We start from the raw sequence: 108,756 nt of genomic DNA, 5'->3' as shown, positions 1-108,756 counted from the left end.
TTAATATCCTGTTTAAAAAAGAAATGAGGATGCGTTCTCTGTTTGGGCACTAAGCCGGGAGTGACTGATTGCCTTGTCTGCTTGGGACAGAAACTGGCAATGAGACAACCTTGCAGCCATCTCCATCCTTCCTCAGTTGGTTTCCTCCACCTGTGTATTGGACACTGCATAAATATAATTAAAATGATTGGGTATTGCTTTGGATACTGCATAAAATATTACAGCTAAACCTCTTGGGGCTACAGCTTCCCTGTAGGTAGGCCTACAGGGATCTGAGCTGGAAATCCTGTGCCCTAGTGTGGAGAATGCCAGAGTTTGTCTTGTGCATGGCAGGGGAAAGTGGTGGGAAGGGCAGGCCTGCATGTGCTGCCCCGGTGAGGAAGGGTTAGGTAGATGGTGGCTCCGAGGAGAACCGCCAAACTGTGGTGAGAATGTGTGTGACTACAGGCCTGGGAGGGATTTTTCCTTTCAGTTCACAAATTACTTGAAGCTTCTATATAGCTACCTTCCTCCTCCTTCCTCTGGGCAAATAAAAGTAAGTGGTGACTCCTGTTGCCTTCCTGGGGTGAAGCCAAGCACGGCTCTTCACTACGTGAGCTCAGCCCTTTGCTGTGCTGGTGTGGTGCAAGGTGAGAAGGAACCGAGGCACAGATGAAGGGATTGATAGGGGAACTTGTGGTAAAGTTGGGCTTCCTGCCCTCAACCCAGCTTTCTTCCATTGGTTTTGGTTCCTTGCCAGTCTGAGACGAATTTCAAGGAAGGCCTCTCTGTTCCTCCCACTAAAGGATCTGCTGGTGGAGCCAAGTCTCAGGATCAACTTTTTTTTGTGGTAAAAATCTTAACTTTCAAAAAAAAAAAAAAAGTCAGGTGAATGTTACCCCTAAAGAAACTTTTCAATTTTGTCAGGTAAATATTTTTTTTTAAAATATCAGTCATATCAAATGCTTGTTTCAAGTTGACATTTTTCTCGGTATGAAAAACTACTGTGTCAGTTTATTGAAAATGTTAACTTTTTGTTGTGACACTTCAGAATCGGCATCTTTCTGGACATGTTTGGCAAAAGATTTTATATCTGAGATGTGCGTCACTGCAGTTTGCAGTGAAAGCAGGTGTCAATCTCTATGTAGCAAAGAAAAATTAAAAAAAAAACTTTTTTTTTTTTTTTTAAAAGCCTTGCTTGGATCCAAGGAAAAGTGAACTCTGAATGTGCCCCAACTGTATTTTTTTTTTTTTTTCAAAGATCTTGGATAGAAGAGAAACTGTAATGAATTTAATTTTTTTCCTTAAACCATGATAGGGGAGAGGAAAAGAAGAGAAAGATTATATATATATATATATATATATATATATATATATATATATATATATATATAAAAAAAAACTCATTACCTTCTTCTGTTTCTTTTTTTTTTTTCTTTTCTGGTTTCATCTACCTTCATAAAAGAGCAAGAAACTGGGAAACACTGTTCCCAGAGCAGATCCTGTGCTGAATCTGTCTTGCTGTTTCCTGACAAGCAAGTGTGTTTTCTGCAAGAGCTCTGTGCAGAAATTCCTCCGTTGGGGAGCACTTTGGGACCATGCTGGGAGCGCTGCACAGGCCTGATGCTTATTGGGGACTGCCTCAGGGTGTCTCTGCAGTCTGCTTGTGTTAGGCTTGTGCCATGTGTTAGGCTTAGTTGGAAAGAGGGCGAGGAGAAAAGGGTAAGGTTAGGACAGGAGACAAAGGGAAACACAGGGCAAGTCTCGTTTTTCCTGTCCTTTCTGCAGCTTCAGTTTTATGGGAGTGAAAAGATTTTCTTCTTTGCAGTGTGGTTACCAGTAAGCGGCCACTTCAGGTGTCATCCTCTTCTGAAAGGGACTGTACAAGCTTTAGCACCTGCTGCCTCCCCCCATTGACAGCCAGCCCCCAGAACAGTCTTTCTGCTGCGTGGTGGTGTGAAAAGAAGACTTAAAAAGTGGAATTGGGAGATACTCCTTTATTATTACTACAAATAGAAAAAGTGCCCCTAGCCCTCTTTCCAGGGAGAAGCAGCAGTCTTTCCAGGGGGGTCTACCAAGTAGGTCTTGCATTTATCATAAAAATGTGTTATCTTGCATCTTTTCAAGGAAAGAAGCCTTAATTAAATGTAAAGCAAAAGTTGATGGAAACTGAGTTGGCAGCCTAAAACTCCCAGCCTTTGTAGCAGGACATTTTGAGTTTGTATCTTTGAGTGCTGGATGGTAGTGATGCTCGTGGTTCATGTTCTGGGTGCTTGTTCTTATTCCCTGCCCTGTGCATCTGGCAGCTCTGGGGCTGCCAGCACCTCTCTAATTCAGTAGTCACTCCTGAGATATGAAGAGCATCCCTGCGTACTTGTGAGGCCGTGTTCCTCAAGCCCGATGCGCCCAGCATGTGTCAGGCACGTTATCTATGCCAGGTCTGCTGGCCAGGCTCTGTGGGTGGTTGCCTGGGATGTGCCCCCTGGGTTTTCATGCAGGAAATCCTGGACAGAATTATGGGTGTTGTTGCCTTCTGAATGCAAACTACAGTACTTATGCTAGCTCTTCAGGCACTGCTGTTGGTCCTGATACATGTGATGTGAATTTCTAATGCAGGAGAAAAGCGATGAAAAATCCCAGGTTGTTTTAAATGTGCTAGGTCTTTTGTACTAAGGACAAATTCATGTTTTCCTCTTGACTGGTTATCTTTACCCACTTGTCATTGCATCTTGCAAGTCCAAGATTGACTACAGCGATGGGAGGATGTTGCGAGTTCTGAACAACAGGAAAAACTTTAAATCTCAGCCTCCATTCAAGTGCAATGAATTGCAAATGCTTCCACTTATCTAGTGACATAGATTCCTTGTTCTGGTAACTGGCACTCGCTGTTCACTTTCAGCCTTTAAAGGAGCCCCAAACAGCAAATCAGGCTCTTGTGTTTAAAATCTGAAACTCTGCACATGCTCAGCCTCTGACTTAAACTGGGGCTGTTCTAACTCGGCTTCATGCATCTCACCCAAATGATCAATTAAGAAGCCGGTAACCCAGGCATTTCTTTGAAATGTGCACTTCAGGACACAGGGGAAACAATAAAAGGATTGTATCAAAAAAGCCTTTCAACATGGAGTGTCCAATTTTCTCCATTTGAAAACCCAGGTGCAGTAATTGGCTCTTGTCAATTTCTTTCCTGAGCTCTGTGGAGCTTCAAGGAATTGATCTTTTAAGTAAAAAAAAAAAAAAAAAGGGGGGGGGGGGGGGGCAGGGGGCATTTGACTGACAGTTTAAATTTTCAAACGGGCCTCCCAAACTTGTGCAAGAGCTGGTGGTCTTCGTAGCTTCTGTAGCAGGCGGGGGGCAGGCCCCGGGTGAGGTCGATGCAGTCAGGTCCCACGGGCAGCAGCAGGCGGTGGGGTGCTGCGGGGGGCTGTGCTGCCCAGGGGGGCAGGAGGTGCGCTGCGGGGTGTGCGCTCTGCAGGGGCAGCTTTGGCAGGTTTTCTGAGCTCCTGGCAAAGGCAAGAGGGAGAGAGGGCTGTGAGTGGGGTCGCAGCACCCAAGGGAGCCTGCAGCCCACCAAGGCTGCGCCGCCTTGGGTTAGCTGAGACGGACTTAGGGAAGGAGGGCATTTCAGGATGCTAAGGGGTCCAGGCCAGGGGTAAGAGTGTCGGAGGGGTAGGGGAGTGAATGCCCAGGCGCTGCAGGCTTTCACCTCCGCCTGCTCCTGCCCCCAGCCCCTCCGGCACGGTGCGAGGGGCTGCGGGCAGTGCCCGTGGGGCTGCTCCCTACCTTTGGCAGGCCAGGTTACTGCAGCCCGCGTGTGCCCCCGGGCGCAGGGCGCTGCAGAGGGCTGGCAGGCGGTAGTGGCGGCGGTGCTGCTGCTGCCTCAGCCTCCCCAGGGCTCTCCTCCCGCTCTCCGCCGCCGAGGGGCCGCGCTCCCATCGTCCGCCCTTCCTGCGGGGCTGCTGCCTGCAGGGGGACAGCCGCAGCACAGCCGCCTTCCCGCACCCCGGTCCCCCATCCCGCAAGCCCGCCTTGCCCCCTGCTGTCCTCCGCCCCCTCCACCGAGGTTGTGTCAGCCCGGCCGCACCGTGCGGCTCCGTCCCTCCCTCCCGGCCCGGCCCCGCACTCACCCCGGGCCGCGGCTCCTCCGCGCCCGCTCCCGCCAGCAGCAGACGGCGAAGGCGGCGGCCAGCGCCGCGATGACGGCTCCGCTCACCAGCGAGGCGGCGACGGCCAGGCGGGAGCCCGCCTGCGGGACGGCTGCGGGCAGGCAGAGCGGGACGGGTTGACCAGGCGGCCGGGGGCGTGCGGCCCCCGGGGGGGTTCTCCCCGTGCGGCGCCCCGGCCGTCGAGCCGCGGCCGCCTTGCCCCAAAGGGTGAGGGAACCGCCGAGACCACCCCCCCCCCCCCCCCCGGGCAATTAATTGCTGTATAGGGGTTGTGGGAGCGTCACAAAATGGCGCCGGTCAATAAACAAAAGGTTTATGCAAAAAATAAAGGTTTCTAAACTAGTATTTTCTGGTTCGAATTAAATAAAGTAATCGTCTGTGACAGCAAACAGCGCTTCTGGTATGTCCTGCATAAAGCACGAAGGTAGCATGAACTAAACTCCAATTAAACATATGGTAACTGTCGGTTTTTACCTCGAACGCGTATTTTGCTTGGCCATTCTTTTGGGGAAAAAAAAAAATGAAAAAAAGGTTAAGGAAACACAGCTATCTGAAAGGAAAATGGGCTCTTGAGGTGGCTTTTCTATAAAGAATCCCTTGGCAACTCCAGTGGGTGCAGTGCGCTGACTGCCGAGTTCCCTGGGACAGGTGGACACGGTGGGATCGCTGCCCGCACTGAGGCGGATGGCTGGAAGGATCGGGTGAATTGCATTGTGATCAAACCCTAATGGGAAGCTAAATGACGTCTGCGTTGTAAACATCTGAAGTTAGGGATGTGGCTCCCTCCCCAAGGTCAAAATAATAGGAAAGCATTTGCTTGCATCAGCAAAAATAGTACGTTTTCAAAGTAATAAAATACACAGATTCAAAAAAGCCTTCAACCTTACCACACTTACGAAACAACCAAACTATGGCTTCAGAAAGCACAGAGATTTGTTTTTTGTTTCAAAGAGAAATGCGGCGTGTATGACTTTTTTTTTTTTTTTTCCTTGAAACTGTTTTAAAACCTCTTTATTTGTGTTAACCTGAAATGTGATTTAAAACTGCGGGTTGGCTTTTTTTTGGCTCACTGGAGATGTTTCTGCATGAGGCAGTGTACAAGCTGCAACGCCTATTTAGAGCTGGGAAGATAAGGTTTGATAATGAGTGTTTTACTGCAGGACTGCGTGTAAACTATGGCAACAAAGTTCATTACTTTTATTTTGCTATGATTGCCTTTATGAACAGAAGACACTCACTGGCTATCAACAAATTTTACAGCTCTGAATTGATGGGGAATTGCTTTATTTGTGTTTGTGTTTAAAGCACAAGCTACTTGTGTTGTTTTCGGGGCTGAGCTGAAGCCTCTTCCAGTGCAGGACCTGCTGAGATGTTTTGCGGTTGAAGCACATTTCTAATTTGACTTTTATGAGATGTCACTTTTTCAAAATGGATTTGCTTGTCTTGAGCAAGTGAAGGAGAAGCAGCAACAGCTCTTAGACCTTTTCCATTTAAAACTTTTTTAGCCAGCTGTTGCACCACAGGTTTGCTTGTAGATGGTTTTTGAAAGGGCCCCTAAGGTCTTTAATTCTCGTTGGCCAGCATGAGCAATATAGTTTATGCATAGCTATATAGTATTTACAACTTCTGTGTTTTTGCTTGTTGCTGCAAAAATAAATAACTTTCTTGAGGACAATTTTCCTGAAATCATTTTATGTAGGCACACGATTCCCAGTGCATGAGGGAGAGCTTTTAAAGCAATATAGACTTTGTTCTTTCAGCATTAAGCCATTAGTTCTTGATGAGCTCATAACAGAAAAAAATATAGGGCCATTTGCTTTGCATGTACTTTTATAAAGATCATGTGTTGGGTTATTACAAAGTTCAGCTTTCTTCCTGCTGAAATGTTTTGGCTGTGAATTGGAGACCTTGTGCCTGGCCGAATGGAAGCCGGTACCAGGTTTTGACCAGCCTTGGTGACTTCTGTAGCAGTTAGTGTGAGCAAGATAACGCCTGGTTAATGGTCTGGACACAGGAGTTGAACGCGCACTAAGTAAGTTTTTGGATGACATTAACTTAGTAGGATCTGTTGACCGAGGGGAGGCTTCATGGCAGCCTGCAGCTCCCTCATGAGGGGAGTGGAGGGGCAGGCGCTGGGGGCTTGGGGACAGCTAGGTCACAGCATTGCACCAGCTTACACAGCTCATTAAATGCTCCTGCAAGCACCCCACTGAAAGCATTGTGTTTCACTGGTGCTGATGGCCACCAGCTGGGTGGACCTGGACCTCTGCTGTCCCCTCTCAGGGTGACTGGAGCCCAGTTTTATGGGGCCCACTGGCTGAGATTGGAGAGGACCACTGGTTAGCAAAAGGATGGAGGTCTCATGCACCTAGCTGAAACCCTACAGGAGAGCAGAAGGGCTTGCACTGCTGGGGCTGGGTTTGCCGGCGGGCTCCTTACCCTCACAGCGGGGCTCAGGGTGGCTCCAGGATGGGGCACTCTCCAGGTGGAGGCAGGACAGCCTCTCGCTGCCCACCAGCTGATAGCCCTCCTCGCACCAGTACACGACGACTGAGCCCAAGGAGACGCCCGAGCCTCTGTCCACGTAGTAGTGTCCGTGGCGTGGCGTGGGCAGAGCTGTGCACTGCGCTGGGGGAGAAGGGTGGAAATTAAAGGTGGGTGGTGGCAAAGCCCCTCGCTGCGTGATGCCTTTGAAATGGCTGCCCATCCCCTGTGTCACTCCTGGAGGTCCCCCAAGGCTCTAGGATTTTTTTGCATAACCCTAAAGCAGGGAAATAGAAGTCTAATGGCTATTTGGGAAGTAAGTCTCCCAGTTGCAAACTCTGTACTGTGAGGTGTTCCTGACCAGCAGAATTGGGACCAGAAGGTTACAGCATGCGGGCAGGGTGCAAAGAGTGACCCTTCAAAGAGTTATCTTTAAGGGACCCTTAAAAGGGTCACCCTTCCTTCAAAGGAAGGGAATTGGCTTTTTTAATACCCCAAACAGCCAAGGAAGTTAGACTCTGGGAGAATACTATTGGGTCGAACTCAAAGCAGTAAAAAATACTAGTTTATGCTGTGGAAGGATACCTTTTCCATTCCAGCTTTTAATTTTTATTTTATTTATTTATTTATTTATTTATTTATTTATTTATACCCACAACTGTTCAAAACTACCCAGTTATTCTGTTTAGGTCATGCTTTTTGCAGTGCACCCCTTGTGTCTGACTGCACCCCTTTGGACTGACTCCCAGAAGCATGCCAGTCTGGATGTATGCTTGCAAAAAACACAGATATCCCAACACAAGGCAAAGGAAATGTAGATGGGTAGATTCTTGTGTAACAGATATTATCAGCATCAACATCCTTGATTAAAGGAAGACATTGGTCAGAAAGCTTAGCCAAGCTTAAAGCATACAGGTAAAAACTTGCTATGTTTAGTTTTTGAGGTAAATTCAAAGTGCAGCAGTAAAGTTAATGCAAGAGAGCCTTGTTTTGCCTCTGGTTTTGCTGAGATGATGTCTGAGGGGCTGACAAGAAAGCATCAAGTTGAGTAAGATCAGACTTTCTCTAGGTCCATCAATGTTATTAAGAGGTAATAGAAGCCTCTATATGCATAAATTTAGCAGTGGTAGGGACATTGCCAGGATGCCTGGACTGGACCTGTTCTATGGTTAAATTGTCTGTCACTGGCTAGGACCTTTCCCAACAATCCCTAGTGACAGTGTGAGGATGAGGTGGTTTGGGTACTGTTCCTAACATGCACTTTGGAAACAACATGTAGTGGACAGAGGTTTGGGAAGGTGAACAATACAGCACCAGGCAGGTGCGTGCCCTGTGGCAGCCCTAATGCCATGCACCCCTCACTGAGGAGCTGCACCTGCTCTGCTCTAGGAAGCTGATTAAAAACCATAATGACCTGCAGCATTTGGAGATTACATGTATTTGTTGCTTTTAACAAATCTCCATCCTCATTTTTTCCTGAGGGCCACAGCTCAGTCCATAGGGACAGGGATGTGTTTAGTGAGCTTGTCCCCTGGCCAGAGAGCTGGCCTGTTGTGATATGTGTAGAGATTAACATGGAAGACAGCTTTTCTCTGTCAGGAAGGCAGTTAAGTGTTGTTTCCTTCCTGTGCCTGCAACCCTGCCTCTGACGTGACATATCCCTTCCAGAGCCCACAACTGCTGTGGCCCCTAGGACCATATGAAACCCTGCAGCCCCTACACGTGCCCTATCTGCCCTCTGCAGAAGCACCCATGTGCCATTGTAGAGGTGTCCCGGTGCCTCTCGCGCTGTACCGTGCGGAACCCAGCAGCCCGAGAGGAAGGCAAACGCTTGCTTGAGTACCTGAGATGTTGCTGTGCACGTAGGTCCCGTTGTCAGAGTCTCTGGGCAGCCCCTTCCTGATGGGTCCTGCACTGGGCAAAGTGGTCCTGGGCCCAGCAGCACTGCTCCGGGCAACACTCAGGCAGCTCCAAGGCAATAGGCAAAAAGCAATGCATTTTCCAAACCTTTGTCCTGTCATGGTTTGGGGAAACACAGCATACTTGAGCAGCCCGCTGTCCTGCACGCCTATGTTTTCCCTTTGCTTCTGAGCAGGAATCAGCTGGGCTCTTAAGGCGTTAAGCCCTGAGCAGCAAAGCTAGCAGACATTCTCCTCCCTGCAGGCACAAACCCCCCATCCCTGCTCCTAGAACTGCCATCCAAACTCCAGCTGCACGCTGCTTCTCTCTGTCCCCCTCCCACCCAGGCTGGGCACCTGAAGCCTCCCTGCACCCCATGACCCACTCCCCCAGCCCCACGTTGTGGGCTGGGCAGAGCTGCTCTGAGCTCTGCCCAAAAACAGACAGCTGGAAGGGAGCAAGAGACAGCAAGTGCCTGGGGTCCATCTTTTATTGCTCCCTCCTGCAGGGACTTGCTGTCATCATCTCCCCAACCATCTTGGCTTCCCCAGGTGCTGGAGCAATGCATAGGGAGCCCTCCTCCTCCTCTTCATCTGCCCACTGACAGCAGCCAGTGCTGGGTATCAAACTGCCCTGCTGTTTTTTTTGCAAAGAGCTGCTGAGACCCCTGGGCAGCAGCCCCTCCCATGCACATTTTTTCCCTCCTGCCACAGCCCAGGGTTGATTTTCTGTAAACACCAGTGGAGCTGGATGTGTGCTGCCACAGTCAAAGTGGTTTTGTAGCAGCAATTCTGCCCGCCGCTGTGGGAACCACAGAGAAATCTGTTTTCCCTTTTCCTTGGGCTTTCCCCTGCACAGCATTTCTCTTGGCCTACTTTGTGATGTTTTATAACTGGAGAGGCTGCAGTAGTGACCAGCTCCTGCCTTCTGGTTTGTAAGTCACCATTGCCTGCCTCCACCTGCCTGACCCCCTGCACAGGGCTGAGGTGCCCCACACTGCCCCAGCACTCCAGACCAAGAGGTTTAGGAGCAGGCAATGCGTCCATGCCCAGGCCTTGCCCAGCGGCCACAATACCAGGTGTGTAACCAGCAGGACTTCGTGCTGGTTGCTGGCACATCCCCTGCTGTGGCTGCCTTATCTCCTTCCTGCAGCTCTCCCCTGCCCTGTGGGTCTCTGTGCCCCTGTCCTGCATCCCTGCCTCTTCTGGAGCAATCTGGGACTTACCAAAGCTACAAGGGTTAAAGCCCAGCCAATTAGTCATTAGCAGCTCCTGTCTGTAAAACCTTACAGTCTTTGTGTGAACTGGGTGATTTACTGCAATGTATGAAGGGAAATAAATCTGTCAGGTGGAATCAAACACCCATCCCATCCCAGGGGTGCAGCAAAGAGGGGATCAGCGTTTCTGGGCACTGGCAGGGACCCCAGTCAGCAGTGAGCTGCAGCTGCTCCATCTCTCTCTTCCCCCATTTGTCGTGTCCCCTTTGTCTGCTTTCCCCCTGCCCACACCACTGGGGCACCCCCAAGGGCACCCCCAAGGGTGCCTCTCTCAGCCCAGCTGGCTGCCCGGTGCACCTTGCCGGATGTGCCCTCCCCGCTGCCATGGGGGTACCCTGCAGAGCGAGGCCTCCCTCCCCACCCCATGAAATGCCCTGGGCCCCGCTCACACCCTGTGCTGTGGCCCCCTGACATGACACCAGGCAGTGCAGTCATGCTCCAGCCCTCCTTGCATTGCCTGGGGATCTCTTGTCAATGCCTTGGGTCTTTTTACCAGTGCACACCCTAATCCCACTCTGTCTGCCTGTCAGAAACCTCTTTACATCTTTGCCTCTGCTGGCACCTCACTGGCTTCTTTCCAGGGGATTTATTTGCTGTCTCAGGAAAACTTCTTTCAGCCTCCCATGACTCATAATGATCTTGCTTGAAAACAACGGTATTTTCTTCTCTTTCTTGGCTAATCCATCTAAACTGTGAGCTTTCTTGGCTCCCTTAGGAGAGCGGGACCGGGGGGCCTATCACCCCCCGCTAGCAGAGACCCTGCCTGGCTGGGTGAATATCGCTGCTCGCTTGCTTTTTGTCTGCCTGGGCCTTCTCCGGCCGCAGCAGTGGGGCTCAAGGGGCAGCCCCATTACCGCTGGCATGGGGATGGGTCCAGGGCATGGTCCTCTGTCCCCCTCCCTGCTACTGGAGGTGTCCCTGCACTAAATAGCTGGGGACCCAGCTTCTGCCACAAGCATGGCCCCTGTCACAGCACCAGTGTCCCCGTGTCACATGCGCTGAGGAACGAATGGGCTCATTGTGGCCCTGGGGACACAATAACCACGCTTGAGCTTGTGCTCAAATTGCTGCATAGATGACAGGGATTATTCCTTTGCTAATGCTCTAAAGAGCTACTCCAGAGCCCGAAGGAGATGAAGGGGCTTATTATTGTGGAATTAATAGCCTGCCAGGGAGGGATTTCAGCGCTGTTCCCCGCACCCAGCTTTTGGGTGCCAGCAGCCTGTGCTGAACCAGGAGCTGGGCACCAGGCCGTGGAGGCCTCAGAGCCTGGCTGGGGCTCGGGCATGGAGGAGCACATCCATGCCCTGGCTTGGAGAGCCCTTTCCTGGTGGGAAGAAAGGACGGTGGAGCTGCAGCCCTGGGGACTTGGCCAAGGCTCCCACCTTCCCTGTGGAGCAGAGCAGGGCTGGGCAGGTGATCTCCTTCAGGGCTGCTCCACCACAGCAGCCTGTGAGGCAAAACGCAGCTGCCAAAGCTGGCTCAAAGGACCCCGCACCTGCACTCAAGTTCTCTGCTGGTCTGTGGGGATTCCCACTTAGGGATAAAGCTTTGCTTAGCCAAGGCGGTGTTTTCCCCTGCTTTCTCCTGTGCCCGTTTGAACCTTTCAAATCCCTGCTCTGTAAAAATGCCCCTCGCATCCTCCCACCCGCATGGCTGTCCTGGAAGATTTTCCCCTCCAGTTGTTGCTCTACAGCTTCAAACCCAGCACCCATCAGCTGTAGGGGTTCTCCCATCTCCCATCCCACATCCTCACCAGGCCAGGCTGCTGCCAGCCCAAGGGGGGGGCAGACCTTGTCCCATCCCCATGCCCTGCCTCCCCTCACTCCGGTGCTCCTGGCCAGAGAAAGCAATTCCTCCCTTCCCCTGGCACAGGCAGCCAAGCAGAGGTGTGCTGCCGTCAGCACAGCACTGTGAAACTGAGGAGGTGTCTCCTTTAATCTCCTGTCAGTGTCTTGGCCCACACCCTCATACCAATCTCCTGATTTTGGTAGAGCCTCCATCAGCTCTGCGGTTTGTTGTTGTGCTGCTTTGACACCAAAGACCACCAACCTAGAGAAGGGCAAACACTTTTCTTCTGCCTTGAGAGACAAGGATGTCTGGAGGTGGGTCATGGAGGAGTACAGATAGATGAACTCTGAGGATAACCAGAAAAGATTATGTGGATTTGGTCACAGCGTGCCCCAGGGTATGGCTAGGCATGGAGTGCAGGTGGGGCAGGGGAGGTGAGCAGGAGCCCCCTTTGCCATGGGGAAACACTCATCCTCTGTGACTGACACAGTGCCCTGGCAGCAATGGGGTCCAAGACCCACTCCGAGAGTAGGGCTACAGGTCCAGCTGGAATAACAGCAGCAGGAGGAAAGAGGAAGAGAGGGGTCAAGGCAGACGTGCTGTGGGAGCTGGGTGACTGTAGGGCTCTTGCTAGAAAAGAGCTGAGTGAGCTTAGGCATTGCACAAAGCGCAGGCAGTGTTGCTGCTTGACTAAAGCCTGTGCAATTTCACCGTGACGCTTGCTTTTGCTTGCACAGGAAAGTGGTGACAGGAATGTAGATGTGTGCCTCAGTGCCCCACTTGTCTTCTTGTCCTTTGGACAAGGAAAGGCAACCAAGAGAAATGGGAGGGGAAAGGTGAGCACAAAGGTAATCCTCTGGCTGGGACTCTGCATGTGGTTCCTTGCAGTGCCATACAAATCCAGTTTCAAAAGTAGAATGAAATGATCCCCGACTCTTTAAGGAGATTTACTTTGGTCATGGTTATCCCCCTGTTGTGTTTTAACGTAACATCCTTGCAGGTAAACTTTGTTGTATAACCCAGGTACACTGCAGTGTGTTGCATTGGTTGCAATTAAGTGATAAGATCCTATTTCTCATAGGAAATACTGTCTGCAGTCCAAGACTAAAGCACTGTGTTCATCCTGTCCCATTAGTGAGCAGTGCAGAATTTTACCCCAGAAGCTGAACTTCCACAGCCAAACACAAAAGTAGTAATTTCAAGTCAATGAACACGAGTGAGCCTATTTTCTTGCAGAAGGTTTCACGGACAGAAGGACATAGAGGTACTTTGTGACTGAATTATTCACTGTAATTCATTTGCATAGCTCTCTTGCTGGTTCCTCCTTTGTGCAAACCAACCAGGGCTTCTTTGTGGAAGAATGAACCATTCTCCAGGGAGATGTTTCCAAAATTTCCTCTTCTATACCATATTGCTTTTATTTCATAGCTCCAAGTTCCCTCTAAACCCACAATTTCCCAGCTGGAACAATGTGAGAAGTTTGTGGCAACACTGTGGATGAACCTGCCCTCCAGGCAAGGGGCTTGATGTGAATCACCATATCTGTGCTTCCCCACAGGGAGGGACTCATCTCACTGAGCTTCAGACACCTTCACCTGTGCTAGTCTCTCTTGGTTGTTGCATAGTTCGGGAAAGAAATGGCACTTTCTTTACCTAGCCTATTTGGGACTCCTATTTTAAGATCCAGTGGAAGTTTTAGAAGGGCCTATTGAATTCAGAGGAAGCTCATGTATAAATGTCTGCATTGCAGATGGGTAAAGTTGGTAGCAGGTCCCTTAGCCATCACAGCAGTCTGTACCCTCTGGCAGCAGAGGGAGCTGCCAGCACGTTCAGATTTGTCACTCCACAGATTTTGGGGACAATCACACATGGCAGGCACTTGCCACATCTGTATCAACCTGTATGGCTTGGAAGGAACCATGCTGGTGCCACTCTATCTGCAATTTGATGGAGACACCTGTCTCTTAAAGAGTGCAGGGAGCTCCTCAGATGGCTTGTCTCAGGATGGCTTTATAAGTTGATCCCTTACAAAATGCTTCCTGGAAAAGATTTGGAGTGTCAGGGAGAAATGTAGCACAAGAGAGAAAATGACCCTGTCAGAAGAGTCTGGACACAGGTGGTCCAGGCTCTCATTGTGGGTACAAAGACTTAGGGTCAAGACTGAAGGTCTCAGCTGGGTCTCCCACGTCCCCAGGCTTTTCCTTGATTAGCAGCTTTTAACGGTTGATTAGCTTCTCCTGTCCCCAGGGGCATAAGCCCAGACAGCCTTCACTGTTGTGAGCAGCTGGCCAGGTAGCTTGATGGATAACACGATACGCCAGACAGAGAAGCCTGAAGGGAATCCATACCAGTTTTTGGTTTCTTTTTATCATGCATCCTAAGTAAGCTGAACAGGTGGATGCCTGCCCATCTATTCCTAATAACAACCCCCACAATTGATTAGGCTCTATGAATTTATGCTGTTATTAGGTCAGCATGCCTCTTTGCTAACTGAATAATTCCTTGTTCCAGAAAACGCACAATTTATTTAATTTATTACTACTCGTGTTGTATATATACAAATCTATACGAGTACATCTACAGATGATCTACACAGGCATTTGCATGCTCGCAGAGACTTCCTACACCCATTGTTTATTTCCAGGACATTCTGGGCTGAGGCTTTTCACGTGGTCTCCGTACATTTCTACTTCAGTGTGTACATTGTCCTATTTCATAACCTTCTTCTAGATTACTGATGACAGCATTAACCCTTCTTTGGCCAGAGGCCGATACGGCTAAACTGTTCAATCCTACTCTGATGTCCAGGCTTTCGGCTACTTAGGATTTATTTCCTGCATTTTTTCATGGAAACCTGCACTCTCTTGGTGTTCTTAAAGTGCATTTTTGACACTGCAGAGTTTACCAGAATAGCAAAATTATTATTATTTTTTTTAATTTTAGAATAGGAATTGTTGTTACTGATGCTTTTTTAATTATTATTTTCCCCCTAACATGCTAGCCTAGATGACACAAGCAGCTAGCCCAGATGACAAGCATTGTAATGCACCTTCCACTTTGGGTTGTTATGTGGGTTTGCATGCCAAAGAGATGAAGAAACCCTGATTACTGAATGCCATTTTAAAAGAAGGACTGGGGAGTCACTGAACAGGTGTTGGACTGAAATTACGAGATGGGAGATTTTTTTTGATGCAAGGTCTTTTAAAAGTTTACTGGGAAGACAGGGTAACCCCAGAGGAATATTGTGCCATGGCTTGACAAAAAAAAAAAAAAAAAAGCAAACAAACAAAAAAAAAAAACACAAAGAGAGAGATTATGAGGCACAAAGACTGGCTGATTCAGGAGAAGGGTGAATGGAGGATATCAGAACACACGGATTTAGATGGCTGCTCCAACAACTGCACTGCATCCATCCATCAAGAAACGCAAGCAGGAATGTACTTTTAAAAAACGAATGAAAAAACAAAATCTAATGCTCCTTTTCTTAGAGCTCTGCAACAGTGCGTTCTCACTGGTACTGTGTAATGGACACTATCAGTATATATAGTGCCACGTGAAACTGCAGATATGCAATGAACTGCAATCATGCAGTGCGCTGGATAACAAGAGATGAGCAAGTCTGTAAAACAGTGGCTTTGTGCTGCTCCCTCTGATGGGAATCGATAGAGTTGAGGGCAAAAGTGTCTAGGCTAGTTTCACCAGGGAGAGTTCTCATTTGCAGCTTGCAGAAAAAATGTGGTCTCGTGCCAAGATCAGTGGGGCTGAAAATGCCTCCCCCTCTCCTTCCCCCCCCCCCGTGGTAAAATTTTGTGGAGATCCCTATATATCAGGGGTTCAGAGAGGAGATCTGGCAAAGCCATGAATGTCTGATGATTTTGATGCCTTAAGTTTTAGCTGTCCAGCAGCTCATAGCTTCAATGATGATGTTTAGGGCAAGGCTGTCTTCCTCTATAATGCAGTCCTGGTCTGAGGAGAAGGCCTGAGAATATCAGTGCTCTACATAAGAAACAGAGAACAGAGCTTATTTCTGCCTGGAAACCTGGAGATGTTTCCAATGGGTGATCACTGTGTGCATGCAATAGCAAGCTCCTCTTCACAGGAGCTCTCTGTAGTTGGGCTGGGAAGTTCACTGCCTTGGGGAGCCATTAAATTAAATAGGTACTTCATCTGAGGAGGGCTGGGGAGGGGTAGCTAGGATAGCTTGATAAGAGCATTAACACTGTTTGCTGCTTATTAAAATAAGGGCAACTGTGCTTCAAGTCATCTGATTATCGCCATTCAGCCAGGATCCTTAGTTGAATGGAGATAATCAGACGACCTGAAGTAGTCCTTTTCAAATCTTATTTTTTTTTTAACCTTTCTGGTGTTGTCTTCTGATGACTTTCTTGTTGGTTTCTGTCTTAAATAATTTCCCCGTAAAAGCCTAATTCTTTTCACGCTGTAATAGGATTATCATACAAGATGACTACATTTGTGCCTTAGCCAAAATACACAGCGATTTACATGCAGAATAAGTGAAACCATCTAGAAATTGAATTTTCTAAAGACCAGCATAAAGCTCTTCAAACAGACCCAACCCACCTGCGAAACGCAAGTTGCTGTTGAATCAGTAATGAAGCAACAAGTTTCAAGGCTGTGCCAGGGAAGGAGGGAAATGTCTCACCTCTCTGATACCCCCTTGCATCTTTACCTGGAGAGGAAGTTTTTCTGTCATCAGTTACTGATTCACTCAGCCCAGGGAAGGGCTGCTTTCCAGTTTGGTTTGAATGCCGGTCCCCTAATCAGCTGGAGAAAAGGAGTCACTTATATAAGCCCAGGGAAAGAAAACACCTCTGCGATACTGCTCACATGAAGACCTAGGGCTGAGCACTGGTTTACTCCTGACGTCCAGCTTCTGCATCTGCTCACCCAGTTTCTTTAGGGCTGTATTGACCGGGACGAGTGGCAATTTGGGAGGTTTCCTTCTTTTTACTCCTCTTTCTTTTTCAAGGCAGTCGGTGAAGAAAAGTGGAAGGCATGACCCCCTCCTCAGACAGAGAGCTCAACGGGCTAGATAACCCCAGCTTTGTGGTGAGTCTGCTCTTCTCTGACGGGTAATTCTTGCATAAATTGGTGTGCTCCCTGCAAATGGAGGAGAAAGGGAAAGTCAGGGGGGTTGGACTGGATGCTGGCATGCTTGTGTGTGGTGAAGGTCTGTCTCAGCTCTTTTATCGGCAGGAATTTGCGGAATGATAGCCTAACTAAAGCCTGCTGCTGCTGCAGACTCAGTGCAGTTTCTGCTCTCTGGTGCCCTTCTCACTTCTTTTCTCTCCATTATTTCTAAAAGGATGGAGTAGGTGAATGGCAGTGCAAGTATATCTATAATGAAAAGGAAGAGAGCTGGTGGTTCCTGGTGCCGGTGTCCCCGGGTAGAGGCATTTATATATTAACTAGTAGAATTACAAAACAAATTTAGCCTGCTGAAGAATGTGTTTCTTTGTCTTCTGGATCTATTTCTAGTGAGGTAAACTGTTGTAGACGTGGGTGAAAAAGGGTTTGGGGAGTCAGCAAGGGAAAACACCCTGTAGATTTATAGTGGGATAGTATAAGCTGTAAATGATGTGTGAATTCAGAGGTATGCAGTGCACAGGAAATACTGGGGGGCTATAACAGAACCACAGGGCAAGGACTTGGGGCACAGCAGCCCCATTCCTATCTCATGGCAGAGGTTGCCTCCATTAGAAACAAGGAAAGCTGCTTATATCCTGACAGCAAGGGTCTAAGAGTGGGGTCCTGCAACTGTCCCACACCTTGGTACAGACCACCCAGCTGGGGGACTTTGGAGGAGTCATTTAATCTCCTGGTGTCCGAGTCTCCCATTTCTCAAATAACTTTTGGAGAGCTTGCTGTGAGCAGTGGAGGTGGAGTGCTGTGTGTGTAGCTGCAGGCAGAGCCTCAGGGCAATGCAGAGGCTTGCTTTCACTATCGTTAATGATCTCCATTTCTACCTATTCTCCCATAAAGCAGATCAGGCTGTGACTGCCTGAAGTTTGAACTACCACTGTCTTCTGCCTGTGGTTCTAGCAGTTTGGTTTCTGACCACCTTCCTGATGCAGCACGCAAAGGGCATCTTCAGCCCCTGGCCCCAGGGGAGCAGCCAGGCTGAGAACCGCCAGGAGCAGCTACAGCAGCTCCTGCAAGGGCCTGTCCCTGCCCCAGACTGCTCCTGCCTCTTCCTCCTCCCAGTGCCTCAGCATCACGGGATGGCTGAGGCTGGCAGGGCCCTCTGCAGACCACCTGCTCCAACCCCTGCTCAAGCAGGGTGACCCAGAGCAGGCTGTCCAGGACCACGTCCAGGTGGTTTTTGAAGATCTCCACAGAGGGAAAGAATAAAAACTTTCTGGGCAGCCTGTGCCAGCGCTCCATCACCCACACAGTGAAGAAGTGCTTCCTGATGTTCAGGTGGAACCTTCTGTGCTCCAGTTTGTGCCCATCACCTTTTGTTTACTCAGACATTGTCTCCTGTCCTGCCTTGTCCTGTTATCTCTGCTTCATCTGTCTCCCGTTGAGCCCTGCTTGCTCCCCTCCAGCTCCCAGGGAAGGCCAGGCACTCGTGATGATCATGCGAGGCTGTTACTGGCACAGGCTCTGCCCGGCTGCCCTGTGCCTCCTGGCTAACATGGGAAAAGTTGCAGTGAAAGGAAAGGAGCTTACTGCTGTCCGCCTAGCTTAGGATTCGTCTACCCGTGGTGTTATTCGGGAGTAGCTGTCCCCAAATAACTCCCTGCATGAGCAGTCTTAAATACCTTGCTGTACTTTGTGTTAAACCACAGCTCAGAACAGGCCCTCCTGTTCTGAAATGAAAATGCCTCCATAGGGAGTTATTGAGGAACGCCTTTTGCTCTTGAAGTTCATGCCTGAGCTCAGTTTGAATTAACCCTGCCCTCACCTATCTGTTTTGAAGGATGTGTGATGACCCCAGCCTGCCTTGGCTGGATAAATACACCGTGTTTTAGAACGTATCAGATAGCACATTTCTAACAGCATGATCTTAAATGGGGCAGCCACAGGTCTTGCAAACTTGGAGATTTCAAACGATTGATGCTGTCCTGCAGGGTTAATTGGCCACATCTGCTAATGTACAACTGAATGTAAGATTAATTTTAAGTTCCCGTTCCCTGACCATAGTGTTAGCTCCAGCAGTAGGTAAGCCACGAGCATACACCCTGCTTTGCTGGGCCTTTCAGAGTCCTTATATTCTGGCAGGACTTGAAGGACAAAAGAAAAGAAGAGGAAGAAGAAGTTCGGTGCTAACAGAGTGGTTGAGTTTCTCCTGACAGCAGGTTTGTTTGCCTTGTGAGTGTGTGCACATGGCTTTGTGTGCATGCACAGGTGGGATGTGTGTGTAGTTGTGCATGGGGTGTCTGTGTGTGTGCACGTGTATGCACAGAGGTGAGGGTGAGGTGGAAGGAGAAGCAGAAAATTGGGGGCATTTACTCAGCTTAAAAACCGAGGCAACTGAAGCAAAGCAATATTTTGCTTTCCTTGGCAAAGCACATCTCTGCACAAACAAACCCTGTGAGGCGTACAGCTCCCTGGGGAGCCCTGGGGCTTCTGGCTGCCTGCGGGGGGATCCAAGCCTTCCTGGGGAGCTGTTCTAGACCCATCACCTCCCCGAGGCCCCGTGTCCCCAGGTCATTTCCCCATCCCCGGTGCTGCCCCTTACTCAGCAGCACAGGGTGCCATCCCCGTGGCAGACAGCCAAGCTGGGTAGCACCTGGTAGCCCCTGCTGGGGATGAGGTCTCCACCCAGCTTCTGCCAGCTGGCTCCTTTGAAACAGACACTGGGACACCATGGTCTTCGGTTTCGCCTGGTTCCTCCGTTTTAGAGAGGTGTCCTGGGTTATATCCAGCACAGGTGTGCTTATGGAGGCAGAACACTTGTAAGGGCATGTGTGAGATCAGGAAAATAAGATTTAAGAGAAGGAAATGAATACAAAAAAGGCTTCCACTCTGTAATGGGTCAAATTGCTTCAAGGTATTTTATCAAAAGAGATGTTTGAGTGGGCCGGAGAAAATGGGACAGTGCAAGATTCATGTGTTAATCCACTGCACACTCCTTCTTGCTTCTGGTCACAGTTTCTCCATTCTTAGCAAGGCATTAATGATACTAACATGCTTTGTCCCAATGTCTTTTTGAGGCTGACATGCCCCCAGATGTTTCTCCTGGACTAGACGTGTATATAAGCATATAAACAACTTCCCTATGTGTTTTTACCTCTGTTTTAATTTCCCCTCAGTTGCTCTTCTTTCTTCTAGCCTTGTTGAAAGCTACATACATGGGTTTGCCACACGACATGGAGCGTGGCTGCAGGAGAGGCAGCTGTGGCTAACGAAGGGTCTCTCTGTTTACCAGGGCGAAGATGGGAGCCACCACTGCTCCTTGCCGGATCCTGCTGCCTGTGGCCCAGGGGAAATCGAAGTCAAGGGCCGTGACGAGAAGCTAGCCTACACCATCACAGATGTGCCCCCCTGGTACCTGTGCATCCTGTTGGGCATTCAGGTGTGACAGGGATGCAGGCAGAAGGTGGGGGGATGGAAGGTTAACAGTTGTTCAGACGGTTTATGGGGGCAAAACCCAAATTTGGGAGTGCTTTACGTTCTCCAGGTGTGACTGGAGCTGTTCTGGGCTGGATCTTGGTGGACTTCTGGTCCTTCCCATGGCTGCCTGAGCACTGATTGCTATCCTTTTGCCGGCAGCTGCACCCTGCCCCGTGAAGTGCAGATGGAAGGCAGAGTGACAGGACCAGAGCCAAATAGCTAATAAGAACAGGTCAGATACCTCTGCTGAAGCCGGTCTAAAGACGTGGCTAAAGACGTGTGAGCTTCTGCCTTACCACTGCAGTAAAAGCTAACCAGAGGAAGCAGGAGAAGGGTCTACACTGCTTTGGCCACTCCATGCCCAGGTGTGTTAAATGCCTCAGTGCCACACAAAGCCACCGGGTGCGGAGCCTCAGAAAAAAGAGATCTCAGAGTGATTAAGGAAATGACAGACTGTGCTTGGAGCTTGGAGGACATCTTGTACTTTGTTTCCTTCAAAGGTCATCTCAGAGTTAGAATGTATAAAAACAAGATTTTATGAACACACCTGAGTCATAATTTTAATAAAGCATGCCTCTAATGAGCACGGTGAGTTTCTGAGTGCCACCAATTCTACCACTGTCATCCTGTACTATGAGTAAGAACTAGGAATTGCTACTAGCTGAAGTAACCTGACCTTGTCCATTGTTCACCACAAATAAGGTTAATATTTAAAGTGAAAATAAATCTGAACAATTATTTGTACATTTAGTTATTAAGCAAAGGTCATCATTGAAAATATCTCTTTGACTCTTCTGAAAAACAGTGCCTGATTTTTCTATTCTTTGGTGTCCATTTTTTAAGACTATTTGTAATTGCACTGTGTGAGAAAAGCAGTTGATAGCAAAGAATGGACAACTCTGATTTGCTAACTTTTTATGTTATCAGTTGTGGTGCAAATGAAATGAATAGAGACATTTGCACTCACCTCACCGGATCCCTTCCTTGGGAAGTCCTCTACTTCCTGGAACAGCATCCCCAGCAGCTTTGTTTGCAGGGCTGGGGATAAACTGTTTGCATCTGGCAGCAATCTGGGGGATTCAGAGGACTACAAAATGTCCTTGGGCATGGAAAGTGGGAGAAGTCTGTGGGAGTGGATTGCGGTTCTTGTAGGTACTTTGGAACCGCCCTTAACAGAACATTAAAGTTGTCAAAAAAGAGAATGGGTGGTGCTAGTGTCACCCAAACACAAAAGTGCTAGGTACTTTCAGACTTCCCTCAGCAACACAGTAATTATATATTGCCAGTTCTGTGTCCTTCTTCACCCAGTCTTTCTCTGTGGCTCCTAGCATTTCCTGACAGCCATGGGAGGTCTCGTAGCCATCCCGCTGATCCTCTCCAGAGAGCTTTGCCTCCAGCATGACCTGCTCACCCAGAGCCACCTGATCAGCACCATCTTCTTTGTCTCAGGCATTTGCACCCTGCTGCAAGTCCTCTTTGGAGTCAGGTAGGCCAAAGGCAAGAAATAGGATATGCAAGAAAATTTATAGATGCGATTACTACGTGCTCAGCAACCAGCTTGCTGTAGAGTTTATCTATTAACAAGGGTCATTTGCTACCCTTGGGCAGTCAGGACACATGCCAAAGTGTACTGCAATTGCTGTACCTGACAGTTTTGTGTGGCTACCTCACTGTTTGACATCTGCATCTCCTGGAAATTGATGCACCTCTCATTGGGCTCATAAGGTATTGGCCATGATAAATAATAAAATATTAAAAGATTCAGTAAGCTGTATCTGCCTCTTCCTTATCAGGGATCCTCCAGCTGCAGCAGGTCCCTTTTGATCTCATTCTGGGACACAGAGTCCTTGAGGAACTCTAGGGCAGGGGATGATTGGGAGAAATGGGAGCCCATCTGCCACCTTTAGGGACACAGAGAGGAGCAAAAGCCACACATTCTTTGGCTTTCAAATCTGAATGACCTGGTTAAAAGTCTTCTACCAGCAAATCACAAAATGTTTTTTTACACTTCCTGTATCTTTCCCCAGGGCAACTTTTCCATCTCTGTCTGTCATAAGAAATGGCTGTAGATGACACCATCCCCAGAAGTGGCCCCACCAAAAAGAGTCTATCTGGTTCTTCTGAGTTTGATTAAATTCAGGTTAGGGTACGTGGTCAAAGTGGGAGCCATTCTGGTGATTCAGACCGGAGTCCTCCCAGGCCATCCCCAAGATGACCATTGCCAGCCCCGATTGTAAGGCATGAGCACATTCCCTGTCAGAAGGGTGGACTCAGCTGGAGGAGGGATGGTAATCAAACCAAGCCTGGGGAAAGACTTGGAAGCACTTTTTTTTCCCCCCTCCTTTTACTGCTTTCTCAAAGCCTTTAGTAGCTGATAACCACGAGTCACCAACAGGACAGGAAAAACAGTAAATACAAGGTTAAGGGGATGCTTCTTCCTGGAAAACATCAGTGTTACTGTCCGAGGCCCTGGGGAACCCTCAGCTAAGTGCTCTGCATAGCTCATGGTGACCATATTTAAGAAAGACTGATTTAGAGAAGAAGTGAGAAGAGGTACAGAGACGACCCATTAACATGTTATGGGGAAGGGAGACAGCTCATCTCGTAAAGGCAACATGAGTGAGATTGGTTGGTTTAGCTTTGCCAAATGGTGGCTCAGAGGGTCTGGCTGCAGCCTACAACTAGTCTGGGAGGGAAGAGGGGGCATCAGGCAAGAAGAAACAATTACAGCTAAAAGCTACTGCTGGCACATGAATAAAGAGATAGGAACTGGCCATGGAAAAGGGGACATTCCTTCCAAGAGTGAGTGCAATTTGGCAGCAGCCCTGCTGAAGCAATAGCCAGGGGAAAACCCCAACCCACTGTAACCTGCAGCTGTGTGAAAAAACATGAAAAAGCAGTGATGGGTCACTAGAGAAACTACCCTAGCAGCTCCTGAGGAGACACAGGTCACTTGTCGTTATGGTGAGCCCCCTTAGTAGATGCTTGGGCATCCTACAGTGATGATCAGAGCATAACGTCTTCACTAAAGCTGCAGCTTTCCATCTTGTAAACCCTGCTGCAAAAAACTCCATCTGCCCCATATGCATCACCTCAGTACCCCATCTTGCCTTTAGTCATAGGATCATAGAATCACAGAATGGTTTGGGTTGGAAGGGACCTTAAAGCCCATCTAGTTCCAAATCCCTGCCATGGGCAGGGGTGCCGCCCACTAGATCAGGTTGACCAGAGCCTTGTCTAGCCTGACCTCAAACACCTGCAGGGATGAGGCATCCACAGCTTCTCTGTGCAGCTTGTGCCACAGTTCCAATTAGCCCACCCACACCAGCACCAGCTGTGTAACAGCTTCAGGGGCAATGCACCAGGAACTCAGGAGCTAAAGGGCTATTGTTAATTCAACAGTGGTGGTGCTGGGCCTTCCGTGACTTTTGCTTATTTGTTTGTTTTTGCCTTGCCCAGCAAAATTCTTTGAAGGCTACAACATATTTGGATGGATGCCATAAATAAGTAATCCATGGATGACTGATGTGCAAATATAACTTACTGGTTAAGTTCTACCAGTGCTCCGGTTATACATGGCATGACTATTTGCAGTGGTATAAACATCTGTTTTAGGTGACAGAGGAGTTGTGCTCTTACAGCTTTGCCACCTTTCATTTTCCTGTGCTTTCTGGTGAATGGTGGAAATGCTTCTGGTCCAGGGAAATTTGTGCCCTGCAAAAGCATTCATGTGGATTGCTGCCCTGCTGCTTTTCTGAGCAGGTGCCACAAGAGTTTCTGGGGCAAGGAGAGGTTGCTCTGGGAGCTGCTCCTAGGGATGCTTCCTGAGCAAATGAAGCCAAAGTGCCTTGGGGGTTCCTCTTGGCTTGTTCCAAGCTCACTGCCATGTCCATTCTGTTCTAGTGTAAGTGGAAATGGGGCAGATGGGTTAGCTTTAAAAACAGTCTAGTAAAAGCTAAGTCACAATTTCCAGTGACCCCAGCCTGAGGATGGTTATGGAGTGGCAGCAGCCAGCGTATATTTGTGGTTGTGGTTTTAAGCTAGTTGTGAAGAAAAATGAGGCATCTTAAGTGAACAGAGAAAACAACTGGATATTGGTGGGATTTGGGCCTAGGTCAATGCCAAACTTTTCTTCAGAGTCTCACCATCTTTCTTCCTTGTTCTTCTCTCCTCCTCCAACTTGTTCTTTTGGCTGTTGTTTTAGCACATGCACGTAGTCACACCTTAGGAGGACAATTTTTCCGTAAAGAAGAGTTTGACTCCAGAGCCAATGTGCCTTTCCATCGTGGCTGTTGCTCTTAAGTACAATGGACAGCAATTCCCAAGCATTGTCAGTGATAGAGACTTGCCAGAACAATTCAAAAGACATGGCCAGTGGCCATGAGCAGACTGATTTTCTTTTTTTTTCAAATTATTTTGCTTTTCTGTCTCTCACCCTTACGGAACTGAGATTCCAGCATTCTCACTTGTCAACTTTTCCCTCTGTTCTCCTTCCAGGTTGCCTATTATTCAAGGAGGGACTTTTGCATTCCTGACCCCCACCCTGGCCATGCTGTCTCTCCCCAAATGGAAGTGCCCTGCTTGGACGCAGAACGCCACGCTCGTGAATGCCTCTTCACCAGAGTTCATTGAAGTCTGGCAGACACGGATGCGAGAGGTATATTGCATTTTCAGTGGCACCTCTTCTTTATTAAGGCTGTTTGCTTTCAGAAAAGCACCTCAGCATGGTAGGGACATCAGTGCTGGGAATGCTCCATCAACAGTGGACCTCACTCTGTTACAGCTTTCCTGGTGTTTTCATAAAATGGAATCACAGAATGATTTGGGTTGGAAGTAACTTTAAGGATCACCTGATTCCAACCCCCTGCCATGGGCAGGGACACCTCCCACCAGACCAGGCTGCCCAAAGCCCCCTCCAGCCTGGCCTTGAGCACCTCCAGGGATGGGGCATCCACAGCTTCTCTGGGCAGTCTGTGCCAGGGCCTCACCACCCTCTGAGTGAAGAATTTCTTCCTAATATCTACTTTAAATCTTCCTGAGGAAGATGTTTCTAATGAAGGGACCTTGTCTGTTCACATGAAACCTAGTAAAAGAGATGGAAGGGCAGAACTTACTGTAAATATTACAGTAAAATGTGTTCTTGGGTAGTCAAAAGAGAGGAGGAAGGGTCAGAGATCTCATTGTCTTATCTTATATCTATTGCCATTTCAGGGTAAGTGACTAAATTTGCCTCTGTCAATCTACACCAGGGTGCTTTGCAAAGTATTTGGGAATTGTAAGCTCACAAAGTATTTGCTGTGCAGAGCAGCATACCATCCCTACTGATATGTATAAAACCTGTTCTGTCATAAGGACGCTGCTATCTTTCCTTTCAGGCTGGGTGCTTCATCCCCAGCCCTCTGTGTTTCTTTTCCCTTTGGAGTTGGGATGAAAGAAGGTGCTCAGCACAGCAGGGGATTCAGCCTGGGTTTATCATCAAATCTGCAAAGGCAGAGAGCAGCCTCACCCTAGAGTCCCCTAGCTGGAGGCTAGGGAACAGCAAATGGCTTTTCAGGACAGATCACTGGCTACTTAAACAGTGATTGTCAAACACAGAAAAGTTCAAGGTGATAATTGTGTCCCTGGAGGGAAACTGATAGAAAAAAGAGAGGCTGTCATGACCCTCCTGTCCTACAAGAGTGCTGAAACTTCCCAAGCCCTTCCCAGCTGGGAGGTGAGAGGAGGCTGTGTCTCTACTCCCACTTTCAGAGCAAGAGCTTTTTTCCTGCATTTTGGGGGAGCAGAAAGAGGGTGCAGGGAAGCTGCTGCATGCTTGGATGGTGCAAAGGACAGGCAGGAGGAGTCTCTGGAATAAATTAGCCCTGGTGAGGACTAAATCCCTCAGCCAAGGTGGGAATTGATGTACTGGTACTTTGGTGGTCCTTCACCGCATGTCCTACTCAGCTGAGCCATGCTGTAACCAGCAGGATGGCCTCTGAACTGGTCCATCTGTGGAGTCCGAGCCTGGCTCTCACACTGGTTTGGCACTGACCTAAAAAAAGGCTTAACAGCTGGAGCTCCATTCACCCTCTGCTCTCTTTCTTCATTTTTCCAGGTACAAGGAGCTATCATGGTAGCTTCCTGCTTTCAAATCTTAGTTGGATTTTCTGGCCTGATTGGATTTTTGATCAGATTCATCGGGCCCCTGACAATTGCCCCCACCATCTCCTTGGTTGCACTACCTCTCTTTGACTCAGCTGGAGAGGATGCTGGGCAGCACTGGGGCATAGCCTTCATGTAAGTCTCACTTCCCCTTGTGAAAACTGGGTGTACACAAACCACCTACCTCAAATTTTAAACCAGGGGTTACAGCTGGTAGTAGGTTTCTCCTGAGTTCAAGGTTTATTTGTTGAGCATTAACATCCAGCAGGCTTGTGCAAGACACCAGCATGGTGTAGTTACCTCCCAAAGAACTTAGAGACCTCAGCAACACCAGCAACAAAGCAAAACCAAAAATTGATTTAAAAGCATCTGATATAATGAAAACCCGAAGTTCATAGGTCAATAGAGAAACAAGTCTTTCCTGTGAGTCATTGCTGAGGGCCTCTCTGTTGTATTTGTCTATCTATGCACACTATCTTACACACCCATTACTTAAATTAAAAAGATATTTCTAAAACAACAAAGTTGAGCACCCAGGGTTAGGTATTCCTCGAGTTAGAATAGCTGCTGCTTCTTGGCTTGTTTTCACAAGAGGAAGAATTGTTTTCTCCACAGAGGGCCTTTGGGAAATGTCCGCGTTGTGTGTATGTGGCTTTGCACCGTTAAGAGCTTTCTTTCAAGGCTATCTGTGTGTGTGCCTTTGTGCATGAGTGTACAAGTATGCTTGGTGGCAGAAGTTTGTTGGTACTTCAGAAACAATTTCAAAAAAAAGGTCCACTGCACGGTTCGCCTGCAGGTTTAGCACTTTCAGATCTATAATACAGAGTTAAGCTCAGGCTAACATATAGCAGCAGCAGATTCTTACCCACTGTAAGGACTCCCAATGGTTTGCTAGTGCCTTCAGAGCTGCCTTTGGTGACTCAGGGGTCAGGTCTGAATGCAGCCCTGGGAAGGCAACGTATTGTTGTAGGGTCATGATCCAGCCCCAGACTGGGCTTCTGCTCCCAGCTCCACTTCTGGCACTACTGGTTCTGTTCTGCCTGCCCACACCTACACTCTCAGGCCCCAAATGCTACCTCTCTTCTCCACCTCCAGTTCCTCACCTCACTGATCTCTTCCACCAGCACACCATAAGACCCCAAACCCTTCCTGTCTCCCTGCTCTCCAGCTTCCTCTTCAGCATTGTTCTGTTCCCTGATCCCAGTCCTTTCATGACTCAGACTCCTTTGCCCCAACCCGATCATTGTGCTCTGAGCCATGTGGGTTGTGTCCTCTTTTGCTGCCTCCTCCATTCTCCATTGGTGCTGTTAGGGAAAGGGAGAAGGAGATGGTGGAGATGGCAGAAGACATGAGCCCTGTGCTCTCAGCCCTGCTGTCCAGCCCCCACCACATCCCGGAGCCCCCATAATGGGCAATGCCCACTGTTGCCTTGAGAAACTGGGTTAGCGTGTGCTCACTTGCTCACATGGTGATGGTACATACACAGTTCATCACTTGGCAAGGCCCAGACATATTCCTGAAAAAAAGCTCCCGATCTTTACAGCCTGCAAATGCTAAAGTCACAGATGTTTATGCCGAGTACCTGGGACGAATGATCGTTGTTACAGATCATACTTGAGCAGAGGTTTGTGAGAAAGAGCAATATGTATCTCCCCAGAGGACAAATCTTACTAAACCTCAAATCTCTGCTGTGGGTCACAGGCAGACCTTACCACTGCTCAAGGCAAAATGACCTTCTCAACACAGGCTATACTATGCCTATTTCCTGATCATCACTCTTCTAAATAGGTTTAGGATATATTTCTTCAGAAATATTTGGCCTGAGGCAGATGTTTTCCATGGAAATTTTCATCCCGAATGGGTAAAGTTAGGCAGAATTATAAGCAGCTGAAAATAGCATCCGTTAATGGAATGTGTCAGGCAACCTGAATAATAAGCAGTGACACCTACCAAAGATAGACGAGTGCTCTGCAGTGATTCATCAGGGTGCTGAGCCCCTTTGTGCAAATGCACAAAACATGCACTGATGCAGCCGGTCTGGGCTCTGCAGCTTTAGAAACCAGGAAAGGGAAACTGGTTCCCCCTCCGACGTTCTGTGTCCAGTCACTCAGTGAGTGCTTTGAATTATGACTGGTAACCTTTGGCTGTATGCTGTGGTGCATCTTTGTGCAGCTCTGCACTGCTGCTGCCAAGAGGTTCAGTCCCACTTGAGGGATGGGAGAGAGGCTGCACCTCGTGGCCACCAGAACAAGCCCTTGGTAGAGCATGTCCAAAAGCTCATTCTGCCCCAACCTTGCTGGAGCCACCCTCCGGTGCTGAGAGCCTGTTTATGAGGTCCTCTGGAGTCCTGGGTCTTTGGGTAGCCAGTCCTTCAGTTAATGTGGGGACAGGTGGGCAGCTGGGCACCCATTTTGTCTCATGGTCTGGTTTTCCCTCCTCCCAGGACTATATTTTTCATAGTTCTGTTCTCTCAGTACCTGAAGGACATCCCCGTACCACTGCCGTCGTACCAGAGAGGCAAGAAGTGCCACTTCTCCCCTGTCTACCTCTTCCAGATCTTCCCGGTATGTTCGGGTTCCTGGTCACCAGTCTGGCGTGGCGGAGGGACCAGCCTCACCCAGCCCAGACTGCTGGGGCTGTTCCCACTCGCTTCAAGGGGACTGAACACTTCCTGCCACAGGCTATGCTGCGAGGGGGCAGCGGGGAGAAGGTTCCCACCGCCCTGCTCATGGGGTGGAAGGGAGGGCTGGGACCCTTGCTGTGCTGTCCCTCTCCCTCCATCCCACGTGCACGCACACACATGCATGGGGAAGGGGTTGGACTCATCCCAGACCCTGCCCGACCTCACCAGCGATGCAGGTGTGCCCTAACCAGCCTGCTGACTGTGACGGGCAGGTGCTGTTGGGGCTGTCCCTGAGCTGGCTGCTCTGCTATGTGCTGACGGTGACCGACGTCCTCCCTGGGGACCCCACCGCCTATGGCTACCTGGCACGGACAGACACACGTGGGGACGTTTTGTCTCGGGCTCCCTGGTTCCGGATCCCTTACCCAGGTACCACAGCGTGACCCCGCAACCCTCTCCCCCATCTCTCGCTGCTGCTCCCTGCCTGGTTCATGGCCACCACGGGGAGATGAAGTGCCAAAAATGAGGCAAATACCCACAAATACCCTTATCATTTTTTCCCCTCAGTAGATTTCAGAGCAAACTGAGCCTGAACCGAGCTCTGTATTTGCAGGCCAGTGGGGAGTGCCAACTGTCAGCTTGGCTGGGATATTCGGCATCCTCGCGGGGGTGATCTCCTCCATGCTGGAGTCCATGGGGGATTACTACGCCTGCGCCCGCCTGTCTGGCGCCCCGCCACCGCCGAAGCACGCCATCAACCGCGGGATCGGGGTGGAGGGCATCGGCTGCCTCCTGGCCGGGGCCTGGGGAACGGGGAACGGCACCACGTCCTACAGCGAGAACGTGGGGGCCCTGGGCATCACCAAGGTGAGCCTTGTACGGTGCGGTGACTGTGGTGCTCTCGGCCTCCTGCAGCTCCTCCCCGGTGTGTTTATGGGTGTGTTGTGTGTAGGGGGATAGACTGGAGCTGGGAAGCGACCTTAGCCCATCTCTGCAGGGACTGCCTCCCGAAAATGTGCCTGCTGCCTACCTCAGGGTGCTGCCAATCACATAGCACAGGTTGTCGTTCCCTCTTTCATTGCTCATAGTCTGTGTGGGAGAAGTACAAGCTGCCATTACTTGTGGCTCCTGGCTTAGGCTCCTGTAAGACTAAAGGGCAGTATGTTACTGACCTACTCTGAAATGTCCTAAGGACTGGATTTATCAAAGACTATCTGTCTACCTACCTGTCTGTCTGTCTGTCTGTCTATCCATCTTCCTTTAGATATCTTTAAAGAGGAAAGGATAAAATGTGGTGCCAACTCCTTTATGTTTTTACTTCCACATAAAGTTTTGTGAATTCCTTGAGTATCTCTTATAAGAGATACTTATATCCTTATATTGCTCTTATAAGGAAAACAAATTTCCAGAGATAGATAAGCTTTAACAATCAGATCATAGATTTTCACTAAGATTTACAGCTAGAGGATGGGTACATCCAGCAACCACTTGAAAACATTTTAAAATAATTGTCAAACAAGCTATGTCATGTCAGCAGAGCCGTGAGTCTGTAAATGAATGCAGAAGTTGACTTATGGCTCCCACTCTATGTTATTAGTTATTTCACTGGATTTTATAAACTTCAGTCACAATAACCATTTTTACAGTGTTTGACCTTGTCACCATGGGGTTGGTGCATACTGACCATACACCTGAGCCTGGTCTTTCATGACACGTGGGGTTTGCTGATGTGATGATAATGCAGAAGTGATCAAACCCATAATTATTGGATTATAGGACAAGCCTTCTCCCCGTGTACCCCAAGCCCTTCAGACAGACATGCCATCCATGCTGATTCAGCAGAGAGAGTTCCCTTAGATCCCACCTCTGCTCACCTTGTGACTTAAGAAACCATCTCAGTCTTAAATCCGACTCTGACTGGGATAGGTGGTGATGCTGAGAGCACAAGGCAGATTCCATTTCATTTGGTTTTTACATGGGAAATATATTTTTCCATCACAAAAAGAAACACAAGGGACTCGTTTCCTTTGCTTAAACACAGGTGTCCAGCACCACCTGAGATGTGTTTGGATATTTCAGATATACACAGGGGCTGTCAGGTAAGGCAAAAGAGAAGCTGCCAAAAACTGCCAAGATCCAACAACTTAAATGGCACCAGACACCTGTGTTTAAGCTACTGGATCAAGCCCAACATGCCAGTACTGAGCTCTCACATCCAGAAAATAAGAGGACGATTTTAAGGAGGGGTAAAGATCTCAGAATCACCATATATGTAGCAGAGAACTGCGGTTTCTCCAATCTTAAGAAGGAGAACCAATTTTCTTGTTTTCCTGACATAATTGAAACAAACTCGAATCTAGAGGCTTTAGAAGCAGATGCTCCCAGTTGTGGTATCAGTGGATTAGTTAATTTGCCTTTAAGGCCAACTCCATATATTGGGTAATTTGACATTTCACAATTTTGGCAATTTAAGAATCTGAAGCTTTATTCTAATCCTGGAACAAATAGCTCTTCTGGCTTTTATTAAATTACTGTTTTGATGGTAATGGTGTCCCAAGGTTTTAAGCCAAGGAATATAAAAAGTGCACCTGAAGGCAATGCATGATTTTATTTTGAAACTCCCCACCAAATCTCATTCATTTATCTTTCACAATTAAGTAACACTTAGTATTTCGTAAATATGTGCCTTTAAAGTATTTTTAAAGATATTTAAAAAGAGACACTACTAGTTACTGGGAATGTTTCTGTTGAAAGCATTTGTAAAATGCCCTTGAAAGAAAAGTGACATTCTTCAGATATTTCAATGGAAGGATTAAAATAATTAATTGAATTATAAATTGTTTGCAGAGGATTACAGAATTTCTCAGCCTAAGACTTGAAAACTGTAAATCTTAACGTGATTCTTTAAGCTGTCCAAGTTTTTGTGTGGCTAGGCCTATCTTGAATTGAAAGTCTAATAAATATTGCTGCTTTTCTGTTTAATTTCTGCAATCTGTAAATGTCTCTTTCATCCCTTTGTTTGGCAGATGCTCTCTTTCTTCCCTATTCACATACTCTAACAGCTCTGAATGAAAGGCATGGCTCTGTGCTTCATCCTCTCTTAGCTGTAGTGCCAGACTAAGAATTGACCCCCTGGCTCTTCCCAGGGAAAAAATGAGAGCGAGCTGCTTTTATTGAAGCTAGATGGGTAGGGGGCAGACCAAGAGACTTCCCCACTTCTGTAGATGACCATGGAAAGGATCTATTAGATCCAAGAGCTCAGGATGGAAGCAACCAGCGTGGCCAGCTCTTCTCTCCCACATTTTGTCCCCTGGGAATGGTGCAGGACATCTAGTTGAAAGCCATTTTTGGATAGAAATCTAACCCCTGGTGGAAGCGTTGTCCAGTGAATTAATTGGGTGATTGCAGCGCCAGCCTGGGGGTATGCCAGGACATTTCTGGGCCGAAGCGAGAGCAAAGCGGTGTGAGGGAATTACTGTGCTCTGAAATTATTAATAAGCTTTTTGTTTCACAGCAAAATGTTTAAGTCCTGGCAGCAGTAAGGAAGATAACATAAAGTACACAGGTGGGGATCCCTGATTGTTCTCGGAGTGCCCATTATGGTAAACATTTCCTAGTCTGCAGCTACAGGGACTTTCCACACGGTGAGAACTTCCCAGCTCACCGGTGGCTGTGTCCAAACCTTGGCACAGAAGGCAACACCAAGTACTTCGGTCAGAGGCGCAAGCCCTGCCTGGCAGCTCTGCACTGACTGGCACTGCCACCCCCTGCCTTGCTGTGCCAGCCCACGACTGCCTCCTCTTCCTCTTGCCCCAGGTTGGGAGCCGCATGGTGATCGTTGCCGGTGCCTGCACCATGCTCCTCAGCGGCGTCTTTGGGAAAGTCGGGGCGATGTTTGCCAGCATACCCACCCCTGTCATCGGAGGCATGTTCCTCGTGATGTTTGGCATTATCACGGCAGTGGGGATTTCCAATCTGCAGGTATCAGCTGTGTGCATGCTGTTTCATCCCTAGGGTAGATGACTTTGGCTCCAGGCCAGATTCTTACCAGCCTAAGTCAGACGTAGCTGTGCTGCGGCAAATGCAAACATTTGTACTGGCAGTTCCTCGGGTGAACATGAGGGCACACGCACACAGAGGCTAAATCACAGACAGGTTCCTGGTTGGGAAAGGGCTTGCCATCAACTGGGGCAGCAGGATGACTAATGCCCCAGTAGTGCCAGGGCTGCTCGTTCCAGTAACATGGTTTATCTCAAGGCAGCTCTTACCAGCAAGGGAGGCATTTCTGCCACTGCTCCTATAGATGATTTTTCTCCATGTCCTATAGTAATGTGTATTTAGGGGACAGCCCTTCGACTAGGGGGCACAAGCCGGGCAGAAGGCTTCAGTAGAAGGGTTCAATTTCCAACTCTTCCAGCAGTTTGCTCAGTGCTGATGGCTGAATCACAGCTTTTCCCAGCATCTCAGCTGGAGATCATGGAGTGCTTTGCCATCTGACTGCATCTGCCCTATAAAAATGCTAGTGTATGCCATACACAGTTTTGAAAGCGTTTGCTAATTTTGGTTCAGCTCTAAGCAGAGCTTCCTGTTCTAACACCTGTCATTGGGTTTGTGTGTACATCTGAGCATGGCTCACTAACACAACAGCAATCCCCGGGTTTTGGTAATTCCAAATGGCAAATAGTAATGTATACAATTTCTCTGTGCAGTACACGGATATGAACTCCTCCAGAAACATCTTTATATTTGGATTCTCTGTATTTGCTGGCCTCACAGTTCCCAACTGGGCAAACAAAAATAGCGCACGGCTAGAAACAGGTAAGAAGTGATAGTACATTGTTATTTTAGAAACATTTTCTGTAGCACAGAACTGAAGCAAAGACTGATCCAGAGAATTTTTTTAAATGCATTTTTTTTCCATACAAATCTCTGAAAGCTGTGCTTTGACTGTTGACTGTTGCTTTCTCGGAGTGCTGTTCTTGTCCTCTGGTCTGAAACACAGCTCTGCTGTGGAAATACCAGTGACTGCACCTTGACAGATTCTTGTTGGGCTAAGCACTGCTGATCCAAGTTCACTGTGCTGAGATTTCTGGTCCTCCAACAGTTGCTCCTTCCCTGTGTCTCATGTGATTCATATCTTTGTCACAAAGGCTATAGTGTCATCTCTTAAGAGCCCACCCATCCTAGATGGGCTGTTGAAAAGGCTGGGACCACAGATCTCATGCTCTCTGGACTGTAAGATACTCCATATCACTGGGCTGTTTTTCTTGTGTGCATTAGCCCTCACAGAGAGACATCACACCTAATTAATTGTGGTGAAATCCCATGCTAATTTTCCCAATATTTCTTTGGGAACTGCAGCTCATATTTTTGTAGGGAACTGCTTGGCATTATGTCATGGAGATTCAGAACCTTTTTGGAGTAGAAGAAGGATTTTGGGGGGTTAGTGCTGTGATCTGCACTGTAAATAGGCTCTTAACTTATTTCTGAGTCATCTGCTGCTCACTTGCAGCTGGGTCAGTGAATAATTATGCAGAATAAAATGATAGGTTTGAAACTGGCAGTGAGGTCTACTTCCCTCCCAATGCCAAATCTCAGGCTCTCCTTTGGGATTTGCAAGTCTTGCCTAAACAACCATGCAGCTTGCAGCCTCTTGGCACCGGCTGTGTTGCTGGTTGAATATGTATCTCTTTGCACCACTATCCAGAGCTTTGTTTTTCTGCTAGGTATCATCCAGCTGGACCAGGTGATCCAGGTGCTGCTTACCACTGGCATGTTTGTGGGTGGACTGCTGGGGTTTATCCTGGATAACACCATTCCAGGTAGGATTTGCTGAAATGAGCTACGCTGCTTGTTCAAGCCTGCCCTAGCATTCGTTTCCTAGCATTTTTTGTCTTCATTACCACTGCTCTATGGGTAAGAGTTGTGATAGCAACCATGAAACACCACGTCACTGAACTCCTCCTGGAGACGGGTGAGGAACAGGAGAGACAGGGAGCCCATCAATGCAATGGTCTCTGGTTGCAAAAAGGCAGCCTATAAGAAAATGACTTGTTTTTCAAGATTGACACAGTTTAAGGAAACGTTTATTTAGGAAAATGTCTTTTATGGAAAATGCTAGCCTACAGTCATGTTGAAAGGAGAGAGAAAGGCAACCGTGGGGAAACTGGAATAAATATTTCTTCCCTAGTTCTAGGCAATGTGCTAAAGTGTGCCTGCTTATGAGAGCTGCTGAAATTGAGGCTGAATTTCTATCACAGCAAGGGAAAGCAGCAGGAAAGGCTGATGACCAAAGTTAGGATACAGGACCTGCAGTTGGCCCTCACAGTCAGCAAAGACCCTATGATTTTCATCAAGCTCAGGGGGGAATAGTGTAAGAATTAGAGAGGAAAATATCAGTTCTGATGCAAAAACAGAATAGGAAGGGCACTCTGTTAACCAGGCTCTTTTACTGACTCGAATTACTGAAAAGCCAATATCCTTTTGGCTCATTAATTTTATTGTACCCTTGATCTTCAGCTCCTCCGGGCACAATTTACAGAATTTACAGGTGTGTTCACTCCCTTTCCCAAGAGGGACTCAGCTGCTGCAACAATTACAGGCAGTTAGTAATTGCTAGCTAAACCTTATTCCCTCACCCCACAGTATCTGAGCAGTTAACACCCCACCTTGTTTTTCTAGCACTTTTTGATGCCCCTTGAACAGTTCTTGCATCCCCCATGGTCTGTGAAAACCTAAAAAAGCAGTGGAGAAGACTGCTTACCTGGAAGCCATTGCAGGAAGATGGGTATTGTCTAGCAGCTCATTAGCTGATTTTTGTGAAGACCTTTGGAGCGAGAAAGGTTTAAGTGCGAGGGATTTGTATGTTCTAGTGGGTCTGCTGGGATTTGAGAGCTGGGTGTGGAGTGCACAAGGTAGTTGCTTGTCCAGAACACCCATTTCAGTGGTAAAAACACAAGCATCTTACTTTTGCTTTCACAGGAACACTGGAGGAGCGGGGACTCCTGGCATGGAAGCATAGCCACAAGGGAGAGGCGGGCAACTCTGAGCTCATTTCCAAGGTCTATGATCTTCCATTTGGCATAGGCACCAAATACTGTGCTGTCTCTTGGTTTCGGTATCTCCCAGCTTGCCCCAAAAGACTACCTGGCAGCAAGAAAATGGATGAACTGAAGGCTGCTGGACAAGAAAGCAGTGATAAAGCAAGCTCAGAAAGAGACTCGGAGATAGGTGCTGATACGAGGATATAAGCACCAGGCCTGAAGGTGAACTTGTCTCTCAAGCAGAGGTCTGAAAAGTGTGTCTGCTGCTCCCATCATCTGAACATCAACTGGCATCTCTTAGTGGCTGAAGCAAGAGAATGACAATGTCTTTCTCTTCCTAGCTCTGCCCCCAATGCCACTGGTGACCTCAAGGGAATCATTTTTCTCTACCCTACTCCTGCCTGCCCACCTCTAGGAAGAACATAACTCTGCTTTGGGAAAGCCCAAAAAATGCCTGGAAAGGCTGCTCACTTTCCTTCCCTGCACTGATCCTCGGGACCCTGAGGAACAGCTGTTAAGCTGGAGCAAAGCTCTTCCTTTCCCCGGCCTGGCTGCTCACTGGAACACAGGAGAAGACATCCCTGATGTGGGCCCTCTGCCACTCTCAGGCATCCTTTGGGCTGAGGCTTATCACCTTCACCTTAAAAATCTTTAATGGCAATGCTCACCTCTCAGACTTAAACCTCTTTCTGGCCAAAGGGGAGAAGTAGGCACCTCTAGGTGATTCACCTCATTCCTGTGATACTTTAAATTCAGTCAAATGAACGCTGCTAGAAGAGAGGCATCTAAGTTTAATGGGATGAATTGTCTTTTGACAGTGCCTCTCCATCCCTAGCCAGCAGAGGGAATCTGCAGACCTTACTTAGGTTGTTGATCTGTTGACAATAACCAGTGTCACCGAAAGGAATCCCACCTGGGTGCTGGGAGCAAGCTCAGGGGACCAGCTTCCTTGGAGCACCAAAGAGATGAAGGAATCTCCACCACAGATGAAGGAGAAAACTCTTCTGCTTGTAATCTGAGGTACTTCTGCTACTGCTATGGTCCACGTGTCCCCACCATACCTGTTTGGTTTGGAGATTGTGTGGTGACAACCATGTCTCTGGAAAAGTCTGCAGATTCTTGCTGCTTCCCACTGTCAGCAGAAACAGCCTTAACCTGTTGATATGTGACTGCACATGCACGTAATATCATTGCTGTAACAAGCTTGTGTTTCCTGCATTGGGATTTATACTTAGATATTTTTGGGGAAAATAAATAAAATATAGAACACACAATTGTATTTCCCAGGGTGATTGCCATAGCAAGTGGCAGGCAGTATACAAAGAACCACAGGGTGACTTGGGTTGGAAGGGGCCTCTAGAGGACATCTGGCCCAACCCTTCCTCTTTGCCCAGGTGGCAGAAGGCTGTGTCCAGTCAGGCTATGGATGGATGAAGAGCCACAGCCTCGCTGGGCAGCTTCTTCCAGTGCTTGACCACCCTCATAGTGAAAAATATTTTCCCTCATGTCTAACTGGAATTTCCATTGCCTCAACTTGTGTCTGCTGCCTCTTGGCACAGATACCCTCTCAGAAAAGTCTGACCCCATCTTCTCTGTACCCTCCACTGTGATATGATATCCCCTTTAGTGATATGTTCTTTTACTGGTAAGGGGCAATGCTTTGCTCAGGGATGTGGTGGAGTCACCATCCCTGGGGGTATTTAAGAGCTGTGTGGATGTGGTGCCTGGGGACATGTTTTAGAGGTGGACTTGGTAGTGCTAGGTGATGGCTGGACTTTATGATCTTAAGGGTCTTTTCCAACCTAAATGATTCTATCATTCTATATCGGTATCTTCACTTTGGGAGTGAAGGAAGTCTGAGTAGACCAATCTATTGCGTACGTTGGGGTCTGAAAGGTGGAAACAATATGGTACAGACAGGTTGATGTTACTGGCAGGTTAGAGTGCCTCCATTCAGGATTGTGGTTGTATGTCTTTGAGAGGAAAAATGATTAGCACATTTAGATACATCAGATCCAGATTTTACAGAGGTGATTAGTCCTACACATCTCAGCTCTGGTATCATCTTCATCCTCCGCAATTCTGCCCACTCCTCTAAACTGGCAGCCTGTACTTCCAGGGGACCTAGCACATAAACCTACAGTCTTACACATCATAACTCTTCAACTTGTGCTGGAGCACACGTGTGGAAGTGAGCTGTTAGGCTTTTGGCTTCTCCTTGTAAGGTATGTTAGAATCTTGCCAAATGCCAGAGGTTTGTATTTGCTTTATACTTACTCGAGACATTTATTTATTTATGTAAGATAGGTTTCCTATAAAAATGACTCAGAATCACAGAATGATTTGTATGGGAGGGACCTTAAAGCCCACCCAGTTCCAACCCCCTGCCATGGGCAGGGACACCTACCGCCAGACCAGGTTGCCCCATCCAGCCTGGCCTTGAGCACCTCCAGGGATGGGGCAGCCACAGCTTCTCTGGGCAGCTTGTGCCAGGACTTCACCACCCTCTGAGTGAAGAACTTCTTCCTAACATCTAATCTAAATTTGCCCACTTTTACTGGCTTTTACCCTCTTTTAATGGCTTTAAACAAGCCATTACCCCTTGTCCCATCACTGCACTCCCTGACAGTCCCTCCCCAGCTTTCCTGTAAGCCCCTTTAGGCCCTGCCAGGCCGCTGTCAGGTCTCTCCGGGGCCTTCTCTTCTCCAGGCTGAACAACCCCAACTCCCTCGGCCTGTCTTTGTAGGAGAGGTGCTCCAGCCCTCTGATCATCTTTGTGGCCCTCCTCTGGACTTTTTCTAACACTTCTGTGTCCTTGTGCTCGCCCCAGCGCTGAACACAGGGCTCCGGGTGGGGTCTCACAAGAGTGGAGTGGAGGGGGAGAACCACCTCCCTCAGCGCCCTGTCCCTGCTGCTTTTGATGCAGCCCAGGATGCAGCTGGCTTTCTGGGCACAGTGCTGGCTCATGTTGAGCTTCTCATCAACCAACACCCTCGAGTCCTCTCCTCTGGGCTGCTCTCAATCCATTCTCTACCCATCCTATATTTGCGCTTGGGATTGCCCCAGCCCAGGTGCAGGACCTTGCACTTGGCCTTGTTGAAACTCACAAGGCTCGCACAGAACCACCTCTCAAGCCTGTCCGGGTACCTCAGGATGGCCTCCCTTCCCCAGAGTCTTCAATTGGCATTTTTTTTTTTTTTTTTTTTTGTAAGGCTCCTTCATTACAGCGCACCCTGAAGCCCAGGAGGTGCAGAGCACTGCAGGGGGAGCGCACTGGTCCAGAGCAACTGTGCCTAGAGCTGCTGAGGCTTGAGGCAGTTTTCAGAAGCTGGTTATGTCCCTATTTCAAGCTCAGGCTAATAATTGCCCTTTAAAATCCCCCACTGGTGTGTTTGTTGTATGTTTTGGTTTTGTTTTTGCCTCAGGGAGACATTTCTAAATTACAAAATGAAGCAGACAGAGGTTAGGCTGCAGGGCCACCACTCCTCCCCAGCTGCATGTGGCCACTTGAGGTTTGGCAGCAGCTTTGGCTCTGCAGTGCAGTGACACAGCTTCTGTTTATTTGCTCCTTAATGAAAATAAATGGAGATCAGAGGATCCTCAAATGTAGAGCTGAACACCTGAAGGCTGTTCTGGATTGTCTGGGGAACAGCGAGCTACCTGCCACCTCTATTACCCTTTGCACCTGATGAGTCCCAAGTGCCGCACGACGAGCTTGGTTCAGGCAGGTGTGGGGTCACCCAGCTTGTCACCCTGCCTGCAGCTTCACAGAGGTGTGCACAGCTAATTGCCAAGCCCAGGCAGACGCTCCTGCTGTTCTGGCTGAAGAGCTGGTGATGAGCACTGGCTTGTACCTAATTGCACTGGCTCTAGAACAGCTAATTAGAGGCTCGTTTCCACACCTAACAACATAGCCAGGCAGTAGGTCTGCTCTGTGTTATAGCCACTGTGTTGTAATGTGTAGGAGCTGCCATGCTACAGCAGAGCTGTACAGAACCTCTGCAGTGGCCTCACTCCCATGGCTGCTTTTATGTCTGCCACTCCTGTGTTCCAGCTGCCCTCCTGCCTCAAACTTCTCCCCTCCTTCCCCAGTAGCCTGCTAGCTTTTTCCAGATTTTTCGTAAAAAGTTTCCTCAAGACCAACCAGTGAGCAGTGAAGGAAGTGGTGCTAGCACACAGGTAGCAATAACATGCTAACATGGTCATGTCACAGGATGTACTGCAGTAAGGTGCTCATCATACTCTCCTTCACATCATAAACACCTCCCACACAGCTTGCTACCATTTGGAATAGTTATTTCCTAGTTTCACACTACCCCAACACACCTGTTGTTTCACATTCATGTTCAGCCCATCTTAACCTAAAATCCTCCAGGTAAAGCACCAGCAGCTCTCCCTTGTGATGATCAAGGGAATGCATCTGCATAGTATATGGTGACTACTTCAAATTGTCTCCCCTGTTACGAAGCAGGCTGAAAGTCAAATGAAAATGAAATATTTCAGCTGTTTAACTACCGTCCTGGACTGGCCTTCAAAAGGGTGGGGATTGAGGGCTAATAAAGGCTGTTAATCCTTTAACATTAGCTACTCACATGGCTCTCCATGTACAAGCCAGTTTTGCCAAGTCTGACCTCAAGTGATGCAGTAATTAAGGTGGACATAGTAAAAGGCTCATTCCTGTAACAAAACCGACCAAATGTCATATGGCAAATGGATCTGGAGATGACAGGAGTCTTTAAAATCTGAAAGAGATGCTTTAAGCTGTAAAAACAGTAGATTCAACCCTGAGAAAAACTAACCTATTTTCCCCCCAATCTAAATAATAAGAAAGCACATGTAGAACATTTAATGTAAACCCTTGTGCATCTGCGTCTTGTCCTCTTTCCTTTAGGAAAGAATGATTTGACCTCAGATTAACCAGCATGCGTCCCAAAACTCAGACTGCACAGGGCAATATATGCTTGATATTTAGGAATGAGAAGGAGAGGAGGAGGATGGAGAGTCAGCACTGCCTAAGGCACCAAGGCAGTGACAACCTGTACACATGAAGCACGCCAGACAGGTGATGGAAAGGTGAGGTCATGCTCTGCAGAATTCAGAGCTTTTAAACCCAAGCAGGATGTGCGAGGTAGGGCCCCCCCTCACAGAATAGCCCAGCAAACGTCCACCTGGGAGTGCTACCACAGCCTCAGCCAGACTGACGGGACGTGCTCCAGAGGAGTTATCACCCCTTGCACTTTGGCACCGATCTTCACATGACTGCGTGAACACAGCTGTGTGCATCCCAGCATACGCAGGAGGCAGTGCTGGGACACAGCCCAGCCCTCTTGGATTCAGCCCCAAATCCTGGCTGCTGCAGACTGATGAATACCTCAGCATACCAGCTTTATCCTGAATTTTAAAACCAACTTTTAGCCTTTCTGTTTGTAATGACTGTTAGCATGTCCTCAGCATAACCACTACACTTTGAGCCTGCAGAGAGCTGCTACTGACAGCTCAGAGACGTGACTGATCTTATTGACTGATCTTATTTATTTTCACAGCATTTTTAATTCCAAGGCACCACGCGAGCAGCAGTACTCATCAAGAACTGAGATGTGTCAGGGGGCTTTACTCTCTCTGCGTTTTAAACACTTCACAGAAAAAAATAAGCCAAAGTTTACTGCTGTGCCTGCATCTCTCTGGGAAATTTGGGAGTGTGTGGCCACTGCTGTTGTCCTCATAAAGAGATGGAAGAGCCCCATTTCACTCTCTGCAAAGAAATTCCTCTTTCATTGCCAGCCCAAGATGAAAAATAGTAGAGGAAAGTAATCATTGCCAGGATGCTGGGAGGCACTTCGTGAGTTTTGCAGGTCACACCCTGAGATACATAGGTTGCCAGTGATGTGTCCTCTCTGCATCTCTTCCACAGCCTATGCTAGGCAAGGTCACTGAACATTACACGCCTGAAGTGTAGTTGTGAGGTGAGGTTAACCATTAAAAAGCCACAGACAAAAATATTCCTTAAGATTTTATAAATGTTTAAAACCTGGAACTTTTAAAAGTATAAATTGCTCAACCGGTATGTCAAGAAGCACTGCTGAGGGAAGGGGAAGTTAACAACAACAAACCACTTCAACATGGTGTCTCTCCATTCTGCTTGGAAAGGCGCTCCACTGAAAGAGGTGCAGCCTCTTCGCATGACTGGTGTATCCAGCAATGCTTGATAAAACTTTAGCAAACAGAGATACTATTTACAAATCTTCATCATCGAAGGTCTCAGTGCACCTCAGCATCACAGTCTCATAATCAAACTGAAGATCTTCTTCCTGAAATGCCCCCCCCAAAGCCAGGTAAGGTTAAAAAGCAGAGGAGCTGATTGTGTTTCCAAGTGATTGGTTGGTCAAGCTGGCAGGTGTCAGCTAATGTGCCTCTCTGAATCAGCAGCTTGTCACTCAAGTGCCTGAGGTGCCTGACAAAGAATGTCTCAGATTCCCAACCAACTTCACTCTAAAAACGACAGGGCTTCACCCTGCCTCTACTTACATCATTTGGACTCGTGTTATTGACTGTGGTAGCAAGCATGTCACATAACACGCTCTGAAGATACGAGAGCTTCCTCGAGCCCTCAACTTTTACTGACTTCAGGCTTTGCTGCTTTTAGCAATCGAAGGAAATAGTCTTCTTGACCAGCTCAGAGAGCATAAGTGGCTCTTGAGAAATCAAAGCCTATGAGATGAAAGCATTTGTGTCTGCAATCAATCCAGTCCACCTTCTGCATTGATGCAAGACTTGTCAGGGAAAGACTGCTTTTAAAAATAGGTGATATTTATAAAACGTATAGCTTAAGGAGCACTAAATCGCTCTTGCTTGCAAAATGACTCATCTAAAATCTGTAATTTTAAAAGAAAGCGTGCATCTGAAGTTACAAAGGTACTCAATACAATTTAGAAAAAAAGCAGACTTTCACTTAGATACTTTAAAAACTTTGAACCTCAATCCAAATAAACTTTTAGCACCTATACTGCTTAGCATCTCTTATTATGTTGTCTCATGACAACAGCTCTGGACAGCTGACAAGAGTGTTTAACTATTCCCACGCTCAGAAATATTTCTGTACCATGTAGCTTCCACGCTCCTGTTGTCATTTTGGGGCCAAAGTCCTTTTAAGAGCACTCCCTTTCTTTGTCCATTGGTTTCCTCCCTCCTCCTGTGTGATTCTTTCTCAAGCATTTTACATCACTGGGGTGCGTGACCTTGGCAGCCCTGAGCACCAGGGCAGCAGCTCAAGAGGAGCTGCACTCAGTGGAGCTGCGACTACAAAACAGCAGGCACACACAACCCAACACTTTGTACCTGGATAGTTAACTGCAAATGGCGTAACGCAGAACTGGTACATACTGACCAGCAATAAAATGTGTCACCTCACCAGCTCTGCAGGAAACCACAGGCTGCCTTTCACATCCAGTCAAGTACACATTGGTTACCTTGCCTTAGTACTTACCTGCTGCCCACCTCTGTATCACCTACCATGTGTGTGCACAGTGCACCAGGACTCCACTTACCTTGGGATAACCTATGCCACCGGCACTGCCCAAACTCCTGGGCTGGTGTACCAACATGGGCACTGTAGTCTGCAGGGACTCAGTCACACCCACAAGGTGAGCAAATGACTTGTCTTGTAACCCAGACAAGTCCAGGAGTCTCCAGAGCCCTGTGTAAACCGATTTCTGGGCTAAGCTGTGTAGCCTACACTGAGCACTCTGCTGCTGCCAGTCAGTGTTTCAAGCTAGCTGAAATGCTTCCTTGGCCCACTCAGCAGTCACTTCCCTAACTGCCTCCAACTATTTGCTCAGAGACAGAGCTGAATTTCTGCTCACAAAACAAACAAAAAAAACCTCTTGTCAGTTGTATTTTTTTCCCCCTTCTTGGCAGGATTCTCTAGATGTGCTGTACTGCAGTTATCTAAACCAAAACAGATCGCAACCTTCATGTTATCAGTACTCTCTAGCCTGGGTGATTTCTGCTCAAACTCCCTTTTTATTGTCTCATCACAAACAACCAAAAGGTCCTGGGGGAAAAAAAAAAAAAAAAAAAGTGCACACAGTCTTTTACTTCCTTTTGGATGTGCAGTTCTCAGTCAACTGCCAATCTGCTGTATTTCACTACCACTCATGCCACAGTCTGGGAGCTGTGAGATGGGCTTGGGCTCACATTTAACAGTACAGCACCAAGCAGGAGGACAAAATCAGCACTAAGGCATGACAATCGTAACTCAAAAATACTGTATCTTGCCTACAGTTGATCTTTCTTTTCTAAGCATCTTCAGTTCATGGTCATTTACATAAACACAGGAAGAGCCTTGTGTTTATGCAGAACACAGTAATTCACAGACCAAAGGGCTGTGTAGATCAGCACCTTGTCTCTGACAATGGCCAGGAGTGGATGTTTAGACAAGAAATGCAAGAATATAGCATACAATATGCTCTGTTCCACAATACATGCTGCTGCATTCTGGCACACTGCTGTGAGGAGGTTCTGAACTGGGAATTGCATCTAGACTTTCAGGTATACTGCCAATAGACTGATTGGACTATGTTGTTATCATTTCAGTGGGTTCTTTCTAGTTTTGGTCTTAGAGCAATAAACAATCATTCTGTGTACCAAATCCATTTAGGATCAAAATTCTCTCATGCTACCCATCAAGTCTTTTTTTTGCTGAAGAGTCCTACTCTGGTAGCTCCTGTTTAATAGCTTTTGCTGCGTCTGCTGCCATGCTCTGTACCCCCTCTAATGCTAATATCTCCATGAGATAGTGGGAACCAAATGGCACACAGAAATCATTATGTGAGAATTTTAGGAAGTGGTGCAATACTAGTTTCTGTTTTGTGGTTGCTTTTTTGGGGGGGGTCTCAATTACCCTTCATCACAAACATTCTGTTTTCTTTAAAGGAACATCTGCTCATGTAACAAAGAGCAGGTGGAAGCTAGATGATAGCAAAAAATAAAATAAGATAGAACAGTGGCCATTGAACAGAGGCACAACTGACTCTGAGCCCAAACAAGCATGTTCCTGCTGAGGGATCTCTCCCTTTTGGTCCTCTACCCACGCACGAGATCTCAGATACCTCCTTGGCAAGAGGACAAGAACAGGAGGAAGAACAGTGCAAACACAAAGACTTCTGGCTCAGTGAACCTGCAACAGCAGGCTGAGGGTAAGGCACAGCACAGCAGCTGCTCTCTTTTAAGAGCTGTTCTCTTTTAAGAGCATAATTACCCTGCTCTTAAGGCCTGCCAGATAGGGGCTGAGGGTAGGGAACCTGGCACCAAGACAAAGCACAAGGCAGTCCCTATTGAGCTCAGAATCAAGAGGCTTTGAGTTATGGAGAGAGCAGGCACTGCTTTACCTGCTTACATGAGATCACTCCAGCTTTTCAACCTGCAACTTCAATTAATAAAACAGTAATAATAAAAAATCCTCACATCATTTGGATTTTTAGTAAGATTCTGAGCATGACACCTCAAACCTTGTGTCTTACAGAGGCAACCCTAGTGACCTTTGGACTGACACATCTGAAGTGATAAACCCCAACCTCTTGTTTTAAAAGGAGCTGAACGATATGATCTGAAGCATGGAAAACACAAATCCCTGTCCGACGGTGACATAAATACATTGCTCCTTCTCTAAGGAACCCTTTGGCAAAGCTTACCTGGCAAAACTGTGCATTAGCAAAGAAAAGGCTTTTTAGGAACTCAGTGATCTGCAGATAGAGTCTGTGGTCATCCTCTGGATTTTCAGAAGTGCAGCTTGCAAATGCTGAACTAGAAATGGAACCCAAAGTTATGTTTAAGGTCTCATTCCCTCTTTTCTCCTCCTACTTACTTTCCCTCCTCCGTATTTTACTTATAAATTAAAGATGACTTAAATTGTTTTCAAGACAAACCTGATAATAAAGACAATGGATATAAAAGATAGGGAGGAGTGGAGGTGTATGTAGCGAGAAGGTATTGTCTAACAAATGAGAGGAAGAACAGAGAACTGCAGTACAAGAAGCCACTGTCACAACAAAGAGATCCACTGATACATTACAGCTGTGGTAACTGTTTTAGGGAAAAGTATACAGCCGTCGTAACAGAGAGCAACAATGGCTTTTGGTAGTCTATTTTGTAGGCTTGTTCAGATGAACAACACTGACTTCTTTTGTAAAGTCAGAGAGAGAACATAATAAAAACGTGGTCATGAAATGACACGTTAGCTGTCACTGGCAAGTTTGGTAATGGGCAGCTTTGGTAACAAGCTCAGATCATCACTCTGCATCTCACCTCCATATTCCCCCTGGGATCTTACAAAGTTCTGCTACCACACCTCTGTCCAGAATTAAAAGGCATAGGGTGATAGGAAAAAGAAGGGAACAGGATAAATGTTGTCTACTGAAATACTAATCTAGTTTGGGGCTAAAACAAGACTGCAAAGATGATGGTAATACACTGCAGTATTAATGAATGCTTTTCTTGTTTCAAAAGCAAACAGCAATTGTGACCTAATCAACATTATTTAGTGGATACATGTTTTGTTAAAGCTGTATGATGTATTCAAGAGTATTCTGATCAACAGTCTGAACAAAGTTATTTCCATTCATGCTGTCCTGAAAGTGCAAAGAGGAACTGGGGAGAAATAGTGAAGATGCATGCTAAAGATGTGTGCATTTTTAAGTATGGAAAAATAAGTAAAAACTGGGTCAAAAAGGGGATTAAAACACTACTTAGAAAGAGAAAAAAAAATGAGACTAAGCAGCAAGAATACATAAGAGAGGAGTCATAATGTGATTTTCCTCTTGAGGAAAGAAACCCTTTTCTTTCTTTGGTCTAATGGGAAAATCAAAGGCAGTTTTGTATCTGACATGTTCTTTCCTAGGTAACTGTGATCTGACCTGCAGAGGAAAGACCTATTATTATTTAATAGGTCTTGTGTTTCTTTGATGTTACTGCTCAGGTCAACCGCACTTTAGCTTGATCATCTCCTTCTGATGAAATTAGAGTACTTGAAAAAGGTTAAGGGAGACATTATTAAAAAAATATATTATTTTTGTCTCATTAAGTGCGAGTGCAGTTCATGATTAGCTGACTTATCCAGCGAATGTCTTATGGTCCTCATAGACCTGGTAAGTGAGAGAGAAAAGGAAAACATTACAAATCTTGTAATTTGAAAGATGTAAAGCTATGCAGAGTGGAGGGAAAAAAAAAAAAAAAAAAAAGGTTTATCCATTTATCCAGAAGGAGGACTCCTGGATTTACCAGGAAGAGTTGCTAAGAGTGCTCTGGTTATCCCAAAGTGACCAGGCAGCCTCAGTAAGCAAAGCTTCCTGGTTTTGCTGTAATGCCTATTAATCATTCGACTCGTACACCTTAATAGACAGCACTATTGTGAGCACAATTGCTGTATGCTACTATTTCAACCATCTACTAAAAGTTAGACATAAAAAAGAGAGTTAGGCTTGTTGACTTATTCCATGAAAACTTGCTGTGGAGTATTGACTGTCAGCTATTAAGTCATTCTGTTTCATAAAAGGGGTGGGTTTGTAATTTACCTCTGGCTAGACATTCCCCGAGTCTCATTTGTGTTGAGGAAACCGGCAGCAACATCAAACGCATCTTCAAACATTACCTGTCAGGGAAAACACTTTGAATGTCAATATATCCAGCCACTAAACAGCTTTACCTAGGGCATAATTTTTAATAATTAAGTCTTTAAAAGCATGATATTCCTTCCTTCCATTTAACAGGTATGTTTACTGCTACAGTAAACCTACAGGGTTTTGCGGAGACAGGAATAAGGAGGAGTAACCATATTTCATGACTAGGAACACAAGGTTAGTCCGTTCCCTTAGGCCTGTGCTTCAACTTCCAAGCATTAGACCTGCATTACATCTCCCAAAACATCAGTAAAAACATGAATTTTAACAGTGCTTTTCAGACTTGACTGTGGGCTGTGGCATTGTTTATGGCTGGGGATCTCAGCTGCATCAGCCGTTCTCCACAAATCCAATTCCAGTATACTGTCTGGCTTACAAAGGAGTTTGGATTCTCCATGTGACAGACCAATAAGCTCATTAGTTCACACTGCCATAACGTAGATCACACACTTTCTGTGCCAGAAAGTACTGCACATGCAACATCCCCATGACATTTGTTAAGTAGGTAAGCAATATGAATTGCCTAAGTGTCCTGTGACTCAAAAAGAGCTTGTCAATGCAATGTACTTATCTGCCAAAGGTGAACCTCTGTCCTTCCCTTGCAACTAATAAAATTACACACATCTTTGAGCAGCTAGTTGCTTAAGTAATCAGAGCTCCAGATCGGTTTAGGAAGAGTTGGCTGCTATTTGATCTCTCTATTTTTTTTTTTCTTAAACACATGCCCTGGCCTACACAGTCGCTGAATTCTTGGCTCTGCAGAAATGCATGGAATGGGCAGTCACTAGTCCTGTATCATTGAAACTGGTCTACAAATACCTTCTCAGGGCTACCAAGTGCTTTGATTACCAGGAGGAAAAAAAAAAAAAAAAAAAAAAAAAGCAGGCAAGAACAGTGCAAGTCTTGGGAAACCAGGCATTTCTTCTGCATTTAACTCATGTCCTCCTTGGAGGACTTGCAGAAGACAGCAACTGTATAATCCTCCTTCCTGCTCCTGACTCTTGGGCAAGTTAGAGCAAATTTTAAACTGTTACCTAGCACAGAAACTCCACAGGTATGTGAAGACCAGTAGGATTACTGCCACAGCACTCCTACAGCTTGCTTTTTATCTTACTAAGAGAGAATTCAATGCAGACATTTACTCAGACTGTTTATTGTCTCCACATATGCATTCAAGTGGTCTTGGGAAAGCTTAATTACAACTACTGTATGGCTCCAATTAAAAGCTGCAGTGCCAATTAGCAACTTGGCTTGGGTTTCAGAAGCAGAGGATGTGTGTTACTGAGCACTTACTTCCTCTGGTGTGGAGACTGAGGAACCACTGGCTTCCTCACTGTTACCTTGACTGTCCCTCATGTCACCATCACTGCATGCAGGTTCTTGGCAAGCAGCCTTCGGATCCAGGAGGAAATCTCTCTGGCTACAGTACTGCAAGACGCTGTCTCTCCTTTCTTCAGAAAGTTCTTGCCAGAGGTGTGAAATAGCCATGGAGATCACAGGCAGAGGTGCCTCCTTAGTGCAAACAACTCCATGCTCTATCAGCAGGTCTACTGTGTGCTTATAAACATACAGGTACCTGTAAGAAAAGGAAAAGGAGCATCTCAACACCAAGCTATCAGGCAGCCATCTGCTGTAAATCAGTGTGGAGGGACAAGACATCCAGTGCCAGCAGAACACCAAAGGCTTGACTCAGTTGCAATCTCGGCTATAGTCAATGCTGAGCTGTTACAATATATGTGGTGGAAATGACTTTCGCCCTTGCACAAGATGCAGTTCCTCGTGTCAAGTTTTAGAAAATCTAAAAGTGAAACAAACCGTTGTGAAACAGCGGACCACAGACGATAACAGAAACCATGCTGACAAACTGAGCCCTTCTGAGCACTCCTGCCTGAGCCAGCTGGTCTCAGAGCAGACGTGGTGATCCCCCTTTAGCTCAGGATGCCAGCTAAGGAATCTTCCCTGGGATTGAGTCACTGCTTTCTACTTGGGAGGTAAGCCAAGGATATAATTAATTACTAATCTGAGGTAATGTTAAACTTTGACTTTGCAGATCAGTAACTACTGTGCAAGGTCTGTTGCTAAACAGTTGAATTGACACCTTAATGGACTTGTCTAATAAAGTTGCCATGCTGAACCGACCTGACTGTTGTAGCTGTTACCCAGAAAGATCCTGTCATGCCATCACAACCATCAGGAGAGCAGGGAGTAGCTGTGATCTGAAACTACTTCACTGACTTCTCCCTCTGAGACTTCATACAATTATTGAACGTTGCCCAACACTGCCAGAAGATTTTAGCAACTCCGTTCTGCCAAGATTTCATCTGCAAAAAGCAGGCTCCAGCCAGAGCCTCAGCAGGATTGCCTCAGAACAGAAGCTCCAGACTGCTACGGGCTGTACTTGTTGCATAGGCAAACCTCATTCTGGCATTTCATAAATTTTGCATACTTGCCTTTGTATCCTGAGGCTCTCGCACTGCAAGTCACTTTTTATACTTTTACTGGCATTGCAGTACTCTTAACTCTTGGCTGAGGTCATACCCTGATGCATTAGGTACGACACATGCAGACAGAAAGAGATTAACTTGGCCTGGAAGGTCTGACTTGAGAGGGCATGGGCTCTCAGTTTCCTCCACCTTACATCTGAGGAATTGCATTCCTGAGACTGACTTCTGTGATGTCTATCATAAAATTGCCAATTGAACATTAATGTTGTAATTTCAATCTGGTGACCAAAACACAGGAAGAGCCTGCTTCTTGTTAGCACCATGTGGCACACTGAACCAGGGGTAATGACACCTACTTTAGAAAGCAGCACTAAAGGGTATTTTATGTTTATTAGATGATTAGAGCTTCTCGGATGAAACTAACAAGTTCAAAGGAGCAAAAAGCAAGAGCTCTATAAACAGCAGTCACTGTTACTAAGTTTTACTGGGCTCAGGATGATTCCCTGGAAGTTGTCCCAGTCAGGCACATTTCCTGACTAACTCAACTACTGCACAAGAAATTAACTCCAAAGAGCTGTCTCTTGGTTGTTGTAAATACTTGTTTTAGTAAACCGATATTGAAAATATAAAGCAATCCCCCACACAAACATGTTTAACCTCCAATTTCCACGCTGTGAAGTCTTTTCCAACATTTTTATGGCAAATACCGTAGGGGGAATAAGCAGTCTCATGTCAGCTGCTGCCCTCACCAAGAATTCTGTGCAGTTTCTCAAACAGCTCCAAACGAAGGCTCTGGAGTTTCTCAAACAAAGCATGAATCACAATCAGACTGCTTGCTAAAGAAATTAACCTTGGACAAACCATGACTCAACAACTTCCTTCCCAGCTGGAAGGACACAACCACACTCTGCACAGGACGGAGCAGTGCCTAGTCCTACTGCTTGCAGCTGCAGGACGTGGCTAAAAGGAAACGCTCTGTAGAAGCTCAATGCCTTTCAGGTGCTGCCCAAATAACTGGACCAGACTATCACCAAGAAGCTGTTTTGTTTGCTGAAGACTCCCTACTATTTTATGCACGTTGTCATTGATCATTTTGTGAGAAGAATTAGCTGTGAACCAAGTGCAGCCTGCAATAAAACTGCAAGGTAAGTGCCAGGAGCCCACAGAGCCCTATAAAGGCTCTGTCTATACTGTCAGTGAAGAAGGGGAAAGACAAGTGTTTATGGCTCCGTTGCGCAGCCTTTGATGAAGTAGGGCTTCCTTCCCCAGAAAAACTTGATTCAGCACATTTCAAGGTCTTGTAAATGATACCTCACTACAGCCACCTCCGGCTCTCGCAGGAGCAAAAGAGGGCACAGTAGCGGTAGGCTGGTGCCATCTGCTGGCAGAGCTGCAGCCTCATTTTGATGAATAATCCAAGACAAATTTATAAAAAAAACCCAGTTCAAAGAAATTAAAAAAAAAAAAAAAAGAAACCACGTAAATCTATAGTGGTGAAGCTCTAGAAGAGCACTGACACACTTTAACATTTTTTTCCACTCTTTCTTGAGAATGGGCGAAAAAAACCTGCTTGGATTTTCCAAGGCTGGGAGAGCAGGGGGCTGACAGGATGCCCGGAGTCCATTCACATGGCAGCCATGGGCAAGGGAACTGGGAGGTGCTCAAGCTTCACTGCCAACAGGGCCAAAATTGCTGGCACAAGGCTTCTGCAAGGCAGATGCAGGCTCCAGCAGGGTTTCACGTACAGCAGTGACTGGATGCAGCGTGTATGCAAATGGAAAAACTGAAGGCAAGTTGGGGTGCACCTACCGTTCAAATTCCACCAGATCTGGGGATGAAGCGCCTGGGTACTGGCTGAATACTGGCTTCCCATCCTCTTCCATTGTTTGTTTTTCACATTCTTGTAACAGATACCAGATGGAGTCACTCTCACTCACAGCTCCTGAGGGTGATGCAGTGCTGAAAAGAACACACAGGGAAAAAAAGCCACAAACAACTTCTTAACTGGATTAATAACAGCTTTGCCATGGTCACTCCAGAGTCCAGGGCCATGCTTCCTAAGCAGGTTTTCCCTCCTCCTTTTGCTTTGCAAGCAAATGAGGTCTGTGGTGGAGACAAGCTGTGCAGGAGGGGAAGGAAATACAAGCACTGATTGGAAATGAGACCAACAAGATGCACAGAGTGCTCATGCACCACATGGGACTACAGGGGTCCATGTGAAATCTCTTCATCTTTTCCTCATGATGAAAGGCCTCTGCTTAGAAATTCAGTAACAATGACAGAAAGGCTCAGAGATGCTGGAATGGAAGCAAATGCAAAGTATTATCCTGTTTCCTTGATTGGTATAAGCCCTTACCTGTGATTGTTGAAGTACCCCTTGACATATTCCTCCTTGACTTCACCCAGGCTGGACGGGTTCCCCTCCTCCAGACTGAAGGACTCTGTTGTCAGCAGAAAAGAAACTGTCATATCAGTGGAGCGTTCGGCTTCCCTCTCATCCTCAATCCCAATCAAGCAGAGTAATTCTGACAACTGGTCCTTCATGAGCCAGAGATCTTCATTAGGCAAAAGTGCTGTGAAATGAGACCCCCCTGCCTCTCCTACAATGTGACTGGCATTACTGGGAGCTTCTGAGCATTGAGGAACTCAGAATCTCATGCTGTCTTCATGACATTGACATGACAACTGATGGTGAAAGCAATTAGCAAATCAAACAGCCAGGCAAGTACCAGTCAATTCAGTTACATGATTGCCATGTAATGAGCAAACTGCACATAAAAACTCCTGACAACCAACTCTGTGATTCAGCAACAGTATGAATTGTACATATATGCGAGTAAATCAAAGGGGAAGTTTAGCCCAGAACCCTCCTCAACCAGCCCCACTGCTTGTGATGCCTTCAAATCTGCTCTGGCAAACTAATCCTCCTGCCTGTGACTTTTACAGGTTACCTGAGGATGCGGGTTCAGAGTTTGCTCTGTGACTTGTAATTGATGCAAACAACTGGAGGTGCAAGTTGCATGAATAGCAACGTACTTTTTCTATCCCACCATGTTTTGGAGACTCCCGCTGTGCTGTGGCTGGGAGCACACACTCTCCTGCAGCCCCTGCAGCCCATGCACACAGCCTGGGGACCCACAAGAGCCCCAGGCTGGCCGGGCAGGAGGTGACGGGGTGATCGGACAGCCCCTGCCCCGAGTGCCTGCTGCTGTGGGACAGCAGGCATCACTTGTTGCCTTCCTCCGCCTGGCCCCGGAATGACTGGGGACCTCTGAGGTGCAGCGCTCAGTAGGCTGGTAGACACTGTGCTGCCCCTCACTTACTGCTACAGTCACATTGAAGTTCAATCCTCAGTGGGAGCAGCCACGCACCCGTCTCTGTTTAACAAAGAAATAAAAGCCACATCCAGGCAAAAGCTTGCAGTACCTTTCATCTTCAGCAAAGAACCCAAGGTTTGCTCCAGCTCCTGGATATATTTCTTAGACGTACACAAAACCTGATACTAAACAAAACAAAAATCAAACAAACAAACAAAAAAAAGAAATCAGAACTGACTGCTCTCTGCTCTGACTAAATTCATGTTTTAACATGCCTTGGTGGTTTTTTTTTCCCCACTTTTTCTTCATTATCTCAACGTCTCTGAGGAAACAACTGTGTTGTTTCATGAGCTTCCTATACCCTAATTTGAAGGGGAAAGAACCACCAACAACGCAAAATTAAATACAGAATATAAATATTCTATATGATAAATACGTTATGTAATACATTAACATAATACTGAGTCATGTAGACATTTGCTACTTCAGTCTGATCTCTCACCAGCAAATGTTCTTGTTTGGACCATTCCCTCCTTGAAGCATGTCCAGAACTCCCATGCCTGCAGCATGGCTTGTTGGATGTCTGCTGACTTAAGGCATGAGACTTTACCATTCACTTCTGATGAGGGTTTCAATAGGAGCCCTTGCCACGTTCTACTCTCAGCTACGCTGCTGTGAACTGGAGTAACTTCAATGCTTCAAATCATTCATTCAGCATTTACAGCAGGCACAGTGAAGAACATACGGCCGATGCCTTTAAACATACCTACTCATCTCAAAAATATTTCAAGATTTACATGCTCAGTGAGACCATCCAGTCACCTTAGACAGAAGGTCTACCTTGCAGAGCTTTCACACCAGTTATTTCAGCCAGGCATTAAGCACTAGACTTAGGAGTAAGCTTCTGTATTTAAGCCCTTGAAGATACTGATCTTCCTTGGATCCCAAAAGTCATGCGATGGGCACGATACTATGAAACAGCAGTTCCAAGAACTGGTATGTGCAAATAGTACGGTCAGATCAGACAAAACAAGTGCCCGTCTAGTCTTGGTTTCTGGTGTTATGGTGACTTCAACTTAACTTGCATCTCCTTCAGAACACGGCAAACCAAACCCTTACCTCAGACTTCACAAAACGTAAGGGGCCCTGTCTGCACAAGCCCCACAGCGCAGCATTTAGTATGTTGAGAATCACAAGGCACTTTACAAGGATGATTCTCATCTTAAACCAGCATTTTACAAACCAGAAAACTGGAAGTAACCCGTCTAATGGCTTGGTGGCAGAGCTGAGAAGAGGAATCCTCGTAGTTCTTCCTCTGCTTTGGGTACACTACTATCCACCTTTTCAGTAGCACTTTTGCTTAATCTCTTCTTTATAAACTTTTTTTTTTTTGATTAAGTAGTTTCTTATTTTTTTTCTTAGTTTTATTTTTTTTCCTGCCTTAACTTTCTCAGTCCCTTAAGGACAAAACGCACTTCAAAGGATGAATGAATTCTCTCCTCCCTGTAACAACTTCTGTCCCTGAACCCGCTACCTCCCGTTCCATACCGAAACGCTGTGAAATCAAGACAGTTTAATCATGGGACCCCCTGATTTGTCTCCGGAACACGGCCACGAGGAAGCTGCAAAAAGAACACAGCGTAAGAAGCGTGCAGACGAGCCGCATGACAAGCCCGTGACCCGGACCACAGAGCCAACAGCTCGCTCGGGATGAGCTGGCAGCTGCAAAGAAGAAAAAGGCTCCGGGAGAGCTGCCTGGAGGGGAACGAAGCGTTTACCGGCATCCCTGCGGGCACCGCCACCACCCCCATGGGCGGCCGCAGGGCCCCGCGCTGCCCTCCTCGCCCCATCCCGCGCTGCCCGGCCGCCCCCAGCAACACGTGGCGCACGTGGCGGGCGGCCAATGGGAGCGCGGCCGCGGCCCCGCGGCGGCCAATGGGAGCGAGGGGAAAAACGCGGGCTGCGGCCGCCGGCTGGGGAAGGGAGGGAGAGCACGGGCGGGTTTGCGCGCACGGCCGCGCGGGGAGGACTACAAGTCCCGGCGTGCCTTGCGCCGGGCGGCGGCGGCGGGGCGCGCCGGGAGTTGTAGTCCTGCGCGGCGCAGGGCTGGGCCGGGCCGGGCCGCGTCGCTCGGGGCCGGGCGGCCGCTCGCCGCCGCTGAGGCGGGCGGAGCCGGCGGCGCCCCCATGGCGGCGGCGGCGGAGCGGACGGACGAGCTGGTGCGGGAGTATCTGCTCTTCCGCGGCTTCACCGCCGCCCTCAAGCAGCTGGACGCCGAGATCAAGGCGGACCGCGAGAAGGGCTTCCGGGTGAGGCAGGGCCGGGGCCGCGGGGCGCCGGGGGGGGGCCTAAAATAGGGCCCGGGGGGAAGGGGGTGGAAAAGGGCGAGCTGCTGGGGTGGCGTCCCGAGGGGCTGGGGGGCCCCAGAGGGGCAGGCGGGGTCCCGAGAGGGGCAGCCCAGCCTCGCACGGATCCGCCTCAGCAGCCGCCCTCAGCCTGGGCTCCAGGGTCCTGTGTTTTGGGGGCAGGTTTTGGCCCCCAGGGCTCCCCCAGCCGCACGGGGCGCCCCCATCGCCGCCGGGCCTCGCCCGCACCGCAGAAGGGCCAGCAGGGAGCCGTGTCCCGCTAATAGCTGGCACTCGCAGTGCTTCAGAGCTGCCCGTGCAGCGGAGCTTTCTTCCTCTTTCTGGGCTCCCTCTCGGCTGGCTCGGTACCGTTTTTCCCTTTAGCCTATAAATAACGCGCTTTTCCGAGCACCGCGCTCGAGTTTTCAACACGTAGCGATGTTATTCCTGGTGCCTCGCTACCCGTCAGCTTTTAGAAGAAGTGGAAACGCTTTGCTTGCTTGCTTTAAAAAAAAGCAGCCACAAACACCCGTGTTTAACAGAATGTAATCTTGTCAAAAACTGCCCGTGGTCTCTCAGCCGATGCATACGGCCTGGCTTGGCGCGTTACTTGTGGCATTCCTCCTGGAGTTAAAGCTCCTCAGCGTTAAGTCACAGGAAGTCTCGCGTGCCAGACAGCCCACACATGACTGCGGTCTCCCCCTGTTTTGCCCCCTCCAGGTGGACAAGATAGTGGACCAGCTGCAGCAGTTCGTTCAGAGCTACGACCTGGCGGCCCTGCGGGATTACTGGAGCTACCTGGACCGGCGCCTTTTCAGCCGTTTGGAAGACGTGTACCGGCCCACGGTGAACAAGCTGAAAACCAGCTTATTCCGATACTACCTCGTCCATACTGTTCAGGTGGTGGTGGTTCAATCTTTTTAGGCTTCTGATTTTAAGGAAAAAAAATATCCTGGTGTCTGAAACCAGAGCAAGGAAATACCCTGAGAGCCTCTGACCCGCCTGGTGGGTCAGGGACAAGCAATTCATGAGAATTCATCAGAGTGTGGTGAAGAGTTTGACGCAGACTCACATGATGGGCTTGCAGGCAGGAGGACAGGGAAGCTGAGATGGGAGGGGAATATGGTTAGCTGGGAGCAAGGTATTTGCTCAGCCACAAAGGCAGGCTCAGGCCCTGGCAGATGGGATGGCTGAACTGGCAGCTCAGTCCTGCTCAGGCTTTGTTAATGACATGGATACCAGCAGAGACCATAAGGCTCTTAAATGTCTCCTCGTGGGGCATTCACTGAGAACACGGGAGGACAAGGTCAGTGCTTGAAGTAGTCCTCTAAAGTTGAGGAAACAGTCAAAAAAACAAAATCTCTACATAGGCAAGTGTAATCAGCTGCACCGTTGTAGAATAAGGAGTGCCTGAGCAGGCAGCAGTAGGGTAGAGAAGGGCCTTCTGCAGCGTTAGGGATCAACAGATGGGCTTGTTGGTATTCCTTCCGCTGTAACCTGCTGGCAGGGCTCAGCCAGTCTTTACAGGGACCGGGGTTCCTAAAGAATCAACAAAGCTGGAAGGTCTAGAAGAAGAAAAAGGGACATTTGGAGTTGGAGTTCTCTTTTAGTTTATAAAGGAGGAGAGAGGGGAGATGTGAGCTTCAAATCTGGACAAGTAATGTGGGAGAGAAAGTGAAAGTGTTTTTGTCTGCTCTGAATAGAACAGAAAATAATGATACCTTAGGAAAGTGAAAGAAAGATAGTACACAGCATTGGCAAGCAGGGTACACAAACACCTGTCAACAATTCATGTTTAATTTCTTACAATTTACGAGCAGTACTTCCACCTCGATTCCGTTCCTGGACTGAAAATCTGAAATGATGGATGTTGGTGGAGGAGTCAAAATGTAACGCATGTTTCTGGAAGCATGGTTTCTCGTGTTTTGTTGTCTTGCCCTGTGCTTACCTTGGAGTGTGATCGTCATGTCTGGATAACGAATCAGATCAATTTTTTTTCAGGCTACATCCATGGTAGAATTGAGTAATTTGAAGTATATTTTGGGCTTGTATGTCACCACTTGTGTCTTATGTGGGTGGACAAACTGCACTGGGTTAGCTGGAAATTACCAAGGAGCTAGCTTGATTTTCCACGGCCTTTAAACAAGACTGTGGTGACTGGAAGGGATGTTGGATGAAGCGCCTTTGGGAGCTTCTGGCATTTGGGCAATTCTTTTGTTCTCACACGAGCCTTAATTCTGAGCGGTAGCTCTTAGGGTGTCCATCAGGCACTGCTGCTTAGGACCCATGCAGAGCTGTGAGTGGAGGTGTGAGCGCTGTTCTCCTGTGTTTCAGAGCGGCCGCAATGACAAGGCGCAGGAGTTCTTCCTCAAGCAGGCCTCCGAGCTCCAGAACCAGGCGGAGTGGAAGGATTGGTTTGTCCTGCCCTTCCTCCCTGCCCCAGACTCCAACCCCACCTTTGCCACGTATTTCTCACGCCAGTGGGCAGATACATTCATCGTGTCCCTGCACAACTTCCTGAGCGTCTTATTTCAGTGCATGCATATCCTTTTCTGCAGCTAAGAGTTAAATCTCCCTGGCCCTGGTGTTATGCTGACTCTCAGCAGCGGTGCCAAGAATACAGGATTGCAGAACCTTCTGCTTCCAGGTGATTGCTTAGAGCCAAGCCTTAATAGGAAGCTGGTGTTTACCAGAGGATGTCGGAATAGTTATTATTCAATTTCAATAGTTATTATTCAATTACCTGATGATACGTTTTATTCCCTGGGCACAAACAATTGTGGTTGCTGCTGATGCTGAGCTCATCCCTATGCCAGTGACAAGGAGAGCAGTCAGAAATCTTACATGAAACGCTTTTCCTGGTTACTTGGCGTACAAAACAGGCATGCAACCTTGGGTCCTCGCCCATAACTAAACCAGCCTCTCCTGTTAGACCCTCCTGGGGGCATCCATTCACAAAGCTGTGCAGTGACAGCCCAATATAGTAGGGAAGCTCAGCATTAGCAGAAAGTCTTTTGTCCCACACTGCCTGTGTTGCCTGGTAGTGCTGGTTTTTAGAATTAAGCCAGCTGTGCACAAGCTGTTGCCTTGAGTTTTTCTTTAACATTTCTCACCAGTGCCAGTCATTTTGAACTTTGAAGCTGAATGTCACAGGAGCAGTCTCATACAAGAAGAAAATGAATCCTTGCGGCATAAGGTGAGAACCGAAGTCACTCCATACTTGCTGACTATGAGGCTGTGAGTTTTGTGAAGCTGGTTCTGTCTGTCCAAGCAAATTGTATCTCCTCAATTTAGTGCAGTTATTCCAAGGGACGTTCTTGCAGAAATCCTTTGTTATTTTGGTTTGTCTTTGAACTGTCTCCAGCAAGCCGAGGGCTGTGATCATATGATGATTAGTAAAACGTCTGTAGGACATTCCTGGGCCTCTGCTGGAGGCATCTGTCCCTCTCCCTGTGCCGTCTGATGGGTGCAGATCCTGTGCAATGCCTTTTCTGCTATGCTGCAAATTCTGCCAGGCTGAAACTAATGGCAGGTTAAGTGCACGTATGACTGACTTCGCAGTGAAACTCACAGAGTGCTCACAGTCACCTCCAGAACTGAGCTGACAGCGCAATAGAAAGTGGCAATAACTTAGGGTGAAGAGGCAGAAACCAGTACATCTGACGTGGCCACTTTACCGCAGCTGAAGTGCACTTAAAGTAATTTAAATCAACTAATGCAACTATTGTTGTGAATATCTGTTTCCCAGTTCTAGACCCTGCTGGAAGAAAGGCTGAACTGCTCCAACAAAGTGTCACCCAGTTCAGTGTCTTGTTTTTGACAGTAACATCCACAGGTCTTTAGAGAAAAGGTGTAAGAAAATACGATGTGTCAGTCCTTTCCAAGTACAATCTCTCATTAGAGAGACTTGGGAGATGTACAATTTAAGAACCTTCTAAACTACAGATCACATCTGGCTGATCTTGTACAAGTGGGAAACCTTATTCATGTAAGCAGGACTTTAGTTTCACTTGAAACAGACCATGAAACATTTCTCCCTAAATGAATGCTTCAGTAATTTAAGTTTTGTGCTTTACCCTCCTGTGTTACAAAACATTGTCCTGTGTTGTGCTACAGCTGTTCAGGTAACTGAGCAACTCTGTGTTCATCTGTCCTAAAATGTTGAAATAAAATAGAAAAACTTACCTCAAAACGGAGGTTTTATGGCTCAAGAAAAGCAAGGTTTGGCACTCTGCACTGTGTGGGGTCAGTAGAGCAGGAAAACTACCAGGGCAGATCTGCAAAGATGGTCAGTGAATAAGGAGGGGAGGACAGGGTGTGTTTTGAACTAGAACTCTTATTTCTTCCAATTTCGTATTCTGCACTTCTGGTCAGATTGAAGCTGGGTTGAAGGGTGGGTTTTTGTTTTGTCTTGCTTTTGATTTGTGTCACAAACTGGACAAGTATTCTCTGTCAGAGATAAAGCTAGACTTTTTTTTTTTTTTTTTTTTTTTTTTTTTTAAGAATTGCTCAAGCTAGAAAGGGAAACAGCTACCTATAGAATACAAGCTTAAATGAAAATGGTGTGAATAAATACTGAATTCAGTGGTGGCTGGGATTATGTAGTGATCTCAATTTCACTGTTGAAACTGAATGCAAATACATGAATTGCATCCTGGGTTTCTAAAGCTCCTTATTTTTGTTATTGCTTTTCTGAAGTACTGTGATAAAAGGACAAATGAGAGTTGTGTCTGAAAAACAAATATACGGAAAGGCCTGAGGAACTCATCACACAGCCAAGAGTCACAGGCATCAACCACATCTGTCACAGAAAGACGCTTCCTGAGGTTCCTGTCTGCGCAGGGGAAAGAGAAAAATGTTTCCTTCTCCGTAATGTGGAGATAAATCTCTCTGTCATGCTCAGGAGGGAGCTGAGCAGGATGTGGAGCTGGATTTTCAGGACGGCCTGATGGTGTTGGCCTCAGCACGCCCTGCCAGCTTGCCAAACCCTTGGCTGTGGGAGGAAGGCGACTTCCCAGGCTTGCTGCCTGCACATCACCACCACCAGGCACGTGCACTGCCCTGGCCTTGAACCGCCTGCATGGAGCAGCAGGCTGAGCAGTTGTGCCCTGGCCAATGCTGCTTTCCCGGCCCCATTAATGCTGCTGCAGCAACAGCCCAAGAGGACTGAAGGGTTTTAAGCCGGCTCCAATTTCATACATGTGAAGTGCTGGTTGTTCCCACTGCTTGGACTGATGTGCTCAGCCAGTCAGGGCAACTTTCTGCCTTCCCCACCCTCATAGGGCTGGTGAAATAAAAGGAACAAACAACTTCAGCAAGTGGGAAGGAGGCGAATCTTGGTGAAACTTCTGCTGACTTGGCTCTCCCTTCTCTTGTAGCTTTTTGCTTTGCAGGCTGAATCCTCCCGCATGAAGAAAGAGGAACTGGAAGTGGAAGAAGCAGTTGTGCATCACAAGCTGCCTGCATATGTGGCCAACATGGATCGACTGGGGGACTCTGAGCTGTGAGTGCCTGCAGGGGAGGAGCTGGGACAGACGCTGCTGCTTTTATTGGGTCACTTCCTCGTTTTGTGCCCTGGGAATCATTGCAGAAGCACATCCTGGCAGAAATCATCTCCCACCTTTAGAGAGAGATTCTCACTGAGCAGGGAGAGTCCAAGCACATGCAGAAGTTGTTCTGCTTTGGTCTCACCGTTAGACCAGGGTATTTTGGGCAGGCAGAACGCTGCTAACAGTGTAATACCCCGCAGTGTTGCTCAGATGAAGCGGATTGTCTCTTAATTCCTGTTTTCTGTAGTGGCTGTGGTGCAGTGTGTGTGTACTGTATTGTTTGTAGATGTTGCTCCTTTGTCACCTAAAGGGGTCGTCGTTATGCAGAGATGGGCTTTCTTTTGCAAAGGCAAGAAGAGAAAGGGAGTTTCTATTCCATGAGGTTCAGTTACGTATGGAACTCCCAATAAATCTACAGTTAAAGTGTGTTTTGTGGCTACATCTGTTGTATTCCTCTCTGCAGAGAAGAGGCAACATACCCAGTGATACAGGTTGATTGTTTAAACCCTGTCTTCCCTTAGTATGCAGTTATGTGAAGCAAGTCTGCACATCTCAGTCCTCCAGAAGCATCAGTCCCCCAGAGGTTCAAACAGTTTTTTGCTGGGTCATCTTTGATCAGGCTGTCTGGCTGCACTTTCATGTTCTGTTCGTTTATTTTTCAGTGATATGACCTGCAGCCAGAGGAGCACTGCACATTCTCTTCAGTCCCGTGGAGGCTTTCTCTCCTCTTTCCTCTCCCAGAGCAAAAAGGGCCCTTCCAGACCAACTCAGCCGAGTGGGGCTTCTCCAACACAGCAGCATGCTGCCAGTCTTGGGAAGAAAGAACCAGCAAATCACCAGGTGATTCTCAACTGAATTGACTGAAAGGTGCTCAGTAGCCAAGGAGTTAGCTTGCAGCACAGCACTGCTCCAAGCTTTTGCTTTCACCTGGAAGAAAAAAAGTCATTTTCTTCCTTGAACTTGTACACTGGGTGTGAGTGCACTGCAAGAACAGCTGATGATGTCTGCTGGCTTGTAGAGCCCTTGTGGATGCCTGGTTTCTTTGCCTCGTCTTTTGCTCTTTCTTCCACAGCCTGATGCAAACATAACTTTGCCAAATCATTCCTGTCTTCCAGAGTGCCAAAGGAAAAGAAGGAGCAGTGACCTGTAAGGATGGGAAGAGCCACTTCAGCGGGTTAGCAGCGGGCGAGTCGAGCTCCCTGCAGCAGCGGCAGAAGCGCTTGCAAGAGCACGGGAAGGAAAGGAGAGAGCTGCTGTCAAAAGGGACCTTTCAGGTACTGTGCAACACTGCGAAGCTGGGAAGTGGAGGGCTGCCATTTTCTGTTATTTTTTTTATGTTGGGCAGTAAAACAAATGCAAGTATTCCCACTAAGCTTCTGGAATGCTGCTCCAATCAGCTGTATCAAAGGTTAATCTCTGTAGTTAATCAGCTCCTTCCACTCTCAGATTATTTCTGTGTTCCTGGAAGGGACTCAGTGCTGACATTTCAAAGGGAAGACGAATTGTTGCTTGTCATGGTCTTGTTAACCGCCTTGTCCTGGAGAGGGCATGTTTCATCCACCTTAGTGGCTGTTATGTCCAAGTACCCTGTTATAATCCATCTGCCTCAGTAACAGTGGGCTCAGCTCACCCATACTACAGAAGTGAGCAATTGTAAGACAGACGTAAAAGATCAAGAATTCACATACATAAATAATGCTGTTCCAAAGAGTCCTGCAGCATGGATTGCAGAATCTGTTTTCTCTCCTCCCTGTCAGCTGTGTTCTCAGGCTGGTTTGTGCAGGCTCTGTGTTACAGCGAAAAATTGCAAGCTTTCCTGGATAGGAGTAGAAATATCCTTCATAGCAATGTTTTGGAGTCTTCTGCACCACGTGTTGCGGTTTTGTGTGGGGCTGTGCCCTGCTTTCTGTGTAATAAAATAATAAAACTATATCCTGGGTTTTAACTGCTGAAGGTCAGTGGAGTGCTGCTGTTCACCCCCATGTTGTCTGGCTTTTAGCAGCCACGTGTGTTTTGGAATGGAGCTTAGGAGGAATGGGTGGTAACATCTCAGCCATGTTTATTTTGGCTATATGAGACTCTCCGCTGGGGGAGAGGTGGTGCTGAGGGACTGTTGCTTATCAGCTGATGGGCATGGCTGTTCTGCGTGGGGTGTGCTGCTTTGGAGTGATGTTATTACACCAATGAGTGCTCCGGGCTATAAGAGAACTTTGTTCTTCGTGGCTCATCTAAAAGACTAATTAAGCACTGGTCAGGGTGTTGCAAACCCTGGCTGCCTAGCAAGTATCCTTTGACTTTCCTTGTGCTATGATGTTCCAGGTTAAGGTGGTGTCTTTCTGCCTTTGTGAAAGTTGTCTGGTCGTCTTGGGGAAGCTGATACTGTTTAGCTTTCTGTTGTTCTCAAAGCATGAGTCAAAAAGGAAGCTGGAAGGCTGCACTGTTTCTCTGATATGAGTGTCATTCATCGGTTATATCCCCACGTTAACACAGAGCAAGGCGTTCTTGGATTTCTTTCCCAGCCTTTTCCGGCTTTGTGAATTGTGATGATTTGCTTATGCAGTGTTTAACTTACTGCTCAAGATACAGCACTACTATAAATAAGGCAAGGATGTGTTAGGGAACATTACCATGCAGACTTCTCAAGTGTTTCATCTTCAGAGGATGGTGTAGCTAAGGGTTGCTTGCAAACATTTTGCTGACTCGTGCACTGTATCTGCTCCTAGTGGCAAGGGAGGATTAAGGTGCTTTCAGAGACTTCTGTGTGCTGCAGTGGATATCTTGTTTCACTCAGATGCTTTTACCTCCTAAAAATCCATTCGTTCCAACTCGCGTCTGTCCTGTCAAATTGGGTTTTAAACTTCTGGACTCATGTTGACTGTAGTTGGCATCATCTGACTGCAGTGATCACCACGTTGTGCACAGACCAGATCCCTGCTGACATGCATAATCTATCCACCGTGGCTCACCGTCCTCTGAGAACTCTTGTGCAGACTGACCACAGACTTTACATTGCTGTATACAAGAATTCTTTGAAATCTGATGATTTGGTTGTTAGTCTGTACTTGACCAGCATCAAAATGGGTCTCTGATATCAGCTGAGGTCTGCTGAACAGAGACGCTGCAATTCCTTGAATTCCTGTTTGAAGTTGTATGGCTGGCCTTGCGGGGGGTGTATAAGGGACTCTACGACTAATGGGGCCACATCAAATGGCACAGCTGTGCAGTGCCCCCATCACTGCGCTCAGGAGGAAGGTCCCTGACAGAAGGGGAGTTGAGCTGACAGTGCTTCTGTTTCAGTACAGCTGTTGTTCTTTCTCTCAACATGAGGGGTGGCTGAAAAGCTTGGCCTGGAGATACTGCTTCCGTGTATTTCACACAGGATTTCTTCCTGCAGGGCCAAAGTGCTGAGAAGAAAACGGATATTAGCACACCTGAGACAGAGCCGTGCTCAGAGCTGCAAGCTGACCAAGCAGAGACTTCAGCCAAAATGCCCACCAGTGGTACAGAGGCTGTGGGGGTCCGACAGGAGCAGCCTTTCATCGTCCTGAGCCAGGAGGAGTACGGGGAGCACCATTCGTCCATCATGTACTGCAGGTAACAGGCTGGCAGAGGAAGGCTTTCTCCTAGAAGCTTCTCCAGAGGATCAGCTCTGTCTGGCTTGTTTCTCCCAGCCTCTGTTCTGCCCAGCACATTGTGCGTGTACTCTTGGTTGTAGGGCAGCTGAGTTGCTGTGACTGACAATAGGTTGTAGCTTGTGCATTGAGAATTGGCAAAGATTTTTGTGATAGGGAAATGCCAGCCAGGAGTAAACTGCCTGGGAAAGCCTGTTGGTATTGCTGAAGGCTCTATGCTGTGCGTGTGGAGCTCTAGTGCTTCATTGCACTGGTTGTTGTAGGAGAGGAAGGATTACTGGGCTATCTGCCTGCATCTAAGAACTTCAGGGAGAAAAATACCCAGTCATTTTCTTTCTGCACACAGGGTTGATTGTTCTGGACGGAGGGTGGCCAGCTTGGATGTGGATGGAGTCATCAAAGTGTGGACTTTTAACCCAATAATGCAAACTAAAGCTTCATCTATTTCCAAGTCTCCGCTGCTGTCTCTGGAATGGGCAACCAAGCGTGATCGGCTGGTGAGTAGCCTGTGCGTGCTGAGACTCAGGAGTCCCAGCAGATGATTTGGAGCTCAGTTGTTGTGTGCTGCACGTTAACTTCTAGGTGGCTGCACTGCAGATAAAATCAGGACAACAGTTAGTTTCTGCTTTAGGGAGAACTGAAGCCTGTAGGGTCTTATAAAAGCCAGGGAGTGAGGAGTGTGCTCTGTATTTTGCAAGAAACTCAGTACTGCTTGCCCTGAGGCAGAAGTTCTCAAGCTGCAGCACGTGGGCAGCTGCAGGACAGAAGCAGCTCCTTTAAGAGAAGTGCCTTTCTGCAGGCAGTCACTTGTAAGGGCAGGCAGAGGCACAGCAGCCTGTGGGAAGGCAGCAGCAGGGAGCTGTAGAGCTTCACTCTCAGCCTGAGCCAGTAAACAGAGAGAGCAAGGTTGTGCTGTTAGCATCCTGGCTTGTGCAGGTGTCAGAAGGGCTCCGAGTCCAGTTTTACTCTGGTGCCTCACACAGCTAGGGGTTGGTGCTTGCATAAGGACTTGGAAGCTTGTTTAGATGCCAAGACAGTTTAAATGTTTGCCATAGTACCTGTCCTTTAATCCTGTTCCTAGAGAGGAGCCTTAAATTGCCTGCGTTCTGCTGAGTCCTAGAACTGTTGCTGGTGTTCGCTGCCTTCCCTTGGCTGTGTGACACAGCGGGCCTGCAACTGAGGGCATATCATTCACGTTCTGGCACTGACGGCGTGCTGCTGCTAATCCCAAATGCCAGTGGTGAACAGCTGGTGCTGCAGCTCGTCTCTTCCATTTCTTTTACTCTTAGAAAGGAGATGTCCATACAGTTGTTAATGATTTCTTCTGCTTTGTGGGGTTTATTTCCTTCTCCTGTGGAGAGATTCTTCTTTCTGAAATGCATGGGGATTCAGCAGCAATTCAGGCTGTGAAGTGAGAAGGATCCTGCTTGCTTAATTTTCTTGGATAACGCATCCCTCCATGGTTTTTCTTTTGATTTAAATTGTAACACCACTGAGAAAGCATGTGTGAGCCCTTCTGAGTAATTTCATTCTCCCCTGGATGAAAGGAGGTGGCTTCTACTTAGCTTTTTCCTGAACTTTTATTGATCCTGTGTTACTCTTTCCTTGCTCCCCTAGATACTGAGACTCCATGTGCATTTTGCATATGTTGAGCCATACTCCAGAAAGTGGCTTGTTCTCTACCTTGGTGCTTACCAGATCTTTTTCTTAAAATTTCTGGAGAGCAGTGCTTTAATCCTGATTCCTGTGACTTTAGAGTAGTCCTACTCAGCATGATGTCCACAGAAAGACAGGATGTGCCTAGTGGAATTACATATAACTGCAATGTATGAATGCGGAAAAAAATGTGTGGTGTTGGTAGTTGCTGGACAGCATCGCTGTGCTCCTCACTCACATTCCTTCCATCTCCTCCTTGCTGGTTTCAAGCTGCTGCTTGGCAGTGGAGTCGGGACGGTTCGTCTTTATGACACAGAAGCGAAGAAGAATCTCTGTGAAATCAGCATTGATGAAGACATGCCCAGGTAAGCCTGGAATATTGGTTGTATGTGTGGGCATCTGTATGTACATATATGTACACGTATACGTACGGGTGTACATGTATATGTTTGTGTGTATGTATTTATGTGCATATATCTTGCTGTTCTTGACTGTGAAGCTTTCAAAGTTTTTTTTGAAGTTTCATCTGCTGTGTTTGGCAGATGAAGTCTCAATGTCCATACTGCTTCCCTGCAACTGCAATGTTACGTAGCTTTTGTGTAGATGGCAGTCCTTGTCTGAGCAGCATAAAACTGCTCCGTTACACTGGAGAGACTCAAAATCCACCTAAGCACATGGATCATGCTCTCCTTTATGGTGTGCCTGAGATGGAGGTCCTGTCTTGCAGCATCTTTCTGGCAGAACTAGGAGCTGATTGTTGCTCTTGAGGTGGCTGCTGGAGAGAGGCATTTCACGCTCTCTGCTGTGTTTCAGAATCCTGTCGCTTGCCTGCAGCCCAAGCGGTGCCTCCTTTGTCTGTTCTGCAGCAGCCCAGAGCCCCATCTCGCACGTGGACTTCTCAGCAGTCAGCTCTGGGGGCAAAAGCATGAACCAAGTTCCTGGGAAGCTGTTGCTGTGGGACACTAAAACGATGAAACAGCAGGTATTTGCTGAGTTTCTTTCCTTTCTTAGTCTGCTTGCCAAGAACGTCTTCTGTTTTGATGTGGAGGAGCCTTCTTCCTAAATTGTGCTGACTTTCTTTTCAATGTCTTCCTCCCAAACCTCCTTCCTCTTTTACCATCTGTCACATGTGGGATAAAACAAGTTGGTTTGAGCTGTTCTTTGTAACCTGCTGGGTTTGGCTGTGTTTTTATGTGTGTGTTTCAGTTTTTATTGATGAATTCTTCAAAATACTCCACGGTCTTGCTTCTTTCCTGCCTGCAGAATTTGTGACTGGCAACCTCTCAAGCGGTTTGAAATGATGCTTTGCTCAGGCTTTTTCATTAAGCTACATTGAAGGGTTTTCTTTACTGCTATTCTCCCTTGCCCTTTCCTCCTCTGCCCCCATGGATATTGGGACCCATTTGCATCTCCCTAGGGGAGCACTGCGGGGTGAGCATGGTGAATTCATCCCAGCCTGGTGTGCTCCAGCTGCAAGGACTGGAGATAGCAGTAACCACACAATGTGAACTTGTCTGTCTTCAGAACTCTTCTAGCCGTGTATCAAAATGCATTTTAAATCTATTTTTAGGCAAAATGCTTCTTGAGAGAATTAGTCTTAAATCATCTTCTCCGTTGTTTCAGTTTAGATGGGTTTTATTGTGGCAGTGCATCCCGGTCTTAACCCTCGCCTTTGCCCTTAAATGCTTTCCCTGATGCATAAGAGAAAGCAGCAAACTCAAGCTCATGTCTGCCAGAAGCTGTTTGTGCAGCTTTGAGGACATTGCTATGAAAGCTGTGTGTTGGCTGAGGTGAAGTGTTGGTTTAGTGTCACAGTAAAATGCAGCTGCCAACCTTGAAGTTGGTGGTCATGAGGTGGAGGAACTGGAGTTCAGGAAGGAGGAACCGCAGAGCAAGCACTGCAGTTCTGGTTACGAGAAACCATCTTCCTTCCCTGCACTGGGGTACAGCTCCTCAGCACCCCAGCTCCATTTGAGGTTTCTGGACACTAACGCAGACTTTCCCTTCCAGCTGCAGTTCTCCCTGGAGCCCGAGCCCATCGCTATTAACTGCACAGCCTTCAACCACAACGGCAACCTGCTGGTCACAGGGGCTGCAGATGGGATCGTTCGTCTCTTTGGTATGTTGGAACTGAGCGGTGAGGTGGCCCCTGGTGTCCTCGGCTGGCTGCTCCCCCTGCCCAGCACCCTTCCCCTGCCAGCAGGGAGGCAGCTGCGTGACATGACCAAATGCCAAGCTGGAAGGTGTTCCCTCTCCTTCATGATTGCTCTCAGGAGTGAATTGAGATAAACTTTCCCTGGGGGATATTGCCTGGAGGCCCTGGTGGTGCTGCTGGATTTGTTTCCCTCCCGCTTAGGAGCAGAGTTCACTTCCCCTTGAGCCACGTCATCTTGGCTGTGCCATTAATAGCAGTACCACTGCCAGAAGCTGCCTTAAATGAAGGGATTTAGCGTGTGACCTTCTAGTTTGAAGGCAAGGACTTCGCATCAGTCCTTCTTCACTGAGCAGCTTCTGTTTCTCAGGTTCTGTCCTCTTTAGCCTGTCCTCATGGTAAAGGCAGCTTGGGCCTTTCTTCTTCATGAAAAAAGGATCTGCTTTTGCCTCAGCTGCTGAGCTGTGAGGCTACAGTCCCAGGTGGGTGTGAGGACAGAGACAGCAGCAGCTGTAGGAGTGGACAAGACAGCAAGGAGAGGAGGAAAATAAAGGTGCTGGTGTGGATTGGGCACCAAACAACTGCAGTTGATGCTGAGGATGTGAACAGCCCTGTAAAGCTGGAGGGAGAGGTGTTGGAGAATAAGGACAAGGTGCTGAGATTAGATAGGGCTCCCAGAGGCTGATGTAGATGGCTGAGTCAGAGTCTGTATCAACATAAAGAGCCTCTCCTCACCCCAGCTCTGTGTGAGCACTGGGAGTGTCTCAGTACTGGTTCTCCCCACAGACATGCAGCAGCACGAGTGCGCCATGAGCTGGAAGGCACACGAGGGGGAAGTCTACTCCGTGGAGTTCAGCTACGATGAGAACACGGTCTACAGCATAGGCGAGGATGGCAAGGTAGGCTGTGTGTGACCTTCCACTGGTCAGCTGCTGGTGAGATCCCTTCTGGAGTCTTCTCCATGTGGTGGGGATAACAGTAAAGATACCAGAAGGCTCTGGAGAACTTGCAGGCTGCTAACTGTGGGCTTAGATACACAGCGCCACTCTGCTGCATGCAGTCTCTGAGGAGAGGGTGGCCAGAAAGGGCAGTAGCAGCTGGAGCTGACTCAGACCTTGTCTGCAAATCCTGCTGATGGTGACACATCTCCTTCCTAGGGTATCCATGAGAAGATGACCTTCGTGTGCCCCTGAAATCACCATATTTGAGGTCTGAGGTTCCCTGGGGAGCAGATACTTGATCACTTTGCATGAAATTCCTTGCCAGTAGCTCCCTATTGCTTAACAATAAAGGTGTCAATTTCTTGAGTTCCACAGACCTCAGCAGAAGAGCTTTGGCTTGGGGGCAGGCTGCCTGAAGGCACGGGTCCTTGGCTGTTGAAAGTTAAGTGAAATCCCAACAGGGTCCTGCACATAGTGTGGCAGTACTGGTAGGCAGCAGTGCACATGAAGTGCAGGATGTGTTTGCCTGACGAGTAGGCACTCTTAAAGCCCTTGCAGCCTGCGTTTTGTAACTACAGCTACTTAGAGATGTGGAAGTGCCATCTTCTGTCTGTGTGAAATAGCCCCTTCTCTTAAAAACTGTGCGTGGCTCTTCTTTTATCCCAGTTAATTAAACTATGGGCTTTTATAATCTGTTTTTGTCATTCTAGTTCATTCAGTGGAATATTCACAAGAGTGGCTTGAAGGTGTCAGAGTATGATCTTCCCAGCGAAGCTACGGGTCCCTTTGTGCTGTCTGGATACAGTGGATACAAGCAAGTCCAGTTCCCACGAGGAAGACTTTTTGCCTTTGACTCTGAGGGGAACTACATGCTGACATGTTCCGCAACTGGGGGAGTCATTTTTAAGGTAAGTCGGCAAAGTGATGGGAAAGTTGAGTCAATGTGTATCAGCACAGGCCACTGCAAGGCAGTTTAGGTGGAATTGTTACTTTGCAGCTGAGGCATTCAGAGCACCCGTGCTAACGTGACCTATGGCTTAAACTTACACAACTGGGCTCTTAGCCTGCCTTGTTCAATTACTGCAGCTTAGCTGATGTCAGAAGCTGAGCTGCTTGAGATCATGTGCTTCTGTCCTGAGACTGAAAATTTGCTTCCTCGTGTGCTACATAAATGTTAACATGCCTCTTTTTTTTCTGCTTAATTATGTGCCCTGATAGGGATAAGGATTATGTAGTAGGCTTTGATTCTGCTCTGGGTACTGCTGCAGCAACTTGCCTCCTTAAATTCTTTTGCTTTTTTTATTGCAGTTGAATGGTGAGGAAAAGGTCCTGGAGAGTTGCCTTTCCCTGGGAGGACACCGAGCTCCTGTTGTCACCGTGGACTGGAGCACAGCCATGGACTGTGGGACCTGCCTCACTGCCTCCATGGACGGGAAGATTAAGTTAACAACCTTACTGGCTCAAAAGTCTTAACCAGAACAATGCTGAAGGAAAAGAGCAGCAGACTTGAAAAAAAACAAACAGTGTTAACTCCACAGGAACAAATTGCATGGGAGAGAAGGCAAACCACAATCACTCTTCTCATTTTAGCTTTTGCCTCTTGACAGATGTTAGATACATATGCCAAACCACTGTGCAATAGAGTGCCGATCTGGGACCAGATCAGTGGCAGCAGTGAAAAATACAACTCCACTGACCCATTGTGGCAGCTGGGCTCCCTCTGTTAGGGAGTCTTGAAGTAGCACGTGGCTAGAAGGCTGCTGGGATCACGTCGGGGGTTGTGCAGAAGGTGAAGCTGGAGGAGGCATACATGAGGCAGCACAATGTGTGGTGACACAGGTGGCTCAAACTGGAAAGGCCAGTGCAAAACCAGAGTATTCTTTGGGTATAATGTGTTTTTTTTTCATTTGTTTGTTTTCATAAAAAGAAATTATTCCCTTGCACTTGATTCCTGTGCTCTGTTCAGCTGTTGCTGGAAAGCATGGAGGTTATTCTGGGCAGTGATGTGCCAAGAACAGGCTTCTGCATGAAGAAAAGACCTTTTTGTTTTCCCCAGGTGCTTCCTGACAACCTCTCAGTGGGAGCTACCAGTGCAAGTCATCCATGAATGAAAATAGCTGCACTGGTTGGGTGTATTGTGTTCCCTTGCAGTGTCTGCCAGGAATTAGAGGAGGGATCCTAAGTCAGACTTCTTGAAATGCTTACATTAGAGATCAGAAACTACATAATGCCTGATGTACTTGATGGTAGAGAGTACCAAAGGGGAAGGTAGGATCAGTCTGGCCCTTTCTAGTGCTCTGTCCCTAGACCTGTCTCCCGAAACACTAAATATCAGCTGAGTCAGGGAAGAACAATTGTGTGAGTGGGACAGGCTGAGCAGCTTCTGGGTCCTTGTGGTTTGACACAGCAGGTGCTTCTGGGGGGCTCACAGATACCTGGTCTAGCAGCCCAAAGCTGGACTTAAAATGTGGGATGTGCTGATTTGTGCAAATGATCCAAGTACACAGGTTCTGCTGGAAGGGTGGCAGGGCATGGATTCATGGGTAAATGAGAAGTTGCCAGTGTAATTTAAGGAAAAGAATGCACTTCTGCTTTCTGCATCTCAAGTCAGAGCGTCTTTGTGCAGTGGAACAGACAAGATCCTCTTTGAGTGATGTTCTATCGGATGTGAATGGAAATAAAATCCCCTTGCTTAGTACCCTCTGAGCCCTGACAGGATTCAGCCCGAGTCTGGGCTCCTCTGGCAGCTTGTGGATCAACCAGCCACTAGGTGTCATTAGGTATGAAAGATCAGCCCCAATCCAGGCTGGAGCAAAAGGCCTACACATTTCTACACAACTTTAATGTAGGAACAATCTAGGATTTGTTTTATAAATAGTAAGGTTAGATTGTGTGATTTTAACAGCACTTCATCAGCATTTGGTCATCAATTTAAGACAATTTAACAATGATTTCGACAGAATTTGCTACAGTAGAAACAGTGCAATGTTAAAAAGTTGGGGATGGCAAGGTTTACCCAAAACTTACTGCAGGGTCCTGGTAGGTGTCTAAATCCAGTCACGCATTTCCAAATTACCCCCTAGAGTGGATTACTCACCCTACTCTGTTGTTGGTGTTTGCCTGCAGCTGAACTTGTTCCTCGAAGCAGTACCCTGAGAGGTGTCTGAGCAGAGGGGGAGACTGAGGGTGCTGCATCCCGCTGTCCCTGGAGAGCACACAGGGCTCTCTTCATGAGGCTACTATTTATAAGACCACAAGACGACTGCCTCTTAGCATTTCCATCCTGGCTAGGGTTTGGACAAGGCAATTTTGGTATTTTTCCCCAACCCTGCCCTTCTGGTGCTTTCCTCAATGTACAGCTCTACTATTCTACACACGGGGCTGCTCTCCAGCCTCTTCTCTGCCCTTTTTCTTCCTCCCCTGCCTGTACCCCCTTCCCAGGGGGGCCTTATGGTTGTGCTGGGAGCAGCCATGGGAACCTTAACAGCCTGTCCAAGCAGGAGCCCATGTCCCTCAGTTGGAAAAGGAAGGCATTAGAACTTCTCTTTCAGTTACAGGCATTCCCCTACTAGAACTTAGCGTTGTTCACCTCATCGTTTTTTCAATCCAACTCCCGCTAAGCTGTTTTGGTGAACTTTCCCTGAAAAAAAAAACACCTTGCTCCCCCTTTGTGCCGTGAGGGCGTCTCGCCCACGCCGGCTGCCGCCGCTTGAGGGAGTGCTGACGAGCCCCAAGCAGGAGGCAGCGGGCGAACGGGGCCGGGCAGCGCCTCACAAAATGGCGGCGGGCGCGGGGCGGCGGCGGCTGCTGCCCGCCTGGATGGGGGCGGCGGGGGGCGAGGAGCGGGGGGCGGCCGCGGGGGCTCCCCCCAGGGCCGGGCGGCGGCGGGGGAGGCGGCAGCGAGCGGCGGCGGAGCCCGGGGCGGCCGCGGTGTTCTGCATGAACGAGGCCGAGCTGGTGGACGTGGCCCTGGGCGTGCTGGCCGAGGTGAGCCCGCGGGCGGCCCCTCGTGGGGAGGCGGCGCGGCCCCGGGCGGGGCCGGGCACGGCCCGGGCTGGCTGCGTTTCCTTCGGGCAGGGTCTGGAGAGGGAGCGAGCGGAGGAGGAGGCCGGCAGCGGGAGCGACGAGGAGCGGGAGCCGCAGCCAACGCCCAGCAGCAGCCCGGGGAGCGCAGCCGGCGTGGGGACGGGCGGGGACCGCAGCCCCGTTCCCCCGTCCCCCGGCGGTGGCGGTGGCGGCGCGGAGGGGACGCGGCGGGAGGAGCCGGAGGATGCGCTGAGATACGTGCGGGAGATCTTCTTCACCTGAGCGCGCTGCTGCTCCGCCACGGGGCGCACGGGGGCTGTAATGGGGGTGGTGTCTGACGGGATGCACGGGCAGGGCGCAACCTTGACGCAGCTGCCTGTGGAGGGCCCAAAAGTTGTAGGATTCCTGGGTGGTCATGGCCTGAGTTACTGCGTGGGTTGAGCAAAGCCCCGCCGTGATAAGCTGTGGGCTGGTGGTCCCAGCCTCCCCTCCCCAAATTCGTGTCACTGAGCTAGCAGTGACACTGCAGACCCCCAAAAGCAGAGATGAAGGGAGTGAGAAGTGCGATAATTGTGCAAACCCAAGGATGGTGATGTAGCTGGAGCATGAGCTCATCGTGGCATCCAGCTTTATATTTAATTGGTTTGAAAGGACTGGGCGCAGGTCGTAAGAAAAGGCATAAGGAGACGGACTCAGCGTGGATTTGGACTCACCACAAGCTGGGCTGTGGTCTGACAGCTCACCCAGCAGCAGGGACACCGTGATGCTCACTGCCAGGGCGGACGAGGCTCACCTGGCACAGCTTGAGCATTGTGGAGACACTACAGAGAAAACCAGCCCCGTGGGGTGGCACATGGGATGTGGGGGGGAGCAATAACTCATGCACTCGTGTTACTTGGAGTGAAGCCTCGAGGAATCGATTGTAAATACTTATCTAGCTTTGATAGAGAAGAACTAAATAAATTGTTCTATTTTTCTTACCTGTTTTTACTTGATTTACATTTCCTGTGAGTGATTGGTCAGTCCTGGAATCCAAAAGAAACCCTGGAAGCCCCTCTACTGGTGCATCACACCCTGCCTGCAGTACTGAGGATGGCAGGAGGAGAGCCTGAGGCTGGGCCAAGCTGCCTTACTGGTGGCCTCTCACTGTGGAGCTGGTAGGAAGCCCATGAAGACCACGGGGAGGGAAGGGGACACATTTCTCCCAGTGTATGCTGGGTTCTGTGGGATTTGGCTCCAGATGAGGGTATGTTTGTTTCTGTTTGGCATCTCAGAGCATGGCCACATTAAAGGAGACACTTGGGTTTCTGCAAGGGAGTGTGGTTCCTTGATGGCTGCAGTGAGTCCTGGCAAGCTGTCCCTGTCGATCCTGGCACTGACTTGGCCTCAGGCCTTGGGCAGGCTTCCGTCAGCTGGGGAACATAGGTGGGGGCAGGCTATCAGGGGCAGGGAGAATCCTGAGTGGGCTGACCCTGCGGTAGTGTGCATGGGGGCCTGGGAAGGGATGGGGATGGCTTGGTGTCCTCTTCCTGTTCTGAAGGCAGGGAAACAGACCACATGAGGACCAGGCAGGTGTTAGAGCTTTTTTATTGAAGATCACTCAAACCAGCATCTCCAGCTACACTCCCCCCAGACCCTCCAGCAGAAGAGGCATCCCCTCGTGTCCCTACAGGGGTCAATGGGAAGCAGGTGCTTCCTTGGGGAGGTTACAGACACAGCACAGAGCCAGCGCTGGCTGTGGTGGCTCTGCTGGGGCACTGCACCCTGGCTGGGGGTTGCCTTGGTCCTCCTCCTTGCCACTTGTGTGGGGCATGTGTTGGACCAAGAGCTGAGCTGGCTCTGCTAACAGCTTCCCTCACACAGCACTAGCCTCTCCTGGAGTCTGTCAATGGTCGATGGACTGATGGATGCAGCCCTGTAATATCAATGGGTACAAACCTGGGGTTCTGCACCTGAAAGAGTCTTCAGGAAGCCCTCCTCATTAGGGCTGTGTTCAGCACTCAACAAGTGGTTAGTCTGCTCCTCCAGGTGCTCTGCTACTGCTGGGGTTGGATGTGGGACACTTCACCCTAGCGAGCTACGGCAGCATCACCCCAGACATTGTTCCAGCAGATGAAATGCAGGCGCTCCTGCTGAACAAAGTATTTCCAGTGCACTCCTGGGGAGGCTGCTGCTGTGACAGCAGTGTGAAGCCACAGCTCCTTAGTCATGATTGCCTCAAAGACATGCTCAGTTCCACCAGGAGGTGGAGAAGGGAATCTCTTCAGGCAGCTCCAATAAAATAAGCCTGTTTGATTCTCTGGCTGCCTGTACTCAGAAGGATGTACTTAGATATGTCCAGAAGGATGTGTGCTCCATCTGCAGGTTCCAGTCTGTCCCTTTCACTGTCCTCCAGGTCAGGTTGGACTAGAGCACTTGGACTAAGGATTAGTTTTTCTGCCAGTGATTAAAGCTGTAGTATGTTTACTGCTTCTTCTTTGCTTTCTTCTTTGCTTTCTTTGCTTTCAAATCTTAATGGGCAATAAAAAGGCTTCAACATGGATGCGTGTTCTTGACCCAGCTGAGGTACATAGTGACAGTGAAAATCTGGAGCAGTAGCAGAGCCTGAGTCGCAACCAGTGCCAGAAAGCCCCCGGTGAAATCAGAGGGTTGAATCCACTGTGAGGTTTGGAGGAGAAACATACCCAGGCCTCCAGACAGGATTATCATCTTGATGATGAGCATGATGAGGATCGCTTTCCAGCCCTTTGCCTCCTCTGTGCACTTCACATTTGCAACAAAAATGGGGTAGAAGATGCAGAAGACCAGACAGGTGTAGACACAAACCCTGGCAAGTACTATTCCCAGCATGCTGATGCCCATCACCTGCAGATCATTGTGCTCCAGGCACTGCAGCTCCCCAGCTGTCTCGTTCCACAGGCAGAAGTTGTAAAAGCCAATGCGTTTGTAAGGGAGGTCGACTAGGTTCCCAGCTTCCCACAGCAGTGCGTAGAGCATCAAGGCCAAGGCCCCGGCAGCCTCGAGGAGGATCAGTGCACAGAGCAGGTGCCCTGTGCACCTCAGCTGCAGCAGGCCCATCACAGTGCCCACACGCTCTCTTGATACCATGGTGGGGGCTGCCGTGAGGATTCCTGCTGCAAAACATGAGGGGGGACCTCTTGGTTAGTGCATGTTGTGGTACCCTTCCAAGGTGTACTCTGAGCCCTTGCACAGAGAGCAGAAGCATCTTAGTCCTGCTTCCCCTGTGTGGGCTGAGAGGGCTCATTTGTGGTCACGGCAAAAGTGGCTTAATCACACTCTGCACATGGGCCAGCACTGAGAGGACAGGGGACGAAGACTGCTGTGGTTCCCTAAGCCCTACATGCAACCTGTGTACCATGACCTCACATTGTTCAAGATAGGAATCTGTCAGGGAACTGCAGTGATGGCAGGGGAGTGAAACACTGCTGTCTGGTAAGGAGGGGGTTAAGGGCTACTCTGGAAAAATGCTTTGTGTTCAGTTCTGGTCAGGCAAGGACATCCATCGATCTTTGGACGTCTGAGCAAAACACAGGCATGAAAGGGTCTGAAGTGCAGCTCTACCCGCTCCCCCCTCCGCCTCTCAGGGCCCCGGGACACCTGGTGCCATCGGTGCCCCATGTTCCCACATACCCCTGAGGACCCTGCATCCCCTTACAGTTCTGGGCATCACAGGGCTGGTCGCCCCCACCCCGCTCCCTGCTGAGGCTGGCAGACATGGTGTTCCTCTGCCCTGGTTGCCTGAGGACCTACGCCCCGCATGGGCGGGCAGTTATGACACTACCAAGGGGCACCCTGGGCCTGCCCGCATCTGCTTGCCCTCCAATGGGGCCCCGGGAGATGGGTGCCATACAGACAGACCTGCAGTCGCTGTCCTCCCCGCTCCTCTTGCTGGTAGTTTGGTAAATCTGCCGACCTGCTCTGCTCTCCGAATCGTGGGCTGTCCCCAGAGCCCTCCTGCGAGCTTCTGCTTCACACTGAAAAACAGAGGAGTGTCATCAGCAAGGAGCATCGCTGGCACCACAGCCCTGGGCATCTGGGACTGCACAGGAGCACAAACATGGGGCAAGGAGCGCAGAGACCTTGGCTTCATGCTGTGTCTGACTCAAGGCTCTGCAAGTCACCCCTTTCTTGTTTTTACCAAGCATTATCTCCTATGAATCATTTACTAACTTCTCTCAAGAAGTTCACAATGTTGGTCCTGCTATCCCCTCTCCGCTATCCATTACCCAACAGCGTGTCATCCCGGTGTCCCGAGCCAACCTTCATGCACTATGCTGCCTGTGTTCCCACCCCACAGCCACTTGTGGGTTTGGTACAGCCTCCACGAGTTTTCAGAGCACCTTGGAAAAACCTCACCCAATCAATGTCTGGCTACGCTGCTGGTGACCAGAGACCCTTCAGCACTCCCCTCCTACCCCCCTGCCTACACACTTGGGAGCAGGGCACCCATATTTAATGTGCACAGGGATAAAGCTTCTCTGTCCCAGACTTCTCCCCCAGTCATAGCCAAGAGGAACACATACACAATGAGCAGTGTGCCACAGGATCCAGACACAGATCTGTCCCCTTCCTTGGGTCAACACCTCACTTCTTCTTGTGGCCTCCCTTGGAGCTCTTCACAACAGGCTTCTGGAGAGGCTGGAAGGCCACGTGGAGGATGCCCATTGCTCTGAACCTACTATGAAGACACAATCAATCAGGAAAACATCACCGCTCAGGCCTAGACCTTGCTGCAGAACAAGACCTTTTGATTTCAGCAGGCTGGGGGTGGGCAAGAGGTGGGGAGGGGACATCACCAGGGCTGCTGACCTAAACCAACCAAAGGGATATTCCATGCCTTGCGATGTCACACTCAGCAACAAAAGCGGTGAAAAGGGAAGGGGAGGGAGGTCTTATTATGAAATTGTCTGTTCACCCAAACAACTGCTGTGTGTAGTGAGGCCCTGCTTCCTGGGATGTGGCTGAACATCGCTCATTGATGGGAAACAGAGAGTCATTTCTTTTCTCTTTCTCTGTGCTTCCATGCAGCCTTTACTTGTTTTTTTTTTTTTTTTTTTTTTTTTTTTTTTTTTTTTTTTTTTTTTTTTTTTTTCCCCTCTTCCATTTCCCTTTAATTAAACTATCCTTATCTCAACCTATGTGTTGTTTTTTTTCTTTCCCCCTCTTCCTCTAAGAATGGGTAGTAAGAGAGCGGTTGTGGTGGAGTTCAGCTGCCCAGCAAGGCAAAACCACCCCAGTCTTTTTTGGTGCCCAATTTGAGGCTCAAGGAATTTGGGATAAAGATGATAACTGAGAGAAGTAATGGGCAAAACATGGACAGGGTGTTGTTTATGAATATAACAGTTGTGAAGGGTTTAAGAAAGTAATAATTGTGAGGAATATGTTTCATAGTAATGTGGTAAAAGGATGAGGGGTGGAGTGTATGTAAATTGTCCACTTTCTCAGTGTTGTGATGGTGTAATGTTTATTTTGGTGTGGTGAATTCTTTTTCTTTCTGATGTAAGTGAAATTTGTGAAGACTGTGTTGAATTGTGAAGTAAGAGTATGCTGTGATTATGCTTAAACATGCTTTCACAAAGGTGGAATGAAGTGGGTGTACATGGCAAGGTTTTGGTAGCAGGGGGCTGCAGGGGTGGCCTCTGTGAGAAGAATCCAACAGCTGCCCCATGCTGCCAGCTCCAGCCTGCTCCACATGGACCTGCTGCTGGCCAGAACTAAGCCAAAAAGTGATGTTGGTTGTGCCTCTGTGAGAGCAGATTTAAAAAACAGGAAGAAAAGCAAAAAAAAACAACCAACCAAACAACAACAACAAAACACCACAACCTGCTGTGCAACTGCAGCTGGGAGAGAGGAGTGAGAAGCAGCCCTGCAGACACCAGGTTTGTTCAGGAGGGCAGGAGGTGCTCCAGGCAGGCAGCAGCAGTTCCCCTGCAGCCTGTGGAGAGGCCCCTGGTGGAGCAGGCTGTCCCCCTGCAGCCCATGGGTCCCATATGGAGCAGATCTCCACACTGCAGCCCCCGCATGGGTGGAGGAGCCCCCGGTGGAGCAGGTGGATGTGGCCTGGAGGACGCTGTGGCCCATGGAGAGCCCCTGCAGGAGCAGTCCCCGGGCTGGAGCTGCAGCCCGTGGAGAGGAGCCCACGCAGGAGCAGGGGGCCTGGGGGGAGCTGCCACCCGTGGAGGACCCGTGCTGGAGCAGTTTGCCCCTCTCAATTGGGGAAGGACGGCATCCCGTGGGAGGGACCCCATGGGGAGCAGGGGCAGAGAGGGACTGCGAGGGAGTGGTGGGGACAAAATGTCAGGGACTGACCGCAGCCCCCATTCCCTGTTTCCCTGCGCTGCTCAGGGGGAGAAGGCAGAATATGGTGGATGGATGGAAGGTGTTTTTAGTTTTTCTTTGTCTCTCACTTCTCTGGCTTGTTAGTAATAGGTAAAAAATTTCTCTAATCTCCCTACGCTGCGTCTGTTTTGCCTGTGATGAGAACTGTTGAGTGATCTCCCTGTCCTTATCTCAACCCTTGAGCCCTTTTCACCTATTTTCTCCCCCCTCCCCTTGAGGAGGGGGAGTGAGAGAGTAGTTGTGGTGGAGCTCAGAGTAAAACCACCTGAGTAAAACCACCACAGTCTTGCTCCCAGCAACTCCTCCTCTTTGCCCGTCTTTACAGCGCTGTCCTGCAGCCAGGCATTGCTGCTCTTCCTCCCCTGTCCCCGTGAGGGCTCACACCCCACACCATGCTCCCTGTCACCCTGCCTCATGGCCTTCAGAGGGAGTCCAAGCTGTGCTGCGTGGGTGCTCTGCATTAGCTGCCAGCTCCCCACGACATCTGGCACAGCTCGGAGCTGGGGGCTCTAAAGGGCTCCCGGCGCCTGCTGGCCCTCTGCCCCTTGCTGTCCTGTTTCCCTAGGTGGGTTTCCTAAGGCAGACACGCTTACAGAAACAGTCTTTCTGTTTAACCACCTCACATTGCCTTCTATTTGCCACTACCCCCCCCCAAAGAAAAACATATCAGGAATTAAAAGTTGTCCTACTTGCACATGTTTACCAGAGAGGGAAGCAGAATTGAATGCCTGACAGGACCATGGAAATGCATTACAGAGGTGGAGGAGAGACACCTCAGGTGCCCATGGTGCTATGTGATCCCCTCAGGTATGAGGCCCCAGGGAACCCCAACCAAACAGGCACCTGCCCTCTCCTTGGATACTCACGTCCATTAGGACCTCATCTTTCCCCAGCAACACACCCCCTTTCACTCTTTGTGTTGGCAGAATTGTAGGCAGATTTTCCATCTGGCCTCTTGCTGCCCTGCTCTGCCCAGCCCATAAATCTGCTTGTCCTGGTGTGACCGTGACGGTGTCAGAAAACCGCCCGGTGCCAGTGCCCGATGCCAGCTGGGGCAGAGGGCACATGGCTGGCCTGGAGGGGACGTGTGGCCTGGCTGTGAAAGCCATGACCTGGTACCCCACCACCAGCACAGCCGCAGCCACGGCATTTGTGAGCCCTGCCTCTTGGCCCCAGTCGGCTTGGAGGCAGCCCAGCTGAGCAGCAGGGATAAACAGGAAAGAGCTGTCACTCGCGTCCAGCTGGGGCCTATCCCAGCCATCTGCAGCCCCTCTGCCTCTAAGGAGACTCCCGTGCCTTTTGGACAGGAGAGCTTGCAGTTCTAACACAAAGGTGCAAGAGAAAGCAACCCAAGCGTGGTGTAGCCAGCCCCAGCCTGGCCTCGTTGCCCTTACTCCTGGGTGGCCGTTGCTGGGAGTACTGGGCTTTACCAGGACGAGCTCTGTGCCTCAGCCTCCGGGCAGAGAGGGGCTCCGTGTGCACGGCTCAGGAGCTCCTGGGGGTGTCTGTGTACAACACGGGGCTCATGGGGACCCTTCTGTGCTATCAGGATGGCACACAAGTTCCCTCTCCCAAATCACAGGCAGGTAAGCACCTTCCACCCAGAAAGCTGCTGGCTGAATGCCCAGGCAAAGGTAGCAGGGCAGAGAGGGCAAGGCATGTAGCTCTGGCCAGGATCTGGCTTCAGGGCTGGGGACAAGCTCTGATCATCCCTGCGCAGAGATAAACAGCTCTGTGGAGCCCTAACGAGAGACCAGCAGTGCCCCCAAGCTGGGGAAGGACCTTCTCCCTCCTAGACGTTTGCACCCGGGGGCAACCCTTCTACCCCTGGCAGCTCCCCCCATTGCCAGTGGCATTAAAGAGGTGGGGGCACAGCTGGAGGATACTTACAGGCTACCCATTGGGGTGCGGAGCTGAAACAAGCTGGAGAGCAGATCCCCTCTGCAGCTGCTGCCAGGTCCTGTGCTGGCTGGGCTCTGACACTGTCAGCACAAAGCGAGCGCAGCACTTGTTATCGTCCTGGGCTGCTGCTCTGCTTTCTGTTTCGCTTTTGAGGGCCATGGGATCCTGGTGCTGTGCTCCTCCCTGATATTGCGTAATCTAAATTTAAGCAGAAAACAATCTGAGCTCAGCTGGGTGCAGAGCTGCACTTTCTTTTTCTGACCCTGCCAACTGCTGTGAATAACTGGCGGGGCTAAGCTTGCCCAGGGAAGCTGTGCTGTTAGAGAGCCTTGGGCAACCGTGGGGGCTGAGAGGAGTTTATTGTGTTGTGGCATGTCTGTAGAGGTGACCATCCTGGTGCTGTTGTCAATCCCGCAGCACTGGCAGAGTTCAGTGACCATTTTGCCCTTCCTGCTCTTTAAGCACTCTTCCCTTCCTGCAGCTTCCCAGATCCAGCTCCCCCTTGCCTGCAGACGTGCCTGTGTGGGCACACTGCAGGAGAAGTGGCAAGCTGCGTGCTGCCAAGGGAAACTGATGAACCCTGTGCCCACCACGTCCTGCCTGCAGAGGACAAGCAGCCCTGGTTGTCAAGTACCAGCACAGACAAACAAGAGTGAGTGCAAGGGCATGTGTGCATGTGTGTGCTACCAGCTCATAGTCCATTAAGCCCTAGGGACCCCTTCTTTCCTGGCAAGTGCCAACAAAGCAGCCTTGCTTAAGCAGCTGCAGTAAAAGCGAGTTTTCAGGCATGAGTTCAGCCCCAGCCACCCCCCTCTTCTCAGCCTGGAAAACATACAACAGGACTGGAGTGTGCCCATGTCTGACCCGTGGGCTCTGAACACTGCTGCTAGCTCTTTGGCAAGAGTATGTCCCTTCCCAGGAATGGGACAAAAAGGGAGTTGACAAATCCCCCCTTGTGTGATGGAAGCAGCAAAACTCTCTTTCCTTTATTCCTCCTGGCCAGACCCAGAACCATTTGTCCTGATGTACAGTCAGTCTTAGAGGTGGGTCTGTTAGGAGAGATGTGTAGGAGATGATATATGTGGGAAACCTGGCCACGAAGCTGTTCACAGAATCCTTCCTAGCAATTTTACTTTTAGGTGAGGTCTGGAAACCTCCTGATACTATACGTGCTGTGAGCCTATAATATTACATATACAGCTCTGCCTACATGCAGTGCTATGGCACTTGCATCCTAGAGGACAATGTAAGTGAAAGGAAATAAGGGAAGAAACCCTATAAGAAGCTCAGTGGATAGAGCCACTAGGCAGATGGCACTGGGGAGATGTATCTGTATCTGGCCTCTGTGTGTGGAGTAATTTTAGTAATTGAGATTACTAAATTTAGTATTGAGAAGGAGATCTGGATTGGAGTGGTTCGGATGGCTTGGGGAAGGGGTTATGGCGAGCGAAATGTAGCAAATAAACTCCAGCAGGCCACTGCTGCTGAGCTGACTGTGGTCAATGGCCCAGACACAAAAGGAAGCCTTGGGTCTGAACGTGGCCATTATCTAACATTTTGTTTGCTAGCTGGGGAATTGAGGAATGGGCAGAGACCACTGAAGCGAGACCTCTGCTCCAGTGAGGACACATGCACTGCTGGAGGTACGCTCGTGCTCTCAAGCAGGGCGGTCACACCACTTGGTCTCCTGCCACTTTTCAGCCATTCAGGAAGGAAAAGGGCGAATGGTTTGGGTCCGGAGGCCAGACAGCTCTTTTGCTGACCTCAGCACCCGCAGGGAGGTTGCTGTTTTGCTGCCATGGGCAGAAGGCCCAAGCAGCTCCTTCACAAACACCCTTGCTTTGTGTTGGGCTCCCGTTTGCTGGGGCCATCGGGATGACTGCCAGAGTGGGCCTGCTCCCTCAGCTAGCCAGGCCATGCCCGTCATGCTGAAGCACTTCCCCTGGAGCCACTGTCCTCCTCAGGGGGTGGCAGATCCCCTTCCCATCTCTGTCACGGAGAGAGAGGAGGGCTTCTACTTCTACGTGACTGGGGGTGGGAGAGGTCAGACGGTGTGCTGGGGCCTGGTGCCTCTGGCTGGGAAAGGAGAGCACTTCCCAGGAGCAGACTTCAACCAAATTTCCCGTGCAACTGTTTCTCCCTGGAACTGTATCCTGAAATAGAAATGTCTGCGTGTGTGCATTAAGTAGAGGCTCACGTGGCTTTACAGCGGAATGAACTGCGCTGCAGCTCTTGGTTTCTCATGGTGGAGTTAAAGCACAGGCAGCAACACAGTCAGCAGTTACAGTAGCATTAGCAATCACAAGTAAAGCATGCCTGAGCTGGACTTTCAAATGTGTTTTGCTCATTTTAGCTTGTTACTTTAAAAGTAAGCTACTAGACTAGCTTCCCAGAAGCTGGTCATGACCTTGGTCCTTGTTCCTGAGGAAATCTCCACAGAACAACTGTGTTCCCTCTAGTATTCCAAAAAACCTCTCAGCTATAGATGCCTATATATATCTATACCACCCCATTGTGATGGACCTGGAAGATTCCCGTGGGAGTTCTTAGGCTGGTGAGAAGAAAGGTTGGAGTACACTTGCATCCTGTGTATACTTCACACCCTACATTTCCACCTGCATTAGAACCACCACAGCATCACAGCTCAATGGCTACAGTGTAAGGTTCTTCTACCCATCTAAGGCACCTGGCATTTTGAGTATTTGGCCAATTCTTTCTCTTTGCAGAGAAAAAAATAAATTTATTTATTTATTTACTTTATTACTGGCAATTTTAGCCTGTCTCCTCTCAAATGCTAAACATCTGATGACCCTGATTTTGCAGCAATAGGTTACAATTTTTGTAATAAAATGGAGTATGCTGTAGGGATAGAGACAAGGCAGAGTGAGAGAGCCTAATGAATCACTCGATGGACAACCCTGAGTGCTACAGAACTTAAAGATGACAAAATCCAGTACCTGTTTAAAGAACCATATTTTTAATCTTATTTCATTTTCTCAGGTGTCCATACAGTACTATGCCACCCCCAGATGACACAAACTATGCAGGCGTATGGCTGTAACAAATAGTCATACTGGTTTAGACCAAGGGGCCACCTAACAAAGCACTCTGTCTCCAAGATGACTCTGTTTGGATGCCCAGGGGAGAGTAGGAATGGAACAAATATATACTTTTTCCAAGTACTCTCCTAGGTTCTTACTCTTGTCAGCTGAGGACAATTCCCAAGCCATATGTGGCTTGTCTATTTAAAAACTCTCAGTGGTCTATCTTTAAGGCACATGTCCAACTGAATCCATTTTTGCATCCACATCCTTTAGCAAGGAGTTCCATGATTTGTGTACTGATTTTATGTCAAATGTTTCTGTGTGTAAAATTTATTTGGTTTGCTGGTGAAAGGGGAAATGATTTTCATGGCTTATGGCTCCACTTTCTCCACTATGATCAGGGGATGGTGACTTCTGCTGCTTGTTGCTTGCTGAATAATCACTCTCCTGGTGAATATTAGGAAAACTTCCAAATAGAGTTAAAGTTAAAAAAAAAAAGAAGGTGGAGGGTCATTAGCTATTTATACAGTTCCTTCTGGAAGTGGAGTCTGCCATACAGAAACAGTATGCATTGTTTAAGATAAATGTTACTTTGTTTTAGGAATTGTTTAAGCACACCAGATGGATGACACTCTTTCATGGGCCTTAATTGGCTGAAGAACTGGGACTCCAATACACATCCTGATATTTTGCAGCAGGTTGTCTGTTCTTTGCTTGAGGCAGTAAGGGCAAAGAGAACTGCAATGTGTTTTGTGCCTGGCAGGATTTACTCTTCCTACAATTTACATCTTGGCTTGCTGTCCAGTTTTTCCTGAGTCTTTCGGGCTTTAAAGGGAGACTCCCCATTTTCCTTTCTTCTTTTTTGGAATTGCTCTTTGCAATATGATCATGACCTGAGCCAAAGAGGAGGAAAAAACAAACCCATATCAACTGGCTAGTGAGTTACTAAGTGAAAAAAAAAAAAAAAGGACATGACTTTGGCTTCCTTCACATGAAGCTGCTGTACTGTGGCACAAACATTTCCTTTACTAAAGGACAGCCACGGCATAATTCAAAAACTAGTATTAAAATATGGAAATTTCAGCCATAGGCACAAGACCTGTGTCTATTGCTCCAGCATTATGATACTCTATTGACTTACATATACACGAAATGGTTATTTCCAACATTTCACATAATCAGATCATACATCCCTTCATGGCATGCTGATACATAAGACCAGCTGCAAACTGATGGCTAGAGCCTCTCCCATCAGTCACTGCAGGAGGACAGAATTGCAGGGTCAAAGGCATTATACTTCATTATTAGGCTGAGATTTTTCAAGTGCTTTTCCATGAGGTGTTCACAAAGAGGCTAAAGAGCTTCTGGACTTTTAGTGTCTCAGCTAGGAAGCTCCATAAAACCTATTCTGATGTCCTCTGTAGTGTCAGCTGCATGTAGTTTTCCAGCACTATTGCTGCTTACTAGCACCTGTCTTACAGCTTTCAGTATCTTGAGATAGCTAGACTAAGAAACCCACCTAACAGAAGAAAATCCTAATTGTTTGGTATTTTTAGAATACAACAATAACTGAGAAACCTTTTAAATATTGAAATGTCTTCTCTGAAGAGCTGGAGACTCTTTTGCCATCGTGCTTCTTTGTCTTCTGGGAAATCAGATTAAAGCTGGATGAATGGAAACTTTCTCTTGTGGATAGGTTTATATCAGGGCACATACTTTTTCTTGACTTCTGTGGCACAGATATATTTCTACCATTGCCTTCAGCATCATGGGTGAGTCTCTCTGGGCTAAAACACACAGAGGTCAGGACAGAAAATATTTTATCTACATACATATTAATGATAAGATATACATAAAAATGGCTGCCTAGAAGGGAAAATCATTACAGTCAAAATGGTCTGAAGCATTTGCCAAGAATCACATGGGAGAAAAAAAACACCTTACTGTATTTCAAACTCCACAGAACCACAATTCCATCACAGTGCCTTAAGGAGACTAGCATCAGCATCATGTAGCTACCATACCATTATCACCTCTGAGCCAGACAGAAGTACCCATTGCAGAAGCAGCAGAGGGTTACTTTACCATTGTAGAAGTAAAGAAAGATACTGAAGACATTTCTTTTCTCTCTTACTAGGAGAAAGCCTATTATTTTCAAGTTTGTGTGAAAAAGTCTGAGCTGTAAGGTGCAAAGCAGATGTGTGAATTATTTAGTGTGAACAAATGAATGTATCTTCTTCCACATGGTGTTTGTGGCAGGATCTGCTGTCATCTAACTAGCTAGTTAATTTCACTTTTTTCTGTTGCCCAACAACAGCTAAGTGTACACTAAGCAAGACACAGAACATTTTATCCTATCAGTAGGTGGGTATTTATGAAAGTAGTCAACACTGCCAGTCTTACTGCCACAGGGTCTTACATGTCCCTATGAGAGTATTGCCTTTATGGTTCATTGCCAAATCACCAGAACCTCTAAGTGAAGGGAGTGCACTAGTAATGACCTAAGCACCAGCACCACAACAATATTGTGGTTTTAAGTGCATCAGATAGCAAACCATAATAAAACCAGTACATGTCCCTTTAGACTATCTGTGTCACCTAGCCATGCTAGGCCTTTGTTTTCTCACTGCTTCTTACTAACAGAATGGCTCTATGCTCTCCCTTCCTCCCAGGGGAGCAGCAATCATCCCTTCCTCAAGCAAAGCACCAGATCAGTGCCTGTGCCCCTGTGAGTCCAACAAAGCTGGGGAAGGGGGATCATGTACCGAAGGAGGGAGTCTGGTGCTCTAGATGGGCTAGAGGATGAAGGATTCTCTGAATGTTTAACATCGCCATTCACTGCAGTCTCCACCATGGGATGAAGTGGCCAAGGACCCCATCTTAATTTGTGAGTGAAAAAAAAAAAAAAAAAAGATGCACAATGTCAGAGGAATATGAAAAAGGAAGAGACTGGAGTCTGAGAGAAAACAGGCTGGGAACATTCTCTCACTCTTGCTTTGTGAAAAATGCTACAAGTTCGTAAAATATAGTACTCTCCTACCTGAAATCCTTTCCTACTTGTTTGGCAGAGGCTGTAATTGGCAATTTTACTGTAAAAAAGAAGGAAAAAAAATAAATATCGAAACTGCATGTCATATCTCTGAGAAAAATAACAACAAAATGAAACATCCAAATTTTGTCACAGGCAGTTCAGACTCAATGACTGGCTGAGGCTAGTAAGACTTGAATAAAGTAGAATTATAGTAAGCAGACATCTCTGGATATCAAGCCAGATGACTAAAATACAGACTGAGGATAGCCAGTTGGGGAGATTAGGACTTCCTTTGTATCGAGCCAATTCCAACTCAGATCCCCACATCCAATTCTTTGTTGACAAACAAAGGCTATTTTGAGATAGAAACACTCCATACAACTCCCAGTGAAACTCTTCTACTATCCTTTAAACCATAAGTCAGGAAGTGAAGGTGCCAAAGGCAACAAGATGGTCTTGTTTTGGTAAGCATGCAGCTCTGCTCAAGAGCACGTCCTCAGTCCTTGTCTCTGCTCCAAGGCAGTGGGGCATTCAAATGGCATTGGACTAAATTCAGTCTTCAGAGCAGGGATTATGTGGAGGCTGACAAGTCATGTAGCATCCTATGTTCTTTTGTGTTTCTCTTTTTCTGACTGCATGACTCTCTGGGTCAATCTCAATAAGTGTAGATGCTCTATTGGACCAGGAGAGAATAAAGGAAATCCACACCTGGAAAGAGTGGGGCTTAGAGAGTACCACAGGGAAGTGGCAGATGCACATTTGAATCCATTGAACTGAAGAAAAAAATAACAGCTGTCCTTCTTACTGGTAAACACCCTAATTTCTAGGCTACTGGAGGGGCTGACAGCTACCCATCCACTTCTGAAAGTGATGCACATGGTTGCACTGTGTGGGGGGTTCACTCTGGCAGAATCATAACAGACATCTCCAGTGCATGAGTACTATGTTGAACCACACTGGTCAAGCAGCACGGGTGGGAATGGGACAGAAGAGGTGGTGCTATCCAGTTGAATTTCACAGGTGATATATGTTCATGAGCAGCTTATCTGCTGGTGTTCACTGCAGGACAGCTGGCTGTGTAAGAACAAGGTGCTCTGGGGCATGAGAAGTGCCAGAGTCCCAGCATCCTGGGAAGCTGAAAGCAGTGTTGCAGCCTCCGGCGTGGTGATGCCACTGTGTTTAGGCAGCAGCTGAACAGGGGTCCAGAGCAGGTGTAGTGAAAGTACCTGAGTCACAGTGACCTTTAGGCTAGAAATTGTTTCCTCTCAGGTACACGTAGAGCATCTGCCTTCACTATGCACCCTGCCAGTATTAACATTTCTTGAAGAACAGGGGGAAGGAGAAAAAGATTCTGAGATGTAAAGCGTTTTACAGGCTGTGAGACAGTTCTTCAGTTCAGATCTAAAAACACAATAACAAAGTAAAAAGAGCCAAGATTTTTTTTTTCTTGTTTTCTAAGTAAGGCCAGTTCCAGGAAAACCTAGAAGCATGTGATATGTTTTATTTTTACCCTTGGGCATGCTACACAACAGCTAGGAACACAGCTGCAGCTGGGGAAGAAAGTCTCCAAAGACTGCAAAAACATTAGTCAGTACACAAGTTCTTTATCAGTTTCCTCTTTGCAGGCAAGCCCTAATAGCTATAATATTTAAATGTACTTAACAGAATGGGCGCTGCCTATTCCAGAAATCAATATTAATGCAATTATTTGTGCCCAAACTTAGAGGCTCAGAGAGGGAGTCACTTTTTACTTCCTCTCTCCCTCCATACCACAGGTGGCTCACGTGTCGCCTTCCTAGAAACCCTTTCACTAACCAAGTATTTATTGGTTAGTTTTCTAGCTACCACGGACTTTGTTTTTTCCTGGTTAAGTTCTCTAAGACAAAAACAAAGTAGTCATAAAGTAGAATAGTTCTGGCTGTATGTGTGAAAAAACACGAGACAGCAATTTAGAAATAAGCACAAAGCTATTGCCAAAACATACTGCTACAGTATGACATTATTAGATTTTCAGCTTCCAAAGTGTGATAATTATCATAGAATCACAGAATCATTAAGGTTGGAAAAGGCCTCCAAGATCATCTGATCCAACTGTCCCTCTACCACCAATGTCACCCACTAAACCACGTCCCTAAGCACCACGTCCAACCTTTTCTTGAACACCCCCAGGGACGGTGACTCCACCACTTCCCTGGGCAACCTGTTCCAATGCCTAACTACTATTTCTGAGAAGAAATTTCTTCTAATTTCCAACCTAAACCTCCCCTGGCACAACTTGAGGCCATTCCCTCTAGTCTTATTGCTAGTTACGTGTGAGAAGAGGCTGACCCCTAGCTGGACCTTCATACATTATATGTATGAAGACTGTTTTGAGAATAAATTCCAGTATCCTTCATGTAGCCAGAGAATAAGTAATATGTATTCACATTTCCATGTTCAACTGATGTGTAATAGCTTCATATGAATCTATAAAACTCACAGCTTTATTTTTATTTTTTTGGTGTATGTGTGTGTCTTAATATAAATGCATATAATATCTATGACTACATCTCATCCAATCCTGGTCAAGGAATTCTAGAATTCTGCTCTTGAAAATAATGGCTGAGGTACTGTTCTTTGTAATTTGCTGACATGACACCTAGAAATTATTTTAAAGCTCTTATTTCAATGAAAAGATTCCTCTTTCTTTTTGTAATCCTCAGAGTACTTGTTTAACTGTAGGAGAGGTCAGAACTGGAGAGAAATGTATTATCTGCCAATAACATGAGCTGTAAGAATTAGGAAAAAAGAAGTGACTTGATGCTGTAATTAATACTGCTCAGAGATGTTTGCTGGAGTAAATTAAAAAAGACTAAAATAAATAAACGCTGACATGGCAATGTGGAGTGAGGACAGGCAGCCTCCTGTCCTGTTCAGGGCATTTCTACTTTGCTACTTTCTTCACAGATTAACTTGTTTTGTATATCTCTGAGTACTTGATGGTGGGTTGTTTCATGGCTCTTTAGGTAACTGAATCCCTGAAGTGTGACATTAAGCATAACAAATTTCATTGTTTTCCAATACTCTGTCCACAGCAACATTTCAATTAAAACCCCAACAAAAACTCTACTGAACCCTATCCTTAAATTATTGGATTGAATAAAAGCTACATAAAAAGCTTTTAGGATATTCCAAGAAAGTTTGTTCGATGTGTTCCTTTGTAACAGACTGACAGGAAGGTACCTCACCCATCTCATGTGTATCAGCTTTCCTGTTTTCACACACTACATGTGGAATTTATTAAACATGACTCTCTTCTCAGCATCTTTAACAGCTTTATCATTTGTTCTGAGCAATATCTCTAGCAATGCAGTCCTACTGTTGTTAAAATGATCTTTTTTCCTTGATCTTTAAGAAAATTTTCACGTTAAACTCAGATTTACCTGCTATATTTTTCTCATGTTTTTAATAACTTTCATTAATTTTACACTTCTAAAATTTATACTGGGTCATTCTGGGCTTCCATTTGTAATTTGTTAATATATTTATTTTTTTGCATGCTAAGGCATATTTACTGAACAAAAAAGGTGTATTTACTTAAGAGTATATTTTTTTATCGTACTGACATTTCAGAACAGTTTTGTTTATGACAAAAGACAAGCAAAACCAAAATCAAAATGTTATATTTCAATGATTGGATGTACTGTTGAGTATATGAAGTATCTTACACTGTTCTTGGGAATGAAGATTTTTTTTTTTAAATTTTGATTTAGTCTGGAGCATTGCTGCAACAAATGTTTTCTCTTCTAGGTTCTCTGTTCCATATGAGCACATTATTACAAACATGTGTCTCCTATTGCCAATAGTAGTATATATTTATTTGTTCAGTTCTCTGGAATTTGCCTCAAGTTCAGTTTCTCTCCAGTGAGCCTGTTCCCAAACAGTAAAGCCAAATCTAATTATGTGAAGACAGTTTAAAGGAAAGAAAAATTGGCTCTTCCAACTGCAGGGACTGAGTGAAATTGCAGCCAATGAACTCTGTAATTATCTTTCTTGGAACGCTCATTTTTCTGGAGTTTAGGATTATAGAAAGAAAAAAAAAAAGAAAGACTAATTAAGATTTTAAGATTTAAAAAAAAAAAAACCAACAAACACAAAACCCACAAAAACAGATGATGTTTACCTTTTTCTACTGGGTCAGATTCCTGAAATATCTTATGTTGAGTTTCAGTGCCTGGCATCTGTGAGACACAACAGAAACATGAGCAAATTAGTAACAAGCAACAAAAGAATTAATGAGAAAAATGTATTATTAATAAGTCAACCTCTTTATGGCTTTTTTCAGGGAGTATGCAACTAAGTTAGGACAGGAAAAGTTTGGTAAGGGTTCAATAATTAGTGGGAAAAGAGTTAATATGCAATAGGCTTTTTCTAGTAATTCAATATTTAGCCTGATTTTCAAAAGCTTGAAAACTCTGCAACTTGTGTTCACATTTCAAGTTTTTGGATGCTCAGCATTTAAAAAAAAAAAAAAAAAAAAAAAAGTTAAATTCCTTTTAATGAAAGTAGGAACAAAACATTTGACTCCATTGTTTCCACCTAGAATTCTTAGGTGTTTGTCAACTATAACAAGGCCCACATTTTCTAAATAGTTACATACAAAGCTGAACAACAATAATGGAGAAATGATATGTTTAAAAAAGATTAGATCTTATAACAATTATCCTGGTATTGACACTTTAATAAAATTAATCCCATGGGGTAGTAGCTAGACCAGCTAATACATGCCGAGTACCACATCTGAACGGTATGAAGGGACATGACACAGTTTATGAATAATGCAAACACAAGTATTTCAGACCTGGGGCTTGGTAATAATCCCAAAGTTAATTAGGAAATTTATTGCCTGTTTTCCTAGAATTACCTTTCCCTTTCCTTTCTCTTTACAGCACTTTGTTAGATAGACAGGAAACCACAATAGAAAATGTTTTAATGGACTTGGCAAAAATTGTGTTTAACAAGATTAGGAGTGATAGTGGTCCAGCCAAGGGAGTGATATACTAGCAGTTTTGGAGATGGAAGGGGAGCTGGTATAGTCTCCATCTCCAAGGCATATTTCTTGAGAGAGAGATCTAAATGTATCAAATAATACATTCATGAGAGAATTTTACAATTTTTCCTGCCTCAGACTTGTTGATGCTAATACTTTCACATCTGTGGCATAAACTAGATACAATTGTCAAGAAAGAGAGATGGCTGTTCTGTATCAGTGACTTCTGGTGACAAAATTGTTATTCCAGAGTTACAGTGGTTGAAGTGTCAGATATCATTGGTCTCTGTTAAAAAAAACAAACAAAACAAGTTTCCACTGGGATGAAAAATACTCACGTATTTGCTTTCATGATTTCTGTCCTTAGCAATACCGTTAAAATGATCTCCTGATGTTTTGTTGTCTTTCTGCACATAAAATAGTATGCAACCATTTTGATTAATTGGGGCATATTATAGTTACAAAAAAAAAAAGAAGTTGTAAATAAACATGATAATCACAATGCCAGAATGAACATATGTAAGCAAGCTTCTCAAGACTGAATTCCTTATGCTGTTCTGCTCAGCAAATATTTACGAACCTGGACACAAACATGTCACGCTGACAAGGGACCTCACTTCCTCCTCAATTTGGGAGGTTTATTTTTAGTCTGGGAACCTGGAAAGGCAGGGTTTCTCAGTAGTATTAATTGCCACTGCTCTGCTTTTCCAGTGTTGGGCCTTCTGAAAAGAAAGACTGGCACAAAATACAAAAAGCTTGGGAAGCACTGGTCTATCATTGAACCAATGAAAACATTCATAAAGCAGCCAGCATTACAGTGTATATGTACATAAAAAGAGTATTACCCATCAAAATATTAATGCGACTTCTTTCCAAATGACAGTTTGCTTTCTCTAGGACACAGTAACAGTGTTCCTATTTTACATCTGAAGGCCACAAAGTTTTCTAGGCTGAACGTTAACAGAGTGCAATTGAGGGCTATGTACAGCTCCAGCATGGATTTTTGTCAAATTTCTACTGTATCTGTGATATTCCATTATTCACCTTTCTCAAATGCCTTTAAGTACTTCTACAGGAAATCTATCAAGAACAGCAATGGAAATTTCTGTAAGTCTTTTGATCTAATAACCTTAAATTAGTCACTGAATAAGATCCATAAGGCAAAACATGCATAATCAAGGGAAGGACAAAAGTAAGAAATTTCTTGCAGGAATTGTGATGTACTATTCATTCAAACTCATTTGATAAAATGTTACTTTCTGACAGCATCTTGCTGTTGTTACAGTGTTAGTTGGATGTGTTTTTCTCCTATTATACATACAACAAAAGTGCTTCAATTTATCATGTGAAACATTAGTCTTTGCCTGTTTCAGTACAGAAATCACAGATGTGGACCTAGTGAAGGTCCACTTAGCCAACAGTTTTGCAATATGTACAGAACTGTTGTTCATAGGTATTGGCAGGCAAACCAATGGCAGCTGAATGACATTGTTTAGACTTGAGTACAGACCCAGAAGCAATTAAGCTTTACTAAATGTTCTTGTGAAGCAACATTTACTAAATGTTCTTCTTGTTCTTGTTCTGTGTTTCTAAGAACGCACCTGTCTTTCTTTGTTCTTGGATGTTTCTTTTATGTATATTACAAAGCAAGTCTACCAGGTTTAAAGACTAAGCTAAATGATGAGAAGCAATATCCTAACTTTTTGCAGTGGTCTTCTCTGTGCTTGTCTGGGCTTCAGTTACCTAAAGTTGTGTTACACCCCTCCACTTCTTCTGAATTTGAAAGTCCCTGAAATCACAGTTATCCAGTAGGGTTCCACATCTCTCATGTCACTGAGATAAATTTCATCATAGAGCTTTTAATTGCAATCCCTGAGATGCATACCATGCACAGGTGTTTTACAATAAGCAGTGATGAACTATGTGAGATTTATGCGGCAGCCAGCTCAACCTACAGCTTAGTGACAAACATCAGGCAAACTCACATGCCTTGCCTAGTACGTGCCATGTATAGACCACAGGGAAACAGCACTCAAGGACATCAGAAAAAAAATGGAATCAAACCCACTCATTGGCATGGTGAGTCTTTTGACACATACAAGGCTATTTTTAGCCAATGTCATGGAAAGGCTCATAGTTTTAGGTACACTTTTCACACAGATCCGAGGTTGTCATACCCTACAAGCATAGGCATGCTGCCAGCCTGATGAGAGGAGGTAGGGCAAGAAATTATGAAGACCTGAGAAGTATCAGAAGGCCCAGGATACTTAGCACTAATCAGAAAATGCTGCTAACTTCAGAGCCCATTTAACATTTTCTTTCTAGAGTTTTCATGATTTTTTTTTTTTAATCCAGTGCTGGGAAATGCACCAATTTATCATTCACATATGAATAAACTGAATCCTAAAGGTAGCATTATAAGAACAAACAAGATAGAAGGTACACTAAGGAAAAAAATGATCTCAGTACTTCCCCCTCCTCTCTGTACTTTCACTAACCCTCTGCTATCAGTTACTGTGCTGTGAAGGAGATTTTTCACCCAACTCACTATGCGTTAGATGTCCTGTGACTAAAACACTCTTGGGAATAACATTAGTACTGGAAACTCTTGCTTGGTTCTTTTGCATAGAACGGAACAGAGGCAGAAATTTCAAGCTGTGAGTAAACACTAGAAGTCAAAGCACTTTCACAACTGCTACATCTGACCGCATTTTTTTTCGATCTGTCGTTAACGAAAACTAGACTTAAAACTCCAAATCATGCAACTTGTCCACGAGCCCAGTCATCTGAAATGCTTATCAGCATGTTTTGAAAAGTGCTACAGGGTGTCACTTCAGTTTTATACATACTTAAGTACTCAGTCTTGGTATTACGGTTTCCCCTTTTACTGTTGTTTATGGTATTTATGACATAAACAGGAAGTACCAATTTACAGGAACTATTATTGTTGGATAAGAAAATAACATACTCACAAAAGTTTGTTTTGCTTATCTGCAGCAAACATTTTGATTATTATACCAATCACAGTCACCAAAGAAATAAACATAAAGTAAACAAGAATGAAGTAAAATTCAAGTAAAGTATATTTTATTTTTCCTGAAACAAGTAAATACATGTTTCAGGAAAATGTCTCATTGTCTTCCAGTGAAAACACTGTAAAATCTGGGGCTAGATTTACCTGCAAATTAGAAATAGGCAATGGGGCAGTCTTTTGCTGATAGCACTTAGCAGCAGAATGATAACGTGCCTGTATGCATGCGAGGAGAACTACTGAACACTGAACTGAGTGCCTGCAAAGTATAGCTGACATCAGCGTACAAATGTATACTTTTTGTACTAAAAGCTGATGTCCTCCTCACCCTGATCTTACGTCTGCGTACTCCTCTGCATGGCAGAACCTGGCAGGTAGATATCTGCCTTTCTTTGAAACTAAAACACCACCTTTTTTACAATTTGGGTTAAGCTATTAAATAATAGTATTGCTCTGCACTGTTCATTTGGACCTTATATCTACAGATTACACAAGTGCTTTATAATTATCAGCTACCTGATTAATTTGTTAATTATTATTCTCACCAACTGAATACCAAGCTTCTTCAAAATAGATCCTATTACACGCTAGTTATTCTTTCCTAGTGGCATTCAGGTCCGAGATGTAAACAGCTAAGAAAAATTCATAGCATACCTTAGTGCCTAGTTTTTGCCTGTGTGCAGGAAGATCACAGGAGTCTGAGCTGTCAGAAGTTTGACTGCTGTGAAAGACAAGCATTGTTGTGTTTATTTCTGAGTTTGGTAATTGCAAACTGTATTTTGCAGCAGGAATTTCAACCGTTACCGGGTGTTTTCTGTAGTATCTCTAGTTGTAGCGATATGTTTTCTACATGCCTGTCTTCCAGATCCACATTTTAATTTTACAGCTAACCTACAGCTAGCTAACCTGCAAAAAGTGGGTGTCATCTTAGAGAAAGCTTGATTATTGGAAGAGATCTGATTTGTCGAGGTGGCATCTCCTTCTTCTACCCAGCTTTCTTTTAGTTCTACTTCACATACCTTATCCCTCTCCTCCTAAATCCTCCCACAGAACATCATTCTCCTTGTTCACAGAGAGCCTTCTCTTAGTTGTCTGAGAACGCATTAGGATCTTGTGTCTTTCTTTATTTAGCACTTCTAGTACTAGTTGTGAAGCTCAGCTCTTAATTTTTATACCCTGTGCACCTAAAGTTAGATGAGATAGATCCAACCCATCTGTGTTTCCCCAGAAAAGAAATTTATTAAAGTTTTATTCCCAAAGAAATGTCCATAGGGCTACAGGTATAGCACATATATGCCCAGCTCACACAAATCACCTGCACAACTGATCATACTGTCACTCACAGTCAGTATTGGCACAGGAGGAGCTGATCATATTTAAGAACTGTATCGTTTGGTTGTTGTACCTGAAATTACCCTGAAATTATAACCTTTGGCTAAAGGGAATCACACTAGCATCTTCCACAATAAGTGAAATTACATATACAAAAAACAACAATAGACTTTGTATCATGGCTAGATTGCTCTGCAAAATTTAAGGTGGAAAAAAATAATGATTCAAGTGATGCAAGAGATCAAGCTCTGCACCAATGCAGTTTATTTTCTCCTCAGGAGGGGCACCTTGGGTGGATACAGAGCTCTATTTCCAATCATTAAGGTTTGCATATGGGGTTTGTGTGTGTATATATATATATATATATATATATATATATATATAACAAAGGACTGTTAAATTAAGAAACGTGAATATTAAAAAATCTAATGTTAATAACACTTCTAACATTTACTTGGCACTCTTTACACAGTGTGGAGAACACACAATAAATTGTGGTATATCTTTATAGTTCTAAGTTACCTGGAATCCCAGTATATATCAGAATTGAGGACTTCAGATTTCACCTTAGTTTGCTGTCTCACTACTTTCTCTTGTTCCTTCAGGCACAGATAATAAGACACACCACATATTTAGTTGACTGCTTTAATAAAAGGCATTATCAAATTTACTATTACTGTAACCCTGTTAAGTATTATGTTTTGCCACAGTAGGATAAACAGAGGCAGGAGAAAAGGCCTAGGAGGGACTTTCCTTACCTCATTATGAACAGAGTAGTTCAAGAGAGCATCACAGAAATGCTGTCCTATTGACTCTAAGTCTTTCATATCAAAATGGGTGCTTTGTCTCCAGCCTGCAACATCAATAGGAGCAAGTCAGAAATAGAAATGTCAGTAATCCTGCTGACTGTGAGCTGTGGTATTTCAGGATGGTGGCTGACTGCAAACTCTTCACTGACAAATGCCAGAAAGGTCTATGACTGCCAGAGTTTATACAGATAGCATTACAGATCACTGTTCTGCCCATACGGACAAATCTATCCACTCAGAGTGGATTAACTATGCATTATATTACTTTCAGCACCAACAGTATTTCTTTTTATTGAGGATTTTCTTCCCGATAACTGATTCCCATACAACTATTTTAGTTACTACTTTGAATTTGCCATTCATTAATATTGTTGCTTCATGGTAGATATGTGATAATGCTGGTGGTGGCCTGAAAGGTCACCAAGTGCATGCTGTAGGTTTTTTTTTTTTTTTTCCAAATCTTATCTTCAATCATCATTCATTTCTAACCAATAAGACAGAACACCAGCAAGAGTTCGTACCTTAAGCTACCACTTTCCCTGAAAAAGCAAAAGTAAAGGTCTTGTATGATGATTCCTACTGAATAGCTACAGGGAATTGTCTCACCCAACTTAGAGCCACAAATAGAGGCTTCCAAAGTGTAGCTGTTGTTGATGCCCATCTTCCACATTACAACTCGACCTGTACCTTCTTTGCTCTTTCGTACTCTGAAACGGCAGTCTGGGAATGAGAACTCAAAAGACAGGTACACTATTAGCCTTTGACGTAAATAGGAGGATGCAAGAATTTCATTTTAACCCTGCAAATATTTTTATATCCTATCTACCAGGAAAATAATTGTGAGTTTTCACTCTACCTTATTTGAATATTGCACAATATAGTTCAGGACAATCACTGTTATTGCTGGAATAACGGAGATATAGGTGAAACAACAGAATAGTCCTTCAACCAGAAGTTTAATTTACTTTAGGGATTTCTGGGACTTCTGCACTTATTTTTTTACATGGCTATACTTACCCTTTCTAAATCTTATAAGACTGCTAAATAGGTGATATATACCAATGTGCATATTTACTAAAAAATCAGAACAGTTTTCTTGTGAGTTAACAGATCAACAGTTTAATGTTGAAATCAGATCTGGAGCTCACAACCACCTTACTATCACTGATATCTGAGGAAAACAGCATTAGCTGCAAGTATGCAGTGAAATCTAGTAGGTTAGCTTGTGTGTTGTTTTATTATTGAATGTTTACCACCTTTCTGGTTCAAAAGAAGCTTACTTCAGTTAGATTTTGCTGGAAAATTACACATTTTAATACTAATCATTTCCTCTTTTTTTTCAAATTGAAATATCTTACATAAACACAGTGATTTTAACACAATTTTCAACAGAAAACAATTCAAAAAGATTCAGCCTAGAGATTTTTTTCCTCTTTAGCTTCCTATTTACTTGGTTGTTTTTAGTTCTACTATATATTACAAAGCTGGACTTTATGTATAAGTAATATTTAATGTTAGTTTTTCAAATTGTTAGAATAACGTTACTTTGATATTCCGTTTTTAATTCTCTTAAAAATGTTAACTTTGTGACCCAATTCAGCACAACACATTTTGGGGTACTGGAACTTCAAAGGAGTTAAAATTTCATTTTTCTAACATTTCCAGTTTTAGCCAATTGAAGATTATTTTACTAGGTGAAGTGCAGTCTCTAAGCCGATATGATACCCTTAGAAAAAACTTAGGGATCACAGTTGTTGTTTGAAATTTCAAGTGAATAATTTTCTAGTCTGGCATTTGCTTACCTTATCTGGGCAATTCTTGCTCAGCAAGAGAGGAAAGGCACGTGGCTGCAAGTACGGTGCTTTTGGTTGCTGCTCTCTCTCACAACCATACATGAAGACATTTTGTTTTCTGTTGTGACCATGGATGTCACAATACAGAAAAATGTCACGTTTCTCCATCACTCTGTAATATGGACAACACAGAATACTTTGCTAACAAGCGTGATTTTTTTTTCCACCTCAGAAGTACTAGTTTGAGCTAACATGATACAGTGAAGCTCATGTTTAATCTAAAGTGCAAGAAATTAATAGGAGTTTTCTATTCTGAGTGCTAAGTTTAACATTTAGAATGCTAGATTAGAGGCAGACTGCTCAGCTCCTCCAGGATCAAACACTTGTCAGGGCACAGAAATACAGACATGACTGTACGCATCAGCAATCTTTGTCCATCTGTTCATAAGCTTTCACAGCTTAGCTATCTTCATGAATTCCAGAGCTAGGCACCATCTTTTAAAATTGTGTGTTCACAGATTTATTTATTTATTTATTTGCATATAATTTCTTCAATCTCCTACTGTGCAGTGGCTGCATGGTGTTTATGGTATTTATTTTTCCACCGTCTTTTCTCCTCTTCTCTCTTTCCCCTTTTTTTCAGCCTCTAACTCCCAGGTTCAGTTATATGCATCCACCTGTGTAGATGTGCAGCATGTTGTACAGCTGAAACCCCCTGTTCTTATCTGCTGTTCTTTTGCTGTGGTACATATGATGAATAATACATGTTGTACAATTACAAGACTGAAACATAAGTGGCTCAGAATGATGTAGTGAATACTCTTTCCCTTATTCAAGCTGGAGTCACAATTTTTATGATGTGCCAAGACTCTATAGTGTGTTATCACTAAACTAGCTTTTTAAAATAAAATCTGTAGGTGGATATATTGGGGTTTAGCAACCCCCAACCCTGATACCCAATTCCTGAAGCAGAGTCCTACACAGAAGATGTCATGGCACTACAGTGTGTCAGCTGGGGCTCTGCTCTGGACAGGAGTTGGAAATCCATGCAAGAGCTAAGAAGGAAGCAATAATAAATTTATCTGTCTGACTCAGCTGACTCTGAATCTGAAGGCCAGAAGCACTTCAGCACACCTAATTTATTTAATTACAGGGCACTGTAATTAAATGTGCAGGCTGTTTTAATACAGTAAGACAGAGAAATTCTCATGGAAAAGAACAAGAGGGACAGGCTCATCTCCTTTAAGTGAGGGATATACATGCTGAAATATACACTTGAAAGAACACTGATCTTATTTAAAACAGTCTGTTTTAAATGGCGCTCGATGGAAAGCATTAAATATACTAATTCTGACTTTTTTTCTTTTTTTTTTTTTTTTTCTTCTTTTTTTCCACAAGGGTCTATTTGTGTCAGTTTGTTACAGAAGTTAAAAAAAAAATACTAGCTAAGTTTTCTTGCTGAAGATTTACTTTAATATCTGAAGATTTAATTTTATATCCAGAGTATTTATGTCTATGTGACTTTGGTCTGCCTAAGAAATCGAACATATTTATAGTAAAACATACAGCAAACTTGACAGTCTTTTCTGTCAAATAGACAGCTGGGATCTATTCTTAACCTAAATTCATTCAGAGACATGGTTTCATGCCAGAAAAGAAAATGAGTGAAACATTAGGACTTTGATAAGAAGATCTTGGCAGAGGATAATGGGGAGAAATGTGGTGAAAAAGCTTTGATGAGAACTCTAACTTTGGAGATACAGGTTGTAACCAGGAAGGGGGAAACATGTTACAGGAAAGCCTACAGAATGCCAAAGAAAAAAATAGCCCTCTATGAAATACAACTGAAGGGAAACTAAATAGTCAGAAAGACTTGGGTACACACCAAAGATATAAATAATACCAGAACAATAAGTGACAGAGAGAAGTCATGCTAAGCTAGAGACACTGGAAAGAAAAATCATCTATTTTAGAGGGAAAGAAAATGAAGTTACCTTCTGATCATGTTTCGGGTATACCAGATGGAAGGATAACATTTCTTCACTTTGCATTTGTATTTGCGGTTCAAGTCCTGTCCTGTTAAAGAGCAGCGATGATTTCCTACAATCACACCATCTGGATTTAACATTGGCACCACTTTGAAGACAAAAGTGTCCCGGAGCCGTTGAGCTTTGTGTGAATTGCCAAGAATGTAATCCAGAAATCCCTTCATTATCCAGGAACTGTTGGTTTCTCCTGGATGCACTCTTGCAGTTAGTATCACAGCCTTCCTCTTTGTGTCGTTGCCACTTTCAGGCGGGTTGGTGATAGTTAGGACATACACTATGTTTCCTGCCAGGGAACGGCACAAGATGCGAATCTTGCAGAACTTGGACTTCACTGGATCTTTAGAGATGTCCACCAGGTACTCCTGCAGGTTAGAGTAGGTGTAAGGATAGCAGTGGGCAAAATAGCAGGTGTCTCTGTCATGAGGAAACTGGAACGTCCAAGTGAGTGAGAAATACCGACGTCCACCTTTGCCCACATCGTTTTTATAATACTTGATTTCATTTCCTGTCCTTCGCCAGCCAACATTGTGCTTCTTAGCATCAGCTTCTGAGTACAACAGTGGCCGCAAACCATGTTTATACAGGCTGTTACGCTTGGTAAAGTTGACAATAGTGAAGCGATACGGCATCCCTGCCTGAGTATTGCTGACTTGGAAGTAGTACCACTGCGTGTGTCTGCTCGTGTAGAGGTCGGTGCGCAGGGTCAGCTGGTACTCAAAGTCATTACTGGTAGGCAAAAGAAGGCAAACAGTTGTGATATTGGTAGGCTGCCATGAAGAAGTACCCTGCGGTGAACCAGGTGCAAATCTTGCAGATTTATGCCGTCATAAATTAAAGCCTACAAAGCTGCCAGGAAAAGATGCCTAACTGCTCTGAGTGTGTCAATAATGCAACTGCTGTCTTCCTCAGGACTTCTAATAATGACTAGGACTTCTAAAAAAGTTCTCTATGCGATGTTTGAAAAGGAGGTGCTGAAGAAAAGCTGTGTGAATTTCGGTGAGTGATTATTACCTACAGAAATCATTCAGTGCTATAAAATGGCTATCAGATCATTTCATGTGAAGGTTAGCTGGAACAACTTTTGAAGCTTATTCAGTTAGTGTAAAACAAATGACAAACCCAGAGAAACACAACCTTCTCAGAAACCAGTAGCACGCTGCAGGCAATAACAACTCAGATAATAACTGTTGTAATAAAAGAAGGAAAGACTATAAACTTACACTTTAACCACCTTCTGCAAATTCCCACTCTCGAACCGTGCTTCAAAGATGAGTGTGTTGTCCAGTTTCTGATGGAGGACCTGCTTCATGGGGCACAGACCTCTCACTTGGGAATACATGAAGCAGGATGCTGTGTTAGCTAGTGGAAAGAGTGGAACAAATGTCTTCAGTTTCTGTCTGAGCCATTTTAGGGAATACGTACAACCTTACAAAAAATTCTTCTAGAAACAGACAACTGCATGTAGCTGAGCTTCAACACATACTTTAAGAAAGCATAAAAGAAATGACTTGGAAGATTTTGCTGCCTATTCCCAGCATTTTGGCCAGCCTAAAATCTGACTGTCTTGGAGGTGCGTGTGTGTCTCTGTGTGAGCTTAGGGCAATTCATATTCTGCACTTAGGCAAAGCAACTGAATTAGGTGGAAGGACTCAAAAGACTCAGCTACTCCAGGTCTTTTCACCAGTCACGCAGAGAAGTTCTCTCCTCAGAAACTATATGTAGCTGACAACTGTTGCCATCAGTTTATTTTTAAATCTCTGTATTGAAATCTTCTAGTGTAGAAGCAAAAAGATGACCCAGACCTAGCAGCAGTTATTTTCATATTGTAAGTGATGTTTTCACATCACATTTAGCATACAATTTGAGCCCAGATCTCCTTTTTCTCTGTTCTGCTACCTTTTCCACTGTTCTTCTGATGAGAGGCTCACCGAGGTATAACTCAACGTTTTACTACAACCTTCATTACTGTTGTTCATTAAAAACCAGAACTGCTAGATCAGCAAATTTTCTGGCTGGGAAGTTATTTAGGTTCCAGAATACTCTTTGCATAATTTTATTGGTAAAGGATCTTCTCTTTACAGAACTAAAGCAAGAATTACTTCTCATGCTTTTTTTTTTTTTTTTTTTTTGTCTTTTCTTTCGCTGCATTGATGCTCTACGTAGTGGCAAAGCTTTTGCCCCCAAGTTGTAGAAAAATTAGGTAATTAAAGCTTCTTGCTACCTGTGGGTACCTCCAAGCTGTACCCACAAAATAAGAGAAAGAAGACACATCTCCTCTGCTGAAAGCCAGGAGCCCAGAGATCTGAGAGGTCTGAGTTCTGGCTGCAGAACTCAGCATCATGGTGCTGGTCATTTTATCCTGACTCACAGAGCATGAGCTGTACTCTCCTGTAGTTTTAGAAAAGCTCTGACAATGACTCAGAGAAGTTATTCAAAACTGAGATTGCTATAGGACATTTTTCCATTCACTCATTTGCTGTTGCCATACACAAAGGATGTAATCAGTGTCTTGCTCTTGGTGATCTAAATTACTACAGATCCATAGGGCTTTTCATTAGAAGAATCTTGAGTTGTCTATCATGGTATTTTGATTTTTTATTTTTTTCACGAGGGTCACCACTGGATTGTATTTTTCTGTCCTAAATTAGATTTTAGGAGGGCCTGCAGGAACTCAGAAGCAGGTAGTTCCTTGCATTGCAGCTCCCGTTGAAGTCAAATTCAGTGGGAATCAGGAGAGTGAAGCTGCTGCCTCCCTCAGGATACGATGGCTCATGACATGCCAGTCAAAGTAGCACTCACATTGTAAATCTGTGTAAGGTGTCTCTGCCCTACCCTACAGATGTCCTCTGTACAGAGGATGTTAGGGTTTTAAAAATTATGTTTACTGCTATATAGCTTAGATAGCAAAGCTACCAACCTGGGGGTTTCTGTCCCAGAAAGTGGGAAGTTACATTTTTAAAGACTGACAATGAATTGCAACAGAAATCACTGTCCTTGTTTTCAAAAGGGCGGGATACAGGGATTCAGAGTGTTCCTCTACACCTTATACCTTACAGCAGGTTAGCAGGTCTGGTTGCAGAGGACAGAAGTTTTTTCCCTGACACACAACAGTTACCAGTTTTCCTGGTCAGCAGTATGACTTAATTCAGGTGGAGGATTACCACATGGAGCAACCTACTAGTGATGGGTAATATTCCCATTCTGCAGAGACAGCAAATTTCCAGATAAGCATTGTTTCAAAATACTGGTACTTTTTAGCATATTGCAAGCCTTTACCAGGCATGTTGACTTCAAAAATGATGTCAGCATCCTTTCAGTTTTGCACATCTGAAAATGTTGTGGCCACAGCTAGTTATCCTAGAATTGCAAAACTATTATTATCCCTTCTTATCTATGCACAAGTGGCCCAGGGCCAAAATCAACAACCACCAGAAGCTCCAAGTTCACTCAAGGCAATTGTATCAACTTAGTAAACATAGGGAAAAAAAAATAAACCTCTGTTAATCAACAGGTGATGGTGGAGTAGGGCAACCAACCCCCTTCATTTCTGTCCAGTTAATCCTTGCCAGACTGTGGTGCCTGTAATTAAGCACTGATCCAGTCTGGTCAGGTTTTGTTTATAAGTCTTGGCTAAACATTTATTGCAGACAGGGTAATAAAATTTCTCCCAGCGCAGACTTTAGTGGTGATCCTGTAGTTGTAGAGCTCTCATCTTTTTTACTTTCTCTTTTGGTTGGATGTTAAGTAATCTTTCTCCACTCATATTTTATAAGCAACACATTTCAGCTGCTTCATGCTGTCATTCACTGGGAACAATGACTTGAACTGAGCTGGTCTTCTGAGTTTATTAGCAGCATGAGCAGAACATATGGCTGATAAGACTGCTGTGTAACTAATTTTATTCCTTTTCTATAGGAAAAGGATTTATTGCCAACTGCTTAAAAATAACAACATAAAACCATACTGATTTCATTAGGCTTTGAATTAGGTTCATTAAGAAGCTAAAACATTGGCATCAAAGAAGGTGCTTCATCTACCTACAGCTGACAGCAACATTTCTCAAGGTATTCTCACCTTCTTCTCCAAGATAAACCACAGTGCCCTTGTCAGGAGGTTGGTATGGCGGCATCATCTCCAAACCTGTTGGAGTGTACATTGGCTCAGGGGTAGTGGGTATCCAATCTGAAAAAGTGATACACAGATTAACTATGAGCAGGAAGATTGTATTAGAGTCTACACAGTGTGAAGAACACAATGAAAAGCAGTTCACTCTGTTTACTCTGGTTATACATAAGGGAATAGGGAGTCCCCATTATGAACGTCATTTTTTTGATCTGTGAACAAATCTCCACTATAACTCTAAATAAAAAGATGTATTTAGGCTGGACGTCAGGAGGGGGTTCTTCACAGAGAGGGTGGTTGCACACTGGAACAGGCTCCCCAGGGAAGTGGTCACTGCACCGAGCCTGTCTGAATTTAAGAAGAGATTGGACTGTGAACTTAGGCACATGGTCTGAACTTTTGGGTAGACCTGTGCGGTGTCAAGAGTTGGACTTGATGATCCTTAAGGGTCCCTTCCAACTCAGGATATTCTATGATTCTATGATCAGTCTGTGCACGGGCTAACTTTTGCTGTGCAAACCTACTTCCATTCTTTGTACAGCTTGTTTGCCCAGCAGTTACTCAGAATTCCTGTACTGCTCCCTCTAAGCACATGGTACCATCAAGAAAACAGAAGCTCCAACTACAGAGTGAAGTCACTGATTGCTGGCCACAAAGACACTGCATGGCTACAACAAAGTGCCTCCCTGCAAATCGCAGGACATTTACCTGGCATGTCAAAAAACTGTTTGTTGAACCCTGACTGATGGTACATTGTGACAGTTGGCGTTTCCTTCCTGCAATACTCACAGCGGTCTCGTCTCATTCAATTGAAGATATTCTATTTTCATAGACAACAGAATAAAGTCATAGATGTCTCAGTCTCACCTCTGTGCATTTCTGATTTCTACTAATTACTTCCAAATCACAATTGTTTGTATTTATAAAGCACAGGAACTGGTCAAGCCTTCATCGTCTCCTAATAGGTTCACAGTATGATTTCTGTACAGACTGCATAAAAGCAGTTATTAGTGGCATTCAGATGTTTACAGTTATATAACCATATATGGTTATAACCATGGTTATAACATATGGTTATATGACCATATATGGTTATATGGTTATGGTCATGGTCATGGTTATGGTTATATAACTCTGAAAACATTGATGTTGCTAGTAACAGGCCATACAATTTGTATTGAGTTTGCAAGACCTCTGGACTGAAGATAGTCAGGCTTAATCTGTCTGAACTTTTCTTACCTGTTTGCAGCTTTGTTTCACTTAGTTTAGCTGTGACAGTAATCTAACGGACCAGGTACATGGCTAATGTGCTTTACCATTGTTTATTTTTGTGTAGTATTTTGTGGGCTTATACAGACAACAGAAACAAGCAGTTACTCTGTGCGTATCGAGATATTTGCAACTCCAACAGAATTATGTAGCATGCGAAGTACAGGTCTGGTCCAGTAGCAGACAGAGGCTTTGGGAAATAAAAGCCTGGTCCAATAACAGGCTATGAGAAGTGGAGATGCAGGATGTGGTACAGGAGTACTGGCACGGGATGGGGCACAAGTTTGGCACTGGAGACCCTATGGCTATAAACAACTCTCCTATTGTCACCTGAAGAAATGCAGACCTGGAGCTCGACAAAACTCATTTTAGGGACAACAAAGAGAACAATGAAATAATATCTAACAAATGTAAAGGATACCATATAAACTAAATTCAGATATAACATGGAGCTGCAGACCAACACAAAAGAGAAAAGTGTAAGAGCAAGCAATCAAACATATAAAAATGACTCCCCAAAGTCATTTGGTTCCCAGAGTAAGGAAGAAGATATCATCAATATGAACATCATATTTCTCCCAGCAAAGGACTCCAGGGGGTGACAGTTCACAACAAGCAACCCCTCCCCTCCACGAGAATGTAACCTCTGGAATGATACCACTGACATGAGGACCTAGAGGAGCAGTGGGAAGGGGAGCTGGAAAAGGATGTGAGTTAAGCATATGTATGAAAATTTTAACTGCACTACTATTCTTTCTTCTTCTGTAGCAATTAGATCTGAACTAATAGTGATTTCTCTCTTAAGATCTCAGTCATACTAACAAGAAATTCTTGGCTGTATTTATATGTAAGGTGTGCTTCCCCTTTGCCCACAAGCAAGATTTTGAGCATACCACAGTAACTTACCAATGTGCTCAATTCTGTCCCTGATGACTTCACATTGGTTTGGCCAGTACACCTGGGAAAACTGACCTACAAGTGGTAAGTCACATGGCTTTGACAGCTCCTGAAGGTGTGGAACCTCTGCCTCTGAATCAGATGGTAACAGAATCTGTTTTGCCCTTGGAAAAAGATCAGCACAAACAGAATCTGTAAGAAAGCAAAAGAACCCTCACATCAGTCTCTGTTGTTCTTTCAAGTGGAAACAGGCTGCACAAATTATCTACATGAAATTAACATAACTAAGCATGGCACAATAAAATTACATCCCAGTGAAACGTAAATGCAATGTTCTAGCCTATAAATCACACTGAACTTAAAAGCAGCATTG

The 108,756-nt window shown here is 46.3% G+C and overlaps 6 protein-coding genes across 6 annotated transcripts; 3 read left to right on the top strand and 3 right to left on the bottom strand.

Annotated features, from left to right (window-relative positions):
- The first annotated feature begins 16,516 nt into the window (after positions 1-16,516).
- LOC116499136 (solute carrier family 23 member 1-like) lies at positions 16,517-36,480 on the top strand. The gene is made up of 12 exons (XM_032203772.1): positions 16,517-16,665; positions 19,991-20,137; positions 21,504-21,661; positions 24,673-24,832; positions 26,270-26,451; positions 28,760-28,880; positions 29,212-29,368; positions 29,553-29,806; positions 32,756-32,920; positions 33,649-33,757; positions 34,666-34,761; positions 35,921-36,480. Exons 1-12 carry the CDS (start codon positions 16,612-16,614, stop codon positions 36,187-36,189), a joined length of 1,872 nt encoding a protein of 623 aa, XP_032059663.1. The 5' UTR covers positions 16,517-16,611; the 3' UTR covers positions 36,190-36,480.
- A 5,735-nt stretch (positions 36,481-42,215) lies between these two features.
- STRA8 (stimulated by retinoic acid 8) lies at positions 42,216-53,595 on the bottom strand. The gene is made up of 7 exons (XM_032204295.1): positions 53,525-53,595; positions 52,455-52,539; positions 51,908-52,057; positions 48,948-49,230; positions 47,550-47,626; positions 45,672-45,783; positions 42,216-42,290 (listed from the first exon to the last, which is right to left on the bottom strand). The coding sequence occupies exons 1-7, from the start codon at positions 53,529-53,531 to the stop codon at positions 42,216-42,218; spliced, it is 789 nt and encodes a 262-aa protein (XP_032060186.1). The 5' UTR covers positions 53,532-53,595.
- Positions 53,596-55,586: 1,991 nt separating this feature from the next.
- Positions 55,587-71,625, top strand: WDR91 (WD repeat domain 91). Its single transcript, XM_032205884.1, has 15 exons — positions 55,587-55,724; positions 56,481-56,660; positions 58,095-58,302; positions 58,874-58,956; positions 61,139-61,263; positions 61,972-62,149; positions 62,425-62,583; positions 64,704-64,903; positions 65,288-65,438; positions 66,868-66,962; positions 67,411-67,579; positions 68,608-68,716; positions 69,536-69,648; positions 70,401-70,598; positions 70,999-71,625. Exons 1-15 carry the CDS (start codon positions 55,602-55,604, stop codon positions 71,161-71,163), a joined length of 2,256 nt encoding a protein of 751 aa, XP_032061775.1. The 5' UTR covers positions 55,587-55,601; the 3' UTR covers positions 71,164-71,625.
- Positions 71,626-73,595: 1,970 nt separating this feature from the next.
- Positions 73,596-74,696, top strand: CYREN (cell cycle regulator of NHEJ). The gene is made up of 2 exons (XM_032202139.1): positions 73,596-73,677; positions 73,768-74,696. Exons 1-2 carry the CDS (start codon positions 73,630-73,632, stop codon positions 73,996-73,998), a joined length of 279 nt encoding a protein of 92 aa, XP_032058030.1. The 5' UTR covers positions 73,596-73,629; the 3' UTR covers positions 73,999-74,696.
- A 1,514-nt stretch (positions 74,697-76,210) lies between these two features.
- TMEM140 (transmembrane protein 140) lies at positions 76,211-78,402 on the bottom strand. Its single transcript, XM_032207653.1, has 3 exons — positions 78,326-78,402; positions 77,596-77,711; positions 76,211-76,850 (listed from the first exon to the last, which is right to left on the bottom strand). Exons 1-3 carry the CDS (start codon positions 78,400-78,402, stop codon positions 76,249-76,251), a joined length of 795 nt encoding a protein of 264 aa, XP_032063544.1. The 3' UTR covers positions 76,211-76,248.
- A 7,265-nt stretch (positions 78,403-85,667) lies between these two features.
- Positions 85,668-106,971, bottom strand: AGBL3 (ATP/GTP binding protein like 3). Its single transcript, XM_032207648.1, is given in 15 exon segments — positions 85,668-85,915; positions 86,601-86,809; positions 88,063-88,111; positions 92,216-92,273; positions 93,421-93,489; positions 96,768-96,834; positions 97,968-98,044; positions 98,204-98,298; positions 98,861-98,987; positions 100,057-100,219; positions 102,042-102,821; positions 103,316-103,464; positions 103,466-103,536; positions 106,170-106,277; positions 106,926-106,971. Coding segments are annotated over 15 exon segments (2,316 nt in total).
- Between the last annotated feature and the right edge of the window lie 1,785 nt (positions 106,972-108,756).

The sequence above is a fragment of the Aythya fuligula genome, chromosome 1 (genome assembly GCF_009819795.1).
Source record: "Aythya fuligula isolate bAytFul2 chromosome 1, bAytFul2.pri, whole genome shotgun sequence".
NCBI lineage: Eukaryota > Metazoa > Chordata > Aves > Anseriformes > Anatidae > Aythya > Aythya fuligula.
Note: the sequence above shows the minus strand (reverse complement) of the source record. Positions and strands in the feature narration are given on the sequence as shown.

Coding starts and splice junctions, on each gene's coding strand:
- LOC116499136 (XM_032203772.1), top strand. CDS start 16,612: ATGACCCCCTCCTCAGACAGAGAGCTCAACGGGCTAGATAACCCCAGC. Junction 16,666..19,990: donor TAGATAACCCCAGCTTTGTG/GTGAGTCTGCTC, acceptor TCTGTTTACCAG/GGCGAAGATGGGAGCCACCA. Junction 32,921..33,648: donor TGGGGATTTCCAATCTGCAG/GTATCAGCTGTG, acceptor TTCTCTGTGCAG/TACACGGATATGAACTCCTC.
- STRA8 (XM_032204295.1), bottom strand. Junction 49,231..51,907: donor GATCTGGTGGAATTTGAACG/GTAGGTGCACCC, acceptor CTTTTCTTACAG/GTACCTGTATGTTTATAAGC. Junction 45,784..47,549: donor CGGGGAATGTCTAGCCAGAG/GTAAATTACAAA, acceptor TTCCATTTCTAG/TTCAGCATTTGCAAGCTGCA.
- WDR91 (XM_032205884.1), top strand. CDS start 55,602: ATGGCGGCGGCGGCGGAGCGGACGGACGAGCTGGTGCGGGAGTATCTG. Junction 62,584..64,703: donor TGTCAAAAGGGACCTTTCAG/GTACTGTGCAAC, acceptor TTCTTCCTGCAG/GGCCAAAGTGCTGAGAAGAA. Junction 67,580..68,607: donor CTAAAACGATGAAACAGCAG/GTATTTGCTGAG, acceptor TTTCCCTTCCAG/CTGCAGTTCTCCCTGGAGCC.
- CYREN (XM_032202139.1), top strand. CDS start 73,630: ATGAACGAGGCCGAGCTGGTGGACGTGGCCCTGGGCGTGCTGGCCGAG. Junction 73,678..73,767: donor CCCTGGGCGTGCTGGCCGAG/GTGAGCCCGCGG, acceptor TCCTTCGGGCAG/GGTCTGGAGAGGGAGCGAGC.
- TMEM140 (XM_032207653.1), bottom strand. CDS start 78,402: ATGGGCATCCTCCACGTGGCCTTCCAGCCTCTCCAGAAGCCTGTTGTG. Junction 77,712..78,325: donor AAGGGAGGCCACAAGAAGAA/GTGAGGTGTTGA, acceptor TCTGTTTTTCAG/TGTGAAGCAGAAGCTCGCAG. Junction 76,851..77,595: donor GGGGAGGACAGCGACTGCAG/GTCTGTCTGTAT, acceptor CATGTTTTGCAG/CAGGAATCCTCACGGCAGCC.